The following is a 121,896-nucleotide window of genomic DNA, read 5'->3' as shown; positions in this document are numbered from 1 at the left end:
AAAAGCTGATTTTTTTTGTTATTATTTTTGCATACTTTAAAAAACAACAACTTGGGAATACCTTTCAATCAACTTGCAAGAACAATAGATTGACATCAGAAAAAATGAACCGTGTTTCCTAACAAAATGAGCAATATTATTTAATAAGTATGACTTCTGATAAGTTTCCTCCATTTGGATCTATTTATCATTACAAACTACCTTTTTCAGTTATGGCAGCCATTTATCAGAACCAACTGTCAAAAGAGCTAAAAACCAGCTGCACTGTGATTACATCAAAAATGTTCTATCATGATTTAAAAAAATAAAAAATCATATTCAGTCATATAAGTATCACTAAAATATTATTAATGATAATTCCCCTGGATAATTTTTTTGTTGGAATCAAAAAGCTTTTGTCAGGGTTAGTAAATAAAATAAGCATTATTTTAAAAATATTTATTTCATCTTTTTTAGATGTCTATTATATTGGTATAAGATATATGTATAAACTTTATAAGTACATTAAGTATGTGTATATAAATATACATATATATGTGTATGTATGTGTGCATGAGTACATGTTCAAATTTTTTTTAATGACAAGTGTACAAAACAGTTTTAGAGCCATTAATTTATTAAGCCCCAGCTGGCAGCTAGGAAAGTTGTGAAGCACATTAAGTATTATCATAAGTTTCAGCACATGTACCTGGAAAATGTAAAAAAGTAGATATAATCCTTGAAAAGAAACAAAATTCAGGGTATATTTTAGACATGATAAGTTTTATTTTTTTTTTTTACAAACCACATTATATCCAAAAAAATTGGTACCATTTAAAAAATTAAATAGAAAACATATAATTCAACCAAATTATTTTGTGCTTTGAGTAGAGTCTAGTGAAGCCATCTTCATTTTTCTATGAAGAATTTGCTCTGAGCTTTTCTGGCCTTTTCAATGGTTTCAAAAGTGATCATCCCTTTTGGCATCTGCAGCTTGCTATTTTCTATATCCAGTATATGTTCTGCTTCACCTTAAATATAAAGCATGGGAAAGATGTCAATGACATTCTGGGAGAAGAAATTGATGGTAAGTGTTTCTGATTCTCAGTTATAAAAACAAAGTATCATTTTAGCTTTTAATGCCTAAATTTCCCTTGCCTATAAAGAAAGGACTAGATAATCTCAAAGTTCAAACCAGCTCTAAAATCAGTGTGGGGATAGCTCTCTACAAGCTTCAGGAAGTGGTCCTTGGATACAGTTCTGAAATCTGACTCCAAAAGTTAATCCAGTTTAGCAGGATTCAGCCAAAATCCAAAAGAAGAAGTCCTGGTACAGATATTTGGCTTATTAAAGAACCTCAAAACAAAATTAATTGCTCTATAATATATACTATCCAAAAAAAAAAAAAAAGAAAGAAAGAAAGAAAGAAAGAAAGAAAGAAAGAAAGAAAGAAATAGCTTTTGAAAACTGCCTTTTTAGTCTCTTCAGTTTTACATTAAAGGTCCAAACTAATTAGCTACAATAAAATGAAATGATGTCACAGTCAGAAATTCCATATTTTCATCCTTTCTCTCCTAAAATCACTTTGAGGAGAAGGGAAATATGATCAAGTAGAAAGACCATTGGACAAGAAGTAAAGTTAACAGGTTTTTCACTTGAATTTTTGTCTCATTAATTTGATCTTCAGTCACTTAATCTAATTAAGATTTAGAACTAGAAAGGTACTTAAAAGTCATTTAGTCAATCCTTCATGTTTTGTTGTTGTTGTTTAGTTGTTTCAATTGTGTCTGATTCTTTGTGACGTTACCCCCGGCCCTATTTTGGGGTTTTCTTGGCAAAGATACTAAAGCAATTTGTCATTTCCTTCTCCACTCATTTTTACAGATGAGGAAACTGAGGCAAACAGGGTTAAGTGACTTGCCCAATGTCACGCAGCTAGGAAGTATGTAAGACCAGATTTGAACTCATAATTCTTGACTTCAAACCTTGTACTCTATCCACTGGCACTTAGCTGCCCAATTCTTCATTTTATAGATGGGTAAACAGAAGCCCAGGAGAATCTATAGTGATATACAATGACACAGCTAATAACTGACAATGTTGGGATTTGAATCCAGGTTTTCCAACTAATGGCTTACCACTTGGTTCTTTATTCTACTCAGTCTCTTTGGCTTCTAGTTTCTTTTTGGTAGAATGAAAGGACTATATTAGAATGATTTCTAAGGTTGGCAGCTCTAGGATTTTACATTGCTTTTCTAGATAACAGTTTGTTATCTTCCATTAAAAACTCTATAACATAATGCTATAGTTTGCAAATATCAAGACAGGCATTAACACATTTCAAAAATGTTCCATACAAAAAAAAAAATGAATTTCAGCTCAATTATTAAATTTAAAAGTATAGTTTTTTAAAAAAATTATACACAGGCCATTATGAAATATAACTTTTCACTCATGTACATAAATATACACCCACACAAATATATAATCGTGTATATACATGCCCAAATGTACACATATATACATATATGTATACAAACATACACATTTTAACATGTCTTAATTTCCCAGAAAACAATTTTTTCTGATAGACACTAATTTGCTGAATGCCAAAATGTATCTAATTTACTGTGAATTTCCAGGACTTTATTTTTTTCAAGGTTAAAATCTTTTATTCTTTAAAATATATTACTATAATAAATTACTATTAAAATATCCACATTTAGCTCTGTTCTTAGAAAATCAACTCCATCTTCAATCAATGTGATAAAATTAATGTGACTTTTTTTAGATAATGTATCATTTTTATGAAACAGTTTAATCTTGGACTCATGAGATCTTAAGGAGATGAACAACATGAGGCTGGATAGGTAATAGAAAAGGGGCTTAACATGAGTACAGTAATTTTAAAATCAACAATCTATCATTCATACTGATAGTGCCCAAATTATGAACAGGCTGTGTTTTAAAAGTCTGAAAATCCTTTGTCTGGAACTTGTGCATTTTTCTAAAGGCTTAGTGTCATAGACCTTGCCAGACCAGTGCATCAAAGGCTGTTTAATGAATTACCTCTATCCTCTAAGTATCCCTAATTAAGGAAATAGGTGAGGAGTTTGGAATGAGGCAGCAGCCTTTGCCAAAGTTCAGTCAAGGTTATCATCACTTTGGGTAACAGCTCCAACTCCTGAAGTAGAGGCAGCAATGGGACTTCCTTAAGAAAAGGGTATCAGCACTCTAAAAGGAAGGGCACTTTGATCTTATTTCAAACAGGTTGTTCCCAAGTCATGAGTTCTTAAGTAGAGGTCTGCTGTACTAAAAAGTAAATTTAGCTACATAAAGATTCATTTGTCAGGTACATACATACCTTTCATCCTCTGCAGAAGGGTTCCATAGCCCATATCATACTGATAAGCAAATACAAAACTTAATGGAACAACAGGAACAAAGAAGACTGGTTGCCTTTTTTTAATTGCTCTGTTCAAAGAATAAACAAATATTAAAAACAACTCTATTATGAGGAACAGTTATTTCTAGTCTGTTATGGGCCAGAACTCTGAACTTGATACAAAAGATATATTTTTTTTTAATCTCATTTTAAAATTTTTTTATTTTTATTATAACAACTTTTTTTTTAATATTTTATTTTATTTTATTTAATAATTACTTTATATTGACAGAATCCATGCCAGGGTAATTTTTTTACAACATTATCCCTTGCACTCGGTTTCTGTTCCGATTTTTTCCCCTCCCTCCCTCCACTCCTTCCCCTAGATGGCAAGCAGTCTTATATATGTTAGATATGTTGCCGTATATCCTAGATACAATATATGTTTGCAGAACTGAACAGTTCTCTTGTTGCACAGGGAGAATTGGATTCAGAAGGTAAAAATAACCCGGGAAGAAAAACAAAAAGAAACAAAAGATTCTTACAAGGTGCCAAGTCAGTGGAATTGATCAAGACAATGGTTATCTAGTTTAGCATGGTTCAGTATGATTGATTTAGTGTTGCAACAAATAATGGTTTCCTAGTGATATAATGATTAATTTATACTCAGTGTAGAGCATATAAGCAGGGACTGAGAGCTTATGGAGGAGAAGCTTTCAGAGGGCAGAGAAGACAGGCTGGACCAGCTCAAGCTCTCGGAACCAAGGACAGACATTCATTCGAATCAGTCAGGCTCCTGGTGGCAGGCTCTCCTGCACTTCCCCCACTGAGACCAAGGCCAGTCTGAAAGGCTCTCCAGAAAGCTGTCCAGCTCCAGGAAGAAGATAATAAAGAATCTGGACAATAAGAAAGCTGGGACCAAGGTAAGGAGACAATAAAGGATTTGGACTTTAACATCTGGCTGTTCTTGTGGTGATTACTAAACTGAAACGAAGGCTGCTCCCAGAGACCCGAAGGAAAACCAAACCAAAGAACATTACATTTTGGTGCCTGAACGTGAGACCAAGAACCTACATCTGTGAAATTAGGGTGAGTAGAAGAAAGAAACTTTGTAAAGGGCTAAAGTAGTATTCCAGTTAAAATAGGACAGATGTTTAGAAAGGAGATTTTTCCACCACAAGGAAAATTTGTTGAAAGCTTGGTTAAACTTATAAAAAACCAAGGTTTGATTGCAACTTAGAGCAGAACTTTTAGAAACAGTACAATACACATCTCCATGGTTCTCAAAGGAAAAAGGAAAGCTTTCTTCTAGTCCAGATTCTTTATTATCTCCTTCCTGAGGCTGGGCAGCTTTCTGGAGAGCCTTTCAGACCAGCCTTGGTCTCAGTGGAGAAATGCAAGAGGAGAGCCTGCCACCAGTGGTCTGACTGAAGCTCGAATGAATGTCTGTCCTTGGTTCTGAGAGCTTGAGCTCCTTCCTGTCTTCTCTGTCCTCTGAAAGCTTCTCTTCTGTTTTATGTTTTTCTCTGTTTTATACATCACACTGAGTATAAACCAATCATTATATCACTAGGAAACCATTATTTGTTGTAAGATTAAATCAATCATACTGAACCATGCTAAACTAGATAACCATTGTCTCTATCAATTCCACTGACTTAGCACTTTGTAAGAATCTTTTGTTTCAAATTCAGAGTTTTGGCCCATAATACTAGCCTCTCTCAAAAGATTCATCTATTTGTTAGGAAGAAAGCTATTTCAAATGAGACCATAAATCTTTTGAAGGATAAGTAATTATTGTAATAATAACAAAGATTTTCAAATTCAGCCTTAACTTTTAACTAAATGGTTTCTTTTATCTCTGACATCACCAAATTTGAGAAAACTTATACAATAAATAAATTAGCAAGAGAGTCTGATCTCTTACATTCACTGCCTTTGTGATAGATTTACGTGTATCTTCCATTACTCTTACCAGAGTCTCTCCTAAGGAAAAAGGCCTATCTCTACAATGAAAATCAACATTTTTGCCTCGCTTTTTTTCTGTCTCTAAGAGCTATACAAAAGAGTAATGCAGTGAATTCTGGGATGATCCAATTTTTTTATGGCTTTAGAGGGCTACTGGGTGCATGTGTGGCTCCCCCTGTTCAACTTGTGATAATAATGAAGATGTCTAATAAGGACTCTTCCATTTCTGGATAGAAATAAAAGGTACTCTTCCCCATTTCCATTATGTCTTCAGAGATCTTTTCTTCTTGTTTTAAGGCAGTACCACCTCTAATTTATGAGTTGGAGAATAACACAAGATAATCCTAATGATGGGACTACCTGGTTCTATAGTGTTGTTAGTAACTTAACACTAATAACAGAAAGGAAAAGGACAGGCAGAACCATAGATTTAGAGCCGGAAACATCCTAAGGGCACTTCCAGTTCAATCTTCATATTTTTCAGATGAGGAAACTGAGGCTCAGGGAGGTTAAGTGATTGATCAGAGTTACACAGGTATTAAGTCTCACAAGCATGATTTATACCAAGGTCTGCTGACTTATCAATGTTTTTTGCACCTGACTACATTGCCCTTCATGTAAATCACATACAAAAGATTGTCTTATGAGGGGCTACTTTGATTCCATATTCACTCTTTGCGATTCAATTCCACTTTACCCAATTTTATGACAATGTGACATTGAGGCCCCATATTTTTTTTAAATCAATAACTCATCCTACTGTGTAGAGATGATCTTGAGCTCTTGAAAGGAAATCCTATAAAGCTGAAAATGCTTCTAATATAATGCCTTATAATAGACAGTGTTTCTATCATCCAGAACCAGCCCAGTTGAATGCATATCATTCAAATGTTGGCCATCAAATGATTACTTTTTTGGCCATAAACACTCATGAAACCATATACTAAATCATGGAGGGGTTACAATATGCATTGGTGAAGGATTATCTATTATGTTAAAATTGGAGGACTTCTGAATATTTGAAATATGATAATTACAAAGGGGGAGAGAGAAGAAAATATTGAATATTAGTTGACTTTTTCTGACCATAAAATGGACATTTCTAGGTAAAGAGCAAACAACATACCCAGCGGTGAGACCAATGACAGCCAAGCCAAAAAATGTCCCAAAATATTTGAGGAATTCTCTTGTCCAAGCAATCTGCATGGCCATCTGCCTTTCTCTCATTTCGTTTTGTATCGTTAGTTGCCTTTCCATCTGGGGAGAGAAGAAATGATAATGCTGCTATTTAGCTTTTGAATTAATGCTTTTAATTTGGAAAAGATATTTTGGTCTCAACTCCCTTTTTACTCTTTTATTTCAGTACATTTCATTGCAAACTTCCTTAAGAAATCCCACATTGAAATGCCTTAAATCTAATCTTAGTTAACTGCATAATGCCTTAGGCTAGGAAGCTAGGCAGCACAGTAAATAGAGTGCCTAATAACATCTACCTCACGATATCATTGATAATATTTGCAAAGTACTTACTTACTATAGTGCCTGACACATAGAAAGTGCAATATAAATAATTAGCTCCTTCCCTTTTGCTCATGATCTTGGATGTGCTATCTGCTTTGATCATGTAGACAACAGAATGTAGAGATTTTGCTTCCATGAACTTAGGTTACAGCTATAGAGTATAGGATTCCAAGTAGAATCCAAAACCAAATAAACTAAACTAACAAAAAAACAAACTGTATAAAGCTTGGTGTGCATAGAGAGTTTAATAGCTACAGTCATATAATCTATTGCTAGCTGTTATACTTCATCTTGCATCCCTCTAGCTTTCAGATCCACCCAGAATTTTAAATAAATTTTTTCAAAATCTATGACATATCTCTAAAATCAAGAAACATCAATGTTTACAGTAGAAACTTTTCAGATAGTCCATCATATTAAAATTATGCATATACAATATCTTAAGAGCTTTTGTTATAGAAAGTGAGCATGATGAAGTTAGTATATTCAATACTTGTTAAGAATCTGAGATTCAAAAGTTTAGATTTTAACTCAGTTGTTGATCCAACATGTGACTTGGGTACGTGACAAACCCTTTCTGTGTATTAATTTAATAATATGGGAAAAAATAATAATGCCAAAGTGAGGAATAATGAAATTGGGTATGTAATCATAGTTGTAAACTTAGATCCAACAATGACTGTCTGTAGAACTTTACACAAATCATTTTTTAATGATGCTGATTCCCTCTTGATAAGAGAGAGATCATTAAACCTGCTTCCTAACTTCCACACACAAGTTTGACATTTAATAAGTCTATGATGATCTTTGAAATCCTACATTAAAAAATTTAAAATGTGAACGCAGAGCTTTCCATAAGTGGTGAACTTTAAGTAAAATTTTTTTAAAGGTATAAAGTATAAAGTAAATTTAGTTAATGTAAAATTTTGTTAGCTTTCTCATCCCTTGATAAATTTTATTTAATTATGGAATAAAACAGTCATCTATTATTATCAAAGAAAACTGATTCACAAACTCTATGATAATACAATTTTGTAATAATTAAATTCAACAGCAAAATATGCTGATCAAATTACTAGTCCACAATTTTAATCCTGTATGTCAGTAGAACCTAAATTTTCATCTCCTTTTCTTGAAACACTGTCAATAACAACAAAAAAGATTAAAAGAGAATATCTACAAATCCTCTTAAGAACATTTAACCCAAATAGTGAAGTACCTAATTCTTTTATCCTGCTATGACCTTATTTTAAGTAAACATAATGAATGTTTTATATGATAATAATTTTCCCACTTCCATTGCTCCAAGCATTAGTGTTGATTTAGCCTGAGAACAATTTGAAATTAAATTGTTTCTTATTGTCTTTAAACTATGATGATCTTGCTGTCTTATTTGAAGCTAGATAATAAAAATAATTGTAGCTATGTGATAGTTAACAAAATAGGAGGGATAGATTTCATTAAAGATAATTGCACACAGTAGGAGAAACTATATTCTCTCCACCTTCATAAAGCTATTATGTAGGATTCTCTTTGCACTGAACTTTTACTCTTTAATTGGCCCAATTGAATTTATTATGGACAGCTACTACTACTTGACTGCCATCAGTAATTGGCTACTCTCTTGAGCTTTCAAAGTGGCAATTAATCAAAAGCCCACAGACCACTTATTATAGTACTCAATTAATGAGATTTCATTTTTTGGTATCTATACCACAAGTGTGACATTACACATAAATCCTCATTGCAATTTTTAAACTAGATCCTATGTAATTATTGAGTACAATGATGAATCAATTCATCTCAGTATTTTCATCCCACTAATCTTATTTAAGCCAAATACATTTGGATGCATCAATAGAATTGTCCCTCTATTCAATTCAGGGCGCCAAAATGTGGTGATCTTTTTCTTCTCAAAACGCAGCCAGGTGATAAAAGTTCAGATCTTTTATCTCCAATATAGCAAGAACACAACTATAACATAACATAAGCAGTTGAGTTTTAACAGCTTATCAATCAATTGTCCCAGTAACTGTCAGAGGGTGGAGCTTTAAAACTCCCAAATAGCATTAGCTAATTAACTCTAAGCCCAAAAACTCCAATAACAGATGTCATCAAATTTCGGATAAATCTTAAGCAAAGAGTTACCATAACCTTACAGTAATAACAGAAAGAAATTTCGTCTCAGTAAGTTCACAACTTAGAACAATTATCATATCTAGGTAGATGTTACATGAGTGAACATTATACATACAAATCATTTTGCTTTTAAAATACCCAGTACATAGAAAAACATCCCAAATTGCATATTGTCCATAACAGAAACATTTTCAAAAGGACAAAGAAAAAACCTATTATGTTCAGAGGCCCTTTAAATAACCTCAGGATGACCCAATACAATCAATTTAAACTTATACAAAACACCCAATTCCACATAAAAGAATTCAAGAAGGTTTTTTTAAAATAGCAATTAAACTCTTAGAAATATTCGTACCAAAGTATGGATCACATTTACGACCATTTTCTTTTAACCAAAAAAACCTTTATCTATCAAAAAAAACAAGTATTCAATCAATTTAACCTAAAAGTATGTCCTTAAAAATCACACTTTGCTGCACTGCCGCAATCAGATAAGAAAAAAAGCGGCAGGAACACACTTTAGAGGGGTGAGGGGAGGAGAGGATTCCACGTGGCACCCTTCCCCCACTCCTAACCCCCTAGAAAAAACTTCCCTCAGGTTCCCCACTCAATTTCCTACATGGGGATCCTTTTCAAGATTTAACCCATCAGTTTCCCAATATCAGGTTTCTTCCCAAATCCACCCATTTCCAACTTTCTCTTTCCCCCTGACTACATACTTAAACAATCTCCTTAAAGAACTTTCCTTCCCAGATGCTCCTTTGGTAAAGTAGCAGAAGGCAGTGGGGGTGGGTGACTCCTTCCCCCACCTCTTCACCTACTCCCAAAAGTCTTTCCTTCACCTTCCTAACACCACGCGAACCTTTAATTTCCCTTACAAATCAGTCCTTCCTAAATCACCTGCTCTTCTATATATATTTTTTAACTTTCCGAACTTTCAAATCCCTTTCAATCTATTTTTTCATTTCCCTTTTTTCTTCCTTTCTCTCCCTTTTTCTTACAGGCTGCTGCAGTCAGCCAGAGACAGAGAGAGAGAGAAAGATTTTTCAAACTTCTTGATATTTTCTAAGCCTGCAACACAGAGGCTGAATCCTTATCTCTTACAAGCTTATTTTAACTTTTAACACAGACACACACAAACATGGAGCTCCAATTTACTATGCACAGTTGCAACGTTGTTTTCCAACCAACAACATAACAGACAAACTACACAGAACACAGAACATATATCACACAGACTACAGTTACAACATTAAGCAAACATATGACATACCCAGTATTCTGTTATGCCACAGTTTTCTTTAATTGTCCTGACTCAGTTTCCCTGTCTCAGTTTCCTTAACTGTTCTGTCTCTGACCCAGTAAAACTAAGGATTATTTGCTCTCGGGTTATAAATTAGCAAGATAAAAGAGTACATCTCCTGATTCTTTTATGGATTTACAATATTCCTTTAGAATATTCCAAGATCAACCCATGATATCTTTACTTCTTTGTCTCTGGAATTTTTAGGTTTTATGGCTTCCCCTCCCTGATAAAAAACTTTCCCTCCCTTTCTCTTCTTTGTCTCCAAAAAGGTATTTAAGAAGTTGTTGTTCCTCCATTCATTGCTGGAGAATGGCGGCTGGCAGCTGGATGCTGGACACTGGATTCTTTGGGTCCTCCAGCCCTGGGACCAACATGGATTCCTTGGTCCCAGTATACTTATCTCTGTCTGACTGGATAATCTGAGACGAGAGTCCTGTCCAGTCAATCTTACTCTCCCATTAATAAAATATTAAAAACTCTCTAATCTCTCTCCTGCCTCAGTTTCTCCGGCATTACAATTTGGAGGTCCCACCGAGATAATAGAAACTGAGACAGGGAAACTGAGTCAGGACAGTTAAAGAAAACTGTGGCATAACAATAGTTTGGCCTATTTGTTGTCTATTTTAATTCCTCCAATTTCCTTTTCTTCTCTTATTCCTAATGCTAAGATTTCTTGTACAATACTGAATGATAGTAGTGATAACAGGTGACCTTGCTTCATTCCAATCTTATTAGGAATACTTTCGGCCTATCCTCATTACATGTAATGCTTGCTGATGGTTTCAGATAGATGCTGTTTATCATTTTTAGGAAAACTCCATTTATACTTATGCTTTCTAGTGTTTTTTTTTTAATATGAATGAGTGCTGTATTTTGTCAAAAGCTTTTTCTGCATCTATTGAGATAATCATGTGATTTCTGTTAGTTTTGTTATTTATATAGTTAATTATGCTGATAATTTTCCTAATATTTAACTAGCTCTATATTCCTGGTATAAATCCTACTTGATCATACTATATTATTCTGGTGATAAATTTCTGCAATCTCTTTGCTAATATTTTATTTTAAATTGTTGCTTCAATATTCCTTAGGGAAATTAGGAAAATTTTTCTACTTTGGGGTTTCTTTCTGATTTAAGTATCAGTACTATATTTGTGTCATAAAAGTGTTTTTTTTTTTTTCCTGAAACATGACTTTTATTGAAATGTTTTGTATAACTTCATATGTGTCTTCTCAATTATTGCTCCAGAAATAGAGGATCAAGTTGGGGTTCAAGACCTCCAATTTTAGTTGAGAGTGGTCCAGGATAGTATCCTAATGTGTCACCTTGGACAAGGCATTTCTCTAAATCCTTAATTCTTTCCTCTGTAAAATTAATGGTTTGGATCAGTGGAGCACTGGGCATTTATCACGTACAAATATACAAAGACAAAAAGTCACACATTCCCTGCCCTCAAGGAATTTACATTCTACTGGGGGGAGGGATAAAGAATTTACAGATTATTCAATTGATAAATGATGGACAAAAGCAGCTACACCCAAAGAAAGAACACTGGGAAACGAATGTGAACTATCTGCATTTTTGTTTTTCTTCCCGGGTTATTTATACCTTCTGAATCCAATTCTCCCTATGCAACAAGAGAACTGTTCGGTTCTGCAAACATATATTGTATCTAGGATATACTGCAACATATCCAACATATAAAGGACTGCTTGCCATCTAGGGGAGGGGGTGGAGGGAGGGAAGGAAAAAAAAAATCGGAACAGAAACGAATGTCAATATAAAGTAATTATTAAATAAAAATTTAAAAAAAAAAAGAAAGAAAATTATTCATGTATATATTTGGAAAAAAAAAAGCTTTAATTAAAAAAAAGTTATTTTTTTCGAGGCAGGATTTGAACTCATGCCTTCCTGACTGCTGTTCTGTCTTCTACATACAATAAAAAGTATTTAATAAAAAAAAAAAAAAAAAAAAGAATTTACAGATTAAATGTGACATGTACAAAAATATGACATATACAAAGTGATTGGGTAGGATTATTCATAAGTGAAAGAAACAGAAAAAGACTAAGTATATATTGTTATGCCACAGTTTTCTTTAACTGTCCTGACTCAGTTTCCCTGTCTCAGTTACCTTAACTGTTCTGTCTCTGACCCAGTAAAACTAAGGATTATTCGCTCTCGGGTTGTAAATTAGCAAGATAAAAGAGTAGCTCTCCTGACTCTTTCATGGATTTATAATATTCCTTTAGAATATTCCAAGACCAACCCATGATATCTTTACTTCTTTGTCTCTGGAATTTTTAGGTTTTATGGCTTCCCCTCCCTGATAAAAAAACTTTCCCTCCCTTTCTCTTCTTTGTCTCCAAAAATGTATTTAAGAAGTTGTTGTTCAACTGGGAAAACATCTTTACAATTAAAGGTTCTGACAAAGGCCTCATTTCCAAAATATATAGAGAACTGACTCAAATTTATAAAAAATCAAGCCATTCTCCAATTGATAAATGGTCAAAGGATATGAACAGACAATTTTCAGATGAAGAAATTGAAACTATTACCACTCACATGAAAGAGTGTTCCAAATCACTATTGATCAGAGAAATGCAAATTAAGACAACTCTGAGATATCACTACACACCTGTCAGATTGGCTAAGATGACAGGAAAAAATAATGATGAATGTTGGAGGGGATGCGGGAAAACGGGGACACTGATGCATTGTTGGTGGAGTTGTGAACGAATCCAGCCATTCTGGAGAGCGATCTGGAATTATGCCCAAAAAGTTATCAAACTCTGCATACCCTTTGATCCAGCAGTGTTTCTATTGGGCTTATACCCCAAAGAGATACTAAAAAAGGGAAGGGGACCTGTATGTGCCAAAATGTTTGTAGCAGCCCTGTTTGTAGTGGCTAGAAACTGGAAAATGAATGGATGCCCATCAATTGGAGAATGGCTAGGTAAATTGTGGTATATGAATGTTATGGAATATTATTGCTCTGTAAGGAATGACCAGCAGGATGAATACAGAGAGGCTTGGAGAGACCTACATGGACTGATGCTAAGTGAGATGAGCAGAACCAGGAGATCATTATACACTTTGACAACGATATTGTATGAGGATGTATTCTGATGGAAGTGGATTTCTCTGACAAAGAGACTTAACTGAGTTCATTGGAGAAATGATGGACAGAAACAGCTACACCCAAAGAAGGAATACTGGGAAATGAATGTGAACTATTTGCATTTTTGATTTTCTTCCCGAGTTATTTTTACCTTCTGAATCCAATTCTCCCTGTGCAACAAGAGAACTGTTCGGTTCTGCAAATATGTATTGTATCTAGGATATACTGCAACATGTTTAGCATATATAGGACTGCTTGCCATCCTGGGGGGGGGGGGGGGAGGGAGGGAGGGGAAAAAACGAAACATAAGTGATTGCAAGGGATAATGTCGTGTAGAAATTATCCTGGCATGGATTCTGTCAATGCAAAGTTATTATTAAATAAAATAAAATTTATATATTAAAAAAAAAAAAAAAAAAAAAAAGAAGTTGTTGTTCCTCCATTCATTGCTGGAGAATGGCGGCTGGCAGCTGGATGCTGGACACTGGATTCTTTGGGTCCTCCAGCCCTGGGACCAACATGGATTCCTTGGTCCCAGTATACTTATCTCTGTCTGACTGGATAATCTGAGACGAGAGTCCTGTCCAGTCAATCTTACTCTCCCATTAATAAAATATTAAAAACTCTCTAATCTCTCTCCTGCCTCAGTTTCTCCGGCATTACAATTTGGAGGTCCCACCGAGATAATAGAAACTGAGACAGGGAAACTGAGTCAGGACAGTTAAAGAAAACTGTGGCATAACAATAGTTTGGCCTATTTGTTGTCTATTTTAATTCCTCCAATTTCCTTTTCTTCTCTTATTCCTAATGCTAAGATTTCTTGTACAATACTGAATGATAGTAGTGATAACAGGTGACCTTGCTTCATTCCAATCTTATTAGGAATACTTTCGGCCTATCCTCATTACATGTAATGCTTGCTGATGGTTTCAGATAGATGCTGTTTATCATTTTTAGGAAAACTCCATTTATACTTATGCTTTCTAGTGTTTTTTTTTTAATATGAATGAGTGCTGTATTTTGTCAAAAGCTTTTTCTGCATCTATTGAGATAATCATGTGATTTCTGTTAGTTTTGTTATTTATATAGTTAATTATGCTGATAATTTTCCTAATATTTAACTAGCTCTATATTCCTGGTATAAATCCTACTTGATCATACTATATTATTCTGGTGATAAATTTCTGCAATCTCTTTGCTAATATTTTATTTTAAATTGTTGCTTCAATATTCCTTAGGGAAATTAGGAAAATTTTTCTACTTTGGGGTTTCTTTCTGATTTAAGTATCAGTACCATATTTGTGTCATAAAAGTGTTTTTTTTTTTTTTCCTGCAACATGACTTTTATTGAAATGTTTTGTATAACTTCATATGTGTCTTCTCAATTATTGCTCCAGAAATAGAGGATCAAGTTGGGGTTCAAGACCTCCAATTTTAGTTGAGAGTGGTCCAGGATAGTATCCTAATGTGTCACCTTGGACAAGGCATTTCTCTAAATCCTTAATTCTTTCCTCTGTAAAATTAATGGTTTGGATCAGTGGAGCACTGGGCATTTATCACGTACAAATATACAAAGACAAAAAGTCACACATTCCCTGCCCTCAAGGAATTTACATTCTACTGGGGGGAGGGATAAAGAATTTACAGATTATTCAATTGATACATGACAGACAAAAGCAGCTACACCCAAAGAAAGAACACTGGGAAACGAATGTGAACTATCTGCATTTTTGTTTTTCTTCCCGGGTTATTTATACCTTCTGAATCCAATTCTCCCTATGCAACAAGAGAACTGTTCGGTTCTGCAAACATATATTGTATCTAGGATATACTGCAACATATCCAACATATAAAGGACTGCTTGCCATCTAGGGGAGGGGGTGGAGGGAGGGAAGGAAAAAAAAAATCGGAACAGAAACGAATGTCAATATAAAGTAATTATTAAATAAAAATTTAAAAAAAAAAAAAAGAAAGAAAATTATTCATGTATATATTTGGGAAAAAAAAAGCTTTAATTAAAAAAAAGTTATTTTTTTCGAGGCAGGATTTGAACTCATGCCTTCCTGACTGCTGTTCTGTCTTCTACATACAATAAAAAGTATTTAATAAAAAAAAAAAAAAAAAAAAGAATTTACAGATTAAATGTGACATGTACAAAAATATGACATATACAAAGTGATTGGGTAGGATTATTCATAAGTGAAAGAATCAGAAAAAGACTGAGTATATATGAGTGAGCACTATGAGTGAGTCTGCCCTTGATCTCAGAGGGTATGACTTCCCCAGGGAATATGGAAAGAGGAAGTGACCTTACACTGTCCTAGAATTTAGACTTGCCTTTCTTGCAGTCTTAGTCTCATTTAATCCTTATAGATCCATTTGTCAAAAATTAATGAAGTATTGGAGGATACTGTAATGTAAATTTGTAAAGATAGAGAAAAGTACAAACACACAGCAAACTATAGGAAAACTTGGACTAAAACTAAATAAAATGGAAAGACAAGGAGACTATAGGGTTTGCATATGAAGAGGGAGAACATAGACAGCAAAATCTCAGATACACTAATGAACCAAGGTCTGAGACTAAGAATAATACACTATGGTGAAGTAAGATTTTTACCAGGAATCAGCATAATTGAAGCGCAGAATGGTATTAATTTGCATTTCCCTGATTAATAGTGATTTAGAACAATATAAATGACAATTCTTGAAAAACTTTAGTGAGAACCATGTTCCATGTAAGGGGAAGAATGAAATAAGATGATGAATTTAGCTGTTTTGAAGTACTATAGAGGGAAGGGGAAGGGAATAAGTATTTATATAGTACCTACTATGAGATCACTTCACAAACATCTTCTTTAATATTCACAAAAATCCTGGGAGGTAAATGTTGTTATAATTTTATAACTGAGGAAACTGAAGTTAAGTTCTTTTTTTTTAGAGGTAACTGTGTGGCATAATAGTTAAGGTTCTGGATCCAGCATCAGGGAGGCTAGAATTTAAATCTAACCTTACCTATTTAGCTGTGTAACCCTGAGCAAATAACTTAATCTCTGATTCTGTTTCCTCAACTGTAAAGGGGAGATAATAAGTAATACCTGTCTTACTGGGTTGTTGTGAGGATCAAATGAGATATTTGTAAAGTACTAAGCACAGTGCCTGGTACATAAGTGCTTAATAAATGCTTGTTTCCTTTCTTCCTCAGACATTTCATTCCCCCCTCCCCCCTTTCAGCTTCATGTTGCTGCCTCTTCTTGCCCCTCCATCTAATACTCCCTATTCCCATTGCTAGTGCCCTCTCCACAGAAACTATTTGTATAAATTTGGTGTTAAATTGTCTACATTGTGCTTGTAGATGCTTAATAAGTGCTTGATGAATTAATAAAAAGAATTTCCTCATCTATAAAATGAGGAGCTGTATGTACTAGATGGTCTCTGCAAAACTTTCCAGCTCTAGACCTACTATCCTAAATTAGGGAGAGAAAATAATGTGTTCAATTTTGGGTCTAAGATTTTAAAGCTGGAAGAAATCTCAGAGGCCATTTAATCGGATCTGATTGTTCTGACCCTCTCATCTCCCTACTCAATCAGTTCTCAGAGCACCGTATTAATTTTTTATCTAGGATGAAATATATGCTTTTCTGTTTAGCTTTTAAACTCCTATGTTTGCTGCTGCTGATGTTCAATAGTATCTGAGTCTTTGTGATCTTATTTGAGGATTTTTTGGTAAAGATCCTGGAGTATTTTGCCATTTACTTCTCTAGCTCATTTTATAAATGAAGAAACTGAGATAAACAGGGTCAGGTGACTTGTCTAGAGTCACAGAGATGAGGTTGCCCAAATAATCTGGCCCCAAACTGTCATTTGTAGTTTCACTGGATATTACTCTCCTTTCCCCACTTTGCAATCCAGCCCAACATAACCCTCTCCTCTTCACTCACACCACCTTAGGACACAGCCTTTTCTCTGGCTATTCCCAGTGTTATTCCTTCTGATCTCTGCATCACAGAGTAATTTCCTTCTTTTAAGATGTTTCACAGGCAGCATCTTCTGCATGATTATTTTTGTTGATTCTGCCAACTGCTAATGTCGTTCTTCCCCTACGTTTTATATGTATGTCAAGTTTTTTAGTGCATATCTACATATATTTACGTATTGACTTTTATATTTATACTGTATATAATTTTATATAATTATAGTTCTAGCAGAAAGCAAGCTTTTAGAGAGTAGGAATTGTTTCATTCTCAGTACTTATATTCCTAGTATTTAGCACAGTGCCTAGAACATAGTAGGCATCTTGATAAATGCTTTTTTGTCTTGGTGAGTTACTTGATGCTTTCCAGTTTATTGAGTCTTCCCTAAAATGTGCTCAAAACTGAACACAATACTTTAGATTTATTCTGAGTTTAAACCACATCATCACCTCACTAGTTCTGGGCTGGAAAATGAATCCCATCTTTTTTTTAGTGCCAACCTTCTACTGGTTTTGTTTGACACAGTCTGAAGAACCAAAAGACAATATCACACAAAAGGCAATGAAGAAGTATTTGGTGAGTTTGCTTAAGCTGCACTATATAGCCTGCAAGACACTTCCAAAAAGAAAATGAATAAAATAGTACAACTAAATTTTTTAAGAAACTTAGCAAGTAATATATATTATAGCTGTTTCTTTACATCTTATTTCTCATTAGACAAGAATCATTATGAAGGAAAGGCATGGAGTATGGTATCCTGAATACAATAGGCAATACCAATTCTGCCATTAACTGATGTAAGTGCACTCAACAAGTCACCTAACCTTCTCATATACCTATTTTCCTCATCTGTAAGACAGAAGGGCAGATTTGAGCACCTCCAAAGTTTCAAGATGATAATTTTATATATCTAGATTCTAGATATCTAGAATCAAGATTGCTTGAATAGGAAGTACGATGCTGATCTTTACATCCTCCTCCAATCGACTATTGGAATGGACAAACACTTTTATTATGTTAGCAACCAGTAACCAGAAGAAAGCAGTAGAGACATGATTGGACAGGCTGGGATCAGATACTAAGGGAAGACAAAGCTTCTAGTTGGTACATACTGCTTTAAGCTAGGATGGTCAGATTATGTAACATCCCTTGCAAAGATTAAAAGCAATTTTTTTCCTTCCATTTTCTCTATCTCCTCTCTCCTTTTTTTTTCCTTTTCTCTCATTCTGTGCTCTTTTCCTTTTTCTGCATATATTTTCAGCTCTGATCTTTTTTTTTTCCCATTCCTCTCCAGGGGTTACTTCTGAATCTCCAGACTTTCTGTCCCATTCACCTGGAGCCTTTCCATTCTAGAAGTTCACTCAATCCTTGGACTTTATACACTGAAAGAACATTTTATCTGTTTAGCCCCTTCTTCTGATTAGCTCATTCCTCCTAGAACTTCCATTTTAAGGACAGAGCCGGTCCAGGTCAAACATATCTTCACCCTTTCCAGTGGTTCTCAAAGTGCAGTGAATCCTGGAGGGTCTCTGAAATCCTTTCAGAGGGTCTACAAATTCAAAATTAGTTTTTTTTCTATTTATGATAAATATGTATTATGTAACCCATATAAATAAAAACTCTTTGGACATATTCTCAATAGTTGGTAATACCATAAAGATAATGAGAAAAAGAGTTTGAGAACCACTGCAAGTTTAGATTCTCCACTCTCCACTCTCCAGTCTCCAGATTTTCTCTTCTATTCCCTGTTTTCTCTCTGCCTGAGTTCCTTCTGTCTCACCTCCTTTTCAGCCTCCTTTAATGTGCTGTCTTTCTTTTATGAGGAAAGTAACTTCTTTGAGAATCACGACAGTTTTTCCTTTTACTCAAAAATCAGCAACAACAGTAATGATACAAGTAAGAAGAACAAGAAGCTAGCAGTTATACAGCTAGAACTTTAAGATTGCAAAGTGCTTCACAAATACTACAACCACCCTAAGAAGTAGGTGCTTTTATTAATCATAACATTTTGCCCATGAGGAAACTGAAGCAGGCAGAGATCACATACCTAGTAAGTGTCTGAAGCTGGATATGAATGTAGGTTTTCCTGACTCTTGATCCAGCATATGTCTTCTACTTAACATAATGACTACTACAATGATGCTTATTGATTGAATAATTTTTATTATCTGTTTTTTGCTCTTCTTCATATTTTCACTGCTATATTCAAATATAGATGAATAGAGGTTGGATCTCAATGACATAGGGAATTCCCAAATGCAGAAAATCTTTCCACCAGTGCAGGTGAGCATCTTCTTTGCTAGTTATAATCACAGAGTGATGCCCAGAGCACTAAGAGCATTTGCCTCGAGTCATGCAGTTTCTATATGTCAAGAGGTGAGAATTGAACTCATATCTTCCTGAATCCAAGATCAATAATCTGCTGTGCCTCACTGCCAAGTCAAGCATATACATGTACAAAGAATATATTATCTCTTACTTGGGCTAGCTATTAATGCTATTATAATAATATGTTACAATATATGTATAACGATATGTCAAAAAACAGAATCAAAATATCATTATTTGCCATACTGAGTTTTTCCTCAAGAGAAATTTTAAGTCCATTACATGTACTTGCCCTATCATTTTTTTCTTTAGTTAACAACCTACTACTCAATCAGTTTGAATTATTAACAAAATCTATGTTTTTTAAACTACTAAACTTGAACAAAACAGGTTCAAAATATTCTATTTAAAATACATTTATTCTTGAACTGCATTGATATCTTCATACAGTTTCCCTATTTAAACAAAATATGCATTTTAAATGTTTTTGTTTCATAAACTTTAAGGGTCTCTTGGATTTTTTTTTAATTTAACAGCTAATTAATTATATTATATTTGTTTATTTTGTTCTTGTCCTTTAAAAATAATTCCATTAATCCTTGAGTAGTAACTATTGAGTCAATATCAAAAAATTCGATTATCAATCATTATTTTACAAATCTACTTCAAAATTGCAGGAATACATGACTTCATCAATATAGGTACATTATTAGAAATTGCACCCCACCTTATGTCCTTATAGAAAGTTTTATTAATTGCTATGGATGAAAAAAAAATTCATCTCTAAATAACCAATCCTTTAGTATTAAGACTTTTGACATTTAACTAGGTTTTCCTTCCTCATATATCAGTCTTATAGGGAGATGGTCCAGAGGAAAAAATGAAGTTGCTGACTTTGCACAGCCCTTCCTCACTTCTAATTCACTTGTATGTCATGGTTACAACCTCTGTGAGATCCAACTGGAACAGGAATAGCTCCTTTTCTTTCTCTTCTCTTCTTTTCTTTCTCTTCTCCTTTGTTCGCTTCTTTCTTCTTTTTCTTCCTTTTCCTCTATCCATACAGGATATCAAACCCTTTCCAGTGGCTACTTTGCCCAAAAGAATGTAAATTCTGACTACCGAAATCTCAAAAATACCTTGGAGTTTATCAGCTGGGACCATGACTTAAGCCCAAATTGCTCTGACACTCATTGAGGGGGCCAACAATAGGTCCCAAGCCCCAAGTTTACTGAGTCCTGCCTGGCTCAGAGTGAATATAAATTGCAATTGTTTCAGTTTGGGCCAGAAACTCTGAGGGTCTTCCCCTCCACGATTTATTTATAAATAAATAAATGGTCTCTTTTACCTAATTGGGCTCACCCATATGTGTGGATGGGTGTGTGCGCAGAAGCAAAGTGCACACATACATTTATTTATCTGTTTGTTTATTTGATTTGGTAAGAGATCACTGTTTGCCTCATTTACTTAGCCTTAATCACTGACTAGACATTCCCTCAGTCACACTGAGACCAAGTTACAGACCTTAGCTAAAGAAGGTCAAGGTCTTCCACTCAGCCAGGGTCATCTCCATCCTGATCTATATTGGACCCAGAAAGGTCCAGAGGAAAAAGTAAGGCTGGTGACTCTGCACAGCACTCCTACTCCCCCTACCCCATACTTAAATCCACTTTATTTGAATGTTATGGCATCACCTCCCTTATGTAGTAGTTGTCTTTGAGAAGGAGGGACAGACAATACAACAATAACAACAACCCTCCTCATATCTATTTCTTGGTTTCCCTGGCTTCCTTCGAGATTCAGCTCAATTTCTAGTTCTATAAGAAGTCTTTTCTGTCCTCTATCCATCCATTAAAACTTCACTACTTGGGACTTCCTTCTGAGATTACCTTCAATTTATACTAGGACTATGTTTTTTTTTTTTTAATCTTTCTTTATATGCTCTATGTTTAGTGCCTGGAAAATAGTAAGTGCTTAATAAATGCTTGTGGCTAATGACAATGTCCTTTGGACAACAGATATTCATTCATTCCATTTCCAAGTCTTTAATTCCAGTCTGGGTGGACTCCCCAGAATTTAGCCTTGGAGGACCTGAAATTACCTCCAAAAAATAATAAGCCACTGAGGTAAGACTTCAGTGGAGAAATTGTCCTATAATCTTAATACATTATTTCATGTCTAAGTGTTTAAGAAATAACTTTTTCTATCTTTGCCTCTAAAAGGGAAATACTTAACTCCCAAAACAATGTGAGAGGAATGGTTTTTGAACATATTAGAATGAAAATAAATAATTGTATACTATATAATGATCAAATCTGATTGCATTCATATTTGTATTCATCCAAATTAATATTTGTTAGTAATTTGAACTGAATAAAATGTTGGACTTGAGTTGATTTAAAAGTTCTGGCTCAATAACTTTCATATCTATCTTTATAAGTTCAATTATTGTTCAAACTGACTCACTTGGCAGTTTGAGAATAAGTGCTTTTGATATGTGGTTCAATAGAAAAAAATTGGGGTTCACAGTAAGGTTTGGTTGAGGTCTCTGGTTTAAAAATATTCCTGAATATTTGTTAGAAGTATGTGGATCATTATATTAAGGAATTTATTCAATTAAGATAATGAAATAAATTGAATACAATTATATTGTTAAATGTCATAACATTTTTGTTATGTATGCTCACATTGAGTTTGATTTTAAGATCCTATTATTTATGGCCTGAATGCCAAAATAGAATATAAAATATTCTTAATTATACTTGTGCATAAAAAATGGAAAATGTTGATTTTTTGGAAGTTTAGCTGGCTGAAATGAGTATCTTAATATTATCATCAGTAATCTCAATGCTTCATCAATTTTTTTCTTTATATACATATATATATTCTAAGAAAAACCCGAGGCTATTATAGAAAAATGTTTTTTTTTTTTAATTGTACTTTTTTAGGGACTTTGACAGTTTAGGGCAAGTAAGACAAGGAAAGAAACAAACATTTGTTAAGCACATATTATGATAGGCAATGTGTAAGCACTTTACAAATATTATCTCATTTGGTACTCATATCAACTCTATGAAGTAGATTCTATTATCAACTTCACTGTACAGTTGAGAAAACTAAGACAGAGAAGGTTAGATGACTTGCTTAGGGTCATACAACCAATAAGTGTCTATGAATGGATTCTTGACTTCAGGCCCACAGGTCTATCCCAGTGCACTATATGGGACAAGAAATTGGGAAGAAAATTGTATCTGATCAAAAGAGTTTTTTAATGCTTTGTAACTTTTTTGCAACAATCTTATTCTCAGAATGTGAATATAATGTATGCTGAAGCTGACCAAGTATCAAAAGTCTGAAACATGTAAACAACCTAAAGAAGCAAACCAATTTGCATAAATGTCAATAATGATTCCAGGTAGGGTAAGGAATAAGTCAGAGCAAAGGAAAATGATAATATTTGATTAGGCAGAAATAGACATTTTCTCACTTTAAGTAATTATTAAGAGGGTTTTTGAGAAAAGAAAAAAAAAGTAAAATAAAACTGGTTCTATTGGTCTCTTGGAGGAAAACCACCTAACAAGACAATCAGTCTAATCCTTAAGGCTCAATACAATATGGATTTTATCCAGGAGAAATGGGTTGTAAGTAGAAGAAGCATTACTCTTCCTCTAAAAAAAGATCCAGCTTCAAATCCTGACTCTACTACTATTTGTGTGACCTTGGGTGAGCTCCTTAACCTTCCTAAGGCTCAATTTCCCCATGTATAAAATGAGAAGAATGGACCAGGTGATTGGTAAGGTCTCTTCTAACTCCAGATCCTCTAATCCTTTATAAATGTGTAAAACCTGCCTCTACCTGGATTTAGACTGAGATAGAAATGAGTTCTAACTAGAATTTTTATCTACCTAAATATCAAAAACTCAGAGCTTCAGAGTTTTCAACTGCAGACTTTTTAAAGACATATCTGATTTTCTTCTGAATTAAATAAAAATGAATAGGGATGAATATGTTAGAGTACTCTATAAATGTGTGTTATTATCTATGCTCCTCTTTACAAATTAGACATTCTATAACAGTTATGTTATTAAAGGAATCTATGGACAAACAATGAGATAGACCAGTAAGTACATGAGAATGGGTAAGAATGAAGGGAGAATCCATATATTCCATTAGCAGTCAAATCATCCTCAAATGTAAGGAAAGGTCCAAACACAATGAACAGACATCTGGAAGGGGAAATTGACAAAAAAACAGAATCAGGCACATATTTAACTCATATCAGATTGCTTGCTGTTTTGGGGAGGAGGAAGGTAAGGGAGAAAGGGAGAAAAATTTAGAACACAAGAGTTTTACAGAAATGAATGTTAAAACTAACCTTTAAATGTATTTGGAGAAATAAAATACTATTAAAAATGCCAGATAAACTAATTTCCCCATCTCTCAAAAAAAAAAAAAAAAAAAGAAAAGAAACAGGCAAAGAAAGTTAGATGATTTGCTCAGAGTCACAAAGCTAGCAAGTATCTGAGGCTAGACTTGAACTTTCTGATTCCAAGTCCAGTCCTCTATCTACTGTGCCACTCTACGTGACTTGTGTGCTTATGAGCAAGTAATTTGTCCTCTCTCAGCAACACAGCTGAAAAGTGGGGCAACAATAATTGCAATATCTATATTAGGAAGTTCTTGTTTGGAAAAGTGTTTTGAAATTTTAAAGTGCCACATAAATATCATATATGTGATATATGTAATATATATCTACATATGGGGGAGAGAAAGAGAAAGAGGAAGGGAGGGAGGGAGACAGAGATAAAAGACACAGAGAGAGAGAAAGAGAAAGAGAGAGAGAGAGAGAGAGAGAGAGAGAGAGAGAGAGAGAGAGAGAAGAGACACAGAGAGAGACACACACACCCCTACACACAGAAAGACAGACAGAGAGAGAGAGAGATGCAACTGCTGCCCCATCAACTTCACTGTGAATAAATAAAATGATGATAGAAGAAGAAGTAGAGGGAGGTAGTAGTCTCCCTAAGGAGTTGGTAGTGAAGATTTCATAATATGGAGGATAGAACACAGAGTCAGGAGACCTAGACTGAAATCCTGACTTTGCTCCTTATTCTCTGTGAGGCTTTAGACAAGGCACATTCTAGCTTCCTAAGCATCAATTATCTACTTTGTCAAATAAATAGCTCATTTCTTAAGGTCCCTTCTAGCTCTGCAATCTGAGGAGCTGGAACTTCTGATAACATTCAATTATGCACTAAGTTCTTTTACTATCCAAGAAAGCTTTAGGACTAAGAAAAGAGGACAGTAAAAATGCTCATCCATCTGCTTACAATGAGAAAGTTGGTTGAGTTCCTCTGATATCACTGTGATGCTCCGTCCATATTATGGTTCTTCATCACACCCTTGTTTCTTCTCTGAGCTCCTTTTGCTGCCTACCTCATACAGCTACTCAGCCATTCATCATTTAGGCCTCTGCTAACAGCCCCTCTGTTAAGAAGATGTTTTGGGCAGAACCTGAAACAAGGTACTAAGTAGAACTACCCATAATCCCTCTCTCTGGAAGGAGCATAAATAGGCCAATGGGCCAGTCAGAGAGTTCTTCAGAGGAAGACGCTACAAGTCGAGATTTCACCGGAATGACATGAAGACTGGAGCTGGCTGGAGGCTGAAGAAAGCAGAGGCAAAGGCTGAAGGACCAGACCTTTGGATTTAAAGACATTTGGAGAGAGCTCTTGGAACCAAGCAGAGAGATAGGCCTCTAAGCTAACCGGGCTATATTGGAGATAAAAGATCTGAACTTTTATCACCTGGCTGCGTTTTGAGAAGAAAAAGATCACCACATTTTGGCGCCCAACGTGGGGCAAACAAAATCCTGATTCCAGGGAAGGCACCCAGAGAGAACTTTTATAATATTTTATAGAAGAACAAGAACCCCACATTTGAACTCCAACATTTGGCGCCCTGAACGTGGGACAAACAGACCCCTCAGTGGATTTCAGTGGAAAAGCTCCGATCCTGATTCAAGTGGAAAAGCTCCGATCCTGATTCAAGTGGAAAAGCTCCGATCCTGATTCCAGTGGAAAAGCCTCTGATCCTGATCCAGTGGAAAAGACTCTTCAACCCAGAAATTAGGGTGAGTGCAACAAAGAAATTTTGTTAGAAGAGTTAAAGTAGAATTTCATCTAAGATGGGACAGATATTTAGAAAACAGCCTGTTTCTGTTCAAGGAAAATGTTTAGAGAGCATTGTCAAAGTTATGGAAAGCCAAGGTTTAATTATAAGTTTACAGCAAATCACTGAATTTTTACAAACTGTAAAGGACATATGTCCTTGTTTCTCTCTTGATAAGGAATTAGATCTAAATGAATGGAAATTGGTTGGAGAGGATCTTTGTCAATTCTATGATAAAAATGGGCCTAACTCAATAATTAATACATATAATGTAATACAATTGGCTATAAGAAGTTATTTAAGTGATAGAATGATGAAAAGGAAAGTACAGGAGGAAGAATTGCCAACTTTACTAGGTGAAAAGGAGGACGAATCAGATGAAAATGGAGTTAATTACAATTCTGAGTATGACACTTCACAGCAGGAGGAATTAGGGGATTCCACATCTCATGACCCTCCCCCTGCAATTAACCCTTCATGGGTGGAACAAGGGGGAGGGAGAGAGACAGAAACACAGTCAGCTTCTCCTGTAAAGCAGAATTTGACAAGATTAGAAAAAGCATTAATTAAAGCAAAAAATGAAGGAGAAGATATATCTGATTTTATAAATGCATATCCTGTGATTGAAGAGCTCAACTCCTCAGGTCAAAAAGAGAGAAAATTCACTCCTTTTAATTTGGGAAAAATTAAAGATTTGAAAAAGGGTTGCACTCTTTATGGGGCTACATCATCTTATGTGAAAATGTTACTGGATAATTTGTCTTATGAAATCTTAACCCCAAATGACTGGAAATCCATCGCTAAAACATGTCTTGAATCGGGACAAAATTTATTGTGGCTTTCAGAGTTTCATGAATTATGTAGAATTCAAGCCCAACGCAATAGGCAAACAGGAGCTATTGTACAAGTTGCTTTTGACCAACTAGCTGGTGAAGGTCAGTATGCAGAGAGTTCAGAACAGATTTATTATCCCATAACAGTGTATGAGCAAATTTCTAAGGCTGCAATAAAAGCTTGGAATTCTCTCCCTGGACAGAAAGATGGAAATAATGTTTTCACAAAAATAGAGCAAGGTCCCAATGAACCTTTTGCAGATTTTGTGGGACGTTTACAAACAGCTGTAATAAGAACCATTGGAGACAATGCAGCAACAGAAATAATGATTAGACATTTGGCTAAGGAAAATGCCAATGAGATTTGCAAGAGAATTATATGGGGGCTAGACAAAAATGCTCCTTTAGAAGAAATCATTAGATGCTGTGCCACAGTGGGCACAAATGCTTATTATGCCCAGACTATGATGAACATGGAAAGACAAGGTCCTTCTTGGCAGAGGAATTCTAGAGAAACTCGTCGATGTTTTCAGTGTGGAAAAGTTGGACATTTGAGAGCTCATTGTAGATATGGAGATAGAGTGAGAAGACAGGGTGAGAGAAAACCCAAAACCTCATGTCCAAAATGTAACCGAGGCTTTCACTGGGCCTCTAAATGTATATTGACCCAGAGGAAGGAGAGGCAAGGCCCAGCTCCAAAGTATCAATCAAAGGACAGGTGGGGCATGATAGCAGCTGAGGTTACACCCAGAGAGACTTTAGAAATTCAGAATTCTGATGTCATCAACCAACAGAAAAGCAATCAGGATTACAGTTTGGAAGAATACAGGCCTTTTAAGACAACAAGACAATATCCAATGCAAACAGCTCCAATGTAATTACCAGATGATGAGGAGAAATCCCAAAAGTGGTAAATAGAAGAGAATTAGATAGGTTAACTGCTTGGGGAAGAGGATCTGCTTATATTTCCACAGGTGGAAAAGGAATCAGATGGCTAACAATGAGACTGTCAAAAGAACTTTAAAATCTTCAGCTTTCAGTTCCTGAAAAACCAGCAAGAATCACTGGATTCCCTGAGATGAAAAATTGTTGATGAGACTTTTTGCAGTACTTCAGAGCTTACAGGAATTATTAGATTCCTGGCGCATGAACTAATGAACAATGGATTCCTTATGGACTATTTCTAGGACTTATGGACATTTGTAAATTTTCAGGTTGATTCATGTTGTTACATTACTACTAGCCTGTGTTATATTGCTATGTACTTATGTAAATTATGTATAATGCCTCCCATATTGATGGATTTATGTATACCATGTATATCTGTTACAAAGTTCTGGCCCATATTGATGGATTTATGTGTACCCCCTCAGAAACCCCCTATGTTTTAAAACAAAAGAAAGGGGGAGATGTTGGAATCCTTACTAACTGCTAACTAATTAGAGTTGATCTAATCTTACAAGAAGATGTTTTGGGCAGAACCTGAAACAAGGTACTAAGTAGAACTACCCATAATCCCTCTCTCTGGAAGGAGCATAAATAGGCCAATGGGCCAGTCGGAGAGTTCTTCAGAGGAAGACGCTACAAGTCGAGATTTCACCGGAATGACATGAAGACTGGAGCTGGCTGGAGGCTGAAGAAAGCAGAGGCAGAGGCTGAAGGACCAGACCTTTGGATTTAAAGACATTTGGAGAGAGCTCTTGGAACCAAGCAGAGAGATAGGCTTCTAAGCTAACCGAGCTATATTGGAGATAAAAGATCTGAACTTTTATCACCTGGCTGCGTTTTGAGAAGAAAAAGATCACCACAGATTACTTGAGGCATCAATAAATTATAAAACAAAATTAAAAGAATGAAAAAAAAAAGAGAGAGAGAGAAGAAAATGTGAGATATCTCATTGGAAAAGCAATTGACCTGGGAAATAGTGAGAGGAAAGAACTTGAAGGCCATTAACAAAAAATGAACCTCAATATCATCTTTCAAAAAATTATCAAAGAATGCCTTAGTATTTTAGAACCAAAAGGTACAACAGAAATGGAAAGAATCCACCAATAACCCCCTAAAAGAGATCCCAAAATGAAAACTCCCAAAAATATTATAGCCAAATTATAGAGTTCTCAAGTCAAGGAGAAAATACTGTAAGCATTCAGAAAGAAAAAATTCATATATCATAGGATCATAGAATAACACAGGTTATAGTAGCTTCTATATTAAAGGATCAGGGGGCTCAGAATATGATATTCTGAAAGGCAAAGGAGTTAGAATTACAACCAAGAATCACCTATCAAGCAAAACTGAGTATAATCTGTCAGAAGAAAAAAATGGATATTCAAAGAAATAGAGGATTTTCAAACAGTCCTGATGAAAAGATTAGAGCTGAGTAGAAAACCTGATTTTCAAATAAAAGACTCAAAAAAAAGCAAAAAAAAAAAAAAAAAAGTGAATAGAAAAAAGAAATCATAAAGGTTTCAATAAGATTAAATTATTTACATTTCTACTTGGGAAGATAATAAATTTAAAAAATAAATAAGAATAAAGTTAAATTATTTATATTCATGGTTGGAAAGATGATACTTGTAACTCCTAAGAACATTATCATTGTTGGGGTAACTTAGAAGGAACACTCCGTGAGTGTGTGTATGTGTGCACGCGCACATGTGTGTATAATGTAAGCTGAATAAAATGGGATGATATCTAAAAAAAAAAAAGTAAGGGGTGAGAAAGAGGAATAAACTAATAGAAGGGGAAAGGGAGAACTAGAATGGGACAAGTTATCTCACATTAAAGTTTTGGAGGAGAAAATGGGGAAGGTGGAAGAAGGGGGTGATGTTGAGACAATGCTTAAACCTTACTTTCATTGGATTGATTAAAAGAGGGAATAACATACACACTTAAGTTGGATATAGAAATCTAGAGTAGGGGGGAATGGGAGAAAGGATTATGGAAGGCAGTAGTCAGAAACAAGACACTTTTTTTTTCCTTTTTTTTTGCTGAGGCAATTGGGGTTAAGTGACTTGCTCAGGGTCACATAGCTAGGAAATGTTAAGTGTCTGAGGCCATATTTGAACGGGGCTGATGCTCTATCCACTGCATGAACCTAGTTTCCCTGAAGCAAAACACTCTTGAGGATGGATAGCATAAAAGGAGGAAGAGAGGAAGCTAAACACTGGGTGGGAGGGAGGGGAATAGGATAGAGGGAAATGCACAGTTACTAATCATAACTGTGAAAAAAAATTTATAGCAAGTTTTTCTAATAAGTAGCTCATTTCTCAGCTATATAGAGACCTGTCTTATTTACTTATTTACCAAAGTAAGAACCATTCTCCAACTGATATATGGTCAAGGGATATGAATAGGCAGTTTTCAAGATGAAGTAATCAAAGCTATCTATAATCAAATGAAAAAATGCTCTAATTCACCATTGATTAGAGAAATGCAAACTAAAACTCTTAAGGTACCATCCCTATCAGAATGGTTAATATGACAGTGTAGAGGGCCAGGAGTTAAGAATCCATTCCACATCTTGAATCTTATAATAACTTGGCTCACCAACTAACCTCCCTTTTCTTATTGAATAGCCGAGACATACTTGTTAATATAATGATAAGAAATCTGGTGACTGAAGAAAAATGCAAACTCTACTATATAATGGATCAAAGGCAAACTTTTGAACTTAGGACAGGAAAAATAGCCCACAATGGAGACTAAAGGCATTTAGGGAAAAGGTACTTGAGGAATTTTATAAATTTTATCTTATTATATATATATTCCTATATATCTGATATCTTATATTCTATATTTATCTGATATTTGATATCCTCCCCCTGTCAGCCTGGTGATAAAACTATTTTTAATGCTAAATTATTTCTAGTGATAAAGTGCCTGTTGGTGATCACCTTTTTTCCCAATTTATCCTCACTTTTTATTATTTAATGTCCCTCTTACATGAATTATGCACATGTGTGCTTTTTCTAAGAGGGCACCCTTCCATGGAAGCTCTCTCCACTCGTGAAATTCTGTCCACTCGTGAAGTTCCATACCTGTTTTCAGCCACCACTGTTGAAGTCCAGCCCCAGTAGTGAAATAAGGGTGTGTTATGCAGGGGCCAGGTGGAGAGAAGTTTAATATGAACTCTTTAAGTTTTATTGATCAGAGAGACAAATATATATACTTCTAATGCTTATAGACATGATACAAAATACACTCTGATGTTCCTATAGCTTTTTCTAATAAGCACAATCTACATTTGAGATGTAAATGATCAAGTCCAGATCTTGGTTACTTAGAAATGAAAATAGTTGAAATACACATAAGAGTAAAAAAATAAAATTTAAAAATATGTATATAAAAATAAAAAATTCAGGGTGGTGAAGGATTTGGTTGGGGAGCATAGGAAAGGAGGTATTTTGGATGCAATCTATCACTGATTTTAAACCAATTCTAAAATAGAAATTGGAGGGGATAATTTGGTTACTTTAAATGATTATCAGGAATTAGTAAGGGATACTGATTGGATAAAACTGAAATTGGGAACACATTAATTGACACAATTATTTCAAATTTTATAAGGAGATCCTAATCCAAAATCTTACCAAAGAAGTTAGGAGCAATTGTAGGTAATAAAAATTATTTACCTAACCATTTTTGGAAAGGCCTTTCTACTTGCCCTCACATGGTGGTGATATTGATTCAAAGAGCTTTAAAAAGCCTTTTGCAATTAACCAGAGATATCCTGCATATAGTTCATCAGCCATACTCGAAAGATCCTTATTAGCTTTTGATAATGATTGTCAAGTTCTATTGACTAGATACTAAGGTCCAATTGATAATATTTTTTAGCTACCAATTTTGCAATTCATGACTAGAGATCAATGGATATTTCCAAGATCAAGTAACAAAAATTAGCTTCTTTGTATATGTATTTTGCCTACCAATAGAACCTGGACGGTAGATCATGCCTCAAACCCCCTGGAAAGCTGGGTTTGAGAGGTAAGGTTTGAAAAAAGTCCTAAACTTAAGATAATCCAGCAACACCAAATCCCTTTTGCAAAACACAACAAAAAAAGACCTTTGTCTCTTTTTCTGTCAAAACCCTCCTTAGCATAAATATAGCAACAAAAACCTCATTCAAGATTTCTGTCTCTTTGTCCTTGTCTTTAAACACTACTACTAAATATATTTGTAATACCTTGCTTGAATATACACAACAGAAGGAGTTATATGCAATTATTATTATACTGTACACTACTCAAGATCTTCTTAATATTTTTCAGATAGCAAATTTGCCCCAGTCCTGAACATCCTGCTGGTTAAAAGGAGATTTCCTTAACAGTAATTTTGTGTGTGTGAGTGTGTGTGTGTGTGTGTGTGTGTGTGTGTGTGTGTGTGTGTGTGTTAAAGAATGGTTGATGCTTGTACAAATGATAATAACTAGTAAGATTTTTTTAAATTTTTCAAGTTTATGGCATTATACAAAGTTGGGACTATTCTCTTCCATGTCATTTTGTCTGTGTCTATGTCTGTTTCTGTGCAGAATGTCCATGTCATATTTATTGTGTAAAGTAGATTTTGTTGCCTGGAAAGAGTCGTAAGGCAACAAACTCTATACTGTAGTTTGTATGCTGGAAAATTTTCCTTAAAAGGCCTAACCTTTTTTCTGTGAATTTAAAACCTCTGGTCAAAGATTGAAAAAATACACAGAAAAAAAGGGGTTAGAAAATAAAATTAAAATATCATCTTATAGATTTTCAAAAGTTTTGTGAGCAAAATGCCTCATCAAAGTCTCAAAAATTTTGAGAAAATCGATTATGGAATTTGAAAATTAGTCAAAAACAACAATTAATAAAATAGCAATTTTTACTAACCTTTTTTTAAAATTCTATCTTGTCTGGAGTAATTTTTCAAAGCACTCTAGGTGGGAGTCAGAGTGAATTTTCATAGGATTGCTAATGAGATTATTATCACTGGAATCATAATTGCTAAACTATTGTAAGAAAATCTTCAATAGCAGTAGACTCAAAGCCTTGGATAAAATTCTGCCCAACCTACCTTGGAAGAATGCAATGGGTTGGAGTCAAACTCCACCACTTTCGGAAACCTGTCTCCAGCCACCCCACATTTCATCAGGTTCTGTCTAGCAACTGCTCGAGAAGAATGTGGGTACCCTTATCAGTTTCCAGCATGGCAGCCACTCAACCTCTGTTTTTGGTAAACTCACCATTTTTTAATTTCAATTACAGAAATGTATTAGGTATGTAATTTATGGCAAATTAATTTATATCTTCCCAGTTTTCTGATTTGTAAAGATAACTAATATTGATTGAATTTAACAAAAAACAAATGCTATATGAATGTTAACTGTTTTATTTAATAAAAATTGTTTCACATTTTGATAACTCTATAGGTTTTTAGACATAACCAATATATAAGGTTAATGTTGAGGTGAAAAATGTTTTAGATGTGTGTAAATTATACTAAACAAATTCAACTAGACCTCAGTAGGCCTAGAAAGATAGTGTATATTCCAGAATCTCTTTCTCTTTCCTCCTTCTTCCCTGAACTGAAGAAAGGATAAGAGGGGAAGAAAGAAAATATGCATAATGCAGTGTAATTTATTATTTGAGATATGATGATAAAAGTAGTTGTAAATGAATTTAATCAAAGCCCGTTAAAAAACATATAAATTGTAATCTATTTGCATTAAATTTAGGAAAACAGAAAAGCAGTTCACAGCTACTTAAAAACTGTCCAAAAATCCAGCCTGCTTTTGAGTTATCTAGAATCAGACTTTTCAGGGCCCAGATAAACACACACATTTACTGCTGCTAGAGAATTAATAGAAAAATTACTACAAAAACTATTTGGTTATTCTCAGGAAAAAATTAAAAATTGCTAATTTATTTGGAACTATTGTAATCATGTTAAACCTAAATCTGATAATTACTGTATATAGCATAGCCCATCAAAACACTATGAATCGGGGCAACTAGGTGGTGCCGTAGATAGAGCACCAGCCCTGAAGTCAGGAGGACCTGAGTTCAGATCTGATCTCAGAACACTTTCTAGTTGTGTGACCATGAGCAAGAAACTTAACCCCAATTGCCTCAGCAAAATAACAAACAAACAAAACAAACAAACAAACAACAACAAAAAAAAAAACTGCTATGAAAGGTAGGGTTGGGCAACAAATAGCTCAGCTCCTTCCCTGGGGTCACTGCCCAACCTTTTAATTTTAAGCTTGTCAGTTTTCTTAAACTTTCAGGATAGGTGAAGGCATCAGCTGAGGGAAGTTTATATAGAGAACCTGTCTAAGAGATATAGTAACATATATAACAAAGTATAATAAAAAATTCTATAAGTTTGTTTAATGATCAATCCTTTGCACCAGAATGAGTTTTAACATACAAAACAAGTTAAACAATCTTTTATGTGTCTAAGTTTTAAAAGAGATAATTTATCTAGCTTTAAGTTGCAGTTAGTGGAATTTGATATTGGAGATGAAACCTCTTGGGACTGCAACTGATATATTATTTTTGAGTTTTGAATTTGATTGCCTAATCATTAAGTCAGTAACCCACCACTTGAGAGAATTTTCAGAAGCTACTCAGAGAAATGTGACCCTGAACAGATAAGGATCTGTATTAATATAAGAGTTGGGAGCTTTTGCTCTGTGAGAGTCTTCAAACTCTGTTTCCCAGTTCTGCTTCTTGGTTTCTTACTTGATAATTCCTAAGTCTGATAAAGTAAAAATATTATAATTGGATATCACTCTAAACTAAGGAAGCTTTATTTTGTCAGGTGTCTGTTCCCAAGCTGAGGCCTGAAGAATCAGTTCTGATGGGTATTGTTATACTCCCATATTTTCCTTTTATGACAAATTCTTATAAGAGCAAATGGTCAACACAAATTCAAGTATATCTTCTTGTTTTCAATTTGAAAATATGTAGTCATTATATCTTAAATAATTTGGTGAATGAGTATTGCCTACTCATCTAGTTGTTATCTATCTATCTATCTATAAATAAATATTTGGTGAAACAAATTCTTTATAGGTTTCCAAAATAATGTAAGAACAATTAACATGACTGTCCATAAGAATAAACTGTCATTTTATTGTTCATTTGAAACTAAAACTGAAACGTCTTTAAAATTGGTATATACTATATGTCCTGTGATACAAATATATTTCATACCTAAAAATTGCTGTTCAAGCTACACTGGTCTTGTTATACTTATAAAAGTCCTTGTGGACTTGTCTTTTTATCTCAGATCCTCCTAACTTCTATTTGTTAGAATTGTTTTGTATTCTAGATTTTGGTGAGTTACAGCTGCATTACCCAACTTCAAGAAACTAAATCAACCATTGGACATTTCAATCAGCTTCAGCTTGTCACTCCCTCCATAAAAAGATGAGACCTTGCAAATGATTCAAATCTAAGTCCATTCTCAGCAGGAAGCAGTTTCAGAAGATGAGATCATCCCCCTGCTCCCAGAGGACTTTGAGCCCCATATGTTTAAAAGGGGGGAATTGGAACTGATTGGTGAATGGACCCCAAAATTATCCAGTCTCTGGATGGGCCTCCTGTTACAATGTATTTGGGACAAATTTTCACATCTCAGTTTTGGGATTCCATGATGGTTTCAAGATCCTCAGAGATATACTGTATAGCATATTTTAAAATAAGTGTAGATATTTCTAACTGCAGATATGTTTTAAGGAATGGCACTAGAATCCAAATCATGAATGTGTTAGAAGGATATATTGTAAAATGTTACAATTGTGTTTTATTCCAATGTCTTACTTCTACTGAAATGTTTTTCAAATTCGATACTTATGGTTGTTATTATGGAATATCCATCCTACGGGATGATGTCTAATAAGATCAATCACAATTGGTACAGGTAAGCAGGTGAACAGGTTTGAGATAACATCAAGGAAAATTAGAAAATAGTAGTAGTAAAAGATTTGTCAGATTATTCACTGTTGGAATTCTAGCAGATATATCAATTACTACAACACTTGCTGTTTCAGCTACAGCTCTTACAAAATCTGTTCAGATTTTGCAGATAAATTAGCAAAAAAAATCATAAGCTTTTCAGAACAAATTAATATAGATTATGAGTTAAAACAAGAATTAAACTTAGTGAAACAATCATTAATATGGTTAGGGAATCATATAAACAACTTGGAATCTTGATTTCAGCTAACTTTTTAGCAGAAAACATGGAAAAGAGTAGGGTCCGTGGAACTGATACAGATGGTGTAGCTAACCAGATATTCAACTGGTTAAAAAAAGATAAAACCTGTAAATAATTTGACCTCTTATTCTTTTGCATTTTGTTCCTCTCATATATTTTATTTTACTACTGACTTAGTCCCTTGTGCTTTTAAGTATGTTCTGCAATTATTCTCAACTATGAGAATTGAAGTTCATAGATTTCATCTTTTAAATAAGAACCGGGAATTGTAAAGAGCCAGGAGGTAAGAATCCATTCCAGGAAATCTTACAGTAACTTGGCTCACCAACCTCCCTTTTCTTATTGAATAGCAGAGAAATACTTGTTAATATAATAAGAAACCTGGTGATTGAAGCAAAATGCAAACTCCACTATACATTGGATCAAAGGGACACTTGAAGTTAGGATAGGAAAAACAGCCCACAATAGAGACTAAAGGCATTTGGGGAAAAGATACTTGAGGATGTTGGTATGATAATTTTACTCTGATGTGTAGCTCAACTATTTACATCTCTGCCTAAGTCATTTACATCTCAATAGATTGTGCTTGTTAGAAAAAGCTATAGGAAAATCAATGTGTATTTTATATCAAGTCTATAAGCATTGGAAGTATGTTTCTCTCTCATCAATAAAACTTAAAGAGTTCATATCGAACTTCTTTTCACCTGGTCCCTGCATAACATACCTTTATTTCACTACTGGAGTTGGACTTCAACATGACAGAAAAGGAAATGACAAATGCTGAAGGGGATAATAAGAACACTAATGCATTTTTGATAGAGTTGTGTCTAATTCAACCATACTAGAGACAATTTAGAACTATGTCCAAAGAGCTATAAAACCATGCATATGCTTTGATCCAGAAATACCACTAATAGGTCTGGATCCCAAAGAGATTTTTTTTTAAGAAAAAGCACCTATATAAACAAAAAAAGAACCCCTTTCCTTGTAGCAAAGAATTAGAAATTGAGAGGATGACCATCAACTGAGCAATGGCTGAAGTGGTAGTTTATGACTGTGGTGGAATACTATTATATTAGAAATGAGCAGGATGCTCTCAGAAAAACCTGGGAACTTAAATGAGAAGACAGAGATGAACATCGTACATAGTAATAGCACTATTGTATAATGATCAATGGAATGACTTTGCTATTTTCAGCATTTAAAAATTCAAGAGAATTCTAAAAAACCTATATTGAAAGATGTTATTTTCAAAGAAATAACTGATGAAAACAGATCAAAGTATACTTTTTAAAACTTTATTTTTCCTGAGTTTTCTTTTTGTTTTGTTTGTATTTTTTTTAAACAGCATGTCTTGCATGACTGCAACCTATATCAAATTGCTTACATTCTAATAGGAAATAGGGAATATATAAAAGAAAGCTAAAAAGCCTGGGAGGCATAAGGATCTCTGCCCTGGATCTCCTCCTTCAGTGATGGTTCTGGGAGGAACCAGCCAGTTAGATGAGATCACAAGGATGAAGAGTATATCTAATGTAATTAGTGTTGTTCATCCTCCTTTTAAAGACCAATGACATCATGAATGAGTGATGTCTTGACTTGCCCCTGAATTGGATTTAAGTGAAGCACAGCTGCAAAACTATCAGTTTCATTCCCACTTTTAGAGGTCAGGATACTAAGTTCAGGGACAAGACAAAAATCAGGATACCTGGTGACAGACAAGAGGCAATGGATGATTTTGGCAATTTCCAAGTCTGATCATGCTTAAACAGTGGAGTTTTTAATAGCATTCCACCAGGCTTGTTTTAGCCTTCTTGGTCATTGGAACAAACTGTTGTCATGTACCTGTTGTCACATATTTGGGGTAAGCATCTCCGGAAATCACCATCAGGCTTAAAATCTGGAGGCTACTCCCAACCTAATTTAGCCTATCTGCTGAGATAGTTTTCCACTATTTATCATAATCTTGTTTCAAGAATTGGTCTGTTAATCCCTTTAGGCCAAGGGATTCATCCTATGTTTCTATTGCTGTCCCAGTAATTTAGTATGAATATTATTTTTGTTATTGACTCAAAAACTTGGTTAATGGTCAGTACTGCTATTCAAAATGCAAATCCCATATAGAAGTTAAGCAAAGGAAAAGGTGAATGGGAACCACTACCTAAGACCTAAGAGTATAGGATTTAAAGCTATGCTAGGATTTAGAGAATAAGGAACAGTATTGGAATTTAAACCTAGGTCTTTTGACTCAACTTGCAAGATCTTACTAGTTTCGCTTCTTTTAGATACTTATTAATAATAACAATAACATTTACATCGTGCCCTACAAATTTAACCCATGAATGGTACAGCTTCTTGAAGCCAAAGTAAGAGGTAGGTGAGCAGACTTAGAGTACTCTGCACACCCTCTCACCAAAGGTCCTAGTCTTCCCTGACTCTCGAATGTGAGAAATAGTCCTGAGGTGGAGTAAACCTTCAAGGCAAAGAGCTTTCCACGGTATGGTACAGAAAGTTCTGTAATATTGCCCGAAGAGGGATGAAGATGACTACAAATTATTTGCCTAATAATCTCTTAAAAATAAAAATAATCAAAACCATCTGCCTTTCAAATACAAATTTTCCTATGTTCAAGGTTTCAGCAAACAAAAGAACAAAAGATGTTTAGTTATAATCCAAGTTCCTTTATTTTCTAGTAAATCTTATGCGGTTCCCTTCATTGCCAAAGTCCTGGAAGCACATGGGTCCAACCTTCTCAGTGGGATCAAACTTGTAGTAGAAAGAACATTAGAGAGAAATAGGTTTGAAATGATTGCACATATATAACCTATATCAGATTGCTTGCTGTCTAGAAGAAGGAGTGAGAAGGGAAGAAGAGATTTAAAAAATTTTGGAATTCAAAATCTTACAAAAACTATCTTTACATTTTATTGGAGGGGAATAATATTAAGTAGAGGGGAAAAAGAAAAAAGAAATAAAGAAAAGACATAAGGAATAGATGAACAAATTATGGTAAGTGATTGTGACAGAATACTATTGTGCTATAAGAAATGATGAGCTGGATACTCTAAGAAAAACCTGGAAAAACTTCCATGAGCTCATGCAAGGTAAAATGTACTAAGCACAAAGTAACAGCAATATTGTGAGATGATCAGCTGTGAATGACTTGGCTATTCTCAGCAGTGCAATGATGCAAGACAATTTTGAAAAACTTATGATGAAAAATGTTATTCAACCCCAGAGAAGGAACTGATTGTTTCTGAATACAGACTAAGGCATAATTTTTTTTTAACTTTATTTTTCCTGACGGTTTTGTTTTTGTTTTGTTTTTTTCGCAAGTAGAGAGGAGTTATCTATGTTTTCTCTCACAGAATAATTTTTATGGAAATGTTTTTTATGACTTCACACCTGCTTTCTCAATAAAGTGAAAGGGAAGGGAAGAAGGAAGAGAATTTAGAACTCAAAGTTTTAAAAACAATTGTTAAAAATTATATTACATGTAATTGGAGAAAAATAAAATAATGATTAAAAAAAAGAAAAGAAAGAACATTGGATTAAGAATCAAAAAGTTGAGATTCTAGTCCCCAGTCTCTATTAACTAGCTGTGACTCAGATTCTAAATCTCAGTATTCTCATCTGTAAATTGAGAGGGTTTTATAACTAGCAGTGTGCAAACCCTCTATCCACTAAACTTTTACTATCAAAATTTTTACTTTTTAAAACTTATAAACTTAATGGAATGGTTCCTCTTCCTTGCTCCTTGTACCTTTAGATTCTTTCTTTTTCACAGCATGCAGGCCCTGATGCCTGAGTTCCTGACGGGTAAAGATTTGGCCTCTGGAAGAATTCAAGGTAATGAAATTTAAATATTTTATCTGTCTGCAGTATAGATTAAGATAGGCTAGTTATACTAAATGATCTGTAAGCACCTTTCTGGCTCAAAAATTCACCAATTTATTGCTCATGCAATTGAAATGTTTCTCAATTTAACCAAATACCATCTACTCTTTAAGTTTCATCACAAGATCCTACTTATTTCTATTGCTCTCCCAGTATCTAATATAGTATGAATCATGTTATTGACTCAAAAACTACTTTGTGGTTAATGGTCAGTATTGCTATTCAAAATGCAAATCCCATATAGAAGTTAAACAAAGGAAAAGGTGAATGTGAACTACCACCTGAGACCTAAGCTGATAGGATTTAGAGCTATGCTAGGATTCAAAGAATAAAGAACAGTATTGGAATTTAAGCCTAGGTCTTTTGACTCAACTTGCAAGGTTTTACTAGTTTCATTTCTTTTAGATATTTATTAATAATAACAATAACATTTATATGGTGTCCTACAAATTTAATCCAAATACCCAATGCTTTATAGCTACTATCTCATTTGATCCTCAAAAACTTGAGAGGTATCACCCCCATTTCACAGATGAGGAGACTTTGACAAAGAGAGGTTTAGTGATATGTCCAGTGTCACCCAATTAGTGAGTACATATGGCTGGATCTGAACTCATGTCCTTGTGATTCGAAGTCCAACATTCCATCTACTGTGCCACCTAGCCATTTTTCTTAAAGATGTGGAATCTATCACCATGACAGTTTTCTAGTTATTCTAAATTTCCTTGACAAAGTCTTAATTTGGATGGCCATACTTTGAAACATATCTTCCACAGAGGCAAATGTATTTTGAAAATAATACGCAAAATTGTTAGGTCCCTTTGGATCAGAAGAACCCCTATAGTCATTACTATTGTATATATAGATGGTTTTTAATCAGAATTTAGATCAAGTTGATTCAAGCCTTTAAATCAAGGATTTCTCATCTAAACCTATTTCCATTAAAACAAACAAATAAACCTCTATCTTGGAAAAGATATTATTATTATTGAAGATATTACATTGAAGAATTAATCACCAAGTCATTTCTGAGAAAGGAAGTTTTTCCAATTTCATGCTACCAAGGAGGTGTCCATGGTGAAATATTACCTCATTACTATTAAAAAGGTAACAAACTCAATTTCTTGAAATCAAAACACAATAATTTTCACATGTTGCTGTGTTTTCCACTTTTAGAAATATGTTTCTACAGAAAGGTGAATCTAACCTAGGGATGGACAATATACTTTCCTTTTTTTATTGTTTAATCTTCATAAGAGAAAACAAATCTTAGATGTTCAATTAAAAACAAGCCTGAATAGCCACTGAGGAAGGAGATATGGCCATAAGACATATTAAAACTTAAATTATGATAGCTTTACCCAAGAAATATTTTTGTTCTAAACTTCTTTGAATACTGTTCTTATAATATTTGCAATTATATTTATACTATGGGTTATGTATATACACTGAATTCTTCTTACTAAGATTTAAATCCTAAAGTTAGAATGAGAATCTTTAATTATTAAAAAAAAAATAATAGTACCTATGCTCACCATCACATTACAGATTATAAGATAAAGGGAAAAAAGGAAGGAAGGAAGGAAAGAAGGATGGAGCGAGGCAGGAAAAGGAAGAAGCTTCCACTTACTGCATGCAGTAAGCACTTAATATATTCCAGATGCTGTGCTAAGTGTTTTACAAATATTTATCTCATAACAACCATGAGAGGTATATGTTATTATTGTTGCAATTTTTATAATTGAGAAAACAACCACAAAATAGAAATTTTCGATTATATTAAGTTAAAAAGCTTTTGTACAAAAAACAAAACAAAACAAAAAAAAAAAAAAAACTAATGCGGAAGGATTAGAAGGGAAGCAATAAAGTGGGAAAACATTTTTATAGCTAAAGGTTCTGATAAAGGCCTCATCTCCAAATTATATAGAGAAATGACCCTAATTTATAAGAAATTAAGCCATTCTCCAATTGATAAATGGTCAAAGCATATGAACATACAATTTTCAGATGAAGAAATTGAAACTATTTCTAGTCATATGAAAAGGTGCTCTAAATCATTATCCGAGAAATGCAAATTAAGACAACTCTGAGATACCACTACACACCTGTCAGATTGGCTAAAATGAAAGGAAAAGATAATGACGAATGTTGGAGGGGATGTGGGAAAACTGGGACATATGCATTGCTGGTGGAGTTGTGAATGGATCCAAACATTCTGGAAAGCAATTTGGAACTATGCTCAAAAAGTTATCAAACTGTGCATACCCTTTGATCCAGCAGTGTTTCTACTGGGCTTATATCCCAAAGAGATCTTTAAAAAAGGGAATATATGTGCAAAAATGTTTGTGGCAGCCCTGTTTGTAATGGTTAGAAACTAGAAAATGAATGGATGCCCATCAATAGGAGAATGGCTGAATAAATGGTGGTATATGAATGTTATGGAATATTACTGTTCTGTAAGAAATGATTAACAGGATGAATACAGAGAGGCTTGGAGAGACCTACATGGACTGATGCTTTGTGAAATGAGCAGAACCAGGAGATCATTATACACTTCAACAACAAGACTACATGATGATCAATTCTGATAGACATGGCTATCTTCAACAATGAGAGGATCCAAATCAGTTCCAATTGATCTATAATGAACAGAACCAGCTACAACCAGAGAAAGAACACTGGAAATGAGTATGGACCACAACATAACATTTCCACTCTTTCTGTTACTTTTTGCTTGCATTTTTGTTTTTTGGTTTTTCTTCTCAGGTTATTTTTACCTTTTTTCTAAATTCAATCTTTCCTGTGCAACAAGATAGCTATATAAATATATATACATATATTGTAGTTAACATATACTTTAACATATTTAACATATATAGGACTACCTGCCGTCTAGGGGAGGGGGTAGGGGGAAAGGAGGGGAAAAGTTGGAACAGAAGTTTTTGCAAGGGTCAATGTTGAAAAATTACCCATGCATATGTTTTGTAATAAAAAGCTGTAATAAAAAATAAAACTTTAAAAAAGTAATTGAGAAAATAGAGGCAGACAGATATTAAGTGTTTGTGCAGGATCATACAACTTGTAAATGTCTAAGGCTATATTTGAACTCTTCCTTATTCCAGGTCTGGCACTCTTTCTACTATGCCATCATCTAACTGTTTCTAGGTTACAAAGGTTATTATCCTCCTCTACCCCATTCTCTCTAAGGAGTCCTTCACCATTGATTTTATAACTACTTGACTGACAGAATCCAAACTAACTTGCTGTCCATGGGGATACTAAGGAGCAGGTGTATCAATTATATCAATTACTGACGCAAGAATTAAAAATATATTTTTATTATAATTTACTATAATTTCTCCTATCTTTGAAAATGAATTTTAAATACAAATGATTACAAGCAAAGATCATATTTTTACTCTGAAATAAAAATCTTAACTAGTATGTGTAAATGTAGAGAAGGGGCAGCTAGATGGCACAGTGGATAGAGTGCCAGGCTTGGAGTCAGGAAAACACATCTCCCTGAGTTAAAATCTGGCCTCAGAACCTTAGTATTTGTGTGACCCTGAGAAAGTCACTTAATTCTATCTATCTCAGTTTCCTCATTGGTAAAATGAACTAGAAAAGGAAATGATAAACCACCCCTGTATCTTTGCCAAAAAAATCCCAGATGGGATCATGAGTTGTTGGACATGACTGAAAACAACTGAGCAACAGCAATGACATGTGTAAATGTACTCCCTCAAAATGATACTTTGAGCCTTAGAGATATTCTTAAATTTCAGTCCTTCTAAAGTTAACAAGAACAAGATATTTCCTATGTGTGCTTTTATCCAATGACTCAAAACCCCTATATTCTATCAAGTTGATTAAGGACTTATTCACACTTGTTTATTTTTGGTTGATTAATTGAATTTAGATGTTCTGATCATCTGGGGTAGAAATGATGTCCTTTAAAAGTGAAAGCCACCAGGTTTCCTATTGGACATAAGATATTAGATACAAAGGAGGATAGCTTTAATTGTCAGGAAGCTTTTCCTTATATCAAAACTAAATGTTTCCTTATAACTTCTCCCCATTGTTTCTGGTTCTGCTTTCTAGGTCTCCGAAGAACAATTTTAATAGCACTTCCTTCTGGTAGCCCTTTAAACCCTTGAGTACTGCTATAGCATTCCCCCTCAAGTACTCTCTTATCCACGTTAAACAATCCTAGTCACTTTCATTGTGCCCTCTATGGCATGAATTTAAGAACTATCATTCTCTGACCTGCTTTCTCCAGCTTATTTATATCATTCTAAAAATGCATTCTAAACATAAAATAGCCAGTTTTCATTTAAAACAAGTAGCCCATTCCGCAGACTCTCCCTGTAATCTAAATACTGAGTACAGCACTTATTTCTGGATCCTATACCTCTCTCATTACAGCCTAAAATCCATCTCATCTTACTTGGGTGCCATTTTATACTGGTGACTAGATCAATGAAAAGCCCCTAATATCTTCCTTTGCTTTCTAGCCATATAATCTCCATCTTTCACTTATGAAATTGAGCTCTTAAATTCAAGCATAAGACTTTACATTGATCTGTATGATGTTCTATCTTATTAGATTTGGTCCAATGTTCCACTAGTCAACATCTTTTTTGAATCTTAACTACTAAGTAGTTATCCCCTAATTTTTTTCAGCAGTATATCTGATAAACTTGCTAGATGGGCCCTTTTTCATTTCACTGATAAAAAGTTAAACAAGAAAGGGTCAATTACAAAAACCTAGGGATATTCCAGTAAAGACTTGCTTTTAAGTTTTATCAAACCACTATTCTTTTGGTCAAGCCATTCAAGGAGTTCCAAATCCACAATTGTATGATGACCTAGCCAATATCTCATCATCTTTTCTACAAGAAAATTGTGAGAGACTTTATTAAATACTTTGTTAAAATCATGTAAAAATCAAAGGAAATGGTCTTGAGGCTAATAACCCTACCAAGAAAGGAAATAAGGTGAATTTGGCATTAATCTATGTTGCTGAAGTCACATTCCCTCTTTGTATCACTATTTCCTTTTCTATTTGTTTACAAACTAGTCCTTTTAAAATACTGAAAGTGCAAAAACTTTCCCAGAAATCAACATCAAATTCTTAGGCTTAGAGTTGACAAGATTGAAAAAAAGTTTGAATTTCTCCTTTTTTTCTTTTAACAAGTCCTCCCAAGTCTGAGAGCTAAAAGCAAAAAATAAATACAAGTGCTTTAGTATATTTTCCCCAAAGAATAATTCCAAAATCAAGATTAAGGTCATAATCACCTTCTGATGCCAGTAAGAAAGTCCTTAACAAGTCCTTACAAAAATATTCAGGATCAAAGTAACATAGATGGTACAGTACAGTACGAGTACATAAAATTTCTATCCCTTGCAACCAAAAATGTAGAGAAATTATTCCCTAAAATCACATAACAGATTCAGGTTGAACTCGACTGTTTTCCTGTATTGTCAAACAGCAAATGAGAAATGAGGGAAAGGAAAGTGAGAAATGAGAAACCTACCAATCTAATTCTCACCAAACAAACTATTTTAATTCACAGAAGTGACATGAACATCAATTAACTTAGATCTGGTTGTGTTACTGGGTGGGGGGAGAGGGGAGGAAGCAGAGAATCAGAAAGAAACCTAAAATTACATGACATAAAAACATATATTTGACTCTTGTCTGACTCTTAATCACCAATGCTCACACTTTACAAAATTGTAAAAAATTCTAATTTAAATGAACATAACTGCTGATTAAAAATCCTCCAGTATAAATGAATAAGCCCAACAGTTTAATTGCCTTAAATAATGCATTGATTTTTGAAGTGATATGTGAAGATACAAAATCTGTCAACTATACAGTATACTCCCAGTGTACTCACTCCTTTGACTCAATTAAAAGAAAGCAAAAATCTAATCTAAGTATAATTACCTAAAAGTCCACTGCCACAGATTATGTTAAATGTTTCCTTAAAGGCAGCACTGTGGGGGAGGGAGAGTAGAAAAAATTATGGCCATGAGTCTAAATATCTAATTTAAAGTCTATACTCTCCCACCTACTAGTCATGTTACATTCAGTTTTCCTTGCTCGGTTTTATCATCTATAAAACAAAAATAAAAAATACTCTGCAAATAGGAATCTACTGAGCATTATTTCTTTCAATGACATTTGTATAATTTTTTTCCTAAAAGGCTTGACAATGACAAGCATAGACCTGGATATTTTGGCTCACCCTAAAAAAAAGATACTTGGACAACTGTCCACTTCCAAAATGATTTAAGAACAGGGACACACAATAACTATAGCAATCTAGTGTTTGACAAACCCAAAGATCCCAACTTTTGGGATAAGAATTCGTTATTTGACAAAAACTGCTGGGAAAATTGGAAATCATTATGGCAGAAACTAGGCATTTACCCACACTTAATACCACACACCAAGATAAGATCAAAATAGGTCCATCATTTAGGCATAAAGAACGAGATTATAAATAAATTAGAGGAACATAGGATAGTTTACCTCTCAGACTTGTGGAGGAGGAAGGAATTTGTGACCAAAGATGAACTAGAGATCATTATTGATCACAAAATAGAAAATTTTGATTATATCAAATTAAAAAGCCTTTGTACAAACAAAACTAATGCAAACAAGATTAGAAGGGAAGCAACAAACTGAGAAAACATTTTCATAGTTCAAGGTTCTGATAAAGGCCTCATTTCCAAAATATAAAGAGAACTGACTCTAATTTATAAGAAATCAAGCCATTCTCCAGTTGATAAATGGCCAAAGGATATGAACAGACAATTCTCAGACGAAGAAATTAAAATTATTTATAGACATATGAAAATATGCTCCAAATCATTATTAATCAGAGAAATGCAAATGAAGACAACTCTGAGATACCATTATACACCCATCAGATTGGCTAGAGTGACAGGGAAAGATAATGTGGAATGTTGGAGGGGATGTGGGAAAACAGGGACACTGATACATTGTTGGTGGAATTGTGAACACATCCTGCCATTCTGGAGAGCAATTTAGAACTATGCTCAAAAAGTTATCAAACTGTGTACCCTATGATCCAGCAGTGCTACTACTGGGCTTATATCCCAAAGAGATACTAAAGAAGGGAAAGGGACCTATATGTGCCAAAATGTTTGTGGCAGCCCTTTTGTAGTGGCCAGAAACTGGAAAATGAATGGATGCCCATCAATGGGAGAATGGTTGGGTAAATTGTGGTATATGAACATTATGGAATATTATTGTTCTGTAAGAAATGATCAGCAGGATGAAAATAGAGAGGACTGGCGAGACTTACATGAAATGATGCTAAGTGAAATGAACAGAACCAAAAGATCATTATATACCTCAACAACGATACTGTATGAGGATGTATTCTGATGGAAGTGGATCTCTTCGATAAAGAGAGCTAATTCAGTTTCAATTGAACAAGGATGGACAGAAGCAGCTACACCCAAAGAAAGAACACTGGGAAATGGAATGTAAACTGCTTGCATTTTTGTTTTTCTTCCCGGGTTATTTATACCTTCTGAATCCAATTCTCCCTGTGCATCAAGAAAACTGTTTGGTACTGCACACATATATTATATCTAGGATACACTGCGACATATTTAACTTGTATAGGACTGCTTGCCATCTGGGGGAGGGGGTGAAAAGAGGGAGGGGAAAAGTCGGAACAGAAGTGAGTGCAAGGGATAATGTTGTAAAAAAATTACCCAGGCATGGGTTCTGTCAATAAAAAGTTATAATTAAAAAAAAAAAAAAAAAGAACAGGGACACAAAAACATCAAGACTTATTGTAGAACCACCTTCCTTACCTAATAAATAGCAGTCTATTGATGATTGTTATTAAAATTCTCCCAGAAGAGACTCTCTTAATATAAAAGTACTATGAAAATAAATAAGAGAAATGAACTTGACAAAAGGTCTTTAGTGACTTTGGGGATTAACCTTTTAGAGTCTTGGTTTCCCCATCTGTAAATAAGAAAGTTGTACTGGGTGATTTTTAAGGTCCTATTGAGCTTTAAAGTCTTTGATCCTATGATATCTGATTTATAAGGATGGGCTTTTTTATGAGCATGAGTCAGGTATAAAGCAATCATCAAATGTGTCTATTCACCCTGCCTCAAGTGCCTTCTTGCCAGAAGGAGAGCAAATCAATTCCATTCCTATGGAAAATTAAATTCTGAAAATCAATGATAGTATCATATTAGCCTGCCAAACCTACTACCTTATCCCTAAAGGCAGAGAGATTTACGGAACTCTGTCATTTGTACTATCGTTATTAATTAGTGGAAAATAAGCTTATCTTTCCAGTAAGAGGGCAGAGAAAAAGTAGAAAAAGCACTGAGTTTGTAACCGAATTCTACCACTACTTACTCTGTAAATGGATAAATCACAACTCCCTGGACAAGTCTTAGAAGAGAAATTCCCTAAGATCTTGTCTAGATCTAAACCCAGTAATCCTACATCTACTAACATCCACTAATGCTGTGGAGCATTTCTCTCTATCAAATGACAAAAAGGAAGAGGCATATATGAGCATACCTCAAACACATAACACTTCTAGGCTGTGTGACCCTGGGCAAGTCACTTAATCCCAATTGTCTCAGGAAAAAAAGAAAAGAAAAGAAATCATATCAAACTGATTAATACTGAGTGGACCAAATGGAGGTCTAATTAATCATTTATCACTTCCCCCTTTTATCCCAGAAAGACTATTCTTTCTATGGATTGTCACAGTCAAGTCAGAGCTCAATATCATCAGTGTTCTCATGTTTTAATATAAGAAAGAGCTTTTTATTTATAATATAATAATTTCTTGATTTAATGTTTTTGCTTTTATTTAAACAGAATTTTGACTTCACATAATATTATTAGGAATTACATACCTGGAAAATTATCTGATGGAGACTGTACTTCTCTGAAGGATTAGAGGAATAACCTTTTCTCTCTTTTTTTTTCAAATCACTCCAAAATTAGATCAATTTAATTTGTCTCTCTTAACCTCATGTATTGTAAAATATCATTTAATAGAGATTCCAAAGCAGTATGGTTTGTTTTATGACTTTACAAGCTTTCAACTGATAAAAATTTGTTTTATGTTACAAGTTTCTTTATCATCCTATAAAATGATTATTTGTCCTGAACTGATTTACAAGTTGTGCTTGTCCCTCTCAAAATTACAGTATTTTATACTTCTTTAAGCTATATGCTTATTTTAACTTAATCTTTTATAATCTGAGCACTCTCTATTAGATATAAATGCACATCATTTACTCCTATGTTCTATCCTCAATTCTATCTTCAATAATTTTTACCTTAACTTATTATAGCCTTATTAATAGCTCTCAAAATATAATTTTGAACTTATTTTTACTTCCTCTGATTTTAACACAAATTTTGCTGTGCTTTAATTTACTTAAACAATTGATTTGAACTATAGAAATATGGAATTGTCATCAAATGTCACTTATCTTCAATTGTTTCCTGATCTCAAAGGAAGCTTTTCTTTTTCTGAGAGTACTTTAAGGTTCACAGAAATATTGAATTCCACTTATCTTACAGATACTTCATAGTTTTAAAACGAACAAGTAAAAAGTAAGTGAAATCTAGTATCCTCAGATTGTTCAAAACTGAACTGTTGATAAGTAAACTCAGTTTAAGCTATACCCCCTATCTTCACAATATTTGGAAATTTTCAGTTTTATTCAAACTCAGTTTTCATTTCTATGAATAAGCTTTGGCAAAAGCCTAGAAGAACAGAATTTTAACCAGCTTTTCTATCTATTAGGGACTTGTTCTAAATACTGTAAAAGCTGTAAGCAACAAAAGAGTATAGTAAATTCCAGTTCTATTTACTTTTATTTCTGTGGAATTTGAAGATTATTTAAAATTCTCTTCTTTTGCCTTCTAATAACAAAAATTTATGTTTTCTTGAATTATTATGCTCATAAGAGCTTTATTTTAATTTCTCTTAGGCTATTTCCTAAATTTCTTATTTTAACACTTTCCTGAATCCTTATTTTACTGAATCTCTCCTGAACACATCTTAAGATTAGTAAAAATAGTTCTTAAAATTCAAACTGTATCTTTCAAATCAATTTCTAGTTATTTTAAGGTTCCCTTTTAATGGAATAATTTATCTGTCACTTTTTACTTTCATGAGACTGGTATACTATCCCTCCCCCCAAAGATTCATCAAAATGCTTCATAGAACATCCAAATTATAATCTAAAAATGAAAGAAAATAATTATTCCCCCCCCTTTTTTTTTTTTACAAATTTGATTCTGTCTCTGTCTCTCTGTCTCCCTCTCTCTCTCTGTTTCTGTCTCTCTCTCTCTCATTTTAGTTTTCCACTAATTTCTGTAGTTATTTTTCATATTAGCAGTCTCCAACATGGCCAATTTTGGAAGCGGATTAAAAAGAGAGCTATTTATTCACTTAAGATCCCCCCCTCCTTTTTTAAATTGTACTTTTAAAGAACCTGTTACTTTTGGTTGGTTACACCAAAAGAAGACATAGATAAAACACTTGTTGACTATGAATTAAAATCAAACAGATAAGACAGCACAGATTTCCTATTCTATTAAAGACTTTTCCTAGTTATATAATATTTCCTGGTACTTGAAGCAAGAAATCTACTATTCTAATTAATTTCCAATATACATAAAACAGAATCACATAGAACATATAATAAGATTTGATACAGCATTCAATTAGTCTTGAACTTCTAACCTTACTCTAGGATATTTTCAAGTCAGGATTTTCTCTTCTGTTGAGTAGAGAACTTATTGTAGCTAGGATCCTGATATTAGCCTTAGAAAATTCTCGTTTCCTAATTATGCTAATGCTTTATAATCTCATCAATAAATAAAAATGTAATTTAGTAACAATATGAAATTTCTTTAGTCTAATTTGCCAATTGGGTTCACCCATTTAAAGTACACTTTGTACTTAAAACAAGTGTCTAACAGGTAGAAAAATGAGTTAAAATTCCATTTTTCAAAGCTTTTTTTTTTTTTTTAACCAAAGCTGAGGCTGAGTAAATTTCAAATATTGTGAAGTACTAGAGTATGGGACCCTGCTGAGAGGGAGTACCGAGGCCATCTTGACCTTTGGTGCACAATAAGTTTTCTGCCATGCTGCAGAACTGCCTTTGTTGAGCAAAGAGCAGTGATTTGTGATCATGGAAACAGTAAACCAAGAATCACAGCTAGTTGCTCATGAGCAGGAAAGCCTTGACAGAGCCTCTTGCCTGTCAGCGAGCTACTAAATTGTTGGATCAGCTCTCGTCCCATTGGCGGATACCATGCATAAGGCTGTGCTGCATAATAAACTGAGGCTCTTTTCACACTCTATGAGTCTCCTGCCTCATTCATCTTGCCTCTGAGATCAAAGGGCTCATATACTTTGAGCTCTCAATCAAGATGGCCACAACAGTGAAGATGGGAGATTTAGCTGAAACGAAGTTTTCCTATCAATAGCTCATTTACTTTAAACTTAGGAGATAGCTCATAGCTTTCTAAGCCTAGAGTAATCAAAAGTTCTATATTTTAGTCACAACAATTCCTCTGAGCTCTTTATATTCTTAAACCCAAAACTTGAACAGCTTACCTTCTACCCTCTTTTTTGTTATTCTCTGCTGGACAGATAGTCCATCCTTATCTCCAAAACTTGAGAGTCCCTGGACCATTAGCTACTGAGTAGGACATGGCTCAAGAGGGATCCTACAAGATGCCTATTTCTAATGGCCTGACTACATCTCTCCTGTAGGTGTCTTCACCAGGAATGGAAACCTTGGAGGAATTTCTCTTGAGAGAACTGGATTAGATTTTTGAGACCTGAGTTTTCATTTCATATTTCATATTTCACTGAAGTATCTTTTCCTACACTTAACATTCAAATATTCACAGATTTGTTTTGGCAAATTCTATAATTCTTCCTATTTTTATTTCAGAGCTTAATCTCTAAAATCCTAAGAGCAGTTAACTAGGACTCAATAATTCAATAGAATATTAAAAATCTGATGATTAGTCTCTGGAAACTTTTGTACATGTTTCTAAACTCTTTCTTTCATATTTGGGTTTGGGGAGGTAGGGATCCCTACCCTGGAGAAGTTTAATTCTCTTCAACTTTTATAAGTGGCTTCAAGAGGCAATAGAACACCACCAAAGCTATTTTTGCCGCACTAAGTGATAATGTCTTTGAAAGCAAGGGTGATCAATCTAAACATCATGATAAGTCATGAATATCCAGGAGGCTGTTTATCTATTAGGTCCCCTTTTTGTCAGAGAACTCCTGAGAATCCCTTCTCCCTAGTAACTTTCAGACACCTGGTATTTCCTTAGTTCCATAAGCTGGATACCAACCTTATGAGTAGACTCTTGAAGCTTCTTACTTTGCATTTCAAAATATTCTCTATTTCTTGTTTGGTCATATATTCCTCCGTTCTCCAAAGATCTAATAGGTAAACTATTCCTCGTTCTCCTAATTTGCTTAGAGTATCATCCTTTGTTCTAAATTGTGAATCCATTTTGACCTTATCTTGGTATAGAACACAAGATGCTGGTCTATGCTTAGTTCCTGCCATACTATTTTTTAGTTTTCCCAGCATTTTTTGTAAAACTGTGACTCTTATCTCAGAAGCTGAAGTCTGGGTTTATCAAATAGAAAATTACTCATGTACTTACCTATTACACTGATCCATAACTCTAAATCTTATATTTTACCAAATGGTTTTGATGACTACTACTTTATAATATAGTTTTAGGTCTGGTATAGTTAGGTCACTTTTGTTTGAATTTTTTATCTTGATATTCTTGACCTTCCAGATGAATTTTGTTAATCTCTCTAAAATAAAATTTTTGGCACTTTGATTAGTATGGTATTGAATAAGTACATTAATTTATGCAGATTTATTATTTTCATTATATAAACTTGATCTACCCATTGATATTTTCCCAATTATTTAGATCTGGTTTATTTGTGTGAAAAGTGTTGTAATTGTATTTATATAGCTTCTGGATTTGCAGACTCCCAAATATTTTTATATTGTCTATGGTTATTTTAAATGTAATTTCATTTTCTATCTCTTGTTACTGACCTTTGTTAATGATAAATAGAAATACTGATGGTTTATGTGGATTTATTTTATATCCTATAACTTTGTGGTTAATTCCAGAAGCTTTTTAGTTGACTCTCTAGGATTCTCTAAGTGTATCACTGTATCGTCTACAAAGAGTGATAGTGTAATGCCGGAGAAACTGAGGCAGGAGAGAGATTAGAGAGTTTTTAATATTTTATTAATGGGAGAGTAAGATTGACTGGACAGGACTCTCGTCTCAGATTATCCAGTCAGACAGAGATAAGTATACTGGGACCAAGGAATCCATGTTGGTCCCAGGGCTGGAGGACCCAAAGAATCCAGTGTCCAGCATACAGCTGCCAGACACCATTCTCCAGCAATGAATGGAAGAACAACAACTTCTTAAATACCTTTTTGGAGACAAAGAAGAGAAAGGGAGGGAAAGATTTTTATCAGGGAGGGGAAGCCATAAAACCTAAAAATTCCAGAGACAAAGAAGTAAAGATATCATGGGTTGAACTTGGAATATTCTAAAGGAATATTGTAAATCCATAAAAGAATCAGGAGATGTACTCTTTTATCTTGCTAATTTATAACCCGAGAGCAAATAATCCTTTACTGGGTCAGAGACAGAACAGTTAAGGAAACTGAGACAGGGAAACTGAGTCAGGACAGTTAAAGAAAACTGTGGCATAACATTCCACACTCTCTCTCCTAAATATTCAAACCTTTGAATCTTAGCACCTTCCTCTAGATACCCAGGAGGTCTTTGACCCACCTTATGTAAAGCAAATGAGCCAAAAATAAAACTAGAAAAATGTAAGGACTTATATAGCAAGAGCAAGTCTCTCCCTGATAATCCCAGAGTTAACAGCTGTACAAAGGCTCCCTTGTTGCAAGCATGTCAGGCCCTCTACAATTCTAGAGCACCACCTCAGCCAGAGAATCCAGTTTGAGATGGACAGTTAGGTCTGTGGTCATTTGTGCACTTAACTCAGTCTCTGCTTACAGAGCAGCAGGGTCCAAGGCCCATTCAGAGAGGCAGCCCTCTCCATGGGGGAAGGATGAGGCTTGTAGTAGCTCCACCCGTCCCCACCCAGAGAAACAGGACTGCTATTAGAATACAGATTTCTGAGCAGATTACGCACAGTTAGACCATCAAGGCAGGCAAACTCCAAACTTTTTAGGTGCCTCAAGCCAAACTTCAAGGTCCTTTGAAATGCTGAAATACTTAATGAACTGGGGTTACAGGAATGGAAAAACAGATCAGAGAGACTGCCAGTGTCACAACAGGTGTCTGATTTCTAAAACTTTTCTAAAAAAAATAATCTCAACCTCCCCTTTTTTTCTCACGGAAAGGAATTATCAAATGACCATTCCCCATATAAATCCCAAGAGCAAATCAAAATCCCTATACATAACAGACTAATACAGTAGCATTTCCTAAAAAGGCCTAAAAAGCCCTCAAACATGACAGCAATAATTACATAGTTTTAACAAATCCATATCAAATCTTAAACACACAGTAATAGATGATCCAGGCAAGGTTTAACAGTCAGTCATCAACCATTCCCAAGGTCCCTCATATCAGTCCAAGTACACTCAATGCAGGGTCCAGTCCATGGTCTCATTTTAAAACTTCTGCTTCAGGCTATGAAATGACAGGAGGCTCTCATTCCTTGCAGAGTGGGTGTGTGCCGTGGTGACAATCAAAGCTGATCAAAGCTGATCCAGGTTCCAGAAGCAAGTCAATATCTGTAATTTGACCAAAATCTAGAACAAAAACACAAATCTAACACATAAATATTGGATCAGTCTCAGATAGAAAGACTCAGTTCACCAGACTGTTGCAAAACATGAGGAGGCCAAAATGGATTGGCCAGCAGTTTCCTGTGTGAAGAGACGAGTTTGCTTTACAGGCCAAGCAAACAGCTGCAGTCTTACAGACCCCTGTTAATTGTCCACTTATGTAGAAACCTTAAAAGAACAAAACACAAATATCCAGTAACAGACAGATGACCAGGCAAAATAGTTGCCCAAGCATTTAGGATACTATGGTTACATATAACCAGACTGAAAATAGCAAGGCATGACATAATTGAATTGCAGTAACAGTTCTATTGACCATTGCTCTGATCAGAGAGAGATCAGTTACAGAAGGAAAAATTCAAGAACATAACTATAACATAACATAAGCAGTTGAGTTTTAACAGCTTATCAATCAATTGTCCCAGTAACTGTCAGAGGGTGGAGCTTTAAAACTCCCAAATAGCATTAGCTAATTAACTCTAAGCCCAAAAACTCCAATAACAGATGTCATCAAATTTCGGATAAATCTTAAGCAAAGAGTTACCATAACCTTACAGTAATAACAGAAAGAAATTTCGTCTCAGTAAGTTCACAACTTAGAACAATTATCATATCTAGGTAGATGTTACATGAGTGAACATTATACATACAAATCATTTTGCTTTTAAAATACCCAATACATAGAAAAACATCCCAAATTGCATATTGTCCATAACAAACATTTTCAAAAGGACAAAGAAAAAAATTATTATGTTCAGAGGCCCTTTAAATAACCTCAGGATGACCCAATACAATCAATTTAAACTTATACAAAACACCCAATTCCACATAAAAGAATTCAAGAAGGTTTTTTTAAAATAGCAATTAAACTCTTAGAAATATTCGTACCAAAGTATGGATCACATTTACGACCATTTTCTTTTAACCAAAAAAACCTTTATCTATCAAAAAAAACAAGTATTCAATCAATTTAACCTAAAAGTATGTCCTTAAAAATCACACTTTGCTGCACTGCCGCAATCAGATAAGAAAAAAAGCGGCAGGAACACACTTTAGAGGGGTGAGGGGAGGAGAGGATTCCACGTGGCCACCCTTCCCCCACTCCTAACCCCCTAGAAAAAACTTCCCTCAGGTTCCCCACTCAATTTCCTACATGGGGATCCTTTTCAAGATTTAACCCATCAGTTTCCCAATATCAGGTTTCTTCCCAAATTTCCAACTTTCTCTTTCCCCCTGACTACATACTTAAACAATCTCCTTAAAGAACTTTCCTTCCCAGATGCTCCTTTGGTAAAGTAGCAGAAGGCAGTGGGTATGGGTGACTCCTTCCCCCACCTCTTCACCTACTCCCAAAAGTCTTTCCTTCACCTTCCTAACACCACGCGAACCTTTAATTTCCCTTACAAATCAGTCCTTCCTAAATCACCTGCTCTTCTATATATATTTTTTAACTTTCCGAACTTTCAAATCCCTTTCAATCTATTTTTTCATTTCCCTTTTTTCTTCCTTTCTCTCCCTTTTTCTTACAGGCTGCTGCAGTCAGCCAGAGACAGAGAGAGAGAGAGAAAGATTTTTCAAACTTCTTGATATTTTCTAAGCCTGCAACACAGAGGCTGAATCCTTATGTCTTACAAGCTTATTTTAACTTTTAACACAGACACACACAAACATGGAGCTCCAATTTACTATGCACAGTTGCAACGTTGTTTTCCAACCAACAACATAACAGACAAACTACACAGAACATAGAACATATATCACACAGACTACAGTTACAACATTAAGCAAACATATGACATACCCAGTATTCTGTTATGCCACAGTTTTCTTTAACTGTCCTGACTCAGTTTCCCTGTCTCAGTTTCCTTAACTGTTCTGTCTCTGACCCAGTAAAACTAAGGATTATTTGCTCTCGGGTTATAAATTAGCAAGATAAAAGAGTACATCTCCTGATTCTTTTATGGATTTACAATATTCCTTTAGAATATTCCAAGATCAACCCATGATATCTTTACTTCTTTGTCTCTGGAATTTTTAGGTTTTATGGCTTCCCCTCCCTGATAAAAAACTTTCCCTCCCTTTCTCTTCTTTGTCTCCAAAAAGGTATTTAAGAAGTTGTTGTTCTTCCATTCATTGCTGGAGAATGGCGGCTGGCAGCTGGATGCTGGACGCTGGATTCTTTGGGTCCTCCAGCCCTGGGACCAACATGGATTCCTTGGTCCCAGTATACTTATCTCTGTCTGACTGGATAATCTGAGACGAGAGTCCTGTCCAGTCAATCTTACTCTCCCATTAATAAAATATTAAAAACTCTCTAATCTCTCTCCTGCCTCAGTTTCTCCGGCATTACAATTTGGAGGTCCCACCGAGATAATAGAAACTGAGACAGGGAAACTGAGTCAGGACAGTTAAAGAAAACTGTGGCATAACAATAGTTTGGCCTATTTGTTGTCTATTTTAATTCCTCCAATTTCCTTTTCTTCTCTTATTCCTAATGCTAAGATTTCTTGTACAATACTGAATGATAGTAGTGATAACAGGTGACCTTGCTTCATTCCAATCTTATTAGGAATACTTTCGGCCTATCCTCATTACATGTAATGCTTGCTGATGGTTTCAGATAGATGCTGTTTATCATTTTTAGGAAAACTCCATTTATACTTATGCTTTCTAGTGTTTTTTTTTTTTAATATGAATGAGTGCTGTATTTTGTCAAAAGCTTTTTCTGCATCTATTGAGATAATCATGTGATTTCTGTTAGTTTTGTTATTTATATAGTTAATTATGCTGATAATTTTCCTAATATTTAACTAGCTCTATATTCCTGGTATAAATCCTACTTGATCATACTATATTATTCTGGTGATAAATTTCTGCAATCTCTTTGCTAATATTTTATTTTAAATTGTTGCTTCAATATTCCTTAGGGAAATTAGGAAAATTTTTCTACTTTGGGGTTTCTTTCTGATTTAAGTATCAGTACCATATTTGTGTCATAAAAGTGTTTTTTTTTTTCCTGCAACATGACTTTTATTGAAATGTTTTGTATAACTTCATATGTGTCTTCTCAATTATTGCTCCAGAAATAGAGGATCAAGTTGGGGTTCAAGACCTCCAATTTTAGTTGAGAGTGGTCCAGGATAGTATCCTAATGTGTCACCTTGGACAAGGCATTTCTCTAAATCCTTAATTCTTTCCTCTGTAAAATTAATGGTTTGGATCAGTGGAGCACTGGGCATTTATCACGTACAAATATACAAAGACAAAAAGTCACACATTCCCTGCCCTCAAGGAATTTACATTCTACTGGGGGGAGGGATAAAGAATTTACAGATTATTCAATTGATAAATGACGGACAAAAGCAGCTACACCCAAAGAAAGAACACTGGGAAACGAATGTGAACTATCTGCATTTTTGTTTTTCTTCCCGGGTTATTTATACCTTCTGAATCCAATTCTCCCTATGCAACAAGAGAACTGTTCGGTTCTGCAAACATATATTGTATCTAGGATATACTGCAACATATCCAACATATAAAGGACTGCTTGCCATCTAGGGGAGGGGGTGGAGGGAGGGAAGGAAAAAAAAAATCGGAACAGAAACGAATGTCAATATAAAGTAATTATTAAATAAAAATTTTAAAAAAAAAGAAAGAAAATTATTCATGTATATATTTGGAAAAAAAAAAAGCTTTAATTAAAAAAAAGTTATTTTTTTCGAGGCAGGATTTGAACTCATGCCTTCCTGACTGCTGTTCTGTCTTCTACATACAATAAAAAGTATTTAATAAAAAAAAAAAAAAAAAAAGAATTTACAGATTAAATGTGACATGTACAAAAATATGACATATACAAAGTGATTGGGTAGGATTATTCATAAGTGAAAGAATCAGAAAAAGACTGAGTATATATTGTTATGCCACAGTTTTCTTTAACTGTCCTGACTCAGTTTCCCTGTCTCAGTTACCTTAACTGTTCTGTCTCTGACCCAGTAAAACTAAGGATTATTCGCTCTCGGGTTGTAAATTAGCAAGATAAAAGAGTAGCTCTCCTGACTCTTTCATGGATTTATAATATTCCTTTAGAATATTCCAAGACCAACCCATGATATCTTTACTTCTTTGTCTCTGGAATTTTTAGGTTTTATGGCTTCCCCTCCCTGATAAAAAACTTTCCCTCCCTTTCTCTTCTTTGTCTCCAAAAATGTATTTAAGAAGTTGTTGTTCCTCCATTCATTGCTGGAGAATGGCGGCTGGCAGCTGGATGCTGGACGCTGGATTCTTTGGGTCCTCCAGCCCTGGGACCAACATGGATTCCTTGGTCCCAGTATACTTATCTCTGTCTGACTGGATAATCTGAGACGAGAGTCCTGTCCAGTCAATCTTACTCTCCCATTAATAAAATATTAAAAACTCTCTAATCTCTCTCCTGCCTCAGTTTCTCCGGCATTACAATTTGGAGGTCCCACCGAGATAATAGAAACTGAGACAGGGAAACTGAGTCAGGACAGTTAAAGAAAACTGTGGCATAACAATAGTTTGGCCTATTTGTTGTCTATTTTAATTCCTCCAATTTCCTTTTCTTCTCTTATTCCTAATGCTAAGATTTCTTGTACAATACTGAATGATAGTAGTGATAACAGGTGACCTTGCTTCATTCCAATCTTATTAGGAATACTTTCGGCCTATCCTCATTACATGTAATGCTTGCTGATGGTTTCAGATAGATGCTGTTTATCATTTTTAGGAAAACTCCATTTATACTTATGCTTTCTAGTGTTTTTTTTTAATATGAATGAGTGCTGTATTTTGTCAAAAGCTTTTTCTGCATCTATTGAGATAATCATGTGATTTCTGTTAGTTTTGTTATTTATATAGTTAATTATGCTGATAATTTTCCTAATATTTAACTAGCTCTATATTCCTGGTATAAATCCTACTTGATCATACTATATTATTCTGGTGATAAATTTCTGCAATCTCTTTGCTAATATTTTATTTTAAATTGTTGCTTCAATATTCCTTAGGGAAATTAGGAAAATTTTTCTACTTTGGGGTTTCTTTCTGATTTAAGTATCAGTACCATCCAATCAAGATGGTATCAAGTATCAAGACCTCCAATTTTAGTTGAGAGTGGTCCAGGATAGTATCCTAATGTGTCACCTTGGACAAGGCATTTCTCTAAATCCTTAATTCTTTCCTCTGTAAAATTAATGGTTTGGATCAGTGGAGCACTGGGCATTTATCACGTACAAATATACAAAGACAAAAAGTCACACATTCCCTGCCCTCAAGGAATTTACATTCTACTGGGGGGAGGGATAAAGAATTTACAGATTATTCAATTGATAAATGACGGACAAAAGCAGCTACACCCAAAGAAAGAACACTGGGAAACGAATGTGAACTATCTGCATTTTAGTTTTTCTTCCCGGGTTATTTATACCTTCTGAATCCAATTCTCCCTATGCAACAAGAGAACTGTTCGGTTCTGCAAACATATATTGTATCTAGGATATACTGCAACATATCCAACATATAAAGGACTGCTTGCCATCTAGGGGAGGGGGTGGAGGGAGGGAAGGAAAAAAAAAATCGGAACAGAAACGAATGTCAATATAAAGTAATTATTAAATAAAAATTAAAAAAAAAAAGAAAGAAAATTATTCATGTATATATTTGGAAAAAAAAAAAGCTTTAATTAAAAAAAAGTTATTTTTTTTGAGGCAGGATTTGAACTCATGCCTTCCTGACTGCTGTTCTGTCTTCTACATACAATAAAAAGTATTTAATAAAAAAAAAAAAAAAAAGAATTTACAGATTAAATGTGACATGTACAAAAATATGACATATACAAAGTGATTGGGTAGGATTATTCATAAGTGAAAGAATCAGAAAAAGACTGAGTATATATGAGTGAGCACTATGAGTGAGTCTGCCCTTGATCTCAGAGGGTATGACTTCCCCAGGGAATATGGAAAGAGGAAGTGACCTTACACTGTCCTAGAATTTAGACTTGCCTTTCTTGCAGTCTTAGTCTCATTTAATCCTTATAGATCCATTTGTCAAAAATTAATGAAGTATTGGAGGATACTGTAATGTAAATTTGTAAAGATAGAGAAAAGTACAAACACACAGCAAACTATAGGAAAACTTGGACTAAAACTAAATAAAATGGAAAGACAAGGAGACTATAGGGTTTGCATATGAAGAGGGAGAACATAGACAGCAAAATCTCAGATACACTAATGAACCAAGGTCTGAGACTAAGAATAATACACTATGGTGAAGTAAGATTTTTACCAGGAATCAGCATAATTGAAGCGCAGAATGGTATTAATTTGCATTTCCCTGATTAATAGTGATTTAGAACAATATAAATGACAATTCTTGAAAAACTTTAGTGAGAACCATGTTCCATGTAAGGGGAAGAATGAAATAAGATGATGAATTTAGCTGTTTTGAAGTACTATAGAGGGAAGGGGAAGGGAATAAGTATTTATATAGTACCTACTATGAGATCACTTCACAAACATCTTCTTTAATATTCACAAAAATCCTGGGAGGTAAATGTTGTTATAATTTTATAACTGAGGAAACTGAATTTAAGTTCTTTTTTTTTTAGAGGTAACTGTGTGGCATAATAGTTAAGGTTCTGGGTCCAGCATCAGGGAGGCTAGAATTTAAATCTAACCTTACCTATTTAGCTGTGTAACCCTGAGCAAATAACTTAATCTCTGATTCTGTTTCCTCAACTGTAAAGGGGAGATAATAAGTAATACCTGTCTTACTGGGTTGTTGTGAGGATCAAATGAGATATTTGTAAAGTACTAAGCACAGTGCCTGGTACATAAGTGCTTAATAAATGCTTGTTTCCTTTCTTCCTCAGACATTTCATTCCCCCCTCCCCCCTTTCAGCTTCATGTTGCTGCCTCTTCTTGCCCCTCCATCTAATACTCCCTATTCCCATTGCTAGTGCCCTCTCCACAGAAACTATTTGTATAAATTTGGTGTTAAATTGTCTACATTGTGCTTGTAGATGCTTAATAAGTGCTTGATGAATTAATAAAAAGAATTTCCTCATCTATAAAATGAGGAGCTGTATGTACTAGATGGTCTCTGCAAAACTTTCCAGCTCTAGACCTACTATCCTAAATTAGGGAGAGAAAATAATGTGTTCAATTTTGGGTCTAAGATTTTAAAGCTGGAAGAAATCTCAGAGGCCATTTAATCGGATCTGATTGTTCTGACCCTCTCATCTCCCTACTCAATCAGTTCTCAGAGCACCGTATTAATTTTTTATCTAGGATGAAATATATGCTTTTCTGTTTAGCTTTTAAACTCCTATGTTTGCTGCTGCTGATGTTCAATAGTATCTGAGTCTTTGTGATCTTATTTGAGGATTTTTTGGTAAAGATCCTGGAGTATTTTGCCATTTACTTCTCTAGCTCATTTTATAAATGAAGAAACTGAGATAAACAGGGTCAGGTGACTTGTCTAGAGTCACAGAGATGAGGTTGCCCAAATAATCTGGCCCCAAACTGTCATTTGTAGTTTCACTGGATATTACTCTCCTTTCCCCACTTTGCAATCCAGCCCAACATAACCCTCTCCTCTTCACTCACACCACCTTAGGACACAGCCTTTTCTCTGGCTATTCCCAGTGTTATTCCTTCTGATCTCTGCATCACAGAGTAATTTCCTTCTTTTAAGATGTTTCACAGGCAGCATCTTCTGCATGATTATTTTTGTTGATTCTGCCAACTGCTAATGTCGTTCTTCCCCTACGTTTTATATGTATGTCAAGTTTTTTAGTGCATATCTACATATATTTACGTATTGACTTTTATATTTATACTGTATATAATTTTATATAATTATAGTTCTAGCAGAAAGCAAGCTTTTAGAGAGTAGGAATTGTTTCATTCTTAGTACTTATATTCCTAGTATTTAGCACAGTGCCTAGAACATAGTAGGCATCTTGATAAATGCTTTTTTGTCTTGGTGAGTTACTTGATGCTTTCCAGTTTATTGAGTCTTCCCTAAAATGTGCTCAAAACTGAACACAATACTTTAGATTTATTCTGAGTTTAAACCACATCATCACCTCACTAGTTCTGGGCTGGAAAATGAATCCCATCTTTTTTTTAGTGCCAACCTTCTACTGGTTTTGTTTGACACAGTCTGAAGAACCAAAAGACAATATCACACAAAAGGCAATGAAGAAGTATTTGGTGAGTTTGCTTAAGCTGCACTATATAGCCTGCAAGACACTTCCAAAAAGAAAATGAATAAAATAGTACAACTAAATTTTTTAAGAAACTTAGCAAGTAATATATATTATAGCTGTTTCTTTACATCTTATTTCTCATTAGACAAGAATCATTATGAAGGAAAGGCATGGAGTATGGTATCCTGAATACAATAGGCAATACCAATTCTGCCATTAACTGATGTAAGTGCACTCAACAAGTCACCTAACCTTCTCATATACCTATTTTCCTCATCTGTAAGACAGAAGGGCAGATTTGAGCACCTCCAAAGTTTCAAGATGATAATTTTATATATCTAGATTCTAGATATCTAGAATCAAGATTGCTTGAATAGGAAGTACGATGCTGATCTTTACATCCTCCTCCAATCGACTATTGGAATGGACAAACACTTTTATTATGTTAGCAACCAGTAACCAGAAGAAAGCAGTAGAGACATGATTGGACAGGCTGGGATCAGATACTAAGGGAAGACAAAGCTTCTAGTTGGTACATACTGCTTTAAGCTAGGATGGTCAGATTATGTAACATCCCTTGCAAAGATTAAAAGCAATTTTTTTCCTTCCATTTTCTCTATCTCCTCTCTCCTTTTTTTTCCTTTTCTCTCATTCTGTGCTCTTTTCCTTTTTCTGCATATATTTTCAGCTCTGATCTTTTTTTTTTCCCATTCCTCTCCAGGGGTTACTTCTGAATCTCCAGACTTTCTGTCCCATTCACCTGGAGCCTTTCCATTCTAGAAGTTCACTCAATCCTTGGACTTTATACACTGAAAGAACATTTTATCTGTTTAGCCCCTTCTTCTGATTAGCTCATTCCTCCTAGAACTTCCATTTTAAGGACAGAGCCGGTCCAGGTCAAACATATCTTCACCCTTTCCAGTGGTTCTCAAAGTGCAGTGAATCCTGGAGGGTCTCTGAAATCCTTTCAGAGGGTCTACAAATTCAAAATTAGTTTTTTTTCTATTTATGATAAATATGTATTATGTAACCCATATAAATAAAAACTCTTTGGACATATTCTCAATAGTTGGTAATACCATAAAGATAATGAGAAAAAGAGTTTGAGAACCACTGCAAGTTTAGATTCTCCACTCTCCAGTCTCCAGATTTTCTCTTCTATTCCCTGTTTTCTCTCTGCCTGAGTTCCTTCTGTCTCACCTCCTTTTCAGCCTCCTTTAATGTGCTGTCTTTCTTTTATGAGGAAAGTAACTTCTTTGAGAATCACGACAGTTTTTCCTTTTACTCAAAAATCAGCAACAACAGTAATGATACAAGTAAGAAGAACAAGAAGCTAGCAGTTATACAGCTAGAACTTTAAGATTGCAAAGTGCTTCACAAATACTACAACCACCCTAAGAAGTAGGTGCTTTTATTAATCATAACATTTTGCCCATGAGGAAACTGAAGCAGGCAGAGATCACATACCTAGTAAGTGTCTGAAGCTGGATATGAATGTAGGTTTTCCTGACTCTTGATCCAGCATATGTCTTCTACTTAACATAATGACTACTACAATGATGCTTATTGATTGAATAATTTTTATTATCTGTTTTTTGCTCTTCTTCATATTTTCACTGCTATATTCAAATATAGATGAATAGAGGTTGGATCTCAATGACATAGGGAATTCCCAAATGCAGAAAATCTTTCCACCAGTGCAGGTGAGCATCTTCTTTGCTAGTTATAATCACAGAGTGATGCCCAGAGCACTAAGAGCATTTGCCTCGAGTCATGCAGTTTCTATATGTCAAGAGGTGAGAATTGAACTCATATCTTCCTGAATCCAAGATCAATAATCTGCTGTGCCTCACTGCCAAGTCAAGCATATACATGTACAAAGAATATATTATCTCTTACTTGGGCTAGCTATTAATGCTATTATAATAATATGTTACAATATATGTATAACGATATGTCAAAAAACAGAATCAAAATATCATTATTTGCCATACTGAGTTTTTCCTCAAGAGAAATTTTAAGTCCATTACATGTACTTGCCCTATCATTTTTTTCTTTAGTTAACAACCTACTACTCAATCAGTTTGAATTATTAACAAAATCTATGTTTTTTTAAACTACTAAACTTGAACAAAACAGGTTCAAAATATTCTATTTAAAATACATTTATTCTTGAACTGCATTGATATCTTCATACAGTTTCCCTATTTAAACAAAATATGCATTTTAAATGTTTTTGTTTCATAAACTTTAAGGGTCTCTTGGATTTTTTTTTAATTTAACAGCAATTTTAATTTAATTTAATTTAATATATAATATAATTAATTAATTATATTATATTTGTTTATTTTGTTCTTGTCCTTTAAAAATAATTCCATTAATCCTTGAGTAGTAACTATTGAGTCAATATCAAAAAATTCGATTATCAATCATTATTTTACAAATCTACTTCAAAATTGCAGGAATACATGACTTCATCAATATAGGTACATTATTAGAAATTGCACCCCACCTTATGTCCTTATAGAAAGTTTTATTAATTGCTATGGATGAAAAAAAATTCATCTCTAAATAACCAATCCTTTAGTATTAAGACTTTTGACATTTAACTAGGTTTTCCTTCCTCATATATCAGTCTTATAGGGAGATGGTCCAGAGGAAAAAATGAAGTTGCTGACTTTGCACAGCCCTTCCTCACTTCTAATTCACTTGTATGTCATGGTTACAACCTCTGTGAGATCCAACTGGAACAGGAATAGCTCCTTTTCTTTCTCTTCTCTTCTTTTCTTTCTCTTCTCCTTTGTTCGCTTCTTTCTTCTTTTTCTTCCTTTTCCTCTATCCATACAGGATATCAAACCCTTTCCAGTGGCTACTTTGCCCAAAAGAATGTAAATTCTGACTACCGAAATCTCAAAAATACCTTGGAGTTTATCAGCTGGGACCATGACTTAAGCCCAAATTGCTCTGACACTCATTGAGGGGGCCAACAATAGGTCCCAAGCCCCAAGTTTACTGAGTCCTGACTGGCTCAGAGTGAATATAAATTGCAATTGTTTCAGTTTGGGCCAGAAACTCTGAGGGTCTTCCCCTCCACGATTTATTTATAAATAAATAAATGGTCTCTTTTACCTAATTGGGCTCACCCATATGTGTGGATGGGTGTGTGCGCAGAAGCAAAGTGCACACATACATTTATTTATCTGTTTGTTTATTTGATTTGGTAAGAGATCACTGTTTGCCTCATTTACTTAGCCTTAATCACTGACTAGACATTCCCTCAGTCACACTGAGACCAAGTTACAGACCTTAGCTAAAGAAGGTCAAGGTCTTCCACTCAGCCAGGGTCATCTCCATCCTGATCTATATTGGACCCAGAAAGGTCCAGAGGAAAAAGTAAGGCTGGTGACTCTGCACAGCACTCCTACTCCCCCTACCCCATACTTAAATCCACTTTATTTGAATGTTATGGCATCACCTCCCTTATGTAGTAGTTGTCTTTGAGAAGGAGGGACAGACAATACAACAATAACAACAACCCTCCTCATATCTATTTCTTGGTTTCCCTGGCTTCCTTCGAGATTCAGCTCAATTTCTAGTTCTATAAGAAGTCTTTTCTGTCCTCTATCCATCCATTAAAACTTCACTACTTGGGACTTCCTTCTGAGATTACCTTCAATTTATACTAGGACTATGTTTTTTTTTTTTAATCTTTCTTTATATGCTCTATGTTTAGTGCCTGGAAAATAGTAAGTGCTTAATAAATGCTTGTGGCTAATGACAATGTCCTTTGGACAACAGATATTCATTCATTCCATTTCCAAGTCTTTAATTCCAGTCTGGGTGGACTCCCCAGAATTTAGCCTTGGAGGACCTGAAATTACCTCCAAAAAATAATAAGCCACTGAGGTAAGACTTCAGTGGAGAAATTGTCCTATAATCTTAATACATTATTTCATGTCTAAGTGTTTAAGAAATAACTTTTTCTATCTTTGCCTCTAAAAGGGAAATACTTAACTCCCAAAACAATGTGAGAGGAATGGTTTTTGAACATATTAGAATGAAAATAAATAATTGTATACTATATAATGATCAAATCTGATTGCATTCATATTTGTATTCATCCAAATTAATATTTGTTAGTAATTTGAACTGAATAAAATGTTGGACTTGAGTTGATTTAAAAGTTCTGGCTCAATAACTTTCATATCTATCTTTATAAGTTCAATTATTGTTCAAACTGACTCACTTGGCAGTTTGAGAATAAGTGCTTTTGATATGTGGTTCAATAGAAAAAAATTGGGGTTCACAGTAAGGTTTGGTTGAGGTCTCTGGTTTAAAAATATTCCTGAATATTTGTTAGAAGTATGTGGATCATTATATTAAGGAATTTATTCAATTAAGATAATGAAATAAATTGAATACAATTATATTGTTAAATGTCATAACATTTTTGTTATGTATGCTCACATTGAGTTTGATTTTAAGATCCTATTATTTATGGCCTGAATGCCAAAATAGAATATAAAATATTCTTAATTATACTTGTGCATAAAAAATGGAAAATGTTGATTTTTTGGAAGTTTAGCTGGCTGAAATGAGTATCTTAATATTATCATCAGTAATCTCAATGCTTCATCAATTTTTTTCTTTATATACATATATATATATTCTAAGAAAAACCCGAGGCTATTATAGAAAAATGTTTTTTTTTTAATTGTACTTTTTTAGGGACTTTGACAGTTTAGGGCAAGTAAGACAAGGAAAGAAACAAACATTTGTTAAGCACATATTATGATAGGCAATGTGTAAGCACTTTACAAATATTATCTCATTTGGTACTCATATCAACTCTATGAAGTAGATTCTATTATCAACTTTACTGTACAGTTGAGAAAACTAAGACAGAGAAGGTTAGATGACTTGCTTAGGGTCATACAACCAATAAGTGTCTATGAATGGATTCTTGACTTCAGGCCCACAGGTCTATCCCAGTGCACTATATGGCTGCATTAAAAGGGACAAGAAATTGGGAAGAAAATTGTATCTGATCAAAAGAGTTTTTTAATGCTTTGTAACTTTTTTGCAACAATCTTATTCTCAGAATGTGAATATAATATATGCTGAAGCTGACCAAGTATCAAAAGTCTGAAACATGTAAACAACCTAAAGAAGCAAACCAATTTGCATAAATGTCAATAATGATTCCAGGTAGGGTAAGGAATAAGTCAGAGCAAAGGAAAATGATAATATTTGATTAGGCAGAAATAGACATTTTCTCACTTTAAGTAGTTATTAAGAGGGTTTTTGAGAAAAGAAAAAAAAAAGTAAAATAAAACTGGTTCTATTGGTCTCTTGGAGGAAAACCACCTAACAAGACAATCAGTCTAATCCTTAAGGCTCAATACAATATGGATTTTATCCAGGAGAAATGGGTTGTAAGTAGAAGAAGCATTACTCTTCCTCTAAAAAAAGATCCAGCTTCAAATCCTGACTCTACTACTATTTGTGTGACCTTGGGTGAGCTCCTTAACCTTCCTAAGGCTCAATTTCCCCATGTATAAAATGAGAAGAATGGACCAGGTGATTGGTAAGGTCTCTTCTAACTCCAGATCCTCTAATCCTTTATAAATGTGTAAAACCTGCCTCTACCTGGATTTAGACTGAGATAGAAATGAGTTCTAACTAGAATTTTTATCTACCTAAATATCAAAAACTCAGAGCTTCAGAGTTTTCAACTGCAGACTTTTTAAAGACATATCTGATTTTCTTCTGAATTAAATAAAAATGAATAGGGATGAATATGTTAGAGTACTCTATAAATGTGAGTTATTATCTATGCTCCTCTTTACAAATTAGACATTCTATAACAGTTATGTTATTAAAGGAATATATGGACAAACGATGAGATAGACCAGTAAGTACATGAGAATGGGTAAGAATGAAGGGAGAATCCATATATTCCATTAGCAGTCAAATCATCCTCAAATGTAAGGAAAGGTCCAAACACAATGAACAGACATCTGGAAGGGGAAATTGACAAAAAAACAGAATCAGGCACATATTTAACTCATATCAGATTACTTGCTGTTTTGGGGAAGAGGAAGGTAAGGGAGAAAGGGAGAAAAATTTAGAACACAAGAGTTTTACAGAAATGAATGTTAAAACTAACCTTTAAATGTATTTGGAGAAATAAAATACTATTAAAAATGCCAGATAAACTAATTTCCCCATCTCTCAAAAAAAAAAAAAAAAAGAAAAGAAAAGAAACAGGCAAAGAAAGTTAGATGATTTGCTCAGAGTCACAAAGCTAGCAAGTATCTGAGGCTAGACTTGAACTTTCTGATTCCAAGTCCAGTCCTCTATCTACTGTGCCACTCTACGTGACTTGTGTGCTTATGAGCAAGTAATTTGTCCTCTCTCAGCAACACAGCTGAAAAGTGGGGCAACAATAATTGCAATATCTATATTAGGAAGTTCTTGTTTGGAAAAGTGTTTTGAAATTTTAAAGTGCCACATAAATATCATATATGTGATATATGTAATATATATCTACATATGGGGGAGAGAAAGAGAAAGAGGAAGGGAGGGAGGGAGACAGAGATAAAAGACACAGAGAGAGAGAAAGAGAAAGAGAGAGAGAGAGAGAGAAGAGAGAGAGAGAGAGAGAGAGAGAGAGAGAGAGAGAGAGAGAAGAGACACAGAGAGAGACACACACACCCCTACACACAGAAAGACAGACAGACAGAGAGAGAGAGAGATGCAACTGCTGCCCCATCAACTTCACTGTGAATAAATAAAATGATGATAGAAGAAGAAGTAGAGGGAGGTAGTAGTCTCCCTAAGGAGTTGGTAGTGAAGATTTCATAATATGGAGGATAGAACACAGAGTCAGGAGACCTAGACTGAAATCCTGACTTTGCTCCTTATTCTCTGTGAGGCTTTAGACAAGGCACATTCTAGCTTCCTAAGCATCAATTATCTACTTTGTCAAATAAATAGCTCATTTCTTAAGGTCCCTTCTAGCTCTGCAATCTGAGGAGCTGGAACTTCTGATAACATTCAATTATGCACTAAGTTCTTTTACTATCCAAGAAAGCTTTAGGACTAAGAAAAGAGGACAGTAAAAATGCTCATCCATCTGCTTACAATGAGAAAGTTGGTTGAGTTTCTCTGATATCACTGTGATGCTCCGTCCATATTATGGTTTTTCATCACACCCTTGTTTCTTCTCTGAGTTCCTTTTGCTGCCTACCTCATACAGCTACTCAGCCATTCATCATTTAGGCCTCTGCTAACAGCCCCTCTGTTTATCCTTCCTTGGATGAGCCCAACTCATGCCTAGCCTATCACTTACTTCACCTTGCCAAAAGGGAAAACATGATGCAACAGGAAAAGCAGTAGCTTTAAAGTCACAGGACTTAAAATTTGAATCCTACCCTTACTATTCACTACCTGGGTGACCTTGAACAAGCTATTTAAATCCTCTTGGGGGCTTTAGTTTCTTCATCATAAAATCAGGGATTGGATTAGCATATTTTTAAGATCCCTTCTAGCTTTAAAGTCCTTTGGTGCTATGAAATTTGTGGAACTTACCTAATGATTGGAGCAAATTTATTTGACCTCTGATGTGAGATCACTGCTGATAAGACCACCATCATTTTGGGGCATCTGTTCCTCATTCATATTAATATGACTATGAAGCTTACTCCATTTTACTCAGTGAAGCAAATAAAAGTGGAATATTTTTTTTTTTACCTTGTAGGCAAAACTTGGCCTTATTGTATTTATTTTTATTTATTTCAAAGAAAGAATGCTCCACTTTCCTTTGTTTTTCTTCACAAAATATGATTTATTCCAACATTTACAACTTTAAGGACTGTCCAATTTAAATTTCTCCAACTTGCTATATAACAAATTGCCTTATTCCAGTGAGATATATTGTTTCAATCTTTGTTGTCACTGTGGAACCATTCATGGCTAAGTTTCATTTACTATACTTAGACTGATAATGATATAAAATTGTAACGAAGTAATACTTTATTTCTATCATTTGAGCACAGCTCACCCAAGGGCAAAACCATTTTTCTTTTTGTTATATGGTTCTTTCTAAAGAATTCTCTTTTTAAAAATCCACTGGAGAGAAAAACGTCAATAAATGTGTAAATGGTATTTGAGTAGGATCATAAGATCATAGATCTTAAGCTTGAAGAGATCTCAGAGCCATCTAGTTCAATCTCCTTTTATGAATATAGAAACTGAGGCTTGAGGAATTGAATGATTAGCCTAAGATAATTGAAATACTAATTTCAGATATAATCATTAAAACTGCCTCTTCTTGGTCTAAAGCCAGTCCACTGTACTACCTCCCACTAATACAAACATTTTATATTTTAAAAATTTTATTTATATACAAATGAAGTAATTAAGGTACACAGCAAAGTATTGATTATTTCACAGGGTAGTAATACGTTCGCTAAACCTTGAGAAAGTGCTTGAAACACTTGTTTCAGGAGAAAGTGCCCCTACTTTTACTAAGGATTGGCAAAAATTTCTTTTGGGCCAAAACCCAGATGAAAATTCCCTGTTCAATCATACAATTATGAAAAATTGTAAAGAGAGGCCAGAATAATTTCTGGTCCATTTCCCTGTCCCAGAAGTAAAGCAATGGAATGATCTAATCAAGTTCTTTAGATGATTATTGCTACCTGTTCCTAGAAACCTCCTATGAAGGAATGTCATTCCTTTTTTAGATAATTTATGGCTACATCTTTGAATTAACTATCAAATATTAATTTACAAATAAATATTCAGGAAGTAGAAAATATCATTTCCCCATACAATTAAGGAATTTTATATATTTATCTTTCTAGATTGAGAACTGAAATTCTTTTAAAATCCATCAGGAGGTATGGCTTAGTCCATATAATAATAATTTGGGTTAATAAGAATCTTAGGTAATGATTAAAATTAATGTCATGCTCTTAGAAAAGTCATCTAAATTAATAGAAGCTAATAAAAAAAGCTACCTGACAGATGATAACAGCACTATAAAGTAATTCAAAAGCTTCTCTTCCCAAGTCATTAAAACTGTAGATATAAATCATAATTCACTGTGTCCTATTCATGTCCATGAAGGTACAAGTTTATTATTTATTTTTATTATTTCTATCTTTGTAACTCTTTAAAATAGATATTTAGCTTACTATAAATGTTGCCAAAGAAACTAGATTTATCTCAATTCAACAAATTATCAATGAGACAGAAAATTGTTTCAAGTCTTGTGATTATTGATCCTCATAATTACTTTGTTAAAAGAATTTTAAAAAAGGTACCAAAATTATAAATCATTTTCATAAAACTGAGAGGACAAGAAATAATGAAAACATCTTTAAAAGATGTATTTTTATATATAGATAGATAGATAGATATTTTACCCCTACATTCCCAAAGTGTGATGCATCTATTAGCAAATTAAAGTCTGATTAGTATCAGATAACATTATTCAAATTACAGAAGAAATTGCTATGAGGTGGTTTTAAGAAAGTAGTATTAAAATGACTAACACATTCCTGCTTTAAGATTCTGCAGAAATTTTATTTAAAAGATCTATATGTAAAAATGATCTGAAATTTAATAAGCATGCATGCAGGTGGAACGTGCACATACACACACACACACACACCCTCATTCCTTTCCCCTTTAATTACTAAATAATTCCTTCAAGTTGAAATTGGCTGGAGATGACAGAATGTAAGAATTTAAAGGGATATTAGAAAAGATTAAGTACAATCTACCTTAGTCTACAAATAGAGAAACTGAGGTTCAGAGAAGTAAAATAAGTAATGATGGAATGCAGTTTCTAGGGGAAATGTAGCAATAACCTTGAGGTTCCCTGGCCTGAGGAGTGCTATAGTTCTATAAATATTGCTGACTGTCAGATAACAATCTATTGGTGAATAACCCTAACATTCCCGACCTTGGGAATGCTGTAATTTCACTAACATTGCTGGATGTCAGATATCAATCTGTTCATCAATAATAACAAAGTTTCTGAGATAACAATGAGGTGCATATCTCAAATTCACTTGTAAGCCATAAAATTAGAATATCAGTGATATGAAGCACCAGATCTCTCCATCTTTTTCCTATAAATTTATCTTCTTGCTCCAGGTTGTTTGCTAAATTCTTTTGAAATCTACATCACTGTAATTGGTATTACAATTATAATAAATGTTGCCCCTTGACTTGGAGATGAGTCCAAGCCTGCAAATTCATCTGAGACACCTCACAGCACTGGTTTGGGACCCCAACCTTTTGGGGTCTTCTTTGAACCCCAATTGTAATACAGATAATATTTGGTATAAATGGAACAAGAACTCCAGTGTCCTGTAAGGCCAGTATTATATCTAGTGTACCATAAGGTCTAGTTCTTGTTAATGGATAGAAAAAATCAGAATAGATGTCTGCTTCTATTCATCCCTCCTTGCCTTATTAGGAAAAATCTAAAAGGGAATATGAATATCAGTATTCCCATTTTGCAAATGAGGAAACTGAAGCTCTGAAATGTTAACAACTTGCCCAAGTTCACAAATAGTGTTAGAACTAGGGTCCAAACTCAGATGTTGTTTTTCAGCCACTCCCAGACCATGTTGCCTCATTCTCCTTACTCCTCTCACCAAGATATGTACTCTGAGACCCGCAGGCTCTAATACCGCTTTGCCTTAAGTTTCCTGGGATCCAGGCTATTCCATATTTCCTCACCATTTCTAAACCAGGATGTCTTTCAGGTTCCTTTCCATCCTTTCTCAAACCCATTTCTAAATGTATTGCTGTCTTCCCCTAACAGAATGTAAATTCTTTGAGGGCAGCAACCATATAACTTGCCTATATTAGTGTCACCAGTGTCTAGCACAGCTCCTAGCATACAGTAAACACTAATGAAATGCCTCTCCCTCTTTTTTCTTTCCCTTCTTTCCTTTTTTCTTATTTCTTTCCCTCCCTTCCTTGCTTTTCTTTCTTTTCTCTTCCTTCATTTATCTCTTTCCTTTATTTTTTTATAGATGTAAAAAATTTATTCCTACTTTCCTTCCTTCTTTCTTTTCTCACATTCTTTCCTTTTTTCCTTTCTTCACTCCCTTTCTTCCTCCTTCCTTCATCTCCTCTTTCTTGACTTTTCTTTTTTACTTTTCTCCTTCCTTTTTTTCTTCTCTTCCTCCATTCCCTCTTTCCTTTCTCCTTTCTGAATGTGATAAATGGAGTGAAGACCTCTCATAAGAATGTGGCCTTGACTTGTGCTCTAATTGTGACTTGAGACTTTGCAATAAGTTGAGCTATAGCTAGAAGCTACAGGTATTCATTTATCTCAGATCAACAAACATTTCCCTCTGTCTCTGTCTCTCTGTCTCTCACACACACATATATACACACACACACAAACTCATACACACACACACACACACACACACACACACACACACACACACACACATATACACACACACTTCATTAGCATTTAAGTACCTAATAGGTAAAATGTGTTCTGGGATCAATATTTAATCCTTGGGTAAATTAGAATTAGCCAGCTAGTGTGAGAAAAGGTCAGAAGCGGGAAGTGGGGTTTTCTGGATTAGGGTCTATAGAATCTTGTGTTTTGTAGTTTGCACTTTGCATTCCTTTACTGATATCTTGTCTGTTAGGAGTTGAACTGTCTCACAAAAGCATAATAAAACCCTTTTTGCTTTTTACCTTGAGAATCTCTGATTTTAATGTGGGTAAGGGTCACTGCCTCACACAGTTTTGGGGGCTTATTCCAGGATATTTCCTCTTTATGAGGGGTCTCTCCCCTACTAAATCCTTAGGCAGGTACCCTTCAGTGAATTCTCCAGTGGTCCTTGGACTTGGCTTAGGAACTCCCATTCTGAGCAGGTAAATTCCCAAAAAGAAACTCAGAGAAAGCAAAAATGGAAGTGGGGTAGCAAAGTTAGAGGATTAATTCAGCCCAGGAAATAAGCCAGAAATAAGGAGAAAAGTTTAAATCAGTAAGGTAAATTGTGCACAACTCAAGTAGGGCAAGAAACTGGGGGTGGAGAGTGGAGACAGACTCTAAGTGGTTCAAGTCTATTAAAGAACTTTCCCTTTGCCAAGATCTGGTGAGCTGTCTGGGTTCCTGAGATTAGGATTGGGATAATTTAAGTAGTTAAAGTTCATAAAAGGTTCCAATTTTCCTTTGATATTGGAAAATTCTAAGCGGTTTAAGTCCATAAGGGTTGTCCCGTTTTACTTTGGTAAGTCTTCTGTAATGGGCCAGAACTCTGGAGAAATTACTTAAGGCAAGGATTCTGACAACAAGATATTAACTCAGTGGAATTGATATAAGACAATGGTTATCTAGTTTGGTATGGTGATTAATAGTTCTCTATTTCAGTATGATTGATTTAATCTTACAAGAAATAATGATTACCTAGTGATGTAATTATTGTCTTATACTCAGTATGATGAATTGATTTAATTGTAATAGAGTATATAAACTGGGGGCAAACTCAGCCAAAGAAGAGAAGACTTGACCAGCCTTATGGCATATCTCTTGCTTTCATCATTTCTCCACTAAGACCAAGGACTCAGGCTGGTCCCAAGATCCTCCAGAAATTTAATCTGGACACTATATTTTAATCCATTTCATGTGAGAGCTCTAGAAAGCAATGGTACATTTTGTCACCCTAACTTGAGGGCTCTAGAAAACAGGACATTATATTGAGATGTGCAGACTGCTGACTGGCAGGCTGACTGAGACTGCTGACATAGACTGGAAAACTGAAGGAGACAATAAAGACTTTGGACTTTATCCCTTATTATTCTCATGGTGATTATTCTGCTGAAAGCAAGGTTAGCCCAGATATTAGTCCTCCATCAAAGAAGATAAAAGAAAGAAATTATGTATGTATGTATGTCTTCTACAATCAGAAAGAAATAAGAGGGCAAGGAGGATAGAGGACAAAGGAGGGATTATTGAAGGGGTTGTAGGTTAAGGTGAACAAGGTAGTGGGTAGAAGTAAAGCAGAAGAATGAAGAGGGGGTGGGTTTAAAGTGAGAAGAGTGAGGAAAAACAGGAAGGAGAAACATACACAACAAACATAGCTTAGAATGTGAAAAGGATGAATTTATCCATAAAATAGAAAATGAGGATAGATTAAAAAGTTGAATTCACTACTATGTTGCTTTCAGAAAATGCTCTAAAAATGAGAGAGAAACACAAAATAAAGGTCTGGAGTAAATTTATTATATAAAAAAGTAGTAATTAAGATCTCAGATAAAATTAAAGCTAAAATAAATTTAATCAAAGGACAAAAAATAGGGAAACTACAACTGTCAGCAATAGTATCCAATATTGTTAAATAATTATTAAAATGTTGTTGAATACTGTTAAAATAACTAGACAGTTTAAATACCTGAGACTATACCTGTGAACACAGACGCTGGAACTCTAAGAACATAAATATAAAATAGTTTTTAAACAAATAAAGTTATATCTAAATAGCTGAAGTATCTATTGTTCATAGCTAGTTAAAGCCAATACAAATTTTAAAATGACAATTTTACTTACTAATCTATTTAATGCTATCCCAATTAAATTATTTTAAAATGATCTTACTGAGATAGAAAAAATAAAGTTATTTGTAACAATACAAGGTCAGGAACTTCAAATAAAGTAAGGGGAAAATATGTAAAGAGAACAGATTCAGTAGTATCAGAGCTCAAACCATATTATAGGTGAGAATGAAGAGGGGACCCTGAAACTCTGAAAATCCTTAAAGGAGAAAATCTCCTTCAACTCTGCCTCAGTGAGGGACCCCACCCTGAAGGACAGTTTCATCTTTGTTATCTGGGTGGGGTCAGCTCAGTCCTGAAACTCACTGAATTCAATTCAAATTCTAGCTCAAACTGAAACCCAGCCAGGAGCCAACTTGGGACTCTACCCATGGGCCCCCTTCAGCTAAATCTCTTATTATAAAAAGAGCCAAATTAAAATCCCCTCTTTGCAGAGGTTCCAAATATGCCAGCTATGCCATGCTTGGGATGCCAAGGGCCTCTGTCCACTAGAATACTCTTTCCAGTGCCATCCTCTCTTTACCCTCACCTATTTCCTTAACCAGACTTTACACCTGTCAGAATTTCTAACTTCCAATCCCCATAATAAACATCTTTTATTAATCTAGGTTTTCAGGTCTGTAAATTCCTTGATAGAGAACCTCTGCACCACCAAAAGGGAGTCCCCAAAACTCCCTATCCTCGCACTGAAACACAAGGGGGTGCAGGGGAACCAGATCTCTCCATTTGGTTCCCTGAATTCCAAACCTGCCACTAGACCTTATCATTTAACTCCCTGACTACTAGAAACCCTAATTTCATTTTGGTTCCCTAAATCTAAACCTCATCAAGAACACTGTTGAGGTATAAAATAGATAACTTTGATTACTTTAAATTAAAATTTTCTTATATAAATAAAACCTATGTAACCAGGGAGAAAATACAGAAAATTTTGGGAGGAGGGAACTTTCACAGACAATCTGTCAAATCAAATTGATATGACTGGATTGGAATATTGCTCTGGTATAGGAAATGATGACCTGATTGATTTAGAAAAACATGAAAAGACTTGAACTTATGAAGGAAGATGCTATACACCTTCAGAGAAACAAATGACAAGTGGAAATAAGCATAGTACTATCTTAATATGTGAATAAGTATATATGTATATATGTGTGTTTATGTTTATAGACATCTATGTAAATATACACACACACACATATATATATATATACATATACATATATATATATATATTCACTCTTAATTATAGCCTTCTTTAAGGTAGAGTGGGAAGAGGGAGGGGGAAAATGAAGAAAAAGTATATAGCAGAAAACAAAAGAAAACTTACAAAGAAGTAAAGAAAAGCTAAGCAGCTTTGAAAACAATGTAGTATTGATTACATAGACTTTATTGAAATGGAAATTTATCCTTTTATATTGAATCATCTCTTATGTTCTGCTATTCATAGCAATATTTTTTCTTTTCTCATTTTATATTTAAGTTTAAATAAATTTTTTAAAATTTACAAAATCAAAACCAATCTAAGAACATGAGCACATCTTAAGTGTTACAATCACTAGAAGATTAAAAGTCTTCCCAGAACATAATTTCACTATCTTCTACCTCTCCCTTGAAATAATTTGTACATTGTCTTCATCAGGTTCTCAAACCTTATATTCCAAGTCTTCCAACCTCCAAAAGTTTGTGCCATTAATCCTATGAAGGCCAAGCAAAAAAACTATAAATGGATCCTTATAAATCCATTATGAGCCTAAGGTTGGTATCTTGAAACTTGTGGGTGAGTACTAGAAAAGGACATTACATTTTTAAACAACTTTGTGGGATTTTCTGATTTGAGAGCAATATATTCTATTTTCAATATTCACATGATAAGTTAACAGAATTTATGCCTACAAGGCTTTATAATGTTTTCCAAGTGGTTCAGCCTTTATCTTCCAGGCAATGGCATTCAGATAGCCTTCTTTTTTTGTTGAGCAATAAATGATTACATTTCATATATTGCTGTTATTTTCAAAGATAAATGGTTTTACTCACTTTGTAACATGCTATATCAAATATCATTAGAAACTGCATCACCCAAAACATGTCAGGAATCAAGGATTATAGATAAATTTAATGTATAAACACTTGAAAACATTCTATGATAATCACATTTTGAAAGTCTTTTTGCCACTATTAAATTAATGTACTTTTAATCAATGCTACATTTTAAAAACATTTAAAAGAATTTGCTGCCTTGCAACTTAGGATGGGAGAATATTATCTATTTATTTATTTATTTATTCGTATATATATATATATATATATATATATATTTACATATAAATATTTCTATGAGATCTTTCAAAAACAATAGTAGGAGAAATCATTAAGTGAAAATAGGAAATAGTCATCTTTCCTTTATTATTCCAAGAACCAGAATCATATTCACATTAATGTACATTTCTGTGTATAGGTGGTATGTGTGTTTCTGCCTGCTTCTGCTTATGGAAAGATATAACTAAGAGATGTATAAGAGAGGTCATAAATGGAAACACTAGTATTTTATTCTCAATAGGAATAATAATAATAAGCAAATTTTATACAGTGCTTTAAAGTTTGCAATCTTATTTGATCCTAACAACAACCCTGGGAGATAAGTGTTATTATTATCCCATTTTATAGATAGGGAAACTGAGGTAAAGTAACTTGTCTGGAGTCACACAACTAGTTAGTGTCTAAGGCAAGTATTTGAACTTAGGTTCATCTCTATCTCTAGAGTCTCTTCTCGCATTAATTTTATGATCCTGATGACTTCAGTCAGCCTAAGAATAGGCTTACAAGTGGACAAAGCTTTTATTGTTTACTGTGAACCAAGTATGTTATTAAACAATGGAGATACAAATATTAAGTAAAATAGTGCCTACCTTCAAGAAGATTATATTATAATGGAAGAAGACAATATACATAGGGGACCTAAAAAAGGATGAAGAGTCCTTCAAGGAGAGAAAGTCCTAAAGTAGAGTTTTCTCACATATAGATTTGGCAAGTAAAGATAAAAAGGAGAAACCCAGAGAGAATCCAGATAAGGACAAAAACAAGGCGTGATTGGGGTCTTTCTATAAAATGGTGGTCTAGGGAAAGAATCACTAATTTGTTCCCAAATTCTACTTTTCTGTCTTGTGTGGCTGTCTAACTGGGACATGCAGCATTTTAATTAGTGTAATGTGAATTATTCAGTTAAAAGAAAAAATGTATTTCAAGGACATGGCATTAATGAAATTGTATGGGATCAATATTACAGATTAAGATGAATATCAATAGTTACAAAGTCATAATTAGAAACTAATGTGAATTATAAAAAACATAAATTGCATCTACTTATTAAGTCTGAAGAACTGACATAAAGTATGACAAAGAATATTAAGATTTGTAACATGCTGACAGGAAATGAGATAACTGAATAAAATTTAAAAATAAAAACAAAGCCAGCTAAATCATCTCTTATGTGGCTCACTGGTCATCAGATGCATAGGTACTCATGCGAAGAGTTACGGTGGCTTTTTAAGAGCATGACTCATTTAAATCTCTTTACAATGCCATATTGTACTAAAGTTAGGTTGATAGGTAAGTTAATATTAAACATCTATGTGCATAATTACTAAGCAGCAGGAATATTAAGTACAAATAAGCAAGATAATGTCTTCCCTTAAGGAATATATATAGAAAGACAGACAGACATATTTGTATATATAATATATAGTATATCTATTTATCATTACTTAAATCAAGATGGCATGATATAGAGATGGCTAGGTGAACTTTGTAACATGCTGACAGGAAATGAGATAACTGAATAAAATTTAAAAATAAAAACAAAGCTAGCTAAATCATCTCTTATGTGGCTCACTGGTCATCAGATGCATAGGTACTCATGCTAAGAGTTATGGTGGCTTTTTAGGAGCATGACTCATTTAAATCTCTTTACAATGCCATATTGTACTAAAGTTAGGTTGATAGGTAAGTTGATATTAAACATCTATGTTTAACATAGACACAAGAAGGTGAAGTTTCCCTTATGAGGTCCCAAGGATCAGAATCTAAAATTTCAGTAGGAGGAGGAGGAGGAGGAGGGCATTGTAGAAGAATTTTATATGATCAGTAACAGTTAAATTGCATGATTAAGAGTTGGACTCGGACATTTAGTCCAACCTCTCATTTTATTAATAAGAAAACTGGAAAGATTAGGTAACTTGCCCAAGTTCACCCAAGTAATTAAATGGCAGAAAGTTTTTATTTCACTTGTTGCCTTAGGGAAAAAAGCATGTCATAATGGAAAGAACATTAGATTGAAGTCAGAAGAGATGGGTAAAAAGTCCCACTTGCTACTATGTGTCTTTAGGTAAGTCACAATCTCTACGGATCTGTTTTTGCATTTGTTAAATAATAGACTGGACTAAAAACTTTCTACAATTCTATCGCATTTTAAATCTGTGATCCTGTGTTTTTAAATGTCTCATAAGATTCTTTCTGCTCTGGGTCTTCTTTATACTACTTCTCTTGATGATCTCATCAATTCCCATGGATTTAATTTACCATCTCTATGCTGATGATTCTCCTCCTCTTTATTAATCTCCAATCTCACCTTTCCAACTTCTTTTCAGATGCCTCAAACTGGATGTGCTATAACCATCTTAAATTCAACATGTCCAAAAGTGAATCTTTTCCCTTAAATATGTTTTCTTACCCTTTCCAATCCCTGACATGTTCCCTTTTACTGTAGAGAGCATCACCATCCTGGACTACAACAGCCTATTGATTGGTCTACACACCTCAAGTCTCTTGCCACTCCAGTCCATCCTCCCATCAGTCACTGAAAAATCATATAATCACTCCAACCACCTTCATGATTTTGGGGCTCCCCTGGCTTAAAGAATCAAGAGTTAATGTTTCCCCAATTGGTGACAATATGTGTTACCTGTTTATCTCTTTGCCTTTTTTTATTATTGTGATAATGGCACCTGAAAGTTATATACTGTTTCTCTATTACAAGTTTCCTCTTTCCTTATATCTTGTGTGAATCAAGGTTCTAAGCAGTAATAAATACATACCACCCCCTTCAAGTCTGTGCTTGTTGAATGTGAATTCTGAACCCACATTAAATTTACAATAACCTAGCCACATCCTATTTTTTATAGGATTGTCTTATGCTCAATTATCCACCAATATTTTTCAGTCCAGTAACATCAGGATCCTTGTTGTTCCACAAACAAAACCCTTTATCTCTCATTTCTGGGCATTTTTTCTGGTTGTTCTTCCTTTACTCATCTCTGTCTATTAGCTTCCCTGGATCCTTTCAAGTCCCAACCAAAATCCTATCTTCTACAGGAAGCCATTCCCAACCCTTCCTATATTTCCTATATTAATTATTTGCTATTTATCCTCCATATAACTTGTTTGTACATTATTTGTTTACTTGCCTCCCTTGAGGACAAGTATTGTCTTTTGCTCTTTGTTCTTTTTTTTTTTCCAGAGAGGAAGAATAAAAGCAGGATGTTGAAATAACAATGATGTTTTACGTTGTCAGTGAATTGGATTTAAGTGAGGCAGAATGGCAAAGTCGACAACTTACTCTCTTACAGAGTCCTCAATATAAGACAAAAGTTGAGATAACTGGTGATGGCTCAAGATGCAGTAGATATCCTTGGATTGCCTTTTGTCTTTATTTGTATCTTCAGCACTTAAGTGCTGGTATACAGCAGGCACTTAATAAATGCTTATTGATTATTTGTCTTACAGTAGAATATTTTCAACAAACTCTCAATTATATACTGTCTTTATGTTGTACCAAGCTCAAAGCCACAAGTAATTAAACATTTAAACATTTTTTTAGTGGTAATGATTCTTTTGTAGATTTGAAAACTGTCTACAAAATTATTTAATATATAACTTCAATTCTATTATTATGAGGGAAATATTATTTGAATTAGTGAATTATTAAAATATTGAACATTAAAGCTTTATAACATTCTAAATTCACCAGAATTACTATGCTACTTGTATTTTTTTTTTTACTTCAAATAATTTATGATTTCAACAATCACATATATAATGCTACATTAAGTGATAGTCTATTACCAGGAAATGTAATACTGCTAGAACCACACATATCACAGAATTAAAAATGTCTCAGTACTACAGTTGTTGAGATAACTATTATCAGTGTCTACCATATCAAGTATCTTAGTATAATAACTAAAGTACACAAAAAAGTGACTTTCAGCTGTTATATGGGAGCTTTTCATAAGATTAAAAAAATATATGAATAAATCTGTTGTGTGTAAATAGTAATATTACCTAAGTTTTGTGGTTCTTGGTGTTTGGTTTGGTTTTTGGTTTTTTTTACCAAGAAGAAAAACTAACAATACCTGAATATTTTTAGTAAGAGTTTGATTTATTATATAACTAAATAGTCTCTGCAATATACTACCCAGGTACATTATCATGCTAGGAAAATATAGGTTCACTTTTTTGTCCTAATTGCATTGACTTTGTTCATTCAAAAACTTTAAAATTTCTTGTAGTCAAAATGATTGATTTTATTTTTCATAATTGCCTCTTTCCCTTGTTTGGCTAACAACTCAATCCCAGCAATACCTATGAAAGCTACATGGTATCATTCCTTTTTCATTTTTTTTCTCTTCTGATATTTTATACTCAGGTCACATAAAAAAAAAATCTTACTGTAATTAACTGTATAAAATATTAGTCTAAATCTATTTATTGCAAAACTGATTTTCAATTTTCCTAGTAGTTCTTGTCAAAAAAACATTTCACTGAGTATTTTATAGTCTTAGGTTTATCAAACATTGGGCTATTGAATGTTTCTGATGCTTGTTTACCTACTCTGTTCCAATGGTCTATTTTTCTGCTTATTTACTAGTAACAAAATAATTTTGATGATTACTGTTTTATAATGTTATCTGTAGACATCCTTGCTATTTCCTTTCATTTCTACTTTTAAAAAAAAATCATTATTTCTTTTGAAAAGTTTGACCTTTTGTTCCTTCAAATAAAGTTTATTTTTTTTTTGTCTAGTTCTATAAAGTATGCCTATCAGTAATCAGTACCTAGTCTGAGTAGAATAGCATTAAATCTGTAAATTAAATTAGGTAATATCATCAGGAACAGTTAATGTTCCCCGCAATTACTGAAGTCATTTCTTTAAAGGATGTTTTATAATAGTATTTATGTAAATGTTAAATATATCTTGGCAGATTAACTACCAGTTTTTTCCCTCATGTTGTAGCTATATCGAATGGACTATCCCTATCATTTCCCCCTTAATTTTGTCATTGCTATTTAGAAATACTAATTGTTTTGTGGATTTATTTTGTATGTTCTATTTTACTGAAATTGTGTCAGTGTCTTTGATGATTCTTTGTAGCTTTCTAAGTAAACAATTATGTCATTTGCAAACAAGGATAATTTTGTTACTTCTTTTCCAATATTTATGTTTCTAATTTTTCTCTTTAAAAAATAAATTTATAGATTTTTTTTATATCACCTAAATTTCCTTATATCTCTTCCCTTCTCCCATTCTAGCCAATCTATGTAACAAAGCATTTTTTTTTTAAGACAGAGAGGGAAAAGAAAAAAGAAAACGGCATAGCTGATAAATATAATGAAAAAAATTCTAACAATCTATGCAATCTTACACATCCTTAGACCTAGCTAAATCTCTGCAAAAGAGAAGGGGGAAGGGTCTTCTCCTGTCTCTTCTTTTTGGCCAAGCTTGTTCTTTGTTATTTTGCAACATTAATTTTGATTATTTTGTGGTGATTGTTCTTTCCATATATATATAGTCATGGTATGTAAGATTTTCTTGGCTCTATTTACAGCCCATTAAAGTTACTTTAATACACATTTATCCATTAATTTGTTTATCCATTCCCCCATTGAGTAGTATCTACTTTGTTGCCAATTCTTTAACACTATCAAAAAAAAAATTACTATAAATATTTTGGTATTTATGGAGACTTCCTTTTCATTGATGATCTCTTTCCATCAGCATTTCAAAAACTGTCAAAGAACAATGCTGCATTCTTGCTTTAAAAAAAAAAAAAACAACTACATTTACTAGAAAAGCTTTTAGAGTTTCTACATTGGGAATAATGCCAGCCCACATAAACTATACAGCAATATTAACAATTAAGCAGATAAGACTTCATTTTCAGTGAATGGCTTTTTTTAATCTAAATAATTTTCTTAATATCTCTTTGTAACTCATTTATGTTTTCTTCTTTCATCCTCCTCTTCCTCTCCTGAACTGAATCTTCATTTAACTATGAGCCTGAGTCCATCATTTGCTTCCTCTATGAGACTCTATTAATTACCTTATATTTTCCTTACTTTAAATTGGAGTCTGATACCCTCAAACAAGTAAATAAAACCCCTTGCCCAACTCTTCTACTTTCTCTAGATATCAGGCTAATTTTCTCCTTTCCTTAATAACCAAACTCTTAAACAGGCTAGTTTATATACTTTGTCTCCATTTCTTTATCATTGATCCATTCCTAAATTCCTCACATTCTGGTTTCTTTCCTTGAAATAATATTGAAACTTCTCTCTCCCCAGTCATTTCCTGATCATTGTTGTGTTTTGTTTTTTCCTCAGTGCTCATTCTTCTTAATCTCAAAATATTATTTAACATCAATAATTGAAATCCTAGATGAAGAGCTTGTATTATATATCATATATTCTGTGATTAAACAAAAAATGAAAAGTTCTTCAATTATCTCTATGTCCTCACAAATTTAAAGACTGAGGTATTCAGAACATAAGAAATGCAATTCAAGCAATTTCATTAATCATACTCAAAATATATACATTTTACATAATCTGTTATATAAAATGTGCCTGTTTTATTTAACTTAATTATGTTTATACCAAAAGTCATAAGTTTATTGACAACCTACCACAAAATAAATAATAAGGGGGTAATTTTTTATTTACTGTTCAACTTTTATTAAATTGTTCTGCATACAGTGAATATTCAACAAAAGTTCATATTTTTGTTCACTGCTTTTGTTCATTTAGAAGCTTTTAAATTTCCTGTGGTCAATTTTGTGGACTAATTTTATTTTTCATAATTATTCCTTTCCTTTGTTTTCTTAAGAATTTTCCCTTTGGGGCTAAAGAGATTTACACAAACTGATGCTTAAAGGAAGTGAATAAAACCAAGAGAACATTGTACACAGCAACAAGATTATATGATGATCAACTGTGATAGATTTGGCTCTTTTCAACAGTGAGGTGATTCAGACCAATTCCAATAAACTTGTGATAGAACATCTGCATCTAGAGAGAGCTGACTATGGGGATGGAATATGGATCATAGCATAGTACTTTTACTTTGGATATCTTTGTGGTGGTTGCTTGCTTTTTTTTTCTCATTTTTTTCCTTTTTGATCAGATTTTTCTTGTACAGCATAATAAATGTAGAAATATATTTAGAAGAACTGCAAATATTTAACTTATATTGGATTACTTGCCGTCTAAGGGAGGGAAGAATTAGGGAAGGAGGGAAAAAAGGTTTGAAACACAGGGTTTTGCAAGGATGAATGTTGAAAACTATCTTTGCATGTATTTTGAAAAATAAAAAGTTATTATAAAAATAATTTTTAAAAAGTTAAAAAAAAAATCTCATATACTACCTTTACTTATAAAGCACTGTAGCACATCAAGATCTTGTATAATCTTTTCCTTGCTCATTCTTTGTGCTTCATTTTCTTTTTCTAATTATTATAATCCAGTTTTGATCAAATTTATAACAGTAAGATGAATTTTCAATCCATTTGTGTCATTTGACATCAAGATACAAAAAAAACCAAAAAAAACAAAAAACAGATGGTGGTGCTATCTAACGGCAGTGAAAAAAATAATAATTTTTAACTGAGTAAAAGCAGCTTGATGTAAGCTTGATGCTTATAGTCAATTAGTTATCCATACATATCAGAAAGGTAGACAATATGAGAAACCATCACTTCTAGATAATCCAATATTTCATTTTAGCAAGGTAATATGAATCTCCTCTCTCTTAAAATCTTTGTGTTTTTTTTTTTTAATAACTTTTTATTGACAGAATCCATGTCAGGGTAATTTTTTACAGCATTATCCCTTGCACTCACTTCTGTTCCAATTTTTCCCCTCCCTCTCTCCAGCCCCTCCCCCAGATGGCAAGCAGTCCTTTACATGTTGAGTAGGTTACAGTATATCCTAGATACAATATATGTGTGCAGAACCGAACAGTTCTCTTGTTGCACAGGGATAATTGGATTCAGAAGGTATAAATAACCCGGGAAGAAAAACAAACATGCAAGCAGTTTATATTCTTTTCCCAGTGTTCTTTCTTTGGGTGTAGCTGCTTCTGTCCATCCTTGATCAATTGAAACTGTGTTAGATCTCTTTATCGAAGAGATCCACTTCCATCAGAATACATCTTCAAACAGTATCATTGTTGAGGTATATAATGATCTCCTGGTTCTGCTCATTTCACTTAGCATCAGTTCATGTAAGTCTCGCCAGTCCTCTCTGTATTCATCCTGCTGGTCATTCCTTACAGAACAATAATATTCCATAATGTTCATATATTTGTGGGGTTTTTAAGTAAGTTCATAAAATCAAAGAATTAAAACATTCATAGGGGTGTCAGGGACTAGCTAGTCCAAACCCTATCTGTGAACAGGAATAATATCACTGACAAGTATTCGTCTAAATCTCTACTTGAAAATTTCTAGTGAGACAGATCTTACTATGGAAATTCTTTGGATTTCTGGACAGTTGTACTTATTGGGAAGGTGTATTTTGTTGTTGGTATAGTTATGAGGAATTGAAATCTGCCTTTCTATGACTTCCACCTATTAGTCTTAATTTGAATATAGATTTATTATTTTATTAACAATCATAATCAATTGGAATGTTTATGTTATTTTGATTTTTGTTGCTAAGTAAGTATTAATTGAAATTTTTTCTTATGGTATTCTTTTTCTTTAAAATATAATGGTTTTCTCTGTGGGAGCAAGTTTTTTGGGGAGGTTTTCTGGAGACAGCCTTACTTTCAATTAAAAGTAATAATCACTGCTAAGTGAAATAAGCAGAACCAGGAGAACTTTATATACCGCAACGATATTGTATGAGGATGTATTCCATTGGAAGTGGATTTCTTCGACAAAGAGATCTAACTCAGTTTCAATTGATCAAGGATGGACAGAAGCAGCTACACCCAAAGAAAGAATGTTGGGAAATGAATATAAACTGCTTGCATTTTTGTTTTTCTTTCCAGGTTATTTTTACCTTCTGAATCCAATTCTCCCTGTGCAACAAGAAAACTGTTTGGTTCTGCACACATATATTGTATCTAGGCTATACTGTAACCTATTTAACATGAATAGGACTGTTTGCCATCTGGGGGAGAGGGTGGAGGGAGGGGAAAAATCAGAACAGAAGTGAGTGCAAGGGATAATATTGTAAAAAATTACCCTGGCATGGGTTCTGTCAATAAAAAGTTATTTAAAATAATAATAATAATAATAAAGTAATAATCACCCAAATGCAGCCAGGTGTTAAAAGTTCAGATCTTTTATTGCTTCCTCCAAAACAGCCTGTTTAGTTTTTCTTAGAGGCCTACATTTCTGTTTGGTTCCAAGAGCTCTTGCAGTTGTCCTTTGCCTCTACTTCCTTCAGCCTCCAGCCAGCACAAAGGTGGAAGATGGAATGAATCTCTCTTGCCTCCGAGAGAGCTTCTGGCTGAACTGACTTGATGCTCCCTTCTCAATCTTTTCAGCTGACCTAACTTGACTGGTTCACTGAAGCTCTATTTATGCTCCTTCTCAGGGAGTGGGATTGTGGGATCCAAGAGTGGGATTATGGGTTTCCTGCCAGAGTACTCTCTGGCCCTAAGAGCTTCAAGGGAGGTGTGAATTCACAAAGTTACAAAGTTAACTTTGTGAATCCCCCATACTTGCAAACTCCAATGAGTACTTAAATACTTCTTGATTATATGAGCTCTCTAAAGATGTGAACACAAGCATTGTTTCTATCAGTTTCTTCTGGCCCATAACATCTCCTTGTAAGATCAGATCAATCATACTTCTAAACCATGCTAAATTAGATAATTATTGTCTCTATCAACTCGAATGACTTTACATTTTGTAAGGATTCCAACATCTCCCACTTTCTTTTGTTTTAGAACATAAAGTGGTCATGACCTCCCTGACTTCTCAAGAAGGTGAGAACCTCAAAAAGAAGGTGAACACGCCTTCCCTGACTGATCAAAAAAGAAGTGAAAACACCATAAAAAGAAGGTGGTCACACCTTCCCTGACATTTCGGGAAATAGAAAATCAGATCAGATTAGCGGGTTTCTAAAGGGGCTCCCTTGAAACAGATATACATGGTATACATAAATCCATCAATATGGAAGGCATTACACATAATTTACATAAGCACATAGCAATATAACACAGGTTAGTAGTAATGTAACAAATAACATGAATCAACATGAGAATTTATACATGTCCATAAGTCCTAGAAATAGTCCAAAAGGAATCCATTGTCCATTAGTTCATGTGCCAGGAATCCAATAATTCCTGTAAGCTCTGAAGTACTGCAATAGTCTCATCAACAATTTTTCATCTCAGGGAATCCAATGACTCCTGAAGATTTTAGAGTTCTTTTAACAGTCTCATTGTCAACCGTGCTCTTTCAGTGTCAGATGTTTCTTAAATCTTCTCCTTTGTTTTGAAGTTTTTCTGCTTTTCTGTTTCTCTCTGATGGACAAGGCGAATACGGCTTGTTGGCACCCATCTGATTCCTTCTCCATTTGTAGAAATACAAGCAAACCCTCTTCCCCAAGCAGTTAACCTATATAATTCCCTTCTATTTACCACTTCTGGGATTTCTCCTCATCATCTGGCAATTACATTGAAGCTGTTTGCACTGGACACTGCCCTGTTGGGTTAAAAGGCCTGTATTCTCCCCAACTGTAATCCTGATTGCTTTTCTGTTGATTGATGCCATCAGAGTTTTGAATTTCTAAAGACTCTCTGGGTGTAACTTCAACTGCTATCATGCCCCATCTGTCTTTTGATTGATACCTTGGAGCTGGGCCCTGACTCTCATTTTTCTGGGTCAATCTACATTCAGAGGCCCAGTGAAAGCCTCGGTTACATTTTGGACGTGGGGTTTTGGGTTTTATTCTCTCACTCTGTCTTCTCATTCTATCTCCATATCTACAATGAGTTCTCAAATGTTCAACTTTTCCACAATGAAAACATCGACGAGTTTCTCTAGAAGTCCCTTACCAAGAGGGACCCTATTTTTCCATGTTCATCATAGTCTGAGCATAATAAGCATTTGTGCCCATTGTGGCACAGTGCCTTATGATCTCCTCTAAAGGAGATCCCCATATAATTCTTTTGCAAACCTCATTGGCATTTTCCTTAGCCAGAGGTCTAGAGATTATTTCTGTGTCAGCATTATCTCCAATGGTTCTTATTACAGCTGTTTGCAAACATCCCACAAAATCAGCAAAAGATTCATTGGAACCTTGCTCTAGTTTTGTAAAAGCTTTACATCCATCTTTCTGTCCAGGGAGAGAACTCTAAGCTTTTACTGCAGCCTTTGCTCATACACTGTTATGGGGATAATAAATCTGTTCTGAATTCTCTCCATATTGACCACCAGCTAATTGGTCAAAAGCTATTTGTACATTAGTTCCTGTTTGCCTATTGCATTGGGCTTGAATCCTACATAATTCATGAAACTCCGAAAGCCACAACAAATTTTGTCCAGGTTCCAAACATGTCTTTGCTATGGATTTCCAATCATTCGGGGTTAAGATTTCATAAGACAAGTTACCTAGTAACATTTTAACATAAGATGATGTAGCCCCATAAAGAGTGCAACCCTTTTTCAAATCTTTAATTTTTTTCCAAATTAAAAGGAGTGTATTTTCTCTCTTTTTGGCCTGAAGAGTCAAGCTTTTCAATCACAGAATATGCATTTATAAAATCAGATAAATCTTCTCCTTCATTTTTTGCCTCTTCTATTTAATTCTATTCTCTTTAATTAATGCCTCTTCTAATCTTGTCATATTCTGCTTCACAGGAGATGCCTTAATAGGTGGTTCTGATTGCATTACTCCCTCTTCCCCTCTTACTTCTTCCTCTACCAATGAAGGGTTAATTGAGGGGGAAGGTCATGAGATGTGGAATGATCTAATTTCTCCTGCTGTGAAGTATCCCACTCAGAATTGTACTTAACTCCATTCTTACCTGATTCTTCCTACTTTTCACTTAGTTTAGTTGGCACTTCTCCCTCCTGCTTTTTCTTCTTTTTCCTTATTCTAACACTTAAATGATTTCCTATAGCCAGTTGTATTAAATTATATGTATTAAGTATGTCTTTGGAAATTGAGTCAGGTCCATTTTTATTATAAAATTGACAAAGATCCTCTCCTTCTAATTTCTACTCCACTGAATTTGGATTAGATTTGTAGTATTCACCCAGTTTTTCTCCTATTGATTTCCACTCGTCTAAATCCAATTCTTTTTCCATAGAGAACCAAGGACATACGTACTTAACAGTTTCTAAAAGTTCAGTGATCTGCTCCAAAATTATAATCAAACTTTGGCTTTCCATAACTTTGATAATGCTCTCTAAACATTTTCTTTGAACAGAAACAGAAGGCTGTTTTCTAAACATCTGTCCCATTTTAGCTGAAATTCTACTTTAACTCTTTTAACAAAATTTCTTTGTTGTACTCACCCTAATTTCTGGGTTGAAGAGTCTTTTCCATTGGAATCAGGATCAGAAGCTTTTCCACTGAAATCAGTGTTACGTTCAGGGTGCCAAAATGTGGTGTTCTTTTCTTTAAAATAATAATGGTTCTCTCTGGGAGCAGGTTTCTGGGAGAGGTTTTCTGGAGGCGGCCTTAGTTTCAGCTAAAATCAATAATCACCCCAAATGCAACCAGCTGATAAAATGCAAATGTTTATTTCTTATCTCTTTCCAAGCCTGGTTAGCTTTCGTAGAGGCCTCTCTCTCTCCTTGGTTCTAAAAGCTCTTGCAGCTTTGTCCTTTGCTTTTGCCTCTGCTTTCTTCAGCCTCCAGCCAGCATAAAGGGGGAAAATGGAATGAATTTCTTATCTCCTTGCCTGGGACTGGGCAGCTTTCTGGAGAGCCTTTCAGAACAGCCTTGGTTGGTCTCAGTGGAGGAAGTGCAAGAGCCCAGCCACCACAGTGGTGTGAGATGAAGTGAATCTGGTTGTGCCTCCAAGAGAGGACTTCTCCTCTGAACTGACTTGCAGCTCCTCTCTCAATCTTTTCAGCTGAACTCCCCACTGAGCCTCTGTCCGTTTCTTATATATGATCTCCCAAAGGTTGACTCCTCCCCTCCAAGGGAGGGATTAAGGGACGTGTGAATTCACAAAGTTACAAAGTTAACTTTGTGAATCTCCCATACTTGTGAACTCCAATGGGTACTTAAATAATGCTGCTCTTGTTTCAGTAAGAAAAGCATTTCCAAAAGTTATGCTATTACATTATATGGATGATATATTGGGATGTGAGGAACAAATGTTAGAAGCATGTCTACAAAAGACCATAGAAACACTAGGAAACTACAAACTTCACATCGCTACAGAAAAAAATTCAAAGGCATGCTCTTTTTCAATATTTAGGATATGAAATATATCCTAAGGCACTTATAGTACAAAAACTGTCCTTAAGAACAAAGAAGTTAAACACCTTAAATGATTTTCAGAAATTAATATGAAATATTCAATGGATGCGACCAGTGTTAGACTTAACTACCTATCAATTGCAACTGTTATATGACATTTTAAGGGGAGACACTGCTTTAAATTCACCATGTCAGCTTACAAAAGAAGTTCCAGAGGCTTTGAGAGAAGCTGAACTAACTTGACGCTCCTCTCTCAATCTTTTCAGCTGAACTAACTTGACTGGCTCACTGAAGCTCTATTTATGCTCCTTCTCAGAGAGTGGGATTGTGGGATCCGAGAGTGGGATTATGGGTTTCCTGCCAGAGTACTCTCTGGCCCTAAGAGCTTCAAGGGAGGTGTGAATTCACAAAGTTACAAAGTTAACTTTGTGAATCCCCCATACTTGTGAACTCCAATGAGTACTTAAATACTTCTTAATTATATGAGCTCTCTAAAGGTGTGAACACAAGCATTGTTTCTATCAGTTTCACTTAGTACCTTGTTTCTTCTGGCCCATAACATCTCCTTGTAAGATCAGATCAATAATACTTCTGAACCATGCTAAATTAGATAATTTTTGTCTCTATCAACTCTAATGATTTTACACTTTGTAAGGATTCCAACATTTTCTGGTTACAGATTTTACTGAGAATTGTTCTAAAAGGTATTGGTCAAAATGATTCAAGTTAATCAGGTTCCAATTATTCAAAATTTTACCATCTTAGTTATTCTCTTGAACTTCCTTATGGAAATGTTACTAAAGAGTGAAACAGTGAAAAATGGCCCATAATCACAAGTCAAGAATGTGTAACCAAGTCTTTGTAGCTTCTTTAATGCTTTAAAGATCTGTTATTTCACCATTATAGATGTTGCCCTTTGACTGATAAAGAACAAAACATCTAGGAAGACAGCACAGGATACAGGAAAAAATGTTAACTATTGAGTCGGAAGATATGGATTTAAATTCCATCTCTGATCCTCACCATATGTGTAACCTGGGGTAACACTGAACTTCTATAAAATGAGGGGGTTAGACTGATTTATTGTGAGGTCTCTTCAAGTTCTAGGTCTTTTATCCTGATATAATAACTTCAACTTAACAGGTAGTCTTCAAGAGTTACTGGGGCCAAAAACAACAACAAAAGCAACCCTGATTTTTTAGCCAACCCTCTGGTTCAAATTTAGGCAAGGTAAAAATCTAATCACTGATAGTATTACATGGTAGCATATACTCCATCAACAGAACTATACACAAAGTTCTACTAGCTCTTCTTGATAGGTCCTGACAGGAATAATACTTGGCTGATAATGCTTTTAAGTGTACCTCTATGAAATGGATATCTTCGACAAAGAAAAGATCTAATTCAGTTCCAATTGATCAATGATGGACAGAAGCAGCTACACCCAGAGAAGGAACACTGGGAAATGAGTGTAAACTGTTTGCATTTTTGTTCTTCTTTCCAGGTGATTTTTACTTTCTGAATCCAATTCTTCCTGTGCAACAAGAGAACTGTTTGGTTCTGCACACATATATTGTATCTAGGATATACTATAACATATTTAACATGTATGACTACCTGCCATCTTGGGGAAGGGGTGGAGGGAGGGAAGGGAAAAATAGGAACAGAAGTGAATTCAAAGGATAATGTTGTAAAAAAAATTACCCATGCATATGTACTGTCAATAAAAAGTTATAATTATTAAAAAAAAAAAAAAAAAAAAAAAAGGCCATGGGATATTCAGTGCAATCAAGACATTCACTCACAAACAGGAGCATGTGAAGTACCTTACCACATATAGGGATTCAATCTCCCAAAAGGACTTTTCACAGTACATTGGCAGATAATATTGAAATGCCCAAATCCCCCTATTTTATGTTTCACTTGATTTCAATAGTCAAAGGGCTGAACAAATCTACTACTGCACTTGTGTCTATGAACAAATTACATATGCATATATACAAATGATCTTTTTTGGATGAGCATCTATAAAACTCTTGTTCTAAAGAGAAAAAAGTGTACCTCCATAGCACATCAAAGTAAGATTTAAGAGAATATCTTAACTCATTTTTCTACTCAAACCAGAAAGTCTAATATCAAATTGAAATCAGAAAAAGGGCAATTCATTTTATAAATGAATAGCTTGTCCCAAAGGTCATTTAAATTCCAAGTATGAGAGGATCAGTTCCCATTCAACTATAGCAGCTTAAATTTGTTCTCAGATGGGATATGACCTATTGAAACCTGAACCAAAATGAATTCACCTCATTCATTAGCATATCTAATCCCCAGAAAGGCCTAGAAATTTGCCAAATCTTAAGAGTCCTTAAGACAAAATGATATAGAATTTGTCAAGAACTCAACAGACTTGGTGGAGTTGTGAATGGATCCAACCATTCTGGAGAACAATTTGGAACTATGCTCAAAACGTTATCAAACTGTGCAGAGCCTTTGACCCAGCAGTGTTACTACTGGGCTTATATCCCAGAGATCTTAAAAAAGGGAAAGGGACCCATATGTGCAAAAACGTTTGTGGCAACCCTTTTGGTAGTAGCTAGAAACTGGAAATTGAATGGATGCCTATCAGTTGGAGAATGGCTGAGTAAATTATAGTATATGAATGTTATGGAATATTATTGTTCTGTAAGAAATGACCAGTAAGATGAATACAGAGAAGCTTGGAAAGAATGAGCAGGACCAGGAGATCATTATGTATTTCAACAACAATACTATACAATGATCAATTCTGATGGAAGTGGCTATCTTCAGCAATGAGAGGATCCAATTCAGTTCCATTTGATCAGTGATGAACAGAACCAGCTACACCCAGCAAAAGAACACTGGGAAATGAGTGTGGACTGCTTGCATTTTTGTTTTTCTTGCCAGGTTATTTTTACCTTCTTTCTAAATCCGATTTTTCTTGTGCAACAAGATAACTGTATAAATATGTACACATATATTGTATTTAAGATATACTTTAACATGTTTAACATGTATGAGACTTCCTTCCATCTAGAGAAGGGAGTGGAGGGAAGGAAGGGAAAAGTTGGAACAGAAATGATCACAAGGGTCAATGTTGAAAAATAACCCATGCATATGTTCTGTCAATAAAAAAGCTATAATTTAGAAAAAGAGAGAGAGAGAAAACTCAACAGAGTGTGCAGATAAAAATATATTCTTTGGATTGGCTTCAGTCCTGATCTACATTAAAATCAAAACCAAACCTGTTGGGGCATTGTGTTATAGGTACAAGTTGTTTGTGTCATCCTTCATTAAGTGAAGACTGTCAGGTTGACTAACATGGGTTGGTTGTGTTAAGATTATAAATTTAGATGAAAAGCTCTCTAAATTTCTCTCTAAGTGGAATGCTTTTCATTTTTCATTTATAATGACCTGTTGGTAAAATTGATCTCTTTTTCTATTATATCAACAATCTTCTTTTTCCTCCAAAAACAAACATCTATTCTTCCCCTTACTTGCTCTTCTTCATTTTTGACAGTTTTCTCTTTTGAAGGACAGTCCATTAATGCAAGGGGCTAATGGGGCCATTAGACTAGATTTTAGGAAGCTCTGGTTCTAGTCTTATTTTTAAATACTTGATTTTTATTTTCCAATATTTTTTTCTCTTGCATCTAGACAGCCTTTATTTATGGTTGCTTTCCTTTAATAATGTAGATGTGGCCATGGCAGAAGCATGATAGAGATCTCTGAAATTCTGAGAAATAGATATGTTTAGCATATTTCTAAAATGAACTTATTTATTTATTTATTTATCTAGATCAGGTATCTAAAAAGTCACACAGTCACCAGATAATTATCCATTTCACTTCAGTTGTATTTTAATTGTTTTCCAAGCAATTATAGAATGTAAAGCAATTTAGGCATTTCAGTAGCAAAGTTTAAATTGTAATTAAGTTGAAACATGAAAACATACCTGAAGTCGAGCATTCATAAGCATAAATTCCTGCTGCTGTTTCATGCTTTCATTCATATGTTTTGAAATAATAAATCCCATTTTGATCTAAAATACAGAAAGATAAGATATACTTATTAAGTGTTCAATTTTTCTAGCATTATATAGTCCTTGCATTTAACCATAAAATTGGCTTCTAGTTTTTCTTCCATGTACATTTAAAAAACTGAAGAATTAAAAAAAAAATCTTTTGGTTTTCTTTAATTGGGCCTGGAGTTAGGAAGATCAAGTTAAAATCCAGCCTCAGACCCTAAACACATCCTTCTCTTTCCACAATTGTAAAATGGAGATAATAATAGCACCTACTTTACAATGTTGTGGTGAGGAACAAATGAACTAATATTAGTAAAAAGCACTTAGCCTCAGGCAATTAGATGGCCTCTGTCCACTGGAATATTCTTTCCAGTGTCATCCTTTCTTTATTCTCATTATTTCCCTAATCAGACTTTAACCTTACTTCCAATCCCCATAACAAACCTCTTTTATCAATCTAGGTTTTCAGGTCTGTAAATTCCTTTACAGAGAGCCTCTGGGCTGCCACAAGGCAAAACTCTCCACCCTTGAACCAAATCCCAAGGAGTTGCAGGGGAGCCAAACCTCTCCATTTGGTTCCCTGAACCCTGAACCTGCTACTAGATCTTATCATTTAACTCCCTGACCACCAGAAACCCTAAATTCATTTTGATTCCCTAAATCTACACTTCATCATTTGGTTCCCTAACCGGGAACCCCAAAAACTAGAACCCCAAAACTCTGGACGGTGAGAATCAATGTGGATTTCTTCTAGGAAGAATACCTTTGCTACTTTTTTTCTCACTCCATCTCTAAAGGTAGTGGGCACCCAGACCGGGTCTGGACTGTGGGCCTTATTCCCCTGGGGAGAATATTTGCATTTTCTGGCAAAAAGGCCTCTTTGTCACACTCTAATTTTTGAGATAGTGGGACCAGGAAATCTGGAACTCTGGACAAGGTAAAAGACTTTTTTTTCTTTCCCTATTCTGTAGCGAATCTAGAGAGAGGTGCTGCAAGAATTTGGAAAACTAAAAGCTTTTATCTTTCCACAATCTAGAAACACATCTGCCTCTAAAAACCCTTCCTTGAGCAGAGATACTTGACTTGAGGAAACTCCCTCAGCCCAGCCCCTCCAGAGACAAAGGACCTTCTTTTGCATCCTAAGGCACTCCTAAATTCCTTTTTCTCTCACCAGAAAGCCCTACCCTCAGGCAGGAGACAGGAGAGGAAGTGTCTCTTTAACACCCCACCCACCCACCAAGGAGATACATGGCTGTTCTGGGGACCCCTCTCAGGGGTCCAACGACAGCACTCTCTTTGATCTATTCTGGGGAGATAAACTGAGAAACTTCAAGAGAAGCTGTGTCTGAGCCCTTCTCCCACTCTACTGTTAAATACAATGGAGTTTCTAATGGTCAGGCTATAGTCATGAGGAGAAAGGTCATGAAATTGGGGTGAGCTTGGAAACATCTCTATCCATGACTCTCAGCCAAATGGCATCACTGTGTTATGCCACAGTTCTCTTTACTGTCCTGACTCAGTTTACCTGTCTCAGTTTTCTTAACTGTTCTGTCTCTGACCAAGTAAAACTAAGGATTATTCGCTCTCGGGTTATAAATTAGCAAGATAAAAGAGTAGATTCCTGACTGTTTTGTATCCTCAAGGATTTACAATATCCCTTTAAAATATTCCAAGATAACCCACGATATCTTTACTTCTTTGTCTCCGGATTTTTTTAGGGTTTTATGGCTTCCCCTCCCTGATAAAAACTTTCTCTCCCTTTCTCTTCTTTGTCTCCAAAAAGGTATTTAAGAAGTTGGGGTTCTTCCATTCATTGCTGGAGAATGGCGTCTGGCAACTGGATGTTGGACGCTGGATTCTTTGGGTCCTCCAGCCCTGGGACCAATATGGATTCCTTGGTCCCAGTATACTTATCTCTGTCTGACTGGATAATTTGAGACGAGAGTCCTGTCCAGTCAATCTTACTCTCCCATTAATAAAATATTAAAACTCTCTAATCTCTTTCCTGCCTCAGTTTCTCCGGCATTACAACTGTATGATATTAATTAAATATTACAATACTGGTTTGTTTTGGGTTGGTTTATTTTTTCAGGGGGAGTATTACTTAGTTTCCGAAAAATAAGCTAACATATTTCTATATCATGTTCATTGTCTATCTGTCGTGTCTGTTCAAACTAGTGGGCAATCTGTCCAAATGTAAATCATAATTTGAACACTAAGACATTCTTCGTTCATCATAATAACGTCCAAGGGATATAAAATATGAATAACTATGAAAACCAATGAGTACTTTCCCCCTATCTATATAATCTACAAATATAACTTGAAGGACTGAAAAGGGAACTAGAAGTCTTTTGATTATATTTTGCCAAAGATCAAACCGTTAGTCACAAAATCACTCTAAAGATATAGACTATGTCCTTGTTTATTAATTTAAAAAAAAAAAAAAAAACATGAGATTCCAAAAAGCAAAAAATACTTTGAAGACCCAACACAGGATTTCTTATACATATGACAAAAATCAAATTAAATTCTTTGAAAGTTGAATCAAATAGGATAAAAGTTGTTGAGTGACCCTATGATATGTAATATGATATTACTAGCATCAACTGAAGCATAAGCCAAAAAGATGTACATTTGCCAATGTTTGCCATTTTAATAGAATATACATTCCAAAGGAAGAGAAAAGGTAAGATTGGCTAGATAATTCTTTTTGTAGATCACATCATGCTGATTGTACTCACTACTGGGAGAGTGAGATTTTCCTAAATTTTATTTATTTTTGGGTGTGAAACAATTGGCGTGACTTGTCCAGGGGTCACACAGCTAGGAACTTTTAAGTGTCTGAGACAGGATTTGAATTCAGGTCCTCCTGACTCCAACACTGGTGCTCTATTCACCATGGCATCTAGATGCCCCTCCCAAATTATTTCTTGAAGGAGACTATCCACAGAGCAAAATGATAGAAAAGCTTAAGAGATTTAAAAAAAAAATTTTCTAGACATTATCAAAAGCTTGTTTTACTCTCTTCCTCATGGACCTTGAGTAGTATCAAAAATTTGAGTTCTAGCTCTGCAACTATCTAGCGACAATGACCATGGGCACATATCTTAACCACTGTGGGACTGTTTCCTCATCTGTAATACCACAGGTTTGCACCAGATAATCTCTAAGGTGTCTCCCTGCTTTAATATTCTAGGATTATACATATTGTATACTACTAGCAGATTAAAGAAGAGATGTTATTATTTGTAATAAGTGGAGAAAGGTTATGAGGCTCACTCTACTCCATAGGAATCATACCCCCAAAGGTACCATGTACTTTTTAAGTAGGTTTGCCTATATACATGAAAACACAACCATAGCTATAACTGAGGAGTGAACTTTCATTCGTTTTTTAGTCAGGTCCTCTTCTTCATGACCCCATTTGGGGTTTTCTTGGCAAAGATATTGGAATAGTTTACTATTTCTTTCTCCAGTTTATTTTACAGATGGGGAAACTGAGGCAAACAGGATTAAGTAACTTGAACATAATTACACAACTAAGTAAGGCCATATCTGATAGTCAGTTTTCCTAACTCCAGGCCCAGAACTTTATCTACTATGCCACTTATCTGCTCTAAGGAGTTAACTATTTGGGGGCAGAATTAAACTGATACACTCTGTGTGAGTTTAAAAAAAAAATTAAACAATGGAAATAAAGTTGTTTTTTTTTTTTTAAGGTACAATGACTGAATTGTATAAAACTGAAACTCTTCTGAAGTCATAAATATGATTTTTAAAAAAATTAGTTATGAAAGGCCTGAAAGGCAAGGCAGACTTTTATGGTTATCCTATGACAATAGTGCTTCCTCTTCAATATTTTGAACAGGTATTGTGAGCTAACCTGAGCCCGAGTTAAAGGGCCGTAGACAGTGAGAGTTGTGTGAGGGATTAGTGTGGTTTCTCATAAAATCATTAACTAAAGTATATTGAACCTACAGCCTAAATTTTAGTTTATGAAGGTCTGAAGGCTTTGGGAAAAATGAAATTCTTTGTACAAACATTACAATATAGAGTACTCATGTCAACTCAAGCAAGCATTAGCAAACATTGTAACAAGCAATAAACTTAGGCAAACATACCTGCAAGCTTGAGCAAACATTATAACAAGCTGACCAAAATAAATTTAGGCAAACATACCTGCAATAAGTCAACCATATCCACTTGACTAGAATTTAGAAATCTTTGCTACCTCCACTTGAGCAAGCATTGAGCAAACATTGAAAATTAACCTGATAAAGGGTGGGGGTCATGGGTTCCTATGGTTTTGATTATTTAATCAATTCTAACTCTGTAACCATCGGCTTCCTCTCTCTGAGCACTCAGTAAGCAGACTGTCTGCTTCTCAGGGAGATTCTAATAAAACTTCTAATCTTCACTTTGAGAAATCTCTGAGCAGTCATTTTAAGTTGGGAGTTGCATTGCCATCCCATACAAAAATAGCCATTTGTAGGTACATCCTACAAGACAGAATGGCACTGATTATTTAAAGCAAATATAGGCAGAAATGCCTCTAAATATAGAATGCCAAAGCCACCTCCATTTAATGTGTGAATTAGAAGAGCCTCCTATGTAGCAGACTAATCTTGACTGTAAGTCTCTGCCTTTCAGTATGAATGTTTGGTGATTAGTTTCAAGAGTGTAGCTACCTGGAGAGTTCTGAATTCTTGAATAGGACATCTCAGTATTGACTGGCTATTCCTGGATACAGGAATGGAAATCAAAAAGCAGTAGGGATCACTGATTATGTGCCTATAGAGTGAGTAGATAAAAAGAAAGATAGATCTACATCTTTGTCCATGGAGTCCTCACAGCTAGCATAACAGATAGCGCATTGGGCCTAGACTCAGGAAGAGCTACTTCAAACATTAAATAATCTATTCTTCAGTTTCTTCAGTTCTAACATGAGGGTTAGAATAACATCTTCCCAAAGTTCAAGTGAGGATCAAATGATATGTTTGTAAAGCACTTAATTCAATGATTGGCACATAAGGCAGTTTTATAAATGCATGTTCCATTCCATTCTCCCTTTGGATGTCCAGGAGACAGTTCTGAATACTGGAAAGTCCATTTTAAAGGTGTAAGAATTGGCTTCTACTATGGCCCAATATCAGACAGACTTAATAACAGCCCGAACTCTACTGCTAATCCCTACAGGACAATCCCAGTAAATTGCCTATAAACAGTATAAGACTCAGCCATTTTTCTTAATCCAAGACAAGGAGAGCACTCAAAATTACTCTATTTAGGTTTTTAACAGAAAGACATAAGAACAGTAGTGGCAGTAGCAGTATTAAATTTGGAGACAGAAGATTTCTCCTTTCTTCTTCCTTAAATTACTGCTTCCAGGAAACTTTCTTCAACTAACCCCAATCCATTCAATTCAGAAAAGCTATTCATCAAATAGCTTTTAGTTAAATGGTATTTCCGGAAAGTGCAAAACTCTATATAAAAGAGAGCTATTGTTATTCTGTTGTTAAAAGACAGCATGAAATTAAAAAAAAAAAAAAAAAACTCAGAAAGCCTAGGTTTGAATCCCAACTAAACTACTTGCTAATTCTATGACTTTAAGTCATTCCCCGGAGTATTTATTTGCTTATCTGCAAAAGAGCTATCACTGTACTTTCCGGGGCTATTAAGATAAAACATGAAATCATGCATGTAAAGTGCTTTATAAAACCATAAAGTGACTTTATAAATGCTAACTGAGGTGGTTTTTGTTTTGGTTTGGTTTGGTTTTAAATGAGCTAAAGGAAACAACACTTGTCAGCAGACATGTTGAAAGAGTCCCTGCTTCCGTAACCTTGAATACGATCTAAATTCTCAGGGTCAAAAGTGGTCTAACTGTGCCGGCTTTATCTTAGGGAGTCAGTGTAATTCTGAAACAAAACTATCCAAAAGTACCACGTAATCACATACAGTAACAGATTTGAAGTTCAAAGAAACTTTGAGGACACTAGACCAGTACCCTTGCACCCCCTCTATTTGAGTGATGAGGAAACAGACAGAGGGGTTAAGCCATTTCTTCACGGTCACCCAGGGACTCAAGCAGCTCTCTAATATTATTGCTACGCTACTACTAAGGCTTCCCAGCCCCTCGCAGGCGTGGCCAGCTTCAGCCGGACATACACAAGCATGCGCAACGCACCCCACTGTAGTCCGCGCTCTCAGTCCCAAACACCCACCCTCCAGCAAGGGCCACGTGCCTGACACTGGACCCTGGTGATGCAGGGGGTGTGCTAAGCAGCAATCCCAGGAAAGGAAGCCCCTGAATCTGCTCGCTCCTCCCCACTCTCGCCCTCTCCCTGAGTCCTCCCAAAGCTTGGGGGCCTTCTTACAGAGCACGGGAGGGTGCCAGGTGCTGCTGTTCTTGTTCCGGGAAGGTGACGAGAGTGCTGGCCAGTATGTGGACGAGTTTCCGAGGCGGCCTAGAATCGGGTGGGCCCCGCCTGGGCAAGGTCCAGTGTGTGGCTAAGGCAATCCGTAAATTCGCGGCCAATCAGCGCACAGCTTTGGGTTCCTTAAAGGAACAGGCGCCTTTTGGACACAGTTCTCGTCCTGTAGACTACCAGCTCTGCTTCCACCAGCCGTTATTCTTCTGGAGGCTATTACTGCCATCTCCGTCTGAGAACACCCGGTGAAGAGCACCTCAAGAGAGATGGGGTTAGCGCCTTCCTTGACTTTTAGATTTCACGGGCACAGGATCTGGAAATGGATGGGCAAAAAAATTACATTTCTCCTTTCCCTAATTTTTTTCTTTAGTAGTTCTAACAAATTTAGCCAGACTGTCAAAAGGGTCCACGATACAGAAAAGTATAAGAAGTCCTAATCTAGTACAAATCAAATAGATAGCTGGATAGCTAGATAGAATGAGAAGCCTAAAGGGAGTACAATAAAAAATAAGTATTAAATGCCTCCTCTACAGGCATTGTGTTAAATATTTTGCAAATGCCTCATTTGAGACCCTGTAAAGTAGGTACTATTTTTCTCTGGATTTTACAATTGAAGAACCTGAAGAGTCTTGCTCAGTGTCACATAGCTAGTATGTGTCTGAGGTGGGGTGTGAACTCACATTTTGCTGACTCCAGGCTCAGCAGTCTTCAACCCATTGTACTACCTGACTGGAAGTAACACAAATTACAAGTAACTGAGTCAAAATTCAAAGCCAGATCATTTGGCTTCAAGCTAAGTGTTCTTTCTGTTCTTTCTACTTCATCACACTGACTTTTGACTCAACAAATTACAGATGAAGAAACTGGAAATTCAGATTTGTTCAGTCTTCTATCTGGAAAGTAAACCTTGCTTCTTTGATAATAGATCTCCACTCCACAAACTCCTACAGAATTTGACCCAATCAAAGCCTTAGCTTGGGTTCTTCTCCACATGCCATGGCCCAGTAACATTGGTCTTCTGGGATCCTCAACTAATCTTCCTGACTCTAAACCCAGTACTCTCTACTATATCATGTTGTTAGTATTCAACACCATCATACTGTGATGAAAGTACTTTTTAATAATTTTAGCCTACTATTGTCCCATCAATGCCAAGCATTGAGACTACAAAAACAAAGAATGAAACAATCCCTCTTCTCAAGGAGCTAAGTTAACAAGTACATTCAGAAGTATAAATATGTTGTTTGCCCTTCTTTTTTTTATTAAAGTTTATTTACAAAACATGCATGAGTAATTTTTTTCAACATTGACCCTTGCAAAACCTTTTCTTCCAAATTTTCCTTCCTTCCCACCACCCTCTCCCCTAGATGGCAGGTAGTCCAAGACATGTTAAATAGGTTAAAATATATGTTAAATATATATGTGTATATATACATATATACACATACTCATATTTATACTGTTATCTTGCTGCACAAGTAAAATCTGATCAAGATGAAAAAAAAAATCTGAGAAAAAAAATGCAAGCAAACAATAGAAAGAGTAAAAATGCTATGTTCTGGTCCACACTCAGTTCCCACAGTCCTCTCTCGGGATGTAGATGGCTCTCTTCATCACAAGATTATCGGAACTGATCAATCATCTCATTGTTGGAAAGAGTTATATCCACCAGAATTGATCATCATATAATATTGCTGTTGCTGTATACAATGATCTCTTGGTTCTGTTCACAATGATCTCTTGGTTCTGTTCGTTTCACTTAGCATCAGTTCATGTAAGTCTCCCCAGACCTCTCTAAAATCATCCTGTTGATCATTTGTTATAGAACAATTTTTGAGCATAGTTCCAAATTGCTCTCCAGAATGGTTGTCTCCATTCACAGTTCCACCAACAATGTATCAGTGTCCCTGTTTTCTCACAACTCCTCCAACATCATCTTTTCCTGTCATCTTGGCCAATCTGAGAGTGTGTAATAGTATCTCAGAGTTGTCTTAATTTGCATTTCTTTGATCAATAGTGATTTAGAGCACCTTTTCATGACTAAAAATGGTTTTAATTTCTTCATCTGAAAATTGCCCTTCATTTTCAAAGATGACCAATAACATCATGGGGTGACAACTTGACAGGGGATGAATTGAATTTAAGGGAGGCAAAGTTGTACAAAGTGGCCAACCTCACTCTTCCAAAGTCATCAAAGTCCAGTGGCAAGAGAAGTCAGCAAGACAAGACAAGTTTGACTAGGTTTAGCCCAGAATACAGCAGAAGAGGTTTGGTGCTTGACTAACCTCTAACCACTCCAAAATGCCTGCTTCAGTTACCTTTATGGCTGTTAAAACAAATTGTTCTCATTCATCCATAACAGCAGACAAGATTTTCATATGCTGGGAGTAGATGTCCCCTTAACTCACAGAAGGGTTTAAGGCTTATAGATTACCTTCAACTTGATTTAGCCAATCTAAAATGGTCTGCTCAAATCTGCTGAGATGGGATGGAGCCACTGGGGATACTATAGCTTTTTGTAACCATAAGTGAAAATTGAATTCCAGGTGAAAACCAAGGGTGGATGAGCAGCCTTGAAAAAGGCTTGGCAAGTCCTTGCACCAAAGGAGCTAGTTTTCCTTAAACAACATATGCACATGATGGAATAGGACTCTTTGGTTCCCTAGTCTTTATGGGGGGCCTGGGTCAGAATCTTCTGGCTTCTGACTTTGGAAACTCTTCTAATTCTGACCACTGTGTAGCTTTTAGCCTCAGAAAATTCCTAGGATAATCAGCACCCTTAATTCACCTGGAGATTACTCCTTAGCCCACCACCCTCCAACCTTAATTCATCTGAAGATTTCTCCCTTGCCCAGCACCCTTAATTCATCTAGAGACTACTCTCTAATATCAGGCTATAAAAGGCTAGATAAAATTGAACTCTGTCTCTCAGTGTTTTTGCTTTGGATTCCAATCAGGAACCCAGCCAGATGAGAATTCTCATTGTCAAGATAAACCCTTTTTTGCCAACTTAACTTGGAGACTAGGACTGAGAATTCTTTTGCAAAACCTATGCTGTTAGGGTGTCTCATCCCTCAACACACCCATATTTTATTAACACCCGACGCCCAACACACCTGTATACAAAATAAATATTAAGAGAATAAAAGTAATTAAGGTGGGAGGATGTAAGCAGTTGGGAAAGATCAGGAAAGGCTTCATAGGAAATCTATATTTTGAGAAAATACTTAGCATTTGGAGGAAGAAAAGGATTTTGTGAGGCAGAGGGGAGTTAGTGCATTTTAAGTATGAGAGGGTTGGGAATTAAAGCAGTTAGTATAAAGTAGAGGATATTAGAAATGTGGTGTCCTATGGTGGTGCAAAGAGAAGGCCAATTTGACTGGCTTACAGATTGCAGGAGGAGAAGTATTGTAATGCCAGAGAAACTGAGTAAGACTAGAGATTAGATACTATTTAATTATTAAATGGAGAGATATACTGGGACCAATGGATCTATGTTTGGTCCCAGGGCTGAATGAAACTATCATCTCCAAGAATCCAGCAAACAATCAGAGTTCTGAGTGACATATATACACGGGGCTCAGATGCAAAGGGTAGACTGAGGCAGGGGCGGAGTCAGGGTATTGAGAGCGGGAATGGGATTCTGACAGGATAGGGTAAGCCTCTGGAGAGGGGATAATATAATCAGGGGCAGGCACCCTGGACATGGGTAGAGGCATCTTGATAAGACAATATCTGATATTCTAATAGCTTGGGATAGGGAGAGGCATTCTGATATTCTATCAAGTATTCTGATAAAGAGGGAGGGGTTTTGCAGAACTGAGAAGCAGGGAAACTGAGGCAGACTGGGTCAGGATAATTAGGGAAACTGAGTCAGGACAATAAAAGAGAACTGTGGCATAACAGTATTATACAACAAAACTAAAAATAATAGGTTGGGAACAAGTTGTGAAAAGTTTTAAAAGAAGTTTGTATTTTATTTTAGAGGAAATACAGAACATAGGAGTTGAATAGGAGATTTAATCAACTTTCTGCTTAAGGAAAATTACTTTTGTAGCAATGTAGAGAATAGACTGGTGTCGAAGGAAAAAAGAGGCAGAGAGACTAATTAGAATACTAGTGTAATAATCTAAGCAAAAGTTCTGTAGTTGTGTGAATAAAGATGAAAAATGAGATAAATGTGAAGTTACAAATGGCAAAAATGAAGACACTGGACTTGTGTATAAGGGAATGTGGAAAATTCAAGTATGACTGAGTTTTGTATTTGAAAGATGAATGATAGTGGTGCTATCATCTGAAATGAGGAAATTTGAAAGATGGATAAATTTTATGGAAAAAAGGTGATAAATTCTGTTATTACATTTTAATTTGAGATGTCTCTGGGACAGTAGATTTGAAATATCCAATATCTAGTTAGTGATGTCTTGAAAAAGATCAAGGGAGAAACTTAGATTGAATTTACAGATATGGGAATTATCATCATAGAAATAGTAATTAAATATGCAGAAGCTGACAAGTCACCAAATTGAAAGTGTAGAGAAAAGTTCCACATCATAGCTTTAGAGATGTGTGGTTCAGAAATGGTGAGGGGTCACCATTTAATAAAAAAAGCTGGAGAGATCTCTAGAAGCAAAGCAAAATTTATTATACATTTTCGTGAGAAGGGCATCCCACCCATCGAATAGAAGATTGAAGGGAGGAAGCACCTCTCACCACTGACCCTCATCCTCATGGGCTGAGGGTCTCATATTCTAAACTTGGGAACTACCCAGAAATTGAACTTGACCAATAAGTACATAGTTGCCTATATTTGATTGAAATAGGGAGAAAATGATGTCATGGAAAGATAGCAGGAAGGGGACTTAGGTATGCCCTTGGATTAATGCTCAAAGTCCTTCAGGCCTGCTCAAACTCTGAAGTACATGAAGCCTTACTCGATTTTCACAACTGTCTTGAAAGATCTCACCTCATCTCGTTCAGAGGTTATGCCCACAGAGAATGCCATAGGTGATGATAAAGCAAAGGAGATTCAGAAGGAATCACTAGACAGGTGGGAAAAAGGCTATCTAAACCAAAGCCTTATTGGTTCAAGCAAGATCCAGTATACTAGCCTTCATGCCATATTGCCTCTCAGAACTTATCACTGGAAATGTGTTCAAACCTACTTAAAATCACATTAATATCTTTCTATTGTTCTTTGGATCATGTGCCATTGGAATTCTTTGAAAATTATGAGTTCTAGTGTTTCAGAATATAAAACCATGTATTGGGAGAGTGGGGAGTGAGGAAAGGGAAAAAATGCCATGTAAGAAGCATTCTAGGGAAAAACAGCAAGACTAGACTTAAAGACACAGAAGAAATGAATGCTTTAGGTGATATCAAAAGAGGATTCTGGGAAGATGGCAAAATAGGTCAGAAAGTTTCAGGCTCTCCAAATTTCTTCCACAAAAGACAAAATGTGGCCTCAAAGTGAACTTAGTTTAGAAATGAACAGGTGGTAGTGTAAAGCAGTTGTCCTTCTGAGACAATTTAGGAGGACCTCAGGAAAGAAAGACTCCTCCTCCAAGGGTGGAGATTTGTCCTGAGTGAAAAGCAAATATCTCTAGACCAACTCTTCAGAAATCAACAGCAATAAACCCTAGGGACAGCTGGTGTTGGGAGGTAACCTCAAGCTTAGTAATTTTCACTTCATAGCCTCTGTGGGGGTTAGATAACTGAAAAAACTGAAGGATTGTTGAAGAATATCAAGCACAGCTGTGCTGACTAGATTCAGTCCTGGGCTGTTAGTTTACACCTGGTGAGCATGGTAGTAGAGGGGCAGGGATCCATTGGGAGGGAGCACTCACAGAATTGTAGAGTTCATGGTGTCTGCAGACATGGTACTGATACCTAAACCAGGTAGGTTGAAAACAGAGAAAGAAAATTATAGACCAATCTCCCTAATGAATATTGATGCTAAAATCTTAAATAAGATATTAGCAAAAAGACTACAGAAAATCATCCCCAGGATAATACACCACGATCAAGTAGGATTTATATCAGGAATGCAGGGCTGGTTCAATATTAGGAAAACTATCAGTATAATTGGCCATATTAATAATCAAATGAACAAAAACCATATGATCATCTCAATAGATGCAGAAAAAGCATTTGATAAAATCCAACATCCATTACTATTAAAAACACTTGAGAGCATAGGAATAAATGGACTTTTCCTTAAAATAATCAGTAGCATCTATTTAAAACCGGCAGTAAGCATCATATGTAACGGGGACAAACTGCAACCATTCCCAGTAAGATCAGGAGTGAAACAAGATTGCCCACTATCACCATTACTATTTAATATTGTATTAGAAATGCTAGCTTTGGCAGTAAGAGTTGAGAAAGAGATTAAAGGAATAAGAATAGGCAATGAGGAAACCAAATTATCACTCTTTGCTGATGATATGATGGTATACTTAGAAAACCCCAGAGACGCTACTAAAAAGTTATTAGAAACAATCCACACCTTCAGCAAAGTTGCAGGATACAAAATAAACCCACATAAGTCATCAATTCTTATATATCACTAACAAAACCCAACAGTTAGAGTTACAAAAAGAAATTCCATTTAAAGTAACTACTGATTGTATAAAGTATTTAGGAATCTATCTGCCAAAGGAAAATCAGAAACTTTATGAGCAAAACTAGAAAACACTTTCCACACAAATTAAGTCTGATCTAACTAACTGGAAAAATATTAAATGCTCTTGGATTGGTCGAGCAAATATAATAAAGATGACAATACTACCTAAATTAATTTATTTATTTAGCACTATACCAATCAGACTCCCAAAAAACTATTTTGATGAACTAGAAAAAATAACAAAAAAGTTCATATGAAGTTCATGATGTCTGTTCCAGGGCAGAGAAAACAATTGAAATTTATGGCCATCAGAGAGCTACAGGGAACAAGAGAATTTGTGGGACGATATGGTTGGAGCTACATGCCATAGTGGAGAGGAATGCCCAAATTTAAGCCCTGGAGCAGAGCTCAGAAAATAATGGTAAAAAGAACCTGAGGCTTGGGGTATCATTCCTTACACCTCGGGATTAAAATTTGATTATAATAATAATCTAAAATTTTTTTTAAATGAGTAAGCAAAGGAGAACTAACTCAATCAGAGACAGTAACTATGGAAATAGAGAAGATTTTGGGTTTGTATTCAAAGAAAGATAATGGAGCTAAAAAACACATATTTTTCATTAAAGCTTTTTATTTTCAAAACATATGCATGGATAATTTTCAGCATTCACCCTTGCAAAACCTTATGTTCTAAATTTTTTCCCTCCCTTCCCCCCATCCTCTCCCGGGGTGGCAAGTCATCCAATATATGTTAAACATATGCAATTCTTCTATACATATTTCCACAAATATGCCGCACTTGAAAAATCATGTCAAAAAAGAAAAAAAATGAGAAAGAAAACAAAATACAAGCAAATAATAAAAAGAGTGAAATACTTTTTTGACAAATATTATGTTGACATCATGAGAAAGGACAAATAATTCTAAGTCCAAAAAGATTTCTTGGAAGAACTTTAAAAAGACTTCAAAAATCAAATAAGAAAGACTGAGGAAAAAATAGGGGAAAAAAATAAGAGTAATCCAATAAAAATATGAAAAGAAAGTCAACCAACTTGAAAAAGAAAATCAGAAATTCAGGAAGAAAACAATTTCTTGAAAACTAAAATTGAGGGGCCAGCTAGGTGGCACAGTGGATATAGCACCAGCCCTGAAGTCAGGAGGATCCTGAATTCAAATGTGGCCTCATTCACTTAACATTTCATAGCTATGTTAACACTGGGCAAGTCACTTAACTCAATTGCCTGAGCAAAAAAAAAAAAAAAAAGAAAGAAAGAAAAAAAAAGAAAAGAAAAGAAAAGAAAAGAAAAAAAAAAAGAAAGAAAGAAAGAAAACTAAAATTGGCCAAGGGAGAAAATGATACTAAGAAATAATAAAACAAAATCAAAAGAATGAAAAAATAAAAGAGAATTTGAAAAATTTCATCAGAAAAACACCTGATCTGAAGAACATATTGAGAAGAGATATTAGAAGAATTGCTAGATTACCTGAAAGTTATGATCAAAAGAAAAATCTTGATAATTACAAGAAATTTTCAAGGAAAATTGCCCCAAAATTCCAGAACAAGAAGGTAAAGCAGAACATGTAGGGATATCTGAGCCAAGTTTCAAAGCTTCCAGGGAAGGAGAAAATATTGGAAGCAACAAAGAAAAAAAAAAAACAATGTAAATATCACAAAGCTACAATCTGGATTACATAAAACCTAGTAGTTTCTATATTAAAGGTTTATAAGTCTTGGGACATCATATTTCTTAGAAGATCTGGGGTTAACTTTGGCCAGCAAAGTTAAGTATAATCTTTAATGGGAAAAACAAGGAAATTAAATTATTTAAATTATTAAATTATTCATTACATTTAATTTTTAAAGAATTTTATAATTTTCAGATACTTGTGACAAAAAGAACAGAACTTAATAGAAAATTTGACATAATTTTCAGGAGAAATATAAGGTAAACATTAAAGACCAATTATAAGGCATTTGATAAAGTCAAACCATTTACTTTTTATATGTGAAAATGATTTCAGTACTTTTATAACTGTCATTATTTAGAGTTTGAAAGAAAGGCTTGGGCTGAGCTATGTATGATGGGGTGGTTCTTTTTCAAGAACTATGTTGGGAGATATAAAAAAGCATCTCATACAAATGATTCATGAAAGGAGGAATTAATACAGAAGAAGCATGCTAGAACTTTATTTTCATAAGAAATGGGTTAAAGAGGAAACAACATATACATCTAGAGGAGTATAAAAGTTTTCTAAATTTAGAAGGGAATAAGAGAGTGAGGGGATAGAAAAAGGGAGGTACTTTTATGGATTAATAATTAGGAGGTGGAGCAAGTAAGTAAGAAAATCTTAGAAAGATAGATAGACTAAGATGGATTGTGAGGGAAAGGAGAAAGGAAGGCCTCTTTGGGGGGATAGATTAAGAAATAGAAAGGTAAGGTAGGGAAGTTGAAGAAAATTAGATGAATTAGAATAAGGTAAATAGGGCAAGAAGAATAGTGAAGAAAAAATAAGATGGAAGGAAATAGGCAAGTAGTAACTTAGAATGTGAATGGGATAAATTTGCCCATAAAAAAGAGATAGTAGAGTGGATTGAAAATCTCAATTCAATAATATGTCACTTTCAGGAAACAATAAAAATGAGAGAGATGCAGAGAGATAAAATAAAAGACAGGAGTAGACTTTATGTTAAAAAAAAAAAAGCAGGGGTAGTAATCAAGATTTTAAGTTAAAATTAAAATAGATTTAATTAAAAGAGAAAAATTGGAAAATTGCATTGTCATTAATATTATTCAGTATTGTTTTAGACCATTCAAAATAGCTAGATAGCACAAAATACTGGAAAGTATATATACCACAGTGTATATGCAGACACAAGAACATGAATATAAAATGCAAATAAAGTCAGATTTAAATAATTGGAAAAATAGGCAATTTAAAAAAACTAATCTATTCAATGCCATTCTAATTAAATTACTAAAAAGTTTAATGGATTAGGAAAAATATGATTCATTCGGAAGAACAAACTGTCAGGATTTTCAAAAAAACTAAGGGGTAAATTGTAAAGGAGGGAAAGTTAACAGCACCAGATTTTAAATTGAAATATAATAGGGCAGTGAATATAAAAGCTGTGGGTGTGTGTGTGTGTATTGTGTGTGTGTTTACTTGCTTTAAATTATAGCCTTCTCTAAAAAAGAGAAGGGAAGAAGGGAGAAAAAAGTGTTCACAGCAGAGAACAAAAGAAAACCTAGAAGGGAGCACAGAAAAACTGAGTAGCTTTGAAAACAAGTGTAGAGTTTTCATGAAATGGAAAATTATTGTTTTATACTGAATCTTCTCTTATGTTCTAGCATATATGTGGAGATATTTTCTTTTCTTGTTTTATATTCAAGTAATTCAATTCAATTCAAAATTTTCAAAAAAAAAAAAAAAAAAGAAAGCATTAGGGGATGGCTTTTCAAAGTATCTCAGAGAGGATGGTTCCTCATGGTTATTAAAAAATGAGTAAGGCAGAGCCAAGCATTTCTGCCAAGTTCTCCTAATCAAATCATCCAAATAACTTTTAAAAATTGCCTCAAAGTTATGAGGAAAAAAAATTTTTTTTAATGTTACAGTATGGTGGGGGAAGAGGGGAGCAGAGCCAAGATGGCAGAGAGGACACATCTTTTCCTAAGTTCTTCCCATGACCCTCAGACTAATTAGCAAATCCAGACTCTGAATTAGTTGTGGATTGATAGAACCCATAAATATTGGAAGTGTAACAAATTACCAGCAGAAGATAATTTTGAAGATCTCCAGAAAAGGTCTCTTTCAATCAGCACGGAGGGAGGCGGGCCAAGCACAAGCAGACTAAGCACAGATGCCAGTGCAGGCAGCACACATTGGGCAGTGTGGGCTCCGCACATTGAGAATCTATAGGAAGGAATCTACAGCAATGTTGACTACTTTACCCTGGTTGCAAGCCAGTAGATCAGCAAAAAAGTTATAAAACATCCAACACAAACACAAAAGGTAAATAAGTGAACCCCAAAACGCCAGAATTTCATGGGACCTGGCCATGCCCACCCATCACCAGAAGTCAGTCAGCATTGACCCAGCACAGCCCTGCCACTTGTAGAGGAAGCTTGGAAAATCTCTCTCTTGCCCTAAAAACAGACCTCAACTTTTTTTTAAAAAATGAGCAAAAAAGAACTCTGACCATAGACAATTTTTATGATGAAAGAGAAAAACAGATTTCAAACTCTGAAGTCACTAAAAGAAGATTGTCTCCAGATGAAGCACCAAAAGATAATATAAATTGGTCCCCATCTCACAAGGCTCTCTTGGAAGAAATTAAAAAGGATCTTAAAAGAGAGTTAGAATAAAAATGGGGGAAAAAACTGAGAATTTTGCAAGAGGGTTTGGAAAAGGAAACACAGACATTATCTGAAGAAAACTCTTTACAAATAGATTTAGTGAAATGAGAAAAGCATATAGCATCTTACAAAAAATAGATTTGACTATTGGAAAATGGAAAAAAAAAAAAAAAAGAAAACAACTCCCTGAAAAACAGAATTTGTGAAATGAAAACATTCAATGAAAGAAGTGAATTCCATTTATTTTTAATGAAAAGACCAGAGCTGAACAAAAAATTTGATCCCCAAGTATAGAACTCACGAAAAGCATAAAAAGGTAAAAAGAAAAGAATTCTTGAGAACTATATCTCTGTTATGGGTATACATAGAGAGTACATGTACAATTTGATTTTACTATTATAATATTAAAAAAACTAGAAGTGAAAAGGAGATTGTACTGAAAAAAGGGGAAAGTGAAAGTAAAATAAGGGAAATTACATCTCATGTGTAACCTCTCCCACCCGGAGGCTACTGATTAACCAGGACCATACAAACTAATCTTCCCCAGATAGACATGGAGATGAGACAAATGTTAAGGTCCAAACAATCTTTCTTTATTAGTAATCTCAGCAGGGGTCAGCAGGAAGTAAGAACAAGTGTATGTATGTCTCTGCGTCTCTCTCTGTGCTTCTCTCTATATTTCTGTCTCTGCTTCTCTCTCTCTCTCTCTTTCTCTCTCTCTCTTTCTCTCTCTCTCTCTGTCTCTCTCTCTCTCTCTCTCTCTTTTCTTTCTATCTTGTCCTCTCTCTACTTCTGAGGCAGAAAGGTGTGTCTTACAGCACACAGCACTAACTCCAGGTGTCTCCCTTCTGCAGATCCACCTACGCAGTGCTGAGTGGACTAGGCACAAGGTAATCCCAGAGGAGAGTAAATATAAATGGCCAGCTTTGCCATAGGCGAAAGAGAAGGATGAGGAGAGAAGTAGAGAGAGGAAGAGATAGAGATAGAGAGAGAGAGAGAGAGAGAGAGAGAGAGAGAGACATGCATACACTTGTTCTTACTTCCTGCTGACCCCTGCTGAGATTACTAATAAAGAAAGATTGTTTGGATCTTAACATTGGTCTCATCTCCATGTCTATCTGGGGAAGATTGGTATGTGTAGTCCTGGCAATCAGTAGCCTCGGAGTGGGAGAGGTTACACTCATCAAGAGGCAAAGAAAACCTATTATAATTTAGGGAAAGAAGGGAGAGGGATGAACATTGTGTGAATCTTACTTTCATCAGATTTGGCATAGAGAGAATATTAGACATATGGTTTCACAGAAAAATTTCTCTCACTTTATAGGGAAGTTGGAGGAGAAAAGGAAGAAAGGGGAAAGGGCTATAAAGGGGGAGAGCTCCTTAAGACAAGTGGAGCTCATAAGCAAAATACTGGGAAGGAGGGAAAGGGAGAAAGGAAAGAGAAAAGCATAATTTGGGGTAAATAAAAGGGTGGGAAATATAGAATTAGTCATTTTAATTAGGTTTAATGTTTTGAAAGGGGTGAATTCTCCCATAAAATGGAAGCAGATAGCAGACTGGATTAAAATCCAGAACCCTACAATATGTTGTTTACAAGAAACACATTTAAAGCAGTGTGATACAGAGTAAACGTAAAAGGCTGGAGCAGGTTATGCTTCAGGCAAAGTAAAAAAAAGCAGGGGTAGCCATCATGATTTCAGATCAAGCAGAGCAAAAATAGAACTAATTAAGAGATAAGGAAGGAAACTATATCTTGCTAAAGGGTACCATAGATAATGAAGAAATAGCAATACTAAACATTTATGTACCAAGTGGTATAATATCTGAATTCCTAAAGGAAAAGTTAAGAGATCTGCAAGACAATTTGAAATTATACTCAAAAAGTTATCAAAAAGTATCAAAAAGTACTGTGCATACCCTTTGATCCAGCAGTGTTACTACTGGGCTTATATCCCAAAGAGATGTTAAAGAAGGGAAAGGGACCTGTATGTGAAAAAATGTTTGTGGTAGCCCTTTTTGTAGTGGCTAGAAAGTGGAAATTGAATGGATGCCCATCAGAGAATGGCTGAGTAAATTGTATATATGAATGTTATGGAATATTATTGTTCTGTAAGAAATAACTAGCAGGATGAATACAGAGAGGCTTGGAGAGACTTACATGAACTGATGCTAAGTGAAATGAGCAGAACCAGGGGATCATTATACACTTCAACAACAAAACTATATGAGGATCAATTCTGATAGAAGTGGCTATCTTCAACAATGAGAGGATCCAAATCAGTTCCAGTTGATCAGTAATAAACAAAACCAGCTATACACAGTGAAAGAACACTGGGAAATGAGTGTGGACCACAACATAGCATTTCCACTCTTTCTGTTATTGTTTGCTTCCATTTTTGTTTTTCTTGCCAGGTTATTTTTACTTTCTAAATCCAATTTTTCTCATGCAGCAAGTATAAATATGTATACATATATTGTGTTTAACATATATTTTAACATATTTAACATGTATGGGACTACCTGCCATCTAGGAGAGGGGATGGAGGGAAGAAGGGGAAAAGTTGGAACAGAAGTTTTTGAAAGGGTCAATGTTGAAAAATTACCCATGCATATGCTTTGTCAATAAAAAGCTATAATAAAATGAAAAAAGAAAAAAAAAAAAAAAGGAGAGCTGCAAGACGAAATAAATAGCAAAACTATCATAGTGGGGGATCTCAAACTTGCTCTCTCAGAACTAGATAAATCAAACCACAAAATAAATAAGAAGTTAAGGAGGTAAATAGAATACTAGAAAAGTTAGATATGATAAATCTTTGGAGAAAATTGAATGAAGACAGAAAGAAGTATGCTTTTTTCTTGGCAGTTCATGGAACCTATAAAAAATTGACCATATATTAGAGCACAAAGACCTCAAAATCAAATGCAGAAAGGGAGAAATAGTAAATGCATTTTTTCAAATCATGATGCAATAAAAATTAGATTCAATAAAAGGCCAGGGGAAATTAGACCAAAAATCAGTTGGAAACTAAATAATCTGATTCTAAAGAATGAATGGGTGAAACAGCAAATCATAGGTACAATCAATAATTTCATCTAACAGAATGACAATAATGAAACAACATACCAGAATTTGTGGGATGCAGCCAAAGCAGTAATAAGGGGAAATTTTATATCTCTAGATGTGTACTTGAATAACATAGAGAAAGAAAAGATCAACAAATTGGGCTTCCAACTAAAAATGCTAGAAAAAAATTTAAAACTCCCAAATATCTAATTTGAAATTCTAAAAATAAAAGGGGAGATTAAGAAAATAGAAAATAAAAAACCCATTGAATTAATAAATCAATGTAAAAGTTGGTTTTATGAAAAAAAATCAACAGATAAACCTTTAATTAATTTGATTAGAAAAAGGAAAGAGAAAAACCAAATTGTTAATCTCCAAAATGAAAAGGGAGAACTTTCCACCAATAAAGAGGAAATAGAGGAATAATTAGGAGTTACTATGCTCAACTTTATGCCAATAAATTTGATAACCTATGTAAAGTGGAATAATACCTACAAAAATATAGATTGCCCAGATTAACAGAAGAAGAAATAAATTATTTAAATAGTCCCATTTTAGAAAAAGAAATAGAACAAGCTATTAATCAATTTCCTAAGAAAAAATCTCTAGGACCAGTTGGATTTATATGTGAATTCTACCAAAGATTTAAAAAACAATTAACTCCAATAATATATTAACTATTTGAAAAAATAGGGAAAGAAGGGCTGCTACCAAATTCTTTTTATGACACAGATATGGTACTGATATTTAAATAAAGTAGGGTCAAAACAGAGAAAGAAAAATATAGATCAATTTCTATAATGAATATAGATGCCAAAATCTTAAAATATTAACAAAAAGATTACAGAGAGTCATGATCAGGATAATACATCATGACCAAGTGGGATTTATACTAGGAATGCAGGGCTGGTTCAATGTTAGGAAAACTATTAGCATAATTGACTATATCAATAATCAAACTAACAAAAACCATATGATTATCTCAATAGATACAGAAAAAGCATTTGATAAAATCCAGCACCCATTCCTATTAAAACACTAGCGAGTATAGGAATAAATGGAAAATAATCAGTAGCATCTATTCAAAACCATCAACAAGCATCATATGTAATGGGTATAAACTAGAACCATTCCCAATAAGATCAGGTGCGAAACAAGGTTGCCCACTATCACCATTACTATTCAATATTGTATTTTTCTTGGCAGTTCATGGAACCTATAATATTATAATGTTAGCTTTGGCAAGAAGAGAAGAAAAAGAGTTTAAGGGAATTAAAGTAAGTAATCAGGAAATCAAATTATCACTCTTTGCAGATGATAGGATGGTATACTTAGAGAATCCTAGAGAATCACCTAAAAAAATACTAAAAACAATTCACAACTTTAGCAAAGTGGCAGGATACAAAATAAATCGACATAAATCATGAGCATTTTTATATATTACCAACAAAGTCCAGCAGCAAGAGATATAAAAAGAAATTCCATTCAAAATAATTGTCGAGTATAAAATATTTGGGAATCCATCTGCCAAGGGAAAGTCAGACTTTCCTAACTTTTCCTAACTCTGGACTAGGAAAGTCCAGACTTTTCCTAATACACCTAACACTGTATACCAAGATAAGATTGAAATGGGTTCATGATGTAAGCATAAAAATGATATCATAAACAAATTAGAAGAACATGGGATAGTTTACCTATCAGATCTGTGGAGGAGCAAGAAATTTGTGACCAAAAGAACTGGAAATCATTATTAATCATAAAAGAGATAGTTTTGATTATATTAAGTTAAAAAAAATTTGTAATGCAGACACATTGAAAGATTCTGATAAAGGCCTCATTTCTAAAATATATTGAAAACTGACCCAAATTTATAAAAATTCAAGCCATTCTCCAATTGATAAATAGTCAAAGGATATGAACAGACAGTTTTCAGATAAAGAAACTGAAACCATTTCTAGTCAGATGAAAAGTGCTCTAAATAATTATTGATCAGAGAAATGCAAATTAATATAACTGAGATACCACTATGCACTTTTCAGATTGGCTAAGATGACAGGAAAAGATAATGACAAATATTGAAGGAGATGTGGGAAAACTGGGACACTAATACATTATTGTGGAATTGTGAACAAATTCAACCATTCTGGAGAGCAATTCTAAAGTTATCAAACTGTGCATAATCTTTGATCCAGCAGTGTTTCTACTGGGCTTATAGCCCAAAGAGATCTTAAAGGAGGGAAAGAAACCCCCATGTACAAAAATTTTAGTGGCAGCCCTTTTCGTAGTGGCAAGAAACTGGATACTGCATGGATGCCCATTAGTTGGAGAATGGCTGAATAAGTATGGTGTGTGACTGTTATGGAATATTATTGTTCTATAAGAAATGATCAACAGGATGATTTTAGAGAATCCTGGAGAGACATGAGTTGATACTAAATGAAATGAGCAGAACCAGGAGATCATTGTACACAGCAACAGCAATATTATACAATGACCAATTCTTCAATGCTCTCTTTAACAATGAGATGATTCAGACCAGTTCCAATGAATTGTGGGATTAAAAAAGCCATCTACACCCAGAGAAAGGACTGTGAGAACTGAGTGTGATTCACAACATAGCCTTCTCACTCTTTTTTATTGTTGTTTGCTTGCATTTTATTTTCTTTATCATTTTTTTTCCTGGTTTGATTTGATTTTTCTTGTGCAGCAAGATAATTATATAAATATGTATACATATATTGGATTTAACATATATTTTTACCAAGTTTAACTTATATTGGACTATTTGCCATCTAGGGGAAGGGAGTGAAGAAGGGAGAGGGGGGGAACTCTAATACAAGGTTTTGCAAATGCTAAGGTGTGGAATTATCCATGCATATGTTTTGAAAAATAAAAAGCTTTAATAAAAAAAAATAATAAATAATGTTACAGTATCTCTTTCTTTGCAGCCCATGACAGTTTAGAAGGACTGAAATTAAAGTCTGCCAATGGACACCAGAGTTGTACCATGTTGATCCAAATCATGGGTGAAGGTAGCTGATTCATTGTGGGGCCCAAAGGTGACAGTAACAGCAGTAGCAATGACTTCTCCAAAAGCACTCAGCATCCAAAGATGGTAAGAGGACTAAACACTTGGTTGGAAGGATATTACAGAGAACTTTAGTTTTAACATTGGGTACAGAATTAGGCACTGTAATATTCTTCTCTAAATATAATGTTCTCTGGGACAGGTTTCTTGGGGAGGCTTCTGAGAACAGCTTTCTTTTCAGTTCAAAATAATAATCACCCCAAATGCAGCCAGGGATTAAAGTCCAGATCCTTTATTTTCTGTTTCAAAGTCTTGAATCTTTTCCTGGGGCATGGTTAGCTTTAATAGAGGCCTATCTCTTTCCTTGGTTCCATGAGCTCTTGGCACTAGTCCTTTGTCTTTTCCAGCTTCTGCCTCTAGCTCCCTCTGAATCCAAAGCCTCCAGTCAGCACAAAGGTGGAATATGGAATGAATCTGCCTCTGCCTCTGAGAGTGGGCTTGTGTTCTTAGACTTGTGAATCTCCTGGACTCCATTCTGTTTGAGGCTCCTAGCTTATATATGCTCTCTTAAAGGTGTGAACTCTAATAAGTACTACATACATAATCATTGTCTCTATCAATTCCAGTGACGTAGCACCTTGTTTCAAGTTCTGGCCCATAACATCTCCCACTTTCTTTTGATTTAGAACATAGGTGGTCATGACCTCCCTGACTTCTCAAGGAGGTGAGAACCCCAAAAAAGAAGATGATCACGCCTTCCCTGACTGCTCAAAAAAGGAGTGAAAACACCATAAAAAGAAGGTGGTCACATCCTCCCTGCCTTCTCAGGAAGGGAGATGAAAACACCAAAGGAAATGGGAAATCAAATCAGAGCAGTGGTTTCTGAAAGGGCTCATTTGAAATAAGTATACATAAATCCATCAATATGTGAGGTATTACACATAATTACATAAATTACGTAAGTACATAATAACACAACACAGGCTAGTAACAAATAACATGAATCAACATGAGGAATTATACATGTCCATAAGTCCTAGAAATAGTCCAAAAGGAATCTATTGTCCATTAGTTCATGTGCTAGTAATCCAATGATTTCCACAAGTTTTGAAGTTCTGCAATAGTCTCATCAACAATTTTTCATCTTAAGGAATCCAATGATTCCTGCTGGTTTTCAAGTCCTGCAACAGTCTCATTATCAGCCATGCTCTTTCAGTGTCAGATGTTTCTTAGATCTTCTCTTTTGTTTTGAAATTTTTCTCCTTTTCTATCTCTCTCTAGGTGCTCATTGCCACCCATCTGTTTCTTTCTCCATCTGTTTTCTTCTCCATCTGTAGGAATATAAGCAAACCCTTTCTCCCAAGCAGTTAACGTATCTAATTCCCTTCTATTAACCACTTTCTAGATCCCTGCTCATCATCTGGCAATTGCATTGGAGCTGTTTGCACTGGACACTGCCCTGTTGGTTTAAAAAGCCTGTATTCTCCCCAATTATAATCCCTTCCTGCCATCTGATTGCTTTTTGGCTGATAGATCAAGTAATCCCTTTCTGCCATGTGATTACATTTCGGCTGCTTGATCACATCAGAGTATTGAACTTCTAAAGACTCTTTGGGTGTATACTCAGCTGCCATTAAGGCACCATTTAGCAACCTGCAACCTGATTTGGGTCATGATTCTAAGGTAAAGAGAGGGTGATTACAGTCTGTAGTCTTGAAGGAGTAGAAGCTCTACCTGAGTAAGGACCAGAATTCAGACTAGAAGGATAGTGACCAGAACTGTCCCAGAATCACACCATCTTGAAAGTGCCAAAAACCTACAGGTTTCCAAATCCATTCATAGAAATTCAGGCTAGCCAGAGGGATGCAGAACCCAATTCTAACAAAGTATAAAGTAAAAATATTAGATTGGAAAAATGAACAAACAATGACCAAAAAAAAAAAAAAAAACTGACCATAAAAAGCTGCTATGGAGACAGAGGAATTCAGGATATAAATTCAGAAGACAATGACTTTAAACACATCTA

At 34.7% G+C, this 121,896-nt stretch overlaps 1 protein-coding gene across 1 annotated transcript; it reads right to left on the bottom strand.

Annotated features, from left to right (window-relative positions):
- Positions 1 to 741: 741 nt before the first annotated feature.
- Positions 742 to 102,893, bottom strand: PLGRKT (plasminogen receptor with a C-terminal lysine). The gene is made up of 5 exons (XM_051987765.1): positions 102,745 to 102,893; positions 96,293 to 96,379; positions 6,459 to 6,589; positions 3,344 to 3,453; positions 742 to 1,010 (listed from the first exon to the last, which is right to left on the bottom strand). The coding sequence occupies exons 2-5, from the start codon at positions 96,371 to 96,373 to the stop codon at positions 889 to 891; spliced, it is 444 nt and encodes a 147-aa protein (XP_051843725.1). The 5' UTR covers positions 96,374 to 96,379; positions 102,745 to 102,893; the 3' UTR covers positions 742 to 888.
- Positions 102,894 to 121,896: the final 19,003 nt, after the last annotated feature.

This window comes from Antechinus flavipes, chromosome 1 (assembly GCF_016432865.1).
Source record: "Antechinus flavipes isolate AdamAnt ecotype Samford, QLD, Australia chromosome 1, AdamAnt_v2, whole genome shotgun sequence".
In the NCBI taxonomy this organism is placed as follows: domain Eukaryota; kingdom Metazoa; phylum Chordata; class Mammalia; order Dasyuromorphia; family Dasyuridae; genus Antechinus; species Antechinus flavipes.
The sequence above is the reverse complement of the archived record's forward strand: the minus strand, read 5'-3'. Positions and strand labels throughout refer to the sequence as shown.

What these genes read in the sequence shown, in the direction of transcription:
- PLGRKT (XM_051987765.1), bottom strand. Translation starts at nt 96,373, where the DNA reads ATGGGATTTATTATTTCAAAACATATGAATGAAAGCATGAAACAGCAG. An exon ending in GTCATTGGTCTCACCGCTGG is followed by an intron (nt 3,454 to 6,458) that starts GTATGTTGTTTG and finishes TTCTTTGAACAG; the next exon opens with AGCAATTAAAAAAAGGCAAC. An exon ending in CCTTCTGCAGAGGATGAAAG is followed by an intron (nt 1,011 to 3,343) that starts GTATGTATGTAC and finishes TTTATATTTAAG; the next exon opens with GTGAAGCAGAACATATACTG.